General features: G+C 42.5%; 1 protein-coding gene across 1 annotated transcript; it reads right to left on the bottom strand.

Annotated features, from left to right (window-relative positions):
* Positions 1–49,268: 49,268 nt before the first annotated feature.
* Positions 49,269–107,089, bottom strand: LOC126416964 (piggyBac transposable element-derived protein 4-like). Its single transcript, XM_050084845.1, has 3 exons — positions 106,975–107,089; positions 105,478–106,871; positions 49,269–49,547 (listed from the first exon to the last, which is right to left on the bottom strand). The coding sequence occupies exons 1-3, from the start codon at positions 107,087–107,089 to the stop codon at positions 49,269–49,271; spliced, it is 1,788 nt and encodes a 595-aa protein (XP_049940802.1).
* Positions 107,090–144,179: the final 37,090 nt, after the last annotated feature.

The raw sequence follows: 144,179 nt of genomic DNA, 5'->3' as shown, positions 1-144,179 counted from the left end.
GAAACAGGCTGGCAGCACCCAGCGGAAAACTGCACCGTACATCACTAATAGCTGTGCAGTAGGGTTGATATCACTACATAAGGGCAAGATTCCTGGTATGGGCAACGTACCTGGGTGCCAGGTTTTGGTACAACAAATGCACACCAGACTCGTATAAATAGGTCTGAATTTTGAGGCAGGGCTACGCTGGGATGCGATAGCACCACCAGGATGCCAGGGCCTAATTGGATGACGGGAAGACTGGGCATCGCCGGAATCAGCTGCGGGCCCGAGTCCAGGTTGGGTCAGACGCCACCAGTATCGAGATCTTTGAAGGACTTGCTGCCACGACTCTGCCAGACTGCGTCAGAGCCAGCCACCACCCACATCTGTCAGAAGGCAGTGTGTCGTGTCCTGTATGCCACCGTCTCCACTCCCCGTCGTGGTGAACACATGAAGACATGAGCTACAAGGAGCGTCCATTCTGCAGATGATCGCCGTCGCAGTACAACATTAGACTCCACTAACGTCGCGGCTGTGGGCTGCAGAGGCTGCTGGATGTCTGACCCGTCTTCATCATCACAGAGCGCCTAAGCGAGCGTCTCCTTGGCCTGCCAGAAGCAGCTGTCCATGAGGCCTGCACTCATGTTTTCGTTGATTCAAAGGATTCAAGATATTTTCCACTTGAGATCTTAATCGTGGGTACAGTTAAAGATACTGGAGTCTGAAATTTCCTGGCAGATTAAAACTGTGTGCCGGTCCGAGACTCGAACTCGGGACCTTTACCTTTCACGGGCAAGTGCTCTACCAACTGAGGTACCCAAGCACGACTCACGCCCCGTCCTCACAACTTTACTACTGCAAGTATCTCGTCACCTACCTTCCAAACTTTACAGGCGCTGTCCTGCGAAACTTGCCGAACTAGCACTCCTGAAAGAAAGGATATTGCGGAGACACACAGACGGTCCTTCACACAGTTTTAATCCGCCAGGAAGTTTCATGTCAGCACACACTCCGCTGCAGAGTGAAAATCTCATTCTGGAAACATCCCCCAGGGAAACATCCCCCAGGCTGTGACTAAGCCATGTCTCCGCAATATCCTTTCTTTCAGGAGTGCTGGTTCTGCAAGTTTCGCAGGAGAGCTTCTGTAAAGTTTGGGAGGTAGGAGACGAGATACTGGCAGTTGTAAAGCTGTGAGGACGGGGCGTGAGTCGTGCTTGGGTAGCTCAGTTGGTAGAGCACTTGCCCGCGAAAGGCAAAGGTCCCGAGTTCGAGTCTCTGTTTGGCACAGTTTTAATCTGCCAGGAAGTTTCATATCAGCGCATACTCCGTTGCAGAGTGAAAATATCATTCTGGATACTGTAGTCTCATTGAATTTAATCGTATGTCATTTTTATTAGCTACATGTGCAGCTGTACTGTGTCAGTTGATTGATGCTGTATTCTCTGATATCATATTTTATTATTTTTGTCATTATCTTGAAGATCTGGTTGTATACAGTTAATCGATTCATGAGCATTTTCAACAACTAAAAGAAGTTTTTCATAGGTTCAGGGAGACAGCACTTACTATTAAACATCAAAATATTGTGCTTGGTTGGTCTACAATGAAGTTTTTTGACCTTGTGAAAGCAATCAGATGCTATCCCTAACCATGAAATGTGAAGGAAGAGGCCATATGCGTTGAGATGGCTAAATTATTCCGAAAATTTATTTGTGGCATCGTGGAGAAGGTCAACTTGGGAAGAAGAATTGCAAGTTTGAATGAGATCCACCCCAGGAAGCTTCTTTTGTCACATTAAAGGAAACCTTGTAGTCAGCTGCAGCATTAGCCTTGCCGGATTTCAGTAAGGAGTTTATCTCGAAAACTGATGCATCACCTCTCACGGTGGTAGCCGTCCTGTTGCTGGAACAAGAAGAGAGCAAGAAGATATTTGCCTACGCTTCCAGTGGATGATATACAGAAACGTTATTCGATCTATGAGTTAGAAGCATTGGCGGTTATATTCAGGATGGAGAAATTTCGACAATGTCTTGAGCATAGACGGTTCACCTAGGAAATGAATAACCAGGTGGTTAGCTTTGTGTTGGCGAGGACCGAAAAGAGTGGTCGCAAAATCATGTGGGCGGGGGATGAGGGAGGGTGACGTGGAAGTTAACATTCCACATTAAAGTTTATTCCGTTGTTCGTGGAGGAGGAAAGAGAGCAAGGGAAACGAAGAACACGAGGATGGCGTGTTGTTTTTAATATGTATGTTGTGTTTCGTTCCGCGCGTCGAGTTGTCTGCTTTAATTGTGTGTACATTTGCAGTTCATTAATCTGTATGATTTGTAGGCACATATAAGTAGAGTTACTAATCAATTGACGCCACACACACTAAAGTCACAATACAACTCATCACGCGCAAATTACAGTCTTTCTTCTTACGGAAATAGTATTTGAAGGTTTAATGCCCGCAATATAAAACACGCAAAGACTGCTACGAAGCACCGTTTTAGCTCGCATATTAACAAAACATCTCAAGTTCTTTTTCCATTGCAATTTCATTGAAATTAATACTGATTTAATGTCAGGGCTTCGTGTACAGAAATGTTATAGTGTGTCAAATTTATCACTGATCATTTCGCCGTAAGTTAATTTTTGTGAAGTCACGTAGCTGAGATAAAAGAAAGCCGTTATGCGGCAACCACAAAAATTTGATGAAAACTAGTATCAATATTTCCAAATAACTTAAAATGACACTGAAGTTAAAAAATACAATTGAAAAGCAAACTTTATAAGTTATTGACGTGGTTCTATGCCATTGACATTGGCAATATTAAATAAGACGTTGCGGCTGTGCAAATGGCCGTCAACAGTCAATCTCTGGCTCGCGCTGTATTCTGAAGAAACAAGTTAGTTAATCCAGCGTAAGTAAACTTACAATGTCTCTCAGCTCTATCCTTATCCAAAATCAAGACCAGAGTAAGTAATTATATTAAATAATCTGACTGTTTCACTGTGATTAGTATTTCTAACATAGAAAAAAGAGTAATATAATAAAAATGGATATTGTTTTAAATAAAATTACGTTGAATGACAAATATTTTTTCTGAACATTTTTAAGTACGGCTTTCAAGGATTTAAAAGTCTCAGTTCATTGCATTGTTCGTAATTCCATATGAATAAATATTCTTCTCCCCATGACAACCAGTACAACGACATGAAGGCAGTAGTGGCCCTATCCTAACGAAAATACCGCCATTATTTTGGGGCATTAAGGAATTTCAGGCCGCCGATGAACTTCTTAACAGAACCGCAGAAAGCATATTAAGAGGGGAGAATGTGAAGCAATATATCTCGAAGGACGGACTGATTTGTTGTAAGGTGAGGGGTGACGGTGACCTGACGATAGTTATGCCTCGCGATTTGGTTCCATTATTGTTTAGATATTTTCATGACTCACCCATAGGTGCACATTTGGGCTATACAAAAGAAGAGAAAGTACGAGTGCTATCCACAAAGTACATTACGTTTTCGTTTGTGTCCGTTAGGGGCGGGGCTAGCGCGGTCATCTTGGTGTCATGGCATTCCGTCGCTCTGTCGGCATCCTGCCGTGCTATTGAGAGGTTCGTGCTGTACTCCGTTGAGTTACTGTGACAGTTTGAAATGTCAGCGTTAATTGAAAATGCCGCGAAGTGTGAAGTGCATGCTGTAATAAGGTTTCTGACTGCAAAAAACTGTACACCGATAGAAATCTGTCGGCAGCTTTGTGAAGTGTATGGGGACAACATAATCACTGAAGGTGGAGTGCGTCAATGGGTCATAAAATTTAAAAATGGCCGAACTAACGTTCCCGAAGAAGAGCGAAGTGGAAGACCCAGCATAGTGACTACCGAACTTGTCGAAAAAGTCGATGCCGCGGTCCGTGAAAACCGTAATTTCACAATAACGGAACTCTCTGTGAGTTTTCCACAAATTTCACGAAGTTTATTGCACGAAATCATTACCGAAAAGCTTGGTTACCACAAGTTTTGTGCAAGATGGATACCAAAAATCTTGACAGAGATTCACAAAAATCAGCGAACGGCTGCAGCGTTAACGTTTTTGGACGCTTACGAGAAAGATGGCGACTCATTACTCGATCGCATCGTTACTGGTGACGAAACATGGGTTAAGCATGCGAACTGCGAGACAAAATTGCAGTCAATGCAGTGGGGGCACACAAATTCCCCCCCAAAAACCCAAGAAATGCATGCAGACAATGTCGGCAAGGAAGGTGATGGCGACTGTCTTTTGGGACAGAAAAGGTGTGATTTTTGTGGATTTCCTGGAAAGAGGCACTACAATAAACTCTCAAAGGTATTGCCAATCTCTGCACAACCTCAGAAGAGCAATACAAAACAAGCGCAGGGGAAAGTTGGGCTCAAAGAACTTGGTGGTTCACGACAACGCCCGGGCCCACACGGCAAATGCCACTCGTGAAGTTCTCGAATCTTTTAAGTGGGAGTTGTTTCCTCATCCGCCGTACAGTCCCGACCTGGCACCGAGCGACTTACACTTATTCCCAGCAATGAAGAAGTGGTAGGCTATGCAGCGTTTTGATGACGACGCACAGCTTCAAGAAGAGGTAACCACGTGGTTGAAGGCGCAGGCGGCCGAATTTTACGACGAAGGAATTTCCAGGCTCGTCCATCGCTACGATAAGTGCCTTAATTTAAATGGCAACAATGTAGAAAAGTAGTATTTAAGTGTGGTTTTCATCTGTATATAATAAAAAAAATTTCCAGTAATTTATTTATTTTTAATTCCAAAACGTAATGTACTTTGTGGATAGCCCTCGTATTAAGCGACAACTTATCTGGTCAGGTGTGACTAAGGACATGAGAAAGGGGATACGCAGTTGTGCGATGAACAAACCCCAACACGATAGCAGGTTTGGACATCTAGCATCCATGACGGTAACAGATTTTTCGATAGGATGTATATTGACTTTTGTCGGCCCTCCACCTCGATCAAAAGCCAGCAACGAATTCCTTTTGGTGTGAGGAAGCGTTTACCATGTCTGTCTGGTTGTTAGAGGGACAATTGCGCAAGTTGTTGTTCAGAAGTTGCAAGGTATATTTGCCGCCTTTGGTCCTCCACGGTCAGTAATTACTGACACTGCAACGGCGTTCATAGCATACCAGTTTAAGCAGATCTGTTTTGCCATTGGTATATGACAAATGAACACTACGCCGTATCATCCTCATACTTCCTATGCGGAAAGGACTAATCTGAATTTTCGGTTTGCCCTTCTAGCAATGTCCATCTACAGACCAAAGAAGACAGGATCTTCCACTTACTAGGCTATCCATGGTGCTGAACGTTGCGTCATGAGAATTATCAGTCCACGCCCGCTAACTTGCTCTTAGGTTACCGAATCGCTATTCCCCTATGCAATTTAGGGTCCATTGAGGACATATTGCGTGCAAGAGAGAATGTTCAGCATGTGAATGCACAAAAGTGGAGAGGAAAGATGAATGTACAGAAGGCACAATGGAGAGAAGCTGCACGGCGTAATGAGAGGCGGTGGTAAAATAATTACCGAATCCGGGACACGACACTTGTTGGAATTTACAAGCAATTAATAACGCTTTGGAAAGAATAACCAAAAGATCGTCGCCAGCATTCCGTGAACCTTTTGACATTCAATAATTTCTGACACCAGTCACCATCCGGTTGGAGGAGCTTACGACAGAAAAGGGAATCGGGGCGTTACTGAACTGATTCAGAAAAAGCCAGGTCCTCGGGGCTGATACCTGTGTTCCTTAGGCAGGTTTACGAATAGTTGGGGGAAGTATGTGCCGTGTTCAGTTCTACAGCTGTGTTTGCCTTACTCTCTGTCGATGCTGAAGCGACCTCTCCGACTGAAGTGAGGCTTAATCTGCCACAGTACAGTGACCGATGACGGGTAGTAAAACGGGACAGTGACGGCGAGTATGCAACAAGTGCCGTTCTCGATGTATGCACGGTCAGCGGAGACAAATTGTTAACTTGGATTTAGACGGAAGGAGCCGTGCTCTGTCTTACTGGATGTCGTCACTGAGTATATTGGTAACCAGCGTACTGAGCAATGAAGTTTGTGAACGACTACGACGTATAGATATTGGCTACCTTAAAAGTGTTGAAGTCTCAGGTACTGTGTAGTGATCATTGTTCTCAGGCGAGGGCTTTCTGCTGTCAAACACTGTAATTGATCGTGAAGCTAGATCTGGAACCTCACATGAGACTTTGATGTAGACTTGTATTTCACATACATTCGTTCACGTGTTCTGCGATTGTCATAGTCTCCTCCACGATTTGTTGCTTATTGGTGGAAAATTGGTGTGTGCTGCGTTAACTACACTGAAGAACCAAAGACAGGTGTACACCTGCCTCAAATCGTGTAGGGCCCCGGTGAGCACGCAGAAATGCCGCAGCATGACGTGGCATGGACTCGACTAATGTCTGAAGAAGTGCTGGTGGGAACTGACAGCATGAATCCTGCAGAGCTGTTCGTAAATCCGTAAGAGCGCAATGGGGTGGAGAACAGCACGTTACACGGCATCTAAGGTAAGATCGATAATGTTCATCTTTAAAATCAGAAGAGTGTTCCTGGAGCCACTCTGTAACCATTCTGGAAGTGTGGGGTGCCGCATTGTCCTGTTGGAATTGCCAAAGTCAGAATGAAGAATGGACATGAATGGATGCAGCTGATCAGACAGGATGCTTACATACGTGTCACTTGTCAGGGTCGTATCTAAAGGTATCAGGGGTCCCATATCACTCAAACTGCAAAATTAATATACCATGACAGAGCCTCCACCAGCTTGAACAGCCCCCTGCTGACATGCTGGGTCCATGAATTCAGAAGGTTGTCTCCGTACAAGTCCATCCGCTCGATACAATTTGAAACGAGACTCGTTTGACCAGGCACCATGTTTCCAGTCATCAACAGTTCAATGGCTGTGTTCACAGTCCCAGGCTAAGTGTGAAGCTTTGTGTCGTGCAGTCACCAAGGGTACACGAGTGGGCCTTCGGCTCCGTAAACACATATCGATGATGTTTCGTTGAATGGTTCGCACGATGACACTTGTTGATGTCTTAGCACTGAAATCTGCATCAATTTGCGGAAGAGCTGCACATCTCTCACTTTAAACGATTCTCTTCAGTCGTCGTTGGTACCGCTCTTGCAGGTTCTTTTTTCGGCGATGTCGGAGATTTGATGTTTTTCTGGATTCCTGATATTCACGGTACACTCGTGAAATTGCCGTACAGAAAAATCTAAACTTCATCCCATTGCAGTAGCAGTAACTGATCTAAGAACTGTGTGAGAGACTTGTCTTATATAGTCGTTGCCGACCGCGGCGCCGTATTCTGCCTATTTACTTATCCCTATATTTGAACACACATGGCTATACCAGCTCTCTCTTTCTCTTTCTCTCTCTCTCTCTCTCTCTCTCTCTCTCTCTTTTCCGCTTCGGTGTATATCGAGCTACACGATTTTTTATGTGCAGCTGAACATTCAGAGACAGCTATATTAATTACTCGTACTCCATTCATGATGGCATTACATAAAGTAAAGGTCTAGGTTTACGGTCTTCGATTAGTAATCAGGAATCAGAGAGTAGAAGAAAGAATTGCTGGATAATATGGGTGTGATAGTAGAAACGAGTGAGAAGAAAGACTGATTGAGTCCTTCAAAAAATACCACCAATTTGTTATAGTGAATACTTCGTTAAAGTGTCACAAGAGGAGGAGGTATACCTGGAGATAAGGGAAGATTTGAGCTGGATTACATCATGGTCAGGCTGAGATGCCGAAATCGGGTACTGGATTGAAAGGTGTACCCAGGGGCATATATACACTCAGATCACGATCTGGTAATGTTGTAGAATAAGCTCAAGTTTAAGATTTTTTAATAATTGTTTTCATAATTTTTGCGTAATTTGGGGTACAGTCATAATATATTTCTTTAAAGTCAGTACAGCCATTAGACTGTTGTTTATTTACAGTTTTACATTTACACTTACACAATCATGATTTCAGCTCAAAGTGCCATTATCAAATGTTTTCTGAAAGCAGATTAGGCAATAACAGTGAAATACATAACAAGTGACATAACCGTATAAGAATCCATATTTGTAATTCTTACTTACAACTGTCATAAATTGCCTAAGATGGCATATTGTCACATCAAAATACACTTTTTGACACATTGTCTAAGAGTTGATATTGCTGGCAGAACTTATGTTTTGTATCATAACTGAGTACACCATCTTGACTGAATGACAATAGGCTAAGTGTCAAATTGTCTTGGCCAAGAAAATCCTGTTACAAGCAGATGACTTTTTTTTAATATTTGGACTCAGTGTCCGGTAGGATAGGAAAGGTTAGGAGCAATTTATTTTCTTAAGAGACTGGTCAATGAGTGGGATACGGAAGTAACAACAGAATAGAGATGTACTCTAGAAGGTAGGAGAGACACACAGCAGTCAGTCGCAATTGCATTAGATTTTATTACTCTTGTATATCTACATTTCGGCTGTTAATAGTCATCTTCAGTTCATTTGAGTACCGTCCAATAAACTGCCGGGATTACACGTCACCACATGATCTTGTTGGTGTATCGGTAGAAGGGAACTAATAGTAGCTGACAGCTTTATATGTAACGGAGAGCAAATAGTGTAACACTGTTTCAGTACTTATATGGTTTTACTAGTATTCTTATGATGATGTATACTTATCTTATGCTCAAAATATTTCGTAAAACCTCACTCGATGTATTAACGCTACATCTTATTAGACGAGTCATCCGATTGGAAATCAGAGCAATATACTAGAATACAAGTAACAAGTGCTTCCAGTCAATATCAGCTGTTAGCGATACCTAGACATCAAGCTACTAGATTTACTTGCAATTCAGAATGTGTGTTGTACAGTTCCTTAAGTTATGTGGTTTTATTCATATGACTGTTATACCGTACCTATGAGATAATAAAACATGGTTTTTTAAACAAGAAATAAAATACGTCAATTCAATGTTTAGACAAAAGCAATTGCAAGTAACATAGACATCGAGCGACACATCATGAGAAACCTAGACTTGGGTAGCAAATCTGCTATGTAGCGGAAATAAGGTGCATCCCACAAGACATTTTACTTGAATTACCTTATTAAATTATTTCAATTTCCACATTGCCTTTGAATAGGAATGGCATCAGAGAATCTTCTTATTGATATCTTTTCACCCTGAATTTTAATCTCGCACTTGAACCTTTCTTTCACTTCAGTCATATTCACCTCGACATATGGTTTGAACACCAGGAGTGAAAGGCTACATCCCTGGCTTGCACCCTTTTAACCCTGTATGCTTCAGTCTTGTTCTACCACTCTTGCGGTTCCCTCGCTTTTTCCAGGTCGACAAATCCTGTGAACGTATCCTGATTTTTATTCAGTCTTGCTTCTATTAACTGCAACGTCAGAACTGCCTCTGCGCTACCTTTAATGATTGTCATCTTACAGATCCTCAATTCATTTCTCGATTCTTTGTACATTACTCTTGCAGCAGCTTGGATGCATGAGCTATTAAGCTAATTCTGCGATAATCCTCGCACTTGTCTCCTCTTGCAGCGTTGCGAACTGTGTGAATGATGTTTATCCCAAGTTGGTATATTGCCAGTTTCGTGTGTTCTACACACCAACGTGAATAGTCGTTTTGATGCCACTTCCCCCAATCGTTTAATAAGTTCCGATGGGATGTTATCTATTCCTTCTGTGTTATCTGATATTAAGTCTTCCAAAGCTCTTCTAAATTCTGAATCTATTACATGATACCCTAGCTTTTCTCTATCGACTTACGTTTCTTCTTCTATCATGACATGAGGCACCCCCTCATATAGGCCCTCAAAATACTCTTTCCATCATCCACTCTCTCATCTGCATCGAACAGTTGAATTCCGATTGCATTCGTAATGTTACTGCCCCTGCTATTAATTTCACCTAACGTTGTTTTGGCTATCTTTATGATGAGATAGTTCTTCCGACAATCAGTTCTTTATCAGCTACTACACATTTTTCATGTAACAGTTTAACGACTTCTCTCTAGTTTCCCTGTACGTCCAATTTATTTCATTCTTCGACGATTTGTATTTCTGTATTCCTGAATTTCTCTGATCGTTTTTGTACTTCCTTCTGTCGTCGATCAGCTGAAACATTTCTTTTGATATCCGAGCCGGCCGGAGTGGCCGCGCTGTTCTAGGCGCTACAATCTGGAGCCGAGCGACCGCTACGGTCACAGGTTCGAATCCTGCCTCAGGCATGGATCTGTGTGAAGTCCTTAGGTTAGTTAGGTTTAATTAGTTCTAAGTTCTAGGCGACTGATGATCTCAGAAGTTAAGTCGCATAGTGCTCAGAGGCATTATGATATTCGTGGGTTCTTTGCAGTTCCCTTCCTTGTACCTATGTTTTTTCTACAACTTCCGTGACTACGCTTTTTAAAAGCAATGAGTCGCAATCCCATTAGTTTTCATTATTCTTGCATATCTAGATTCTGGCTGTAAATAGACATGTTAAAAGCCATACGATCTTGCGGTGGCTAGGTATCGTTAAATACACTATAACGGTATCAGCTTGGCGTATAGATATCGCTAACAACACTATACAAATTACTCCTGCTTACATGTAAAACTTGTAGCTCGGTGTCTAGGTAGCGCTGACAGTTGATACCCATTGGAAGCATAGTTTCTGGTATTCTAAAATGAATGCACTCCTGTTCCACTAGATAAATAGATCTACTAATGTAATATTGCATTCATTCATGCAGTTTTCAACTATTAGCAATGTAAGCTTCGATTTGTTACAACGTAACGTGATGACATTAGGAGCGTTCAGCATGGTACGAATTACCAAAATGATGAGGAGAATTTTTGCCCTCGTGTATTGAGCTACTGATGGCAAGAATTCATAGAACTTAGTAGCCAGTTATTTGAATTTCACATCTGCCACGTTGCTACTGTCGTCTGGGAACACTATATCATTGCCTTCCCGACTTTATTTGTTGAAGCCTAATAATGCTCCAAATTGTTATTGTGTCCTTCTTGGAATTTTTTTGCGCATATTACATGTTTTTTTGACATTATTTTATGGCGGGAAGAAGAATCTGGCTACGCTGCTTGTACCGACATTTCATGGCTCGGTTAAAGTTTGTGCTTTGCGTTGAATAAGGCTCTTCCTTCCTTGCAGAAGATATTTTGATTCCAGATGTTAAAAATGTAGTTTAATTTTGTTGCCTAGGCATAGCACAATACTAATTACCTCCTTATACAGGAAACAACGGACACATATATACACATAGTCGAAGTACAAAGAAACTGGAACATTAAATTTATTAACGAGACTGTCGTTAATCGCGATTGGCATTCGGCACCAGAATGTCTCTAAATTTATATATGAAGAAGTAATGTTAAACTGCAAGGCAAACATCAGAATGGAGAACAGTACATGCTGCTGTCTAAAGTGCCATCTGAAGGCGAGAGGCTCAAAGTGTCGCTAATGTCCTTTGATGGCGAGTAGTACTAGATAGGGCAGTCGCAGCATAGGATCGAGAGGATGTTTGTACACATTTTTATTACATCGCTTTTTTGTCAGTTTGTTTGTCTCTTCGATAAAAATTCTGCAATTAATCTTAAACTAACTTTTATATACCATGTTTCTAAATCGGACTAAAAAGTATAACAAAATTTCTCCAAGCAACATACAGAATTCTATAGGATTTATAGTCTCGAAAATCTGTGGTTGTCAGTTCATAATAGCTATGAAAATACTTGTAGGATTTAAAATGAAACACTTGTGACGCGTACCGTACATAATTGATGAACGAATAGTTTACCTTCAAATTGTTATATTTTGCATACACCCCAAGTTTTTCGCTTTAAGTCTTACAAGTATTTGCACAGCAATTAAAAATTCAGTTACAAATTTTCAAGTGTATCTGTATGGATCAGGTCAGGTATCAATACTGGGACAGAAAAAATTATTTTATATTTTTATTCCATTTAAAAACTTGATAGATCAATTTTTTTTTATTTACGTGATTATTTCAGAGTTACTCAATTCTGGCGAACATATGTGGTGCCAGTCTACAGATCTAAGCTTTCTCCTACCTTCGTCTTTTCCTATCTCTTTACACATAAATTATTAATTTGAAGCGTATTGATTTCCTATTTAGTTTTGTTTCCATATAAAGCTGCAACTTCGTTAAAAATTGTTAAAACCCTGAGAAGCCTTGTAAAATTCATTTTAACTGCGTGTACAGTGGAATACAATGAAAGAACGACCTGCCTTAGTCAGTAAGAGACAGTTAAAATGTAAACAGCAGCCAATAAACTATAAAGCTTAGACAAAGTCCCAGTACCTGCCTGACCTACTTGTACCAATAACAGTCCCCAACGGCGACCACAAAAGCCGCTTCGTAGCTGCGTTATACAGCTCATGAATACTCATGCAAAGAGACAAAAAGTATCATGATAAATGTGAGCAAAACATTTGTGACATATTTGCCGCGCGATAGAGTTTTAGATTTGCCTTGTAAATGCTTTCCTGTTTGACCACAACATGTTTGTAAAATTATAGAACCACGTGAATTAAATAAATGATAAACCAATTAAAAAATAAATATGGAAAACGCTGAGGTACTTGGTATTTGCAGCGTAAATGATGTACAGCACAATCCTATTCTCATTCCTGTGACCGAACTGCTATCGCTCGTTATAGACACGAGCATTCCTTCAGCAAAGAATATCGTACACGTAGAATGTAAGTACAGATAAGTTTGTATATAAAATGGTGCATAATTAATTGAAGGATAAAATGGTGCATAATGAATTGAAGCTTAAAGTCTGTCGGTTAATCTGTTTGCCTGGAATAAAATGAACATGAAAGGAAATTCCAGAAGGCCATTATAACTGCACAAAGAGAACAGTTACCTTAAAAATACGATAAAACGCTGGTGACCACTGATGAAGAAAACTTAGAAAACCAGAGGAGAAGCAACTGCGGTCATTTGAAATGGTTAATATGAGTTTCAAGAAGAGGTGAAGAGGCAATAAAACAAGTGATACCAGCAGTTTATTAAACGCAGTTACCAAAACGAGAGCCATTTCGGTGGGATTACTTGCTGTATAAAAATATATAAACTGTCAACATTACCCCCAGATTTTCGGTTCTCGTATTATCCTGTTAGAAAACTCGTTAATTAAGCCTTTAATAATAGTGAGTGTTATTCAGTCTTTGGAATTCTAAAAGTAGGAAGAATAATGTGTAGAGAGTAAAAGGTTAGCTACAATTTGTACAGGTCTATTTGATAACAGTCAGAAAAGTATTGTATCGTATTTACAATGTTATTCAGTCTGTAGAAGGCGCAATATACATAGGGGACCAACGAGAAAATTGGGAAAGGGAGTTAAATATCACAGAGACGAAAAGAAAACTTTGAGGTTTGTCAACGAAACTGTAGTTCTGTCTGAGACAGGAACGGACTTGGAAGAGCAACTGAACGAAACATACAGTTTTCTGTCCTACAAGCAGTACTCAGATCACAGCTTATGGCAGTGACGCAAACATGTCAACACATGTTGGATTTGTATACCATAATCTTTCGATGTCAGTCTCCACGGCACACTGAAGCCAGAAGAAGAACCTAATGTTCCGTTTGAATAACTCTGTTTCGTTACTGTAACACTCTGGAAAATAACTCACTAGATTATGTTCCACATAGAAAGTGTAACGATTCTTATGTGGACCTATCCGAATAAATTTTCGCGACACCTATCATTTGTTACAGACACATGCTCCTAATCTGAAACAGCCTATTTGTCAATGTTAATTTGAACTGATCAGTCTTTGGACACTGATATAATGCTAAATCCAGTTAAGGATGACTAACATCACTTGTATAAAATCCTCATAGGCCCTACTCTGCACTGACTTTAAATGAGGCCTACCTCCAGCTGAGAAACCATCCTGACCTGAGGTACTATCTGACGATACTTCTTGAGTAACTGTTGCTAACTAGAGCCGCGTATCGGCTTACATTGACGATTTGCGGATAGGTGTCCATGTGGGAACTATTTGTGTGACGTAAGTCGGAAGCGTAACGTAGTACCTGTCTTGTAAGCCCTTTTTCGAGGTCTGATCGCAGCTATATGGCCCCTAACTCATAGGCATCTCGGCACTCTTTTGTAGGATGTGTACGGTGGCTTTTGGACGACACATAACTTTCTACAAGGAGGCAGGAATCAAGCTAACGGAATGACCTGCGGTATCTAATGGCAGGAATCAGAAAGATCACCCCTGCACCACCTCGTAGTTTTTGTGTGCTAGTAATCTTTCTCATCCACCAGATGATTTCACGGACGTCACGTGTCGATCACCTTGTGGACGTTACGGTAAGGAGGTCCAAACTTGGTAGAATGCACTGGGTCGTGCAACGCAGTATGGAATATTACCCAGCAGCAAACATTAAATTTTGATTTCACGGAAATACAAGGCAGATGCGAACTTTAGGTCAGATTGTCTGGTGTTCAGATTATATTCCACAGTTAATTAAATATTTTCCTTAGTTTTACTACACTTAGTCTATAATTCCCCGTTCTCCTTGAATATGAGCTCACAATCATTTGCAGATGTAAAGTGAATTCAAAACTCTGCTATAGTTTAGCTCGCTTATACGGCACTGCGGGCACTTGATAACGAGCGCCTTTTCATTCTTCCAAACCTGCATACGCACTGCGTTTGTCACTTGTTTGGTGAGGCTGTCGGTCAGTGTGTCGATTGCAAATCGTGGTAGGAACGCGATTGGGCAAGTGTTAGAATGCGGTCATCTCTTCTGAGGATATAAGGTATTTGAACCCGAATCAGCCATTAAAACTTTGTGTGATACATCTTCAGGATCAGAATTATACAGCGTATCGGGTGTCCTGCAGTAAGTGTTTTGAATTCAGGATACAGAGGCCGTAAACGAATATTACGTGCGGTAAGTGGTGTTGCCTCAAAACAGTGTGTGAAGCAAGACAGTGATGGTAAACATGAGCAGTTTATGGACATTTGCGTCGTGCATCGACGTTCTTTGGTAAACAATATAGTATCACCTGTGATTTTACACTCTGTAATGTTAACCGAGCTGTTGCAAGGCGAAAATTTTCGCAGCAGGCACGAATCTAATTCAGTGAAATTTACTGTCACAAAAAGAAACGAGAAAACAGATTGCCGAAGCTAGACTGATCTCTAATGGTTCAAATGGCTCTGAGCACTATGGGACTTAACATCTGAGGTCATCAGTCCCCTAGACTTAGAACTACTTAAACCTAACTAAGGACATCACACATATTCATGCCCGAGGCAGGATTCGAACTTGCGGCCGTAGCAGCAGCGTGGTTCCGGAGTGAAGCGCCTAGGACCACTGGGTCACAGCGGCCGGCCAGACTGTTTGCAGTTGTGCTACCAGTAAAATTTGTGTGATGGTGTCGGATTTCACATTCGCCAGCGAAATTCATACTTACAGAATGCAGCGTGGAAAGTACTGGTGAATCTATAGAGACATCGTTGTCGTCAACGACGTGCGTAAGCAATGGTGTCAATGGCTTCTAAACCCAGACATCAGTACTGCAAGTTGATTATCCATCGTAATGCTGTTGTGGCAAATTTCCTATAGTTTTACCTCTTTCAGTTGCCACAGTAGGCTTGTATCGAGTGACGAAAATCCATACTGAATATTTGCCTCAGATCACGAGCAAAGATCCTTTATTAGTTTCTGGGCTGAACTTGTAATAAATAATCTTATTTGCTGTCAGTACGTTAGAACGGTGCACATATCTGATGTTCTTTGGACATGTGCCACGGAGTCGTTTTAGATTGTACCTCTAACTGTGACGACACGACGTGCTTTTAACATCAATTTTCCGTGTATCCCTTCAGTATTAACTTCCATGAACCCCAGAACAAAGATAACCTCATCGTTGTATCGGAGTGAGAGTTCCTGCCAAACTTCCACCAGTATGAAAGAATCAGACTCTTAAGAATAAGTTGTTGTTGGTTTACATAAAATCGTTGGTTCACGAAATCACAGTAGAAACCGAAGAAGAACTGCTAGGGAGAAATCTAGTTTCTATATCACTGAACAACAGAGAACAGGGAGCTTATAGTAAGTGCAGCAGATATTATGCGCCATTCTAATACACGCTCCGAGACTGGTGATCGCATGTCTGCAAGTGGCGGCAATGTTTTGTTGTTGCTATGAAGCATGAGTTTCTTATTTCATTATAAAACGGAATTTTAATTTCTGACCATTATTTTTTCACCAAAATTTTCACATCTTATCATTCTTCACCATGTATATAATTTTGAGCTTAAAGACTGAGGACACCGTTATGTGCTTTTTGCTTAATGTGACTGCATATAAGAGCCGGCCGCTGTAACCGAGCGGTTCCAGGCGCTTCAGTCCGGAACCGCGCTGTTGCTACGGTCGCAGGTTCGAACCCTGCCTCGGGCATGGTTACGTGTGATGTCCTTAGGTTAGTTAGGTTTAAGAAGTTCCAAGTATAGGGGACAGGTGTTAAGTACCATAGTGCTTAGAGCCATCTGAACCATTTTTGCAAATAAGATCATTCATGGAAGGTCCTCAAAATAGAATTTAAATTGAAAATCTGGGACTTTCGCAACGTGTCTCATACACACATGGAGAAGCCTCAGAAGATGTGGAGTGCGGTCCCATACAAAGAAAGAATGTTTCATTACATGATTAGCATAATTCCAGTCACACAATAGTACAGTATTCTGTGGAAACATGTGTAATATAGAGCCCTACGATGGCGATCAAAGTGTAGTGACACACAAACAGATATGCATAAAAGGCGTCAAAAGGCTACAAATTAGGAAGTGGATACTCACATGCGTAAATTTGAATGAAGCCCAAGTTAGCTACGTACATGAAAAATTAGAAGAAATCCAAAAATAGATGATTGTCCAAAGGACTGATCCACTTACAGAAAAGTTGAAACAACCTTCAGTGAAATTAAAAAAAAAGGACGCTGACATTAAGATTGCAATGGGGACGAAACAGGAGTCAATAAGGAAGAGATACGAGATCGCGTACTAGAATCAGAATTTAATTGAGTTTTGGAAGGCTTAAGATCAAATAAGGCAGAAGGGATAAATAACATTCCATCGGAATTTCTCAAATCGTCGGGGGAAGTGGCAACAAAACGACTACCACGTTAGTGTAGAATTATTCAGACTTGCGATATACAATCACACATTCGGAAAAACGTTTTCTACATAATACCCAGGACTGCAAGAGCCAACGAGTCCGACAATTATCGCCCAATCTGATTAACAGCTCATGCATCCAAGTTTTGACAAGGATAGTATACAGAAGAATGGAGCTGTTAGGTGACGATCACTTCAGCTTTAGGAAAGGTAACGGCACCGGAGAAGTAGTTCTGACGATATGGTTGATAAAGGCAGCAAGACTAAAGATAAATCAATACATGCTCATATGATTTCTTGACTTGGAAAAAGTGTTTGACAACATAAATTGGTGTCAGATATTCGAAATCCTGAGAAAAATAGGAATGGGCTACAGGGAAAGATGGGTAATATACAATATCTACAAAAACCAAGAGGGAAAAGAAGAGCGAGAGACAAAGAACAAACTGCTTGGATTAAAAAGTGTGAAAGATTGGAATGTAGTTTTGCGGCCTTACTGTTCAGTCCATATATCGAAGAAGCAATGTTGGAAATAAAAGAAATGTTCAAGAGTCGGATTTAAATTCGACGTGGAAGGATATCAATGATATGATTTGCAGATGACATATCTATTTGCAGTGTAAGTGACATATAATTACAGGATATACTGAACGAAATGAACAGTGTAATAAGTGCAAAAAAATTGTTCAAATGGCTCTGAGCACTATGCGACTTAGCTTCTGAGGTCATCAGTCGCCTAGAACTTAGAACTAATTAAACCTAACTAACCTAAGGACATCACACACATCCATGCCCGAGGCAGGATTCGAACCTGCGACCGTAGCAGCAGCGCGGTTCCAGACTGAAGCGCCTAGAACCGCACGGCCACACCGGCCTGCGTAATAAGTAGAGAATACGGATTGAGAGTTATTCTAAGATTGAGAGATGTTATGAGAAGTACTAGAAACGAGTGCAGCGAGAAACTTAAGATCAGAATTGGCAGCAAAAAGATTCCTGACGGACGTAGAAACCAAACTTGCACTAGCAACAAGGGCATTCCTATCCAAGATAGGTCTACTAGTATTAAAAGTAGGCCTCAATTTAAGGAAGGAATTTCTGAGAATGTAAGTTTGGAGCACAGCATTATATGTTAGTGAAATATGGATTGTGAGAAAGCAGGAACAGAAGAAAATTGAAAAATTTCCGATATGGTGCTATAGACGAATGTTGAAAATTAGATGAACAGGTAAGGTAAGGAATGAGGAGATTTACCGTGGAATCGGTGAAGAAAGAAACATATGGGAAAACTGAGAAGAAAAAGGGACAGGATGACAGAACATGTGTTAAGACATCAGAGAATAACTTCTATGATACTAGTGCGAGTTGTGGAGGGTAAGATCTGTAGAGGAAGACAAAGGCTGGTATAAATCCATGATACAGTTGAGGACATAGATTGTAAGTGCATGCCGCATCAAACTAGTCGAAAGACTGGAGGGATAAAAAACAACATCGTCTTCCGTGTTGTCTGGTGAACGCTCCTGGTGATGAGGTGCGTTTAGCGGGTCTGTAAGTGTCTCTTCGTAGCGATGCAATTGCTGTGGGACAAAGGCGGTTGGTGATAGTGAGTGTAAAGAGCGGTTTCTTTTGGCCAGTAGACTTGTCAGTTTTGATGTCGCACGGCCTGTTGAACTCCTGCGGTTGTGGAAATATGTGGATAATGGATTATTGCACGAATTTAATTCATCAATACAGCGAGCATCGAATTTGAATGGTGGGCGTTGCTTTCGTTGCTTGTCTATCACCTTGGATGTTACCAGTGTAGGTTGCTACTGTCGTTATCGTATAGTCGAAGAGCGTTACTTGGGTTATGTGGTTTATACTCGATCAGTTTCAGGCATCATGTGCGTTCGGCTTAATTTGTGAGCGTCGTGATGTGGTGATATCTGAATTAGACAGTCGTTTATTTTTCTGTTACTTCAGGTGCCTGCAGTGTGAGGGTATCCAAGTACCTTCCCGCTACAAGGCAGTATAGTATTGCAGTAAGCGATGAGTTTCTTAACCTGTTTCGTTCATGTTTCAGGATCGAAATTAGGATTGCTTGTTTGCTGCAGAAATTTTTTATTATACCTGTGAGCTGAACATCGAGCTGGCCGTTATTGTGGAGAGGCTGCCTTCTGGATGTGACCGCGCATTGGTTTATGTTTTCACTGCTGCCTATTGCGTAAGGAATTAATATCTGGGCCTGTAGTTGTTGACTTGGTTACATGCAATAGAGCGGCAGTGCCAGCCGCATTCATACACACTGAGTGAGCCTTATAGTTCCATTGTAAGATAAGAATGGCGAATTACTCATTAAGAGATTATACACATTAGTTGTTAGAAAGGTTAGCGCTGTAAACGTATGGCTGCCTGCCACTAAATTATTCACAAGCCGCATTAGTCTTTGTAAGTAGTGCTTTTGCGTTGTGGCTAAATATACTAGCGGCGCAGATTGATAAATGTAACAGCTAGATACCACATGTCGTTTGAATGGCTGGAATAATTGGTTCTCTGTCTATCTATGTAGTCATATCTGTGAAACACCGTTGTGATGTCATGTATCTGTCTTTGTGGCCAAGGCTGATCAGCATCAGACACAGCACAGAAATCTCTTAAGTCTGATCTATTACTAATTATATTTGATTTTCAAATTTCATGGCTTAGTAAATTTAAAGTAGTTAAAATCGTTGGAACTCTTATTACGATATACTTTCCAGCTATAGAGGTACATTTAAATTATTGAGAAATTTTGTGACTTGCATTCCATTTAAAGGCAATAAATTATTTACGGCCATAAAATTCACGTCTAAATATCACGATAAGTTTAGAATTTTGAAGTTGCGCAGTTGAAATAGTTATTTTAGGCCACGGAGATAATCATTGCCAAATAATGTAGAATTCGTATATCACAGTGTTTTGGTAAATGTCTTTAATCTGCCTCCTTCCTTCTATAACGGACGCCAGAAAATAAACAGATGTTAGCGCTTCCAATAAACGGCCTGCGACTAATACGGATCTCTGTTTCAGAATACACTGCTGGTCCTTGCCACAAGTCTATTACAGCTGACGTCGTATGGTGCAGTTGTTTCCTCGGTTCTAGCAGGAAGAGGTGTCAGAAGCTCATCGTACATTCTTCTGTTTTTACTAAATTTCGATAAAGAAAATTCAGCTCACCCGTGCGAAATAAACCCAGCCCTCCACTCCTTAACCATATATCGGCACAGCTGGGCGCCGGTAGTGATCATTGTCGATCCAATCAAAAGTTATCTCAAGGTGACATGGATTGAAGGTCGAATGGACTGAAAGATTAACACGTAAGGTACCAATGGGAAACAGTTTATGAAAATAATTAAAGAATTCAGGAACATTGTCAATAATGATCCCATTGTCGCTTTGCCTAGGCAGACACGGCAGTGATGGGTTGTCAACGGACCTGCCACTTTACCAGTGTCTTGAATCAACTTTCGGCTCCGGCGGCGAGGACAGGTGGTTTTCGATTGCACGAATGAAAAGCCGATGGACGACGGCCTTTAGCTGTTAGTGGTTATGGTAGCAACCATCTCCATCTCTGCGGAGGGACTGTGTGGAGGGAAGGCCTGACAACGGCTGGCTGTAAACGGCCTCCTCTTTTGTGTATACCCGGATGATCAGGGCTGTTGTACTCTGGTGGTCATTACATACTCCGCACGTCAAATACAGGTAACTTGTAATGAGGAATTCACTCTCTGGGAGAGAGACATGCGGCTACATTACACAGGTGGCGCTCAAAGAATCGAAATCTACATCTATTTCTACATCTGCATCTATAGTCCACAAGTCACCTTGTACGTTGTGTACTACTGTCGCACACCACCTTTCTTGTTCCAGTCGCGAATGCTTCGCGAGTAGAACGATTGCTGGTAAGCCGCGGTGTGAGCTCGAATGTCTCTAATTTTATCATCGTGGTCTTTCCGCAAGGTATACGTAGAAGGAAGGAATATATTCGTTGATTCTTCTGGGAACGAGGACTATACTGCGATACGGAGCACCTCTCTTGCAGTCTCTGTTACTGGAGTTGGCCGAACATTTACATGACGCTTTTTACTCGGTACGCATACTCCTAGACATTTTATGGAAGTAACTACTTGCAATGATAGATACGTAATCGTGTAACCATACGATTATCGGTCTTCCTGTGCGCTCGCAATACGTTACATTTTATATCTGAATGTCCAGTTGCCAATTACTGCCCCAGTGTCGAACATCGGCAGGCCTTTTTTGCATTTCGCTACAATTTTCTGTTTTTGCGACTCCTCTATATAGAACAATATAATCCACGAAAACCTCATGGAGCTTCCAATGGTAACTACTAAATCATTTGCTCATATAGTGAAAAGTAATGGTCTTATAACACTTGGGTCACGACCGAAGTTACTTTTACGCGTAAAGACTTATCTTCTTTCAGATCGGCATGCTGTGTTCTTCTGGTTGCTAGAAACTCTTGAATCAAGTAACGTATTTGATATGGTAGTCCGTGCGGTAGTATTTTGTTCATTACGCGGCACTGCGGAACTGTATAGAAAACACCTTCCGGAAGTCAAGGAATGCAGCATCTACCTTTCCGCCTGTAGCTACTACTTTTTGTATCTCATGGGTTTCACATGATCTTTCATTTCGAACTTGACAAGATATTCGGTCTCTAGAAATGCCATTATTCGCGAGCATAAAACATATGCCAAAATTCTACAACGTACCGACGTCATAGGCCCATAGATCTCTGCGTCTTTCCGACGACCCTTACTGAAAACGAGAATGACCCGCGCTTCTTTCCAACCATTAGGAATGCTTCGCTCTGTTACAGGGGTACTGTACGCTGCTGCCAGTAGAGGGGCAACTTTCATACATTGTGCGTAGCCGGCCGCGGTGGTCTAGCGGTTCTAGGCGCGCAGTCTGGACCCGCGTGACCGCTACGGTCGCAGGTTCGAATCCTGCCTTGGGCATGGATGTGTGTGTGATGTCCTTAGGTTAGTTAGGTTTAATTAGTTCTAAGTTCTAGGGGACTGATGACCACAGTAGTTAAGTCCCATAGTGCTCAGAGCCATTTGCACCACATTGTGCGTAGAATCTAACTGGAATCCTATCAGGCCCAGTGGCCTTTGCTCTGTCGAGAGATTTCCCTTGCTTTTCTATGTCTTGTCCACTTATTGTACGATGGTCGTGATTTTTCTCCATTGATGCCAAAATTGTCACCACTGGAGCTGTAACTTTCGAGTTTACCTGCCAGGTAATCGGAAATCTGTCTCTAGTCGCTCCTGCTAAACAGAAAGACTTTCTTACTTTTTCTCGTATTTCAATTTGCAGCTGCATTCAGTGATGTTGTAACGGCCTAATAATCACTGATTACTTGCCCGAGTGGTCCAGGGGTAGGTAGGCTTTCAGCCATGACACCATGTGGACGGGCTCGGCACGCCGAGTAGCGCTCTGCAGGCGTTGTTGTTTACCCGCTAGCGTGCCGTCGTGCGTCGTTGTATTGACTTACATAACCGGTACCGACCGCCATGGCGTTAACGTATCGACAAGTTATAATCTAACGTTCAACGCATCGTACACAAGACCGAAATCCCATGAAATAGAACGACTTCATCGAGACGTGAAGGTACATAGAACTAGAAGAACTGACAGGCATCCATTAGACTAGTGTATCCAGATATCAAGCAAAGTGTACCTCAAACTGAATGACGATTGGCCTGTGACATACTCCTTCATCCATCTACCAACGGTCTCCGTTTCTGCCACGATGACAGTAATGTACTTAGCTGGATACACAAAGTACTCACAGAATCTAAAAACACGTTCCATCATATGTTTCCGTTGGCGTCTGCATCACAGTTGTTATTTATGTTGGCCAGTGGAGACACTGGTCGAGCTGCGTACAGGAGGGCAATATCAGAACTGTCTGCATCGCCGCCTCGATCAGATGCCCCAAACTGAACGTCCCCAGCGATCAACGATGACCTCTCTCCCGCTATGTGAAGACTTCGTGACATGATGTGATGGATGATCAAAACCTGATACCACATCAATCCGCTACAAGTTTTGTTCGAGAGCCGCCACCGACAGTGACGACGACGCCACCGCCGCTGAACTGTGCAGAGGTTTCTTCAGCCTCTGCCCATCGCGGCGCCGGGGGCACCCGGCCGCCATCACTATCGGTGATTTGAAATGGTGTAAGTAGGCTGCTTATGTTTTCTTATTGGCAACGTTACGTAGCGCTTTGTATGAAAATCACTGGCTGTGCTGTGTGCAGTCTGTGGCTAGTTTGCATTGTTGTCTGCCATTGTAGTGTTGGGAAGCGGCAGCTGGATGTTAACAGCGCGTAGCGTTGCGCAGTTGGAGGTGAGCCACCAGCAGTGGTGAATGTGGGGAGAGAGATGGCGGCGTTTTGAAATTTGTGAGACTGGATGTCATGAACTGCTATATATATTATGAGTTTTCAACACTATTAAGGTAAATACATTGTTTGTTCTCTATTAAAATCTTTCATTTGCTAACTATGCCTATCAGTAGTTAGTGCCTTCTGTAGTTTGAATCTTTTATTTAGCTGGCAGTAGTGGCGCTTGCTGTATTGCAGTAGTTCGAGTAATGAAGATTTTTGTGTGGTAAGTGATTTGTGGAAGGTATAGGTTAATGTTAGTCAGGGCCATTCTTTTGTAGGGATTATTGAAAGTCAGATTGCGTTGCTCTAAAAATATTGTATGTCAGTTTAAGCACAGTCATGTATAATTGTTCAAAAGGGGACGTTTCAATGGGGATTCCCGGTGAGTGTATCGAGCCCCACCATCCCGCTTATGTCGAGTCTTGGACCTGCAAACAAGTCACCCAAGCGGCACAAGAAGAGGAGATAGTCAGCTGAAGAATGGGACAGGAATGTCAGACTAGGGGAAGACAAAGACTCTCTTGCAGCTTCTACAGCTGCAATGAATACCAGCGGCCTCAATCACCCTCAGGCGCCAGACAGTATGGAACACTCGTTTCCTGCTGGTGGTCCTGTACGCGAGGTGCATTGAGTCTATCCTCGCAACGTGGGGTCCTGTGATAGTGGCCGGCCACCATTCATCTCCCAATCCTCTCTTGGTGACTGGGCTGACGGAGGCAGATGACGTGCAGCATAGGTCTATAACTCCTCCATTGCCACAGCTGGGACTGACTCTGGGGGGCCTTGTCCATCGAGGTGCCATACAGCACTGTAATGCATGTCATGCAGCCGGGCAGATCTGTGCTGTCAAACCCCACCACGGACTTGCATCTCTGCATTGCCTCCACCACTTGGCGTGCCACTGTCGTTCCGTGTGGAAACAGTCAATGTCAATGATATCCACTCCACTGTCGAGACCGCATGCTACACATCATGGCATGATAAGAGCGGCAGTCTTGGACACTGCACTTCTCCAGGAGGTCTGTCCAGATCTGCGACTGGACCTTTATGGATACCCCACCTACAGCCTGCCACCTGGTGATGGTGCAAGAGGAATGTCCATCCCTTTCCCAGTTGGCATCGAAGCGATGGACTTGACGTACTTGCCGAATGTGCGAGGCATAGCATTCCTATTTAATACGGTCTGTGTTGTTAGTGTCTACGCACCATCTGGTACTTCACACTGCTGTGAGCGGCACGTCTTGTATTTGGAGGAAATCGCCCCACGTTTGCAGAGAACTATTATTCAAGTGAAGACGATTTTAACAGTGTCCTGTAGCGTGAGGAGCAGATACCACATTAAGTCCCATGCCCAACTCGACACACACTGAATTGTTACCTGTACGCCATGACATAGGGCTCTTATATCATGCGAATCAGCGCGGATATATGCACTTTACTGGCCACTCTGCCCGTCCGCTGGACTGTATGTATGCCTCATGTGGCCTCTGCAGAGTGACCCATGATGCAGAAATCTGGGCGACGGTCTTCACGGATTGCCTCGGGTGTATCTGCACTGTCACCCTACCCCGGCGACTCACCTGACGCAGTAGAGACAAACGAACAATAAAAGTCATCCTCCTTCGTGAGGAAGCGTGCCGGCAGCCAGTTGCTGACACGTGGTTCCGTCGTCTTAGCCGCCTATTTACGTATGCTTCCACGTTGCTGTGGTGGCTAGTATGTGTCACTCCCAATGACCCTGATGGCATACTGACGTGACAGATCGAGCTGCAAAGGACGACATCGGAATTTTGCTACATAGCGTTTTGGCAGCCGGCGATGAACCTGCCGTCGCAGAATGTCACATGTACAACTCATGAAAGCCCGCGTACTACACATCAGGGCAGAGCAGTTAGAATGCGTCCACGTACATGCGAGAGTGCAGAATGGCATCCCCAACGAAATGGCGTCAGTCTATCACATTGTGAGCGATAGGTACCACCGCAGGCATCAGCCCATCACGGCGATAAACACGGTGGCCGGAGGCCTTGGCATGAGGCACACCTAACAAATCGAGGGGGCCGAACGGTTTACATCTGGACGTATACCGAACTTTTAGTGACCTTATGGGCGACAAATGGCTCCTGATGATGAAGGTTCCTCGGGTCTCCAGCCGTGTGGTAGCGTTGATATCTCGGGAAGTGTCATACTATCTATGTTCTAGAGTGGTTTCTGCAGCCTCTGCCCATCGCGGCGTCGGGGGCACCCGGCCACCGTCACAATCGGTATCAGAAATGGGGATTCCCGATGAGTGTATCGAGCCCCACCATCCCGCTGATGTCGAGTCTTGGATCTGCAAACAAGTCACTTCGCCAGAAGATGGGTAGTATGACACTTCCCGAAACGTCGCGAGATATCAACGCTACCACCCGGCTGGAGACCCGAGAAACCTTCATCAATAGTTTACGCCGGGAAAGCCTACAATCACAATGGCTTCTAATGTTTCAAGAACTAGTCCGGCAAGGCTTCACTGCCCCAAGGATTTCACGGACGGCATCCTGATCGCTCTACCGAATACGAATAGTGATTGTAAATGAAAGACTATCGTCCGCTCAAATTCAACAACTACGAGATCTTCGGCCGCATGCCCCTCGTGCATCTACGCTGCGCTATCTGGAAAGCAATTCACACCGATGAGACATGCACAGGTAGCAGCAGCCACATTCATACCGTTACGTAATAGCGTTGACAGCGGCCTTAAAATACGAGGCCCCCTTGTCGCAATAGATTTCGAGCACGCATTTGACCGCGTCGAGAGCGGATTCCTACTCGCAGTTTTGGAATGCATGAGCCTCTCTCCACAGTCTGCAAAGGAGGTCTTTCGATTGATCCACGGGGCGCGTTTCAATGTGGTGGTGACTCAGTCTGGTCATATAGTTGTTGGACGGTCAGTGCGACAAGGATGCCCCTTATCGAGCATATTATTTGCTGCAGCACTCGAGCAGAGCTTTGCATGGTCTACGGCAGCGATTAGCAGGCATCTGCAAACCGGAAGCGATATTTCGTTGCGGTACGTTCGCCTATCGGCGCTTATGTGGCCACGCCAGTACGGGGCGGTCTGCACAGTGACTGGCTTTAGTATTGTTTGGGTTGCTTGTGGTATTGTTTTTCGGTGGATCTGTGAAGGTGTCCAACCAACAGGAATCCTACTGGGAGGGACAGGGCAATTATTGTGCCGAGTTGTTCAACTCTTTTCTTTAGAATGAGTTTTAGAATTATAATTGCGTCCAATGACGTGTCCGTTAGCAATAGTCACACAGGGAGATAGTTGTTATGTAGCAGACACTGCGGACTCTTGATGAATGCCCTGTATTGGTAAGGTGCAGTATTTTTGTCTAGCGAAATTTCGAATGAGCAGTCAATCTTAAATCTTAACGCTGTCCGAATACTGAATCTGGAGGAAGCTTTGTGTAATTACCTTGGATTAATCTTGATTCTAAATATTCACCCTCATGTTTATACCGAAGTGCCAAAGCAACTGGTATAGGTATTCGTATTCAAATACGACAGGTTATCAAGATTTAAGTGAGTTCGAAGTGGTGTCATACTCGGCGCATGAGTGATGGGACACAGCATCTCCAAGGTAGCGATGACGTAAGGATTTAGTCCTATGGCAATTTCGCGACCGGAAAATGATCCTGCAAGAAGGGCACCAACAGAGACTAAAGAGAATCGCTCATCATGACACAAGTGCAACCCTTCCGCAAACTGCTGCAGATTTCAGTGCTGGGATATCAAAAGGTGTCAGTTAGCGAACCACGCAACGGAACACATCATCGATATGGACTTTCGGAGCCGAAGGCGCACTCGTGTACTCTTCATGACTGCACGACACAAAGCTTTATATCTTGCCCGGACCCGTCATCACAGGCATTGGACTGTTGATGACTGGAAACATGTTCCCTGATCGCATGAACCTCGTATCGAATTGTATCCAGTGGATGGACATGTACGGGTATGGAAACAACCTCATTAATCCATGGACCCTGCATGTCACCCGAGGATTGTTCAGGTTGATGGAAGTTCTGTAATGGTCTGGGGCGTGTGCAGCTGGAATGATTTGGGACCCCTGATACGTCTACATACGACTCTGACAGGCAACATGTACGTACGCAACCTTTCTGATCACCTGCATCCATTCACGTCCATCGAGCATTTCTACGAACTTGGGCAACTCGAGAAGGACAATGCGACACCCCAAAAGTCCATAATTGCTACAGGGTGGCTCCAGGAGCACTATTCTGAGATTAAACACTTCCGCTGGAAACCAAATTCCTCAGACATGAACGTTATTAAGCATATTTCAGATGCGTTGCAACGTACTGTTCAGAAGAGATCTCCACCTCCTCATACTCTTCCTTCCAGCCCTATTTCAGACATTAGTCGAGTGCATGCCACGTCGTGTTCCGGAATTTCTGAGTGCTCGCAGCAGACATACGAGATATTTATTAGGCAGACCAATCAGGTTTCGTTGGTTTTTTAGTATATATATATATATATATATATATATATATATATATATATATATATATATATATATATATATATGCACTACTGGCCATTAAAATTGCTAAACCATGACGATGACGTGCTACAGACGCGAAATTTAACCGACACGAAGAAGATGCTGTGATATGCAAATGATTAGCTTTTCAGAGCATTCACACAAGGTTGGCGCAGGTGGCGACACCTACAACGTGCTGACATGAGGAAAGTTGCCAACCGATTTCTCATACACAAACAGCAGTTGACCGGCGTTGCCTGGTGAAACGTTGTTGTAATGCCTCGTGTAAGGAGGAGAAATGCGTACCATCACCTTTCCGACTTTGATGAAGGTCGGATTGTAGCCTATCACGATTGCGGTTTATCGTATCGCAACATTGCTGCTCGCGTTGGTCGAGATCCAATGACTGTTAGCAGAATATGGAATCGGTGGGTTCAGGAGGGTAATACGGAACGCCGTGCTGGATCCCAACAGCCTCGTACCACTAGCAGTCGAGATGACAGGCATCTTATCAGCATGGCTGTAACGGATCGTGCAGCCATGTCTCGATCCCTGAGTCAACAGATGGGGATGTTTGCAACACAACAACCATCTGCACGAACAGTTGGACGACGTTTGCAGCAGCATGGACTATCAGCTCGGACACCATGGCTGCGGTTACCCTTGACGCTGCGTCACAGACAGGAGCGCCTGCGATGGTCTACTCAACGACGAACCTGGATCCACGAATGGCAAAACGTCATCTTTTCGGATGAATCCAGGTTCTGTTTACAGCATCATGATGATCGCATCCATGTTTGGCGACATCGCGGTGAACGCACATTGGAAGCGTGTATTCGTCATCGCCTTACTGGCGTATCACCCGGCGTGATGGTACCATTGGTTACACGTCTCGGTCACCTCTTGTTCGCATTGACGGCACTTTGAACAGTGGACGTCACATTTCAGATGTGTTACGATCCGTGGCTCTACCCTTCATTCGATCCCTGCGAAACCCTACATTTCAAAGGATAATGCACGACTGCATGTTGTAGGTCCTGTACGGGCCTTTCTGGATACAGAAAACGTTCGACTGCTGCCCTGGCCAGCACATTCCCCAGGTCTCTCACCAATTGAAAACGTCTGGTCAATGGTGGCCGAGCAAGTGGCTCGTCACAATACTCCAGTCACTACTCTTGATGAACTGTGGTATCGTTTTGAAGCAGCATGGGTAGCTGTACCTGTACACGCCATACAAGCTCTGTTTGACTCATTGCCCAGGCGTATCGACGCCGTTATTACGGCCAGAGGTGGTTGTTCTGGGTACTGATTTCTCAGGATGTATGCACCCAAATTGCGTGAAAATGTAATCACATGTCAGTTCTAGTATCATACATTTGTCCAATGAATACACGTTTATCATCTGCATTTCTTCTTGGTGTAGCATTTTTAATGGCCAGTAGTGTATTTATTGCAGTGGAAGTGGAAGTTTCAGGGAAAGGATACCATCACTGGTGTTAGCACACCTTCACTGGCCCCTGCAGTGAAAGTGGATTAGTGATTCCAGCTCTGTCAAACACACATTGACTAGGAATAGTGCATTATTAGTACTGAAAGTATACCGTCACTGCTAAGAGGTAAGGAGTATACGCTGTGGCTGTAACAACAAGACAGTCGTACTTCGAAATTTGCATTTATCACCTGTAGATTGAAAACATAGTCGTAATAAGTAAAATCCATTTATTGCAGCAAGGGCGCGCACCATGGCACTTTGAGTTGCCCAACACAATTTTGTTTTTGCAAATTCATCTTAGAGTCTGTCATTTTGCTGGCAGTTGCATCTGAAGAATCGCTGGCCGCTTCCCATTGACTGAGTAGTAACTGTCCTCAGGGCAATCGTATCCACTGCTGGAACTTCCTCCTCTAAGCTTATTCTTAGAGGGCAAGAATTGAACTGGGACCCAAGCCAAAATGTTGTATTTGTAGCCGCACTGGCATGTCGTGTCGTACCTTTCATGATTATTTAAAAACAAACAATTTACTACCGTTCGCATAGTTGGCTAAGTAAACCATCCCTGGTCTCGATTCGGTGGAAGCCATCGGTCCTTGTCTCGAGGACGACATCAAAGATCGACGTAGCATCTCCTCTTCTTCTATCGAAGTGGGGAACTGGAACTCTCACAGTGCAGCCGTTTTTCACTGTTGGAAAGCAGCGATCTGAACACTGCCGCATTCTTTGCACTTGTTTTTCTAAGAATTTGTACGCTTTAGTTCTGTGTTTTTTAATAGCATGAGTTGACTCGTCTAAATTAGTCAGGCATAGTCCTTATCGTCAGGAATACTTTCTTTCTCTCTGTTCTAAACCACTTTTCCTGTTGGCATGTAATCCTCTTGCAATGGAAATTTACTGTGATGATTATCCTGCAACGTTTCAGTCCCTGTCTCACTGCTAACGCTAACGTGATTAATTATATTTTCACGGTTATCCCCAGAGTGAACGTTCATCAATGCTTCAGGAGGTAAACTTATTGAAGACAAACCATGTTTAGGGGGGCAGACAAACATCGCTTCGTACGGAGAACTTTTAATTCCAAAATATACAGCGCTATACTTCATTAGCTGCGCAAATTTTAATGTACGGCTCCTCTCCGAGGTGTTGTACTGCTGCATCCACGCTTTTTTTTCTATATCTTGATTTGCTCGCTCTTCGCTGCCCTAAAATTGAACCATAATTTAGATACGCTGCTCATTATATTGTTAACTAAGTCTCCACCATTGTCAGACTGCATTACTGAGGGAGCGCCTAACAAGGTAAAAATGTCAATAATGTCTGTTTGGACTTCTGTGTCCTGAGAACAACGAATGTAGTGAGGCGATCTTGATGAACCATTAAGGTTTTGTGATCTCCATCTGGTTGCGACTGGAAGTCAATGAGATCAACCTGCCATCTGGTATATAGCTTCTTGAACAGCATGGGCTTCACTACTATCCGTTTTTACTGATGTTTCTGCTTTTGTAAACAAGACTCACACGAACTAAGATAAATTTTGACATCTCTTTATGTTATATTATAGAACACCAAGCATTTCATTACTCAGTCGCGTCCACCGTGGCCATTCATTACGTGAGAATCATGCAGAATTTACCAAACGTTTAAGCCGCTACAGGCCCACTTGTTGTCACTGTTTTATCATTTGTAGCCACCACCGTGGCCTAGTTGTTCTGAAGAGGGGCATTTACTCTCTTGAATTGTTTAGGAGGAATTGTAAAATAACTTGATCTATTTCTTTTAAAATGTTTTCTTAATTATTTTTTAAAGGCGATGTTTCTAAGCCTTCTTGGGCTCTGTATTGATCTCGACCCTGTTGCAATACTTAAAACTTTCAAGGCAATTTCTAAACCTTATGGCGTTTGGTGATCACTGATTTTGATCTTGTTGTCAATTTTCCTTGAGAGACAATTTCCAACTAAATTCTAAGCCTTCTGGCGTTCTGTGATGACTGATGTTGATCTTGTTGTAAATTTCTTTTTTTTAAAAAGGGAATAAATTTCAAAGCAAATTTTAAGCACTTTCGGCGCTTTGTAATTATTGGTTCTTGTTAACTGGCTTTTGGCTTCCTCCCATTGTAAAGGAAAATTTTAATTGTTTTCAATAAATACATCTAGATGTTGTCAACACAAGTGACGTTGAACCTAGGGCTCGGCCCCTCCATGAATTCCTGCCGCCACCAATGAAAGAACATTTCAGTGTGAACACCCATCTTGTCTCCAAACTGAACTATTTTGCGCACTTCCATTGCTTGACGGTAACGATGGCCGACAGATTTCAAGCAGTATATGGGTATTTCGCCAGCGCCGTACTTCTTTTTAAAGTACGCTCGCCACTCTGACGGTGCCGCAGCGAGCGGCCTGTATCTTACGTTTATAACCGTGCGTCATCGTTGTATCTCAACACGATGCGTTGCGCGTGGACCTCTGCCTACGTCAGTCTCAGTCTGACGGGTACCCTGATAGCTGAAGTGGCACCATTCTCTCTACAGCCACCGGCTTCTGTGAGACACAATTCACCGGAACTCACCTACATCAGAAAGTTCTTAACTGACTTCAACTACTTACCATCGGACCTTCGTCGACACGGTTGCCCAGCTCGAAAGACTCTTATCGCCTTTACCAGTAGCAACACCGGCACCCCAAAGTTCGATGGAACACAGTGTGGCGAGCAGTACACACGCCATTTCTACCTACCGCGGTGAGTTCGTTGTAGTGCGTGGTTGTCAACGGGAAGTTCGCTGCTCGTCATCGCTACATTCCATTTATCTGCCGGACGATCCCTTGGTTCCAAGCTGCTCAGTCGTTGATTCGGATGCGCGCCGCCTGACTCGTGACGCAACCAGCGACTGATTATATTTTTCACCAGCCATGATGAATGTCATTAATTGGCTAAAAGGCATAGCCCTTTACAACATATTTCGTGATGAATATAAAGGCACACTCGACTTTTGGTTCCTACTGATGACACATTCGGGTTTCAGCAGCCACCCGAGGTACATGACGAGGTCCCAACAACATGCCGAATGGACCGCTCAGGCCTGGCATCATGCTCTCTTCACCGATGAGTGTCGCATATGCCTTCAACCAGACAATCGTCGGAGACATATTTGGAGGCAACCCGGTCACGCTGAACGCCTTAGACACATTGTCCAGTGAGTGCAGCAAGGTGGATGTTCCCCGCTGTTTTGGGGTGCCATTATGTGGGGCCGACGTACATCGCTGGCGCTCATGGAAGGCACCGTAACGGCTGTAGGAACGTGAATGTCATCCTCCAACCGATAGTGCAACCATATCAGCAGCATATTGGCGAGGCATTCATGGACGACAATTCGCGCCCCTATTGTGCACATCTTATGAATAACTTCCTTCGGGGTAACGACGTCGCTCGACTAGAGTGGTCAGCATGTTCTCCAGACATGATCCTTACCGCACATGCCTGGGATAGATTGAAAAGAGCTGTTTATGGACGTCGTGACCCACAATCACTGTGAGGGATCTATGCCGAATAGCCGTTAAGGAGTGCGACAATATGTACCAACAGTGCCTTGATGAATTTGTGGATAATACGCCACTACGACTACAGGCATGTATCAATGCAAGAGAACGTGCTACTGGGCATTAGAGGTACCAGTGTACAGCAATCTGGACCTCCACCTCTGAAAGCCTCCCTGTATGGTGGTACAACATGCAATGTATGGTTTTCATGAGCAATAAAAAATGATGAAATGATGTTTACGTAGATCTCTATTCTAATATTCTGTACGGGTTACAGAATTCTCGCAACCGAGGTGCTGCAAAACTTTCTTTGATGTGTGTATATTCGGGTTTCCCAGGTAACCACATATCTCCGTCAGAACAAGTATGAAGTTCACAAATGAAATACTTTGTTTTTTATAATATTATATATTATTATTCATTAAAAACCGGGTAGTAATACACCAGGTATAGTCTTGAGCAAAATATATCAATTTTTTACTATATGTGACAGAGTTAATTATATTCTATTGTACATAATATTCTACATATTATTGTAGAGCTGCAAAATTTTGCTTCTTCTGTACATTGGATAGATAAACTTGGAATTATTTATTCACAAAGTCCGCACAGTGTTGTTGTAATGAATGCTCATGAAAATTTCTCCCATTTCTTACAACATCTTCTTGTTTTCCTCTTCCTTCAATTTGATTGAGGTTGTCGTAAAAAGCAATCACCGACGATTTTCAGCAGTCCAGCTGGATGTCGTTTTGACTGAGCCTCCACTTGTTCAGCAACCATTATTACAAGTCCCCCTACGATGTACGTCGTGCAACAGTAGCAGCATTATCCAGCCACAATTAGAATGGTTTGGTGCAACCATGTGGCATATACGCGAACTGAGTGTTTCCAGTCGTGATTGTATTACAATAAATTCCTTGGATTACCGCAGTAACCTGTCTGTAGCAAAAAGTTTAATTTTTTGAGCGTATACACATGGGCTAAATCGTTTTTCAATTTGTTTTGATCATTTGAAGACTTTATAAGACAATAAGTGACAGCGTCATCTGCAAACAATCTAAGAGCGCTTCTCACATTGCCAACTAAATCGTTTATGTAGATCAGGAACAGCAGAGGGCCTGAAATACTTCTTTGGGATATGACATATTACTTGTGTTTTATTCGATGACTTTCCGTCGGTTACTACGAACTGTGACCTTTCTGATAGGGAATCACGCATCCAGTCTTACAACTGAGGCGACAGTCTATACGCACGCAGTTTGATTAGAACTCGCTTGTGAGCTACGGTGTCAAAAACCTTCTGGAAATTTAAAAATATGGAATAAATTTGTCAACCCTGTCAATAGTACCTTTTTCTTTGTGAGAATACAGCGGTGTTTTGTTTCACAAGAACGGTATTTTCTGAATCCGTGTTGGCTGTTTATCAATAAATCCTTTTCTTCAAGATAAACCGTAATGTTCAATTACAGTATACGTTAGTGATATGGGTCTATAATTCAGCGGATTACTCATACTTTTTTTCTTTGGCATTGGGTGTGATTTGTGCAGCTTTCCAGTCTTTAGGTACCGTACTATCAACGAGCGATCAGTTGTCTTGGATTGTTAAATATGGAGCTATTGCACCAGTACACACTGCGAGGAACCTGACTGCTATATAATGATGACCAGAGGCCTTTCCTTTATTATGCTACTTAAACTTACTTGCTACATCAGCTTCCAGGCAACTCATGTTGGCAGTTGTCCTTGGTTCGAATTATGGATTATTTACTTCGTCTTCTTTGGTGCATATAATTCCGGAAAAACGTATTTAGGAACTCTGCTTAAGTGACACTGTCATCAGTTACATCACCATTGCAATCGCTCAGTTTGGAGGATTCGAATAAAGTTCAAGGGAAGGAAGTAGAAGAAATGGTTATGGGAGAATACGGGCTTATTAGCAGCAGTGGAGGTGGAAAGAGACTAATTGAGTTCCGCAATAAACACCAGTTAATAATAGAGAATACTCTGTTCAAGTATCACAAGAGGAGGAGATGTACTTGGAAAAGGCCGGGAGATACGGTAGGATTTCAATTAGATTACGTCAGGATCAGGCAGAGATTCAGAAATCAGATATTGAATCGCAAGTCTTACCCAGAAGCAGATGAAGACTGAGATCACCATTTAGTAGTGACGAAGAGCAGGCTGAAGTTTAAGAGACTGGTCACGAGGAATTATTGCTCAAAGAAGCGGGGTATGGAAATACTAAGGAATGAAGAGACAAGCTTGATGGTTCCTGAGGCTATACATACTACGATAATGAATAGTTCAGTATGATGTTCATTTGTAGAGAAATGGAAATCTCTTAAAGAGCCAGGTACAGAAGTTGAATGAAAACCGTATTAACAAGGAAAGTAGCTGAAAAGAAGCCATGGTTACCGGAAGAAATACTTCACTTGATCGACGAAAGAAGGGAGTATGAAAACGTTTAGAAAATTCAGAAATACAGATATACATGTCACTTAAGAAAGACGTAAATACGAAGTGCAGCGAAGCTTAGGCGAAATGATTGCATGAAAAAAATATGAAGAATTCGAAAAAAAAAATCTGAAGGACGGACACAGCATATAGAAAAGTAAAATTACATTCGGTGAAATTAGAAGTAAGTTCGGTAACACTAAGAGCGCAAAGGTAATTCCACTCTTAAATGCGGGTATGTGGCAAGATTACATTGGAGGCGTCTGTGAGGGGGAAGCCTTGTCGTGACGGGAGAAAAAACAGGAATCGACAGAGAAGAAATAGGAGATCCAGATTGGGAATCAGAATTTAAAAGAGCTTTGGACGACTTAAGATCAAATAAGACAGAAAAGATAGATAACATTCAATCGGAACTTCTGAAACCATTTGGGGAAGTGGGAAAAAAATGGCTATTCACTTTGGTGTGTGGATTGTAGGAGATAGGTGACTTACCATCAGACTTTCGGGAAAACACCATCGACACAATTCAGAAGATAGCTAGAACCGACAAGTCCGAGAGTTATTGCACAAACAGCTTAACAGTTCATGCATCCTAACTGCTAGCAACAATAATATGCAAAATGGAAAAGAAAACTGAGAATCTTTTAGATGACGATCATTTTGGGTTTGGTAGAGGTAAAGGCACCAGAGAGGCAATTGTGACAGTGTAGTTGGGAAACTAAGCAAGACTGAAGGAAAATTACAACATTTTCAATGGATTTTCCGGTCTAGGTAAAGCGTTCGACAATGTAAAATGGTGGAAGATGTTCTAAATTCTGAGAAAACTAGAAGTAAGCTATGAAGAAAGAAGAGTAATAGACAATATGCAGAAGGCCTGAGTAGGAGCAATAAGATGGGAAGATCAAGAACGAAGTGCTCGGATTAAAAAGAGTGTAAGGCATGAGTGTAGTCTTTCGTCTTTATTGTTCAGTCTACACTTCGAAGAATAAGGGGGAAATAAAAGAAACGTTCAAGCATCTGATTAAAATTCAGACTGAAAGGATATCAGTGTTAAGATTCGATAAGGAAATTGCATTGAAAGCGAAGAAGACTTACAAGATGAGTTGAATGGGATAGTCTTAGGAGTACAGAATATGGACTGAGAGAAATGGAATTCTGTTACCTAAACCGCAAAACAACTGATGATGGACAGGGCAAGGAGGACAGAAAAAACAGACTAGCACTAACGAACAGGCCGCTCCTGACCAGGAGAAGTCTACCAGAACGAAACACAGGTTTTAATATGAGGAAGAAATTTCTGACAATGTACGTATGGAGAAAAGCGTAGAGAATGAGGAGATTCTTCAGAGAATCGGTGAGGGAAGAAACATATAGAAAACAAAGATAATAAGAAGTAATAGGATGATATGACATCTGTTAAGACATCAGGGAGTAACTTCCAAGCCGGCTGGAGTGGCCGAGCGGTTAAAGGCGCCACAGTCTGGAACCGCACGACCGCTACGGTCGCAGGTTCGAATCCTGCCTCGGGCATGGCTGTGTGTGATGCCTTAGGTTAGTTAGGTTTAATTAGTTCTAAGTTCTAGGGTACTTATGACCACAGCAGTTGAGTCCCATAGTGCTCAGAGCCAGAGAGAGTAACTTCCAAGGTACTACGGTGCTACAGAGGATAGAAACTATAGAGAAAGACAGAGATTGGACCACATCCATCAACGGCTACTCTGAGATGAAAAGGTTGGCAGAAGAGAGGAATTTGTTGAGGGCTGCATCAATCCCTCAAACCAGAAGACTGAGGAACAAGAAAGGAAAGCAAGTCTGAGATAGGTAACCTGATAAACCGTGTAAGCTAATTTTCGGATTATACACGATTCTCTGTTCCTACTACACGTCGTAATCACTTGGGTCTATCAGGTAACACTTATCTTCAAATTATTTTTCGTTCTGCATCTATACTGATGTCGCTGGTACAGTCGCATTTTCCATCGCTCTACAGAAACCTCGAATACCAGCGTCGAACCAGCGTTTACGAGTCTAAATTCAAATCACCTTTGGAAATTAAGTTGCGTAAGTAGCATCAGAGGACGAATGGTAGACTGGCATCAGAAAAAGACAGAATAAGTAAGTCGAATACTCATGCCACGAGCTCTGGATGGTACCGGTAAGTGAAATCCAGCAATAACTGGATAGGGAGTTCTGTTGTCATGAAGCAAGGGTATCAAGGCAGACCAAACCCCGACCACCAGATCTGAGTCAGAGAATAATCAGAGTGTAGTCGTGTAGTCAGACAGACGTCAGACGGTCAATCAGAAGCTACAGAAGTTAAGAACACACGCCATTACCCACTCCAAATTCCTGGTTTTGTTGGTCATCTGCAGTCTCCTGTGCTGCCAGAGCGCTCAAATTCCGTGTTATATCTGGCGATATGTGAGCACCAGCCAATGGAAGGCTCCTTCGTAGCCGTCCTCCTCCGCTCGATTCCAATTTCCTCGAAGCCGAATCTCTGTCACTTTCCACGCTCCAAGGGGTTACTTCGACGGGCGTATGATGTATCAGCTTGCATAATGTTTACAAACGAGTTCAACCCATGAGGAAAAACATCTCTTATCTACAGCTTCCATTATGTTTGCTTCCCCTGGGCCACTATCCTATCGGTACATTATATCTCGGTATATTAATAATTTTTACTTATGGACCGTCTGACAATGTCTTTCAATACTTTAAAACAAGCGTTCAGTGCATAGTGTTGTGGAATGGGGAAAAAAACCGCAAATTGGCGTTCATAAGAAGAACAACACCAAAAATGCAACAGGAGCGTAATATGTAGGAAATTTTCCACGCAATCTGCCACTGATGATGCCTTGCAGGAAATAAAGGCGAAACGCGTATGGCACTAAAATTGTGTTTTATTCAGTTGCTGTCAGACGGTCCATAAGTAAAAATTATTAATATACCGTAATATTACACGCAACTGAGGAAGACAGGACTATAAAAGTTGAAGATGACAGTATATCTCGTCTCAAAGGTTTATTCTGCCAACTGCGTGCCTTTCGCATTAGGTCCTCTTCAGTAGAATATACCTGTCCATCTGAATGTATTCAGCTAAGACTTAGGACAAGGCGGACGGGGTCAGTAAACACTCAAGCGGTTCCCATTGTGTCTCGGGTTGGCATGTCTTGGTGGCGATCCGTTAGTCCTCTCCATTCATTACAGCTTATTTACGTTTCCGATAGTAACAATCATTGTCCTATTGCATGATTAATCGAGAAGTCGATGCACGTAATCGGCTAATATATACCTTCATATCAATTTTCTCAGCCTTCTGTAGCCCTCGAAGTGGTGCCTCGGTATAGAACCATCGGATGATAGAGGGGGGATCATTTTCAATATCAGACCATCAATCAAATTAAGCAAACCACGAGATGGCGTCAGTCAGTAAGGTTTGGAACCACAGCGATCAAATGTGGCCTGCATATGTGCTGTCTTTGATGGAGAGACATTCCTCCCGCCGCTTTTCTCCTGCCACCGCGACAGGTTACCAAATATTATCACCAGGAGGCCTCTCCGCTCAGCCGGCCAAAATACAGAGGGACTTTCTATGCTGCACCCATCCCCCTTCCTGTAAAGTAGACTATGGGGGCCAGATTGTTCCTGATTAGACACACTAATGTGCTGTTCTCGCGCCCACGAAGCCACGGAGAGACGCCTTCCAAGCACCACTGCGCTGCTGACGTAAGACGGTACCATTTTGATTTATATCTTACAACAATACAACGGTATTTGCTAATACCTATATTTGACATGAACGGGCTTCCACCTTGGAATCAGTATGGTTTACATTCGGATCAATAGCAGATACGAGGGCGGAAAAGTAAGGTCCAATCGGTCGCGAAATGGAAACCACTGTAAAATCAAAAACGTTTTATTTTCAAGAGTTATCTAAAGCTTCCAGATACTTTTCCACATAGTCGCCCCTCAGACTTAGACATTTGTCGTAGAACTGTACCAACTTTCCTACGCCCTCATCATAGAAGACAGCCGCCTCTGCTTTCCGCCAATTCTCTACGCTATTCTGCAGACCGTTGTCTGTGCCAGAATGTTGTCTTCATAGCCAGCGATCCATGAGAGCAGAGACAAAACTCAGGGGGAGTCAATTACGGTCTGTATTGTGGGTGATGAAACACTTTCCTCCGGAAACGTTGCAGGAGCGCCTGCAGAGTGCAACAGAGAATTGTCATGAAGAAGGAAAAGGCCAACCGTTATGTTACGTGGGCTGCATGACATCAGGCGAAATCTCTCACCAGGCCCCACACTTGGCGGGAGACACTATTTTCTATGCGTCTTTACGTACTGACTGCGCTCAGAACTGAAAAGAACAACATGACGCTATCGGCGAGCATACTAGAGACACTACCCAACACACCTGTGCAAAGCTTCATTGGATTTTCACTATGGTTTTCATTTCACGCTCAGTTGGACCTCACTTTCCGAACAGCCCTCGTAGGTTGAGGACGAGAGAGCATGCTCGTGTCTACTTCACTCACCATTATTTTGCGAGTATGCCGTTTGTACCTTGAGTTGCGAGAAGTATACTTTTGCTGATGTCAGTGGGGTAGGCGCTGTCATATTTAAGCCAATCTGTGCCCGTACCTTTTACTTTTCATGACGAAATACGATACATCCTAAAAATAGTTACTGCTAATAGTTCAACTCGTGTCACTGAATGTAACTGTACAGTGACTGGACCATCTCAAATTCTTTGTTTTATAGTGTTCCTTTCGTTACTAACATTTCCTAGAGACGAACGGCTTACCAACAAGCAATCCAGAATTGTCGTTTGATGTCGTTCCACAGCGTAGCAAAGCTACCTTGCATTTAATCTGTTCTTCATGATCATTACACGTTGATTCTATTAACTGCTTGTCTGTTACTTTCTGTGATACCAGTAATCGTGTTTGTATTCAGCTCTAGTTGATGTAATGTCGCCGTTAACATCATAAGCAGTAAAGAAAGATCAGTGTAGCTGACATGAGATTTATAATGATGATTAACCGGCATCTACAAGAAGACATGGATATGTAGACAGGATTGGAGATTACGCTATGTAGCAGCGAAATCAAATGCAAGTAAAATAAGAGCTACACAAGGGACTTCAAAAAGTAAGGTTCAAATTATTACGGCACACCAAGAAACATTAATTGATTGGTGAACCTAATTTGATAATGAGACGGATATACGACACTATTTTTGAACACAATCACGAGATCTGTATAAATAACAGTTGGAGCTTTCTATCAGTCATTCAATTCCTCGACGGTAAAAATGTGCTCGTAGGTCACATAACCATCAGAAAGCCACTGTAGGAACGTCCTCATCGAATAGCTCCGATTTCTGTGAATCAGTTTCTTGATTGACTGGAGATAGTCATCTAGGCTCGATGTCGATGGTCTTCTTTTCCAATCAGCATCTCCTACGTGAACAAATTGTTGGCAACGTTGTACGTGAGAGTGTGTTTGATCCAAAATACCGCTAGACTTTATTCTACACAGAGTACGCGAAAGAACTTGCCCCCCTTCTAACAGCCGTATACCGCAAGTCTCTAGAGGAACGGAGGGTTCCAAATGATTGGAAAAGAGCACAGATAGTCCCAGTCTTCAAGAAGGGTAGTCGAGCAGATGCGCAAAACTATAGACCTATATCTCTTACGTCGATCTCTTGTAGAATTTTAGAACATGTTTTTTGCTCGCGTATCATGTCATTTCTGGAAACCCAGAATCTACTATGTAGGAATCAACATGGATTCCGGAAACAGCGATCGTGTGAGACCCAACTCGCTTTATTTGTTCATGAGACCCAGAAAAAATTTGATACAGGCTCCCAGGTAGATGCTATTTTTCTTGACTTCCGGAAGGCGTTCGATACAGTTCCGCACTGTCGCCTGATAAACAAAGTAAGAGCCTACGGAATATCAGACCAGCTGTGTGGCTGGATTGAAGAGTTTTTAGCAAACAGAACACAGCATGTTGTTATCAATGGAGAGACGTCTACAGACGTTAAAGTAACCTCTGGCGTGCCACAGGGGAGTGCTATGGGACCATTGCTTTTCACAATATATATAAATGACTTAGTAGATAGTGTCGGAAGTTCCATGCGGCTTTTCGCGGATGATGCTGTAGTATACAGAGAAGTTGCTGCATTAGAAAATTGTAGCGAAATACAGGAAGATCTGCAGCGGATAGGCACTTGGTGCAGGGAGTGGCAACTGACCCTTAACATAGACAAATGTAATGTATTGCGAATACATAGAAAGAAGGATCCTTTATTGTATGATTATATGATAGCGGAACAAACACTGGTAGCAGTTACTTCTGTAAAATATCTGGGAGTATGCGTACGGAACGATTTGAAGTGGAATGATCATATAAAATTAATTGTTGGTAAGGCGGGTACCAGGTTGAGATTCATTGGGAGAGTGCTTAGAAAATGTAGTCCATCAACAAAGGAGGTGGCTTACAAAACACTCGTTCGACCTATACTTGAGTATTGCTCATCAGTGTGGGATCCGTACCAGGTCGGGTTGACGGAGGAGATAGAGAAGATCCAAAGAAGAGCGGCGCGTTTCGTCACTGGGTTATTTGGTAACCGTGATAGCGTTACGGAGATGTTTAATAAACTCAAGTGGCAGACTCTGCAAGAGAGGCGCTCTGCATCGCGGTGTAGCTTGCTCGCCAGGTTTCGAGAGGGTGCGTTTCTGGATGAGGTATCGAATATATTGCTTCCCCCTACTTATACTTCCCGAGGAGATCACGAATGTAAAATTAGAGAGATTAGAGCGCGCACGGAGGCTTTCAGACAGTCGTTCTTCCCGCGAACCATACGCGACTGGAACAGGAAAGGGAGGTAATGACAGTGGCACGTAAAGTGCCCTCCGCCACACACCGTTGGGTGGCTTGCGGAGTATCAATGTAGATGTAGATGTAGATGTAGATGTAGAATTTCTTGGTCAGTCTCTTTTTCAGTTCAGATGTTTTGCCCACAAGGATCAAACTAGGCCTCGTACTTAAATTTTGGAGTAAGTTCCCAGTTGCTGCGCCATTTTTATCGCACACCGTGATGCACCTGTCATCGGTGCCGCAGCAGAACTGCATTCGCAGGGAATTCGGAACATGCAGTCCCTACCGAGAATGTGCTACCGTCGTTGCGTATTGGTCTTAACGTGACGCAACATCACTACTACATGAAGACATAGTAAGAGACGTCGTCCCATGGTCTATCAAAAGATGGATATCCGAACATCAGACATATCTGTATTTATTCAATGCCGTGTTTACTAAATTACGTAAGTGACAATGTGGTGCAATAGTTAATGATGAGAAAGAGGATGCGGTGTGTACGTCTGAAATGCTGGGAGTGTTAAAGTGCCTGGAGACATAAAAAGAATTTAGCCAGGAAAGACAATTTGTTTATCAAAAGTGGTTCTGTGGATGTTTATGAATTTCTTTCACAGACCCTTAGAAACTCAGGGAAACTTCAGTAAAAGCAAATAAATAAAGAGTACAAACAGTACAGTTTTATAATTCGTTTTTCTATGATTTGACTAAATATGGCGAATTATTAAGCTTCGCCTCACTCTCGTGGTTCTGTTTCAGCACAGATAAACAAGCACAGTATCAAATAAAGCAGGGAGAAAATCATTTTCAGTAGCTGATGTCTTACACCAATAAAGCGATATGAATCGACGTTTGCTTATCAGGTCAGGGCAGTTAATGAGCCAATGTTAAAGAATACCCTAAAATGAACGATGAAAGATGTATGAATAAGAAAGAATACGCAGCTGACTTCAAGTAACCCTGCTTACCCAATCCAGCCCAAGTATTACTGCTCAATTACAACTCGGGCTCGAACCCTATAAATAGGACTGTTTATAATACAAACAGACAGATACTCTCAGCAATGTACATAGTTTACCTTTTCCAGATTCGTATAAAAGTAAGTAAATATAAGTAGAACCAAAACGCACAGAGGCTTCAATTAATACAGGAATATTGAACCTTCCTTTAAGCTGCGTACATAATGCAGGCACGAATTATAATATTCCTGAATTGACGAGAGATGGAAATGAAAACAGGCAGCCATACACAAGAAGCAAAACAAATTTACGAATGTAGCTATTGGTTAACGCCTCTTAGTTACACTGTGTTAACTGATTCGTAAATCACATCACGACACATGGATAGCTCCAGCTAGCTCCTCATACAGTCTCCACATTAAGATACTCATCAAGAAAGTCCCCATGGCTCATTCATTCCATTTTGCCTACAATTTCCGTATATATCAAACAGCAAACGTAATACCAGCGCCGTGTTTCTCGGGCAGGTAAATTGACAGATGGGCAATGCAGACTTCCCCGCAAAGTGCTGGTCGCTTTCGACAGTTGCTCGTACCGTCCATGTCACACATAACCGCCAACGCTGCCATTTAATGGCCATGTTCGCGTTATCAGGCTGCAACCACTGAGACGGAGCAGGTCCGGGGTGGTGTTCAGTCGATGAGGCGGTTCTCATGTGTGCCTTCTGGCGGGACCCTAAGCAGGCCGTTGCTGTGTGGGAGGTAATGGTCTAGGGGCTCTAGAAAAGGGTAAAGTTTAGAACTTTTCCTCATACAAGGACTGTTTAGATTTAAATGAGGTTTCCACCACTTTATTATACATACATGTGTGTGTCATAAAAATTATTTTAATCTCATGACAATTTAAAAATTGCCTGTAGCCCTTGTCAAATTACGCACCTCATAGTGTATCCTGGTTTGCAAGAAGCTTTGTACAGACTCGTGACTATTTCTGAAACCCATAAAAATAAGTTCATAAATCAGAGTGGTGTTATAACACACATTTGTCGCATAAGAAACTAACTATTCTCTTTTCATCATTTCCTTCCCTGATATTCTGATGGACGACCCTTACTCTTCGTTTAAAAAAAAAAAAAGAAACAGAAGACCTTCTTACTTATTTGTGTAAAATTTTGTGTAATGATTCAAGGCTAAATATCCATATACCAGGCTTGAAACTATCTGAACAAATAAACGAGGGCGTGCTTTCAGTATCTTCGAGGGCAACTAGGAGATTATAATTTTAATCAGTTCTCTTTCAATGTAAATAGTTAGTAATGTAACATCACTGATTTGTTATTTTCTACTGTGACATACATGTATATAATGAAATATCTCTGAAAGTATTATAATTGTAATATCGTGAAACTTCTTAGTGTGTGAGTGGTACTTTGGGTTACGCGCATCCATATACACAAAAAGGTGCAGCATACAGTTTACGCTGCTGCAAGATGACAAGCAGTCTGCATGTGAAACGTAATGGTGCGGATTTTTCATCGGCACCATCACCCCAAGGAAATTTTTTCAGCTGGAAAAACAAAAAGCGAAAGCTACTGTAAAATGTTTCGTAACATGAAGTAGCGGTCTAAAGATGAACCAATAACGGTAAAATAAATAAAAGCATTGTAAAAAGTGTCTGGCTGCGATTATCCTCTATGTAAGACTCAACCTAGATTTTTTTGGATTGTGATGGTAGTTTAGAATTTACAGCGTGTTGAACTGAACCGTGCCCCGGCTGACATATAGGCACCTGTAGGCACTTGATGAATTAGTTCAGGAATAGAATTGAGCAGTCTAAAAGGTTTTCTTTAATGAAAACTTGTTTAAAAGATGCCATTACACTGAATAAGAACGAGAGCTTTAACGCGTGCAGTATGAAGCCGACATTGAAACCTCTTCAGTGTGGCGCAGAAACTGTTGGACAGCAGCATAATATGCCAGGTGATACAGCTGCCCATCCTATGGGTTTTATGCAACTCACAAAGCCTTCCGAACCCACGGGAAGATTTTTACATTCTCCCGTTCGCTACCCGCAAACTACAGAAAAAATGAACAGGACCTTTTGTAGGAAATTCAATATAGTTAAATTTCCTATCAGGATACGTTTCCGCTAGAGGCCAAAGATTTCGTATTACTCAGGAGAAAAGTGCAGAAGTCGCCATCAGACGAGACTTCCTCGAACAACTCGAAAGCTGTGGCCTCTGGTGTAAACGTATCCCAGTGCCAAATTTAGCAACATTACTTTTCCTGCAAGAAAGTCCTGTTAATTTTTTCTCTACGACTAACAGTTTGCACATAGCGAGAGAGAGAATACGAAAATCTATCATGTGGTGTTTGAAGGCATTGTGGGTTGCATAAAAACTCATAGATATATCAGATGGTATATTCAGATATATATGCAGATATGTTCAGTGAGGGTTATTCATATATTCTCAAGAGCGCTAACGTGTTAGCAATAGTAATAGGGACGAACACCAAAAATTTCGCGGAGTTCTCTGACAGAAAACACGTGTCCGCTGCTGATCAAGGAATGTCTCAGTGTGTTTAGAGCCCATATTGAAAAATATACTGCACCAAATTGAGAATCAGGGCATGTTTAGGAAGAGGAAGGATTGTATGGTCCTAGCATCGCAAATTAACCTTAAGTTTTGAATTGATGTATTTCCATTACTCCAAGCTTTGAATACATCTTTCTCGATACAACATTTTTCAGGACGCGATGCGCTTCAGAGCTCTGACGAATTCACCAATTCATTTGATTTTTTGATGAAAGATAATTAAATTTAGAGAAACGTAGCGAGAGCTATTTCATTCGAATTTTATATATTTTTTAAACATTTGGACTTAGAAAAACGAGCCAAGAACCTGACGTGATTTCCAAATAGCTGTCATTTTTTCAGATGTATTACAGAACTCATTATGACCACAGAAAACACTCAAAAGTGCGGGTATCTCTCCTGTTGTACGTACGTGTGCGAGTCGACTGGAGTTCAGCAGTCATTAGTGCTAGCTGTCTGTCACATTGGCGAACTCAATAGAGAAAACACCAAACCACCGATTATATGATCATAGAGAATTGAGCACGGTGTTACAAATATTAATAATTATTCACACTTTTGAGTAAGAATGGACCTGAAATATCATCATAAATGAGAAAAATAGAGTCGTACGATTAAAACTGACCTAGGTGACTTTCAAGATTAAAAGAAAACAATACGTTTCTCGTTATGACATTGGAAACACCGTCTCAGTGAGACTACAGTTCAGTGAGCAAGGACTGTAAGTTGGCTTCCACCTTTTCTCGCTAAATAATTGCCAAACCAGGCAAATAATGCATGTGGTAACTATCCCACATTGGTGATGAGAGTTGCGCAACTGAAGGTGTGGACCGATGGGATTATTGTAAATTACATATGACTATCACATAACCGTTATATGAGGTGTAATTAGTTAAAATTCTCGGACTTCTTCTTCTAATGACTGCAGGTTCAGGTCGTATGATAAGAAAATAAAGGATATTGTAAAACAGTAACAAAGTCACGGTAATGCCACATCTAAATGTTGCGTCTTTCCTACAAAAGAATGAGAAATTGAACTGAGAGTAAAATTATTATTGATAAATTTATGTGGACTAGTATTACAATGAACTACTTGAAGACATTTTGAATGATAATCAGCTTAATGTATTGCAAATTATTCGCAGCTACAGAGAACGATGCTTACATGAAAAGATCATGATAGCGGATCATACAGTTTATGCTGCTGCAACATCGCAAGCAGTCTGAACTGGAATGTAATGTAGTGGATTTTTCGTCGGCACCACCATCCCACGAACATTTCATTAGTTTGGAAAACAAAAGATAAAGTTAATGTAAGATGTACACTACTGGCCATTAAAATTGCTACACCAAGAAGAAATGCAGATGATAAACGGGTATTCGTTGGACAAATATATTATACTAGAACTGACATGTGATTACATTTTCACGCAATTTGGGTGCATATATCCGGAGAAATCAGTACCCATAACAACCACCTCTGGCCGTAATAACGGCCTTGATACGCCTGGGCATTGAGTCAAACAGAGCTTGGATGGCGTGTACAGGTACAGCTGCCCATGCAGCTTCAACACGATAACACAGTTCATCAAGAGTAGTGACTGGTGTACTGTGATGAGCCACTTGCTCGGCCTCCATTGACCAGACGTTTTCAGTTGGGGAGAGATCTGGAGAATATGGTGGCCAGGGCAGCAGTCGAACATTTTCTGTATCCAGAAAGGCGCGTACAGAACCAGCAACATGCGGACGTGCATTATCCTGCTGAAATGTAGGGTTTCGCAAGGATCGAATGAAGGGTAGAGACACGGGTCGTAACACATCTGAAATGTAACGTCCACTCTTCAAAATGCCGTCAAAGCGAACAAGAAGTGTCCCATACCATCATGCCGACTGATACGCCAGTATGGCGATGACGAATACACGCTTCCAATGCGCGTTCACCGCGATGTCGCCAAACACGGATGAGACCATCATGATGCTGTAAAAAGAACCTGGATTCATCCGAAAAAATGACGTTTTGCCATTCGTGCACCCAGGTTCGTCGTTGAGGAGACCATAGCAGGCGCGTCTGTCTGTGATGTAGCGTCAAATGTAACCGCAGCCGTGGTCTCCGAGCTGATAGTCCATGCTACTACAAACGTCGTCCAAATGTTCGTGCAGATGGTTGTTGTCTTGCAAACGTCCCCATCTGTTGACTCAGGGATGGAGACGTGGCTCCACGATCCGTTACAGCCATGCGGATAAGATGCCTGTCATCTCGACTGCTTGTGATACTAGGCCGTTGGGATCCAGCACGGCGTTCCGTATTACCCTCGTGAACCCACCGATTCCATATGCTGCTAACAGTCATTGGATCTCGACCAATGCGAGCAGCAATGTCGCGATACGATAAACCGCAATCGCGATAGGCTGCAATCCGAACTTTATCTAAGTCGGAAACGTGATGGTACGCATTTCTCCTCCTTACACGAGGCATCACAACAACGTTTCACCAGGCAACGCCGGTCAACTGCTGTTTCTGTATTTGAAATCGGTTGGCAACTTTCCTCATGTCAGCACGTTGTAGGTGTCGCCACCGGCGCCAACCTTGTATGAATGCTCTGAAAAGCTAATCATTTGCATATCACAGCATCTTCTTCCTGTCGGTTAAATTTGGCGTCTGTAGCACGTCATATTCGTGGTGTAGCAATTTTAATGGCCAGTAGTGTATCTTGTGAAGCAGCCGTTTGCAGGTGAACCTGTCGGTTCGAAACAGGTAATGGCGCTACTGAAACAAATAAATAGCGTTGTAAAAAGTGGCTGGATGTTGTTATGTAAGAGTCATCCTATATTTCATACACTGCCACGGGCTCAGAATGTCCGTCTTTAACTCAACAGCATAAAAAAATTCTTTCCCAAAGCTTAATCCATGTTCTTGATGGACGACAATTGTATAAATAAAGTCCATCTTTTCATCAGTCCCGACCACAAACTCCCGTTCATTATAGGTGAACAGGCTGAACCACGCTTTCGGTTACAAATGGAAAGCTCAATGTCAGTCCACGGGCCAGAGGCTGAGGCTTCATTTAGAATATACAATGGTCGTTGTTACATCAGTGGCTAGTCGCCTGTTGCCGGTGAACTGGTAACATCACTTTCCTGGTGCTACTGGAGGCCTTCCTGTTGGGGGAACTGCCAGCAGCGCACTCCCAGCACGGCACTGGGGACCCCAGATTAGCCCAGCGCGGACCGGGGCGCCGCCATGATTAATAGATGGCGTTATTCGGCGCTCGCAGCGCCACAGGTGTCCCGGCGCCACGCTGGGCTGGTCCTGGCCCTGGGGTGTGCGCAGCAGCAGCAGCAGCAGCAACAGCAGCACCGCGGCGCGTGTTGTTTGTGGTGGAGGCGTGGGGAGAAAGGATGCTACTATCTGTCGAGCGAGTGCAGTGCCAGCTGACGCGTGTCTCAGGTTACGATTCGTTCACTACCGGAACCAACTAGATGCGGTCTATGAAGATTCAGCCTTAAGGGGCTCCGGAACGCCCTATACTTGCAATGTTAAAATAACGCTTATAAATTACATCTTTCCTCACAAAGTATTTGAGGTAGGAATTTCAGCTTTTTACAGATTATTTATTGGAATATGGGCTACAACTTAACACAGGGATTTTACAAAATTTTAGTTCAGTTATTAAAGATGATTTTTTTTCAATTGTAATGAAAATTCACAACATTTCTTTTGCTATTTTTTATTTATATATTCAAAAATATACAGTTTTTTTGGAAAAAGGCTGTGTTAAATTATGCAGAAGGTACTGTGTAACATTTACGGAAAGTTTGAAACAAATATGTTTGGAAGATCCTTAGAAAACATGTAATTAGTATGAGAAAATAAAAGTTTTGGGAATCGAGCGACAAAGATTGGATTAACTTTTTAGTGCATTCCAGGTCCATAGGATGGATTATCTTCATCCTCTGCAAACTCCTCCTCCAGCTTCCTCTTGTTCCTCCTCCCGTTTACTCTTGCTTGTATTTCTAGACTCTTTACAGCCCTATCTGCAGCCCGAAGTCGTTCCTTGTCTAAAGCAAGCATCGCTCGTTGTTGTGTTCGTAGATTTTGCTACCATTTTCTTCAGTTGCAGTTACTGCAACACTGTTCCAAAAGGTGGTCATGTATGAACACTTATCACATTTCAGTTTTATTTCACTAGCAAGTCCTACGTGCTTTATTATGGAGAGTTCCAGACCAACTTCACTACAATGAATACATCTTACACAGTTTGAAAAAATTCCTTTGAGAACCGACATATCAAATATTTCATTCACATCCGATTCGCCCATAAGACATTCATAGTTTTCACTCATTGAACCAAGCTAATTCTGTGAAGTATTTTCTTTCCCACTTTGACTGCTATGGGCAGGTGTACTATAGAGGTTAGGTTCACTCACTTGGTTATCGTCTTTATTGTTTACAGTAATAACACATACCTTTGGTTTTCCAACATTTCTCCTTTTCTTGAAAGCCTTCAGAGGATTTCTAATAACTTTACTTTTACTCATTATTATACTTCAACAAAACAGAGACTCAAGAAACAGAATTAATTACGCATATTTTCAAGATAACGACAGAGTAAATAAACATGAAACAATCGACAATCACACCAGCGATATATATTGAACCATCACAGGTTAGCCACAACACATACTTTATCTCACATCACTAAAATGTACCTGATGAACACGGACGTTAATAATAACACCATTTGACAGCAGTTTAACAGCGCCACAGTGGGTCACGCCCATGTAGAACACATTTCAAAAAAAATTTAAAAATAGTTGCAGTCTTCGGAATTGAATAGATTATATATCTATTAAAAGGTAATAGTCTGCAGATTCAGAAAACGCAAAAAAGTAAAAATTGAGCTTTTCATGATTTTGAGCCTTTCCGGAGCCCCTTAAGTAAGTTTAATTACGAAAGTTGCCCAGAAAGCGAGGCACCTCATTTTGTTCGCAGCCGAAAGCAATGCTACGAGTGCGAAACGTTACGTATGTATCTGAAGTCTCCTGAGTGAGCGCGCCAAGTTTCCGACCCTTCTGACAGATAACGTAGCAGCAGAACAGTTTTACAATGACGTCTGTAGATGATGTACGTTACAACCAAGGTGCCGTCGTTGAATTTCTCATTGCAGAGAAATAAACTGTGAGGAATTTTCACAATAGCCTGTGCAAAGTCTATGGAGCATCTACTAGCGCTGAAAGTACAGTTATTCGCTGAGCATGGCGAATGAGATCATCAGCAGGCGGTTCGGAGGAGCTCCACGATTTGCAGCGGTCGGGGATATTATCACGGTTGTCACGCCTCACATGTTGCACCGAGCTGGTGCTGCCATTCGAGAGGACAGACGCATTACGACTCGGCAGTTGGAAGACATTTCGAGGACGTTGAGGAGGTGATCCATACAGTGAAGCACTGGCTCCCCAACAGGACAAGGATTAGTGTGGACAGAGTATACATGCCCTTGTTTCGCGCTGCAGGGAGGTCATAGAACGAGATGAAGATTACGTGGAAAATAGGGTGCGTACATGAAACACCATTCTTTCATGTGTGTAATTCTCTTTATGGTCAATAAAGAGTTGATCAAGAAAAAAATTCCATGCATTACTTTCCAGGCAACCCTCGTGAAAACGATCCGTCACTCCGTTTAGAGCAGTGGTCGTCAAAATGCCGTCCATAGCCCGTATGCGAACCCAATCATTGTTCGTGTACCCCACGGCCCTTAGCTGTATTTAATAATAATATTCACCTAGCACTAACTGTGGAAACCAAAAACGTAAACTAACGTTAGGAGCTTCTTATTAGTGTAGTTTCCCTGCCCAGTAACAAACAGAAGCTTAGGACACAGAAATATTTTAACATGTACTTAACTTTTATTGACTTTGGTCAATTTGACCATTCTAACATTCTGCGTGGTGTCTGTTGTTCTAAGTCGTGTCTCCGTACCACTTTCACGCAACGACGCTCTGAGCGCGTTTTTTAGCGAATTGACTAGTTTGAACCTGGGACCTGTTGCAGGTAAGGAGACGCCAGACCACACAGGACATGTAGAGTTCAGAAGATTTCAGTGAGACTAGCGATGATATAACCAAATACTTAATGATTTCAGCGTCAGCTCCACTGCACTCCCTGTAGAAGAATCTTAATACTAACTAAATTTAGTGGAAGGGCTTCAAGGCTTTCCTATTTTTAGTTAACTGGTAAAATAACGTCGAAAAAGCAGTTAAGTTTACCATTGGATATTATATTCTACTCACAAAACATTGTTTATAAATTGCACTATTGATAAAAGGAAATGTTTTAATACAGGATGATAAAAACCAACTGCGTTCAACAAAAATGTGAACGAATATTCCCTGAAGTTCTACAATGGATCGAAGGATGACCTATGCCATATCACATCTATAATCTAGGGTTAAATTAAGTTTCACAAAAGAGAAAACTATGAATATGGTCTACAGTGACCCACAGTTATCTTTAATTACTTATCTAACTTGTTGTAAATTACAGTGGCTGATGTGGCTTCTCAATAATTATATAACAGAAAAATCATCGCATTTCAGATTTTTACTTCACGTAGCAAATGTGAATACCATGAGCTTCAATTGACGATCGACACTAGTATTACATAAAAAGGGGATGTAACAGATGAGACTTCTGCAGTTCCGAGTGAAGCCTTATGCGCTCAAAAATGCGGCATCACGTGCGTTCATTACCTTGTCGATGTTCGTCAGGGGGCGGCGGCTGGCGCAGCTCCATCCAGCTTGCCGTCTCCGAAGCAACTCTCCTGAACTTCTCCTTACTACAATTTACCGAAGTTGGTTTAAAAAAAAAAAAACTATCTGGCTGTGTTTTCATCTGACCAATCAGGGTCTCAATGTTAACCTTAAGGTCGCCTACAAAAATTCTGTCTATCCAATGAGAAACGTTATGCTTTTCGTGGTGGGGCAGTGATTTTAAAGTTTGCAATATAACAGAGACGCGAACAGGTCTCACGCTAAAACTTACAGCTGATGTGGCCCTTTTAGTGTAATCGTACGATCTATACTGTTCTTCTGGATGACTCTAGCTTTTAACATGGGCTGCGGGGTAGTCCTGGTGGTTACTTTTCGTGGTGGGGCAGTGTTTTTACCGTTTGCAACGTAACAGAGGCGCGAAAAAGTCTCACACTAAAACTTGCGGCTGGTGTGGCCCTTTTAGTGTAATCGTAAGACCTATACTGTTCTTCTGGAGGGCTCTAGCTTTTAACATGGGCTGGGGGGTGGTCCTAGCGGTTATCTGGCGACGTGGGTGTCCGTCCCTTATCGTAGGGCCTTCTAGCTTAACACGGTTCTGCTCTCAGCTTCTGTTCTCGTTTCTCCCCTCAGAAATGTCTCACGGTGGGAAGGTGTGAAATGCATTTAGGCATTCTTGTGTAAGTCTGTGGTATTCCATTTGCTCATTCATTACTCGTATTACTTTGGTTAATTTAATGTCACTATTTATTCGGGGCTATGTGACATAGTACTGGATTAGCTTCTCTTGTCAGGGTTTTCATGGAAGGTGTTGGATTTGCCTGACACCTTATGTATCACCACCCTTCGAACTTAATTTTTGCACTGAATTTAGGCAATGATTGAATCGTTGTCTAGGTCAGTGAAAAATTATTCCTTTATCTAAATTGTGTTGCCTACTGTTCAGCCACGTTATTCTGGTTCTATGCTAGTTTGTATTACTAATTTATATTTTTATATTCATCCACAATATTCTCAAAAATATGGTCATGTTAACAAGAGAAGAATATTTTTATATTATTATTATTATTATTATTATAAATTTTTAGTTATTTTCTATCTTTATTTAAGTGTGAAGTTTGTTTTTTAAGAAGTTTGTTATCGAAAGTGAGGAGTCTTTCACATCGATTTTCTTAGAAATATTTTTTTTATAAATGTAGTAATTAAGTAGAATCGATTCCTAGCACATTTTCTAAATATCATGTACAAGTAAAATGTTTTTGTTTCTAGACACTCATGTCAACATTGTTAGACTAACAAATAAGAATTATTTCCAAGAATTGCTTTGAGAAAGAAATATACATACACAAGTGTTGAGATATTATCCTAACAAACGCTAGAAATGTTAAAAAAAAGGGAAAACATCCAACAAGATAATTTTTTATTCTTTGTTTTTATAAGGAGAAAATAAGTAAAATATAGTTGTTCTTTTATTTTTATGAGGAGAAAATAAGTGTCATATAGTTTCAGTGTTTATTATGCCTTACTTTTGTTCTTTATATACTGTCCATTTCAGAACTAATGACTTATTTTTATCGATAGTCTATTTTTTACTTAAGTCCATAGTCAATGCCTGTTATTTTGTAGTTTATTAGCTGTCTGGTGTGCTTAACTTATTTAGTTTTTCACACATTTCTTTTGCACAATTCCTACATCACATAATTTGATTTCACACATTCACAGAATCCTATGAATGTATAAGCATGAGGTTGGCAATTGTTTTTGCACAAAGGTGATGGACTTGAGTGAGATAGATGTGGGCAAGTATTTGATGTACAGATTTGTTCGTCATTCCTTTTTTGGCTTTGCAAGTGTGTGTTGCTGTTGTGGAGGTCCCATAATGGAATAGAGCTGTGAGTGCAGAATCTTATGGTTTACTGGCTTTGTATGCGTGAAAGTCATCGTTATGTGTCGCTGAAAGCGGTCTTTTTTCGTTGTAATACTTTGCAGACGACTAGATTACAATAGGATAGGAATTTGGGAGGGTATGTCGTCTATTCTTCACCCATCTTCTTTCTTGGTCTCAATCTTGCGAATCTTCAATATCTGTTCTTCCTGCTTTTTCTCTGCTTCTTAATTGATTCTTGGTTCTTCTCTGGGCAGAATATGGAAATTTTTATTGATAACTAGTCGCTTTGAAGTTCTCCTCTTAGTAACAGTTTGATAAACTGTTTGGGCGTGTCATTTTTACTTTGTGGAAGTTTTCTTCAGTTTCGTGCATCAGCATGCTGTTTAATAGCAGTATTGTGACTTTTAAACATTTTTTTTTTTGCCGGTGGTGGCTTGCCCAAGCGGTCGTCTCGTTGGGCCGTTTTTTGCTCGCTCCACTGAGTAGGGGCGTCCCGGGGTTTACGAGCGGTGGAAGTCCGGTGTCTGCTTGTCTGTCCCGGCACCAGTCGCTGTCCTTTCCCTTCTCTCGACGCTTCTGCCTTGTAGGAATCGTGTCTTGCTAATTATGTCCTTTTCTTTCTTGATACTTCTCACGTTGCAAATTGTGGGTCATTGCATCTGGTCCTTGCTGGAGTGTTTACAATGGTTCTTAAAAAAAGTTTTACTTATAATCATCTAACATATGTCTAGTACCTACATTGTTTTATGCCTTCTTAGAAAGCTTTACAAAATTCGGCGCCCTTTCCATGTTACAATTCTAAGATATTTTGAGTCTTAACTTCTACAAGAATCCTCAAATTCGTTTTTTTATTTTTGTGTAGTCTCATGGTGTATAGCATTTTAGTATTTCATGCTGTTAGACTATCTACATTTTATCCCTTCACCTTCATCTATGGTACTATTGGTGTTATTTTTGTTTTTAATGAAACTACTTTCTTTTTCCCACCTTCCTCACTCTTCATTCTTCTTTCTCCTGACGATCTTATTTGCAACACAATCTTGAAATATTGTGCTGATTATTTACCAGTAATAAAATAAATCTTCAAACATGTACTGAAAGTGTTTAATACTGCCAGTCTTAGGTAAAAATACCTCTGCTTTATCTCGTAAAATACCCTCTAATTCTCTTTTACTGTGTTCCGAAATACCTTGAACTTCTTGCAATTTTTCGTCGATTTCTTTATGGACTTCTAACATGAGTTGAGGCAATTCCCCCTTTTGTGCATACCATTCTAATTCTTCATCCTCTTTATCTCGCATCATTCTTAATTGTTTGTTTATAACTGGTATTTCTTCTAATTTTAGCTTTTGCTCAAAGAGAAATGTGAGATTCTCGAATGTTATGCTACGTTTCCCAATATCTACTATCGCTCGTCTCTCATTTAAAAAATCTGCACCTATAATCAAATATACAGTTAGTTTCGGTATAATCACGAAGTTGGCTTCGATCTTTTGACCTTGACACGAAAGAGTTAACCTTATTTGTCTCATAATTTCTGGAGCATTGTGTCTAATAGGACCTCTTACTTTAATCTTACGTGTTTTCAAAACTGGCAATGCCTGATTGGCATTACGCTGTGTTAATAAATTTTCTGAGATCGCAGTCAGTTCACTTCCGCTATCAATTACAATATTGACTGGGATATGCTTTACCATGGCCTTCACAATTGGTTGAATTTGAAATGGTGGGTTCTGTTCTTCTTCTTGCATCAACGAATCTTCCACTGAATCATACATGAGTCTTTTCAGGAATTTCCCTTGTGAATTCGAACTTTCTGTAGGATAAGCTTCGACTGATACTTCTCTCTCTTTTATATCCTCTTCTCTGTTTCTTCCTTCATTTACGCTTTCTTCAACATCCTCTACATTTTCCTCATCCTCGTCTATCTTCTCCTTCTTCGTCGCTACTTCCACATAATCGCATCTATATGCTCTAATTGTCGCTTCATAACTTCCTTCATTATATACGTTGGATTGTGTGCCCACTAGTAACTTATTTTCAACTTTTGTCGACTGCACATTATCCTCATTGAATTCGCTTTCCCTGGTTTCCATCTCAAATAGCTCTGCAATACTCATTACTTCGTCCTTTCCTTCTACATTCGTTGTGCATGCCTCTGGTAATTCATCTTCCTCGTCAGTATTCTCCCAATTAATTTCGTCCCGACACAATATTGTTATTTTCCTGTCTTCATTTTCATCTGGTCCCTGCGGATTTGTTTCTTCCTTCTTCTCGTCTCGTGATAAGGTATTTACTTCTCTGTTCAGGGTGCTGCAATTGTCCTGAGTCGGTGCGTCATTCTCTTTGGCATGGGCGCTTAGCTGTCAATTCGAACGTTTATCGGGGTTTGGTGGTCTTACCCCCACCTCTTCTATCTGTATTCCCCTTCTTGTTCAGCTTGTTGATAGTGGTTTCTTTGTTGTTAATTTGTCGGTCTATTGGTTCTCCGGTACCCATTCTGGTTGTCGTTATTCCCTCTGTAATAGTTGTTGCCATTCCTGGGTGAATTACAGTTACTGCCATATTCTCTTCTAAATCCATAACTGGTTCTTTGTTGAAATCTATTGTCGTTTCTTGGTGCGAAGTTATCACGTGGTTCGTAATTATTGTTTCTGTGTCTTGTGGATTCCACTGCTTTTTGATTTTGTTTTCACGTGCGCATCGTCTTTTTCTTGCGTCATCTTCCGAAAATATGAACTCTAGCTCCCTTAGAATACCTTTAAATGCTTCGAAGTCATTGCCTCCGCGACCTACTAATGATTGCTGGTATTTCAATGGTAACTTCATCGCGCATAATGTAATCAACTCTCCGTCACTGTATGGTACATCTAAGCATTGATTTTTCTTTGCCATTAATTCGAAAAATTTCACGGGACTCTTCTCTCCTGAATTTTCAAAATATGGGTTCTGTAATAATTCGTACTTCACTCTGTTCCGTGCTTCGCTGGACCAATATCTTGAGAGAAACTTCTCTCTGAAATCTTCGTACGATCGGCACGTCGCTACAACATTTTGCATGGTTTCTGCGACCGTTCGTGACATTTATGCACATATAAAGTCTAATTTGTGTGCTAGGGTCCAGTGTTCTGGTAATCTTACTCGAAATTGATCAATAAAAGTTCGTGGATGTCATGAGTTTACTTCTCGAAAGTGTTGAAATTTTGTGACTGTGAGGAAATGATCGTTGTCGTACTTCGCCATAGTTCCATATGAAATTCGCGATTCTTCGCCACTTTTGTTTCTGATCATTTCTCCCGTCGTTCTTTCCGGTTGTGGTAGATACATTGGATACTGTCCACTGTAACTTTCGCCTATCCTTGCGTAGTATCGTTGGAGCGGTAAGCAATAATTTTCTTCCATCGGTTGTGAACGTGTAGCTGAATGCATTGCACTGTACTATTCGCGACCTGGCTTTCCATTGTCAGGTATTGGTTCGGTATCTTGTCTGGCTAACCTTGCTGCTTCATTCCACGATCCAAACTGTCTTGAAACATACATTTGTGGTTCCGCATGTGTTTGTGATGACGTTTGTTCATCAAGAATTTCGAAACGTGTTTGTTGTTGTGCAGGCTGTCTGATTTCACGTATGTTACTTTCCGCCTGTGATTGGAATCGCAAATGCGTAATATCTTCGTTAATTGCTTGTTTTTCCGGTGCTGTTACAGATACGGATGTGGTTGCAGACTGTGTGCTTGTTCGAACCTGTTCACTACGCTCTTCAATGGTTTGCAACAACTCTGTTCGCAATTTCTGAAATTGTCGCTTCGTTTGCGCTTCTATTTTGACTATGCGGTTATCATATCTTTTCAGCGCTGCATTTGTGATACGTTTGTGTAACACACTGTTTTCAACAATTTCGCTGTACCTGCTGCTTGTCTAGTAATTACGTTTATCTGTTTCTCTAGTTTCTTGACTTCTCCCTGGGTATTGTTACGTAATGTTTTGATCTCGTCCTGAGTGTCATTATGCAATGTTTGTACGTCCGCTTGTACCTTGTCAATGTCTGTTCTCAATTGATAGTGACCTGTTATTAAGTTTACTATCACTTCTCGAGATTCTTTTGCCTCGTCTTCAACATGACTTAGGTGTAATTGAATTTATTTGTTTTGTTCTTTAATCTCACGCATTTGTCTCGTGGTTTCTGCATTCTGAATTTGAATTTGGTTCGCTATGTCTTTATTTTGCCTTGTCATGGTTTCCGTAATTTGTTGTAATAATTCTGCCAGATTGGTGGGTCCTATTGAGTTTTCTTCCGACGTCCTACGCTCTGTGTTTTCGCCCAAGTGTTGGTTCGCAACCGATTGCATTGAACTGTGCTGTGACACGTTTCTGCTCGCATTCCCTGTACTCTGTGGTGAGGGAGCTCTGATTACTTGTACTATGGATTCTACGTGTTCGGACGCCAGTTAGAATCCTCATCGACTGTCTCTCTACTTTCCTGCTCCTCTGTCGTATGCTGACTTACGTTTTCTATGCCTTGACGTACATTATCCTCGTTATGGAGCTTTATATGTGCTATTTCTCGCGATGCTGCATCGTCTGTTGTACTGTCCTCTATTCTCTGTCCATTTTCATGCTGGGTCTTTACCTCAATTCGGTCAAGGTCTCGATCTGCCATTGCTAATCTTTCAGAATCCCTTATTTTCTGTTTTAAAAGCAATTCACGCGCCCTACTTCGAGTCAACATGCGCTCATATGATCTCACGCGTTTCATATACTTTTTGTTCACACGATTTGACACTTATTATACCCAAGACTGACAATCCATTCACTTACTTGTCAACGATGTATCCGCCACCTGTGCGCTTGCATTGAGGAGAAAACTTAATTCTAACAATATTAAAATTCATAACTTAATCATGCTATTGTCTCTGCTAATATGTCTCACTATCTATTGAATACTTTATTACTATCTATCGCTGCAGCTACTGTTTTCAACTATTTATGCCTTTCAAAAATTTTTTTTATTAATATGAACATTTTTAACAGTATATTTTTCTGACCTAGTTAAGCATGTGGTCGACCTTCAATCATGGTATTTTAACATCCTGGCAGGGTCGCCATTCTCTTACATTCTGCATGGTGTCTGTCATTCTAAGTCGTGTCTTCCTACCACTTCCGCGCAACGACGCTCTGAGTGATTTTTCAGGGTATTGACTAGTTTGAACCTGGGACCTGTTGAAAGTAAGGAGACGCCAGACCACACATGACAGGTAGAGTTCAGAAGAGTTCAGTGAGACTAGCCATGATATAACCAAATACTTAATGATTTCAGCATCAGCTCCACTGCACTCCCTGTAAGAGAATCTTAATACTAACTAAATTTAGTGGAAGGGTTCAAGGCTTTCCTATTTTTTGGTTAGCTGGTAAAATAACGTCGAAAAAGTAGTTAAGTTTACCATTGGAAATTTTATTCTACTCATAAAACATTGTTTATAAATTGCACTATTGATAAAAGGAAATGTTTTAATACAGGATGATAAAAACCAACTATATCCCACAAAAATGTGAATGAATATTCCCTGACTGGGTTTCCTAGTTCTACAATGGATCGAAGGACGACCTATTCCATATCACATCCATAATCTAGGTTTAAATTAAGTTTCACAAAAGAGAAAACTATCAAAATGGTCTAAAGTGCCCCTCAATTATCTTTAATTACTTATCTAACTTGTAGTAAATTACAGTGGCTGATGTGGCTTCTCAATAATTATATAACAGAAAAATCATCGCGTTTCAGTTTTTACTTCACGTAGCAAATGTGAATACCATTAGCTTCAATTGATGATCAACACTAGTATTACGTAAGAAGGGGATGTAACGGATGAGACTTCTGCAGTTCTGAGTGAAGCCGTATGCACTCAAAAATGTGGCATCGCGTGCGTTCATTACCTTGTTGGTGTTCGTCAGGGGGCGGCGGCCGGCGCAGCTCCATCCAGCTTGCCGTCTCCGAAGCAACTCTCCCTAACTTCTTCTTACTACAATTTATCGAAGTTGGCTTAAAAAAAAAACTGTCTGGCTGTGTTTTCATCTGACCAATCAGGGTCTCAATGTTAACCTTAAGCTCCGCCTACAAAAATCCTGTCTATCCAATGAGAAACGTTATACTTTTCGTGGTGGGGCAATGTTTTTAAGGTTAGCAACGTAACAGAGACGCGAAAAAGTCTCACGCCAAAACTTACAGCTGATGTGGCCCTTTTAGTGTTATCGTAAGATCTATACTGTTCTTCTGGAGGGCTCTAGCTTTTAACATGGGCTGGGGGGTGGTCCTAGCGGTTAGTTGGCGACGTGGGTGTCCGTCCCTTACCGTAGGGCCTTCTAGCTTAACACGGTTCTGCTCTCAGCTTCTGTTCTCGTTTCTCCCCTCGGAACTGCGTCTGTTTCATGGTGGGAAGGTGTGAAATGCATTTAGGCATTCTTGTGTTAGTCTGTGGTATTCCATTTGCTCATTCGTTACTCGTATTACTTTGGTTAATTTAATGTCACGATTTATTCGGAGCTATGTGACATATTACTGGATTTGCATATCATTTCAGGGTCTTCATGGAAGGTGTTTGATTTGCCTGACACCTTGCACCATGACCTAAGTAAAGTTCACCACTTACTTCAGGAGCAGAGGGGCAAGTAGTGCGGATTAAGAGGATGTGAGAGGAACATCGTTTCTTGTTTGTATTGCAGTAATGACAACTCATTGGCATATGTGCCTCGTACCGATCACATGCTATGCTGTAAGCATGGATTTTTGTAAGCCCGTTATACAGGATGTCATCTTCAGATACGGTGTATGCACTAAAGAGCCAAAGAAACTAGTACACATGCCTAATATTGTGTAGGGCCCTCGTGAGCGCGAAGAAGTGCCGCAACACGATGTGGCATGGACTCGACTAATGTCTGAAATTATGCTGAAGGGAGTTAACACCATGAATCAGGCAGGGCTGTCCATAAATATGCAATGGTACGAAGGGGTCTAGATCTCTTCTGGACAGCTCAGTAATTTTCGTGTCTGGGGGGTTTGGTGGCAAGCGGAAGTGTTTAAACTAAGAAGAAAATGGCTCTGAGCACTATGGGACTCAACTTCTGAGGTCATTAGTCCCCTAGAACGTAGAACAAGTTAAACCTAACCAACCTAAGGACATCACACACATCCATGCCCGATGCAGGATTCGAACCTGCGACCGAGCGGTCTCGCGGTTCCAGACTTCAGCGCCTAGAACTGCACGGCCACTTCGGCTGGCCTAAACTAAGAAAAGTACTCCTGGAGCCACTGTAGTAATTCTCAACTTGTGGACTGTCGCTTGGTCCTGCTGGAATTGCACAAATTCGTCGGAATGCACAATGGACATGAATGGATGCCGGTGATCAGACAAGATGCGTACGTACGTGTCACTTGCAAGAGTCGTATCTAGACTTATCAGGGATCCCATATTGCTCCAACAGCACACGTCCCACACCATTACAGAGCCTCCACCAGTCACCAACAGTCAAACGTCAGCGTTAACGGGACCAGACGAGGCGTAAAGTTTTGTCAGTCATAAAGGGTACACGAGTTGGCCTTTGGCTCCGAAAGCCCATATCCATGACGTTACGTTGAACGGTTCGCACACTGACACTAGTTGATGGCCCAGCATTGCAATCTGCTACAATTTGCGGAAGGGTTGCACTTGTGCCGAGTTGAACGATCTATTCAGACGTCGTTGGTTCCGTTCTTGCAGGATTTTTTTTGCGTCCGTAGTGATGTCGGAGATTTGATGCTCACAGCAGACTCGTGAGATGGTTGTACGGGAAAATTCACACTCCATCACTACCTCGGAGATGCTGTGTCCCATTTCTCGTGCGCCGACTATAACACTACATACATGCTCAATTAGATTTGATAACATGCCATTGTAGCAGCAGTAACCGGTCCAACAACTGTGTCAGACACCTGTTGTCTTATATAGACGTTGCCGACCGCAGCGCCGTATTCTGCCTGATCACATCTCTCTGTTTTTGAATACGCATGCCTACACCACTTTCTTTCGCGCTTCAGTCTATTAGGAGCAAGTAAAATGAATTAAATTCAAGCTGTTGTAATACAACTCAATGAGTAGAAGAAAAGTGACATTCAAAACATTAATAACCATTTTTGATCCTGTTCCATATTGCCTAACAATTTAAAATATAAGTGCAGTTTCTGTTATTAACACGATAACTGCCATTGCCGTCATTTGTCTTGATCCGAAAATTTCGGCAGACTGCCTATCACAGTATGTGGTAGTGTACAATATACCCGCCTATAGATACGGAATAACGTACACTGACGGTCTGGACCGGTCTTCATTGTGCTGCTAGAAAGTTGTAGGTTCTAAAGCAGCTATTTGTTGTACGAATTAAACTGCTTGTGGCAGAAACCGTTCCTTCAGTACGTAAAGAAACGTTATCTTACTTGGTCAGGCAGTCATAGTATCACAGATTTCGGGCCGCAGGAGGTAGCAGCAACCTGAAACAGAACAGTCCATCCGACGTGTTCTGGAAGGTGGCTACTATTACCTATCAGTACTTGGGGGCCAGTCGCCAGTTTCTTACGTCCTTACTATCGACAAGTCTGTTGTGGGCTCATCACATACTAATTCATATAAATCACCAGTTAATAATAACAAAGGTAGCTATGGCGTCCGAGATGCCCTCTCAGAACGTCAGTATGGACTCTTGAGCAAAATACTTTGATGTGCACTGGTACGTTGTCGAATGCTTTTTTACGCTTTTTCTGACTGTACTTCACAGATAAAGTGGTGTGTATCTTCATTCAAAATAGTATCTTATAGCTCACAATTAAAAGATTGTTTCCTGTTATTTTTAGTAAGGTCCAAGGTCGCTGAGGAAAAGACATTTTAAGCGTCGATCGACTGAGCCAAGTACCCAATCTTAAGTCGATCACCATATTAAAGTTACATGTAAATGAAGATTCGCACATATTCTAGTCTATATCAACCTTCTTATTTGATTGCTTTGTTATTTATTTGTGTTTATTTATTTTTTATTTTTTGTCAAACGAATTTTAGGAGTGGAGAACGTGGACTGTAATACCATTTGTTAAGCGTATAATTATACTGTTTCATGCTCATGAAGTTCATAGAAGGTATTTAATTATTTCGCAGACAGAAAAATATGCCAAACTACGAACAATATTATCACAGTTATTAATGTACTAATTAATACAATAACCCTGAGAAACGCAGGAGGTATGGCTTACACCTCTGTAAGTTCCTAGTTAATATTATAGCCCTGGCAAATTTTAAAACTGACGCTTCTGCATAGATACAGGAGCTGTCAGGTTTCGTACTACTTGGTCATAGTCAGTGACTCAAACATCCTCTGTCTCGGGATGTTTGAACTGAAATTCGTCACAGTTTCTGAGGAAACAAACTCGAAGCTTTTCTCCAGGAACCAGTCTCAGTTGCAGACTTGAGTGAAATCCAGTTAGTGGTTTGTGGTCATCGAGATTCGTGCCGTCGATTTTTTACGCACACACACACACACACACACACACACACACACACACCCACACACACACACACACACACACACACACACAGACACAGAACAAGAGGTGAATTTTCATATTTCTTGCCCTACAGCTCTGCTTCATCCATGAGCGCCGGTGTGGACTGATATTCTGAAGGCTCTCACACAGCTGAATGGGATGATGACAGTTTATTAAAAACTTTTTGTTTCTCGAATGAATAAACTCCACAGGCCCGGAATCAAGACTGAAGTTAGCAGCTGCGTTAGATTTGATGGTCTCCACTCTCTATCTGCTTCCTGATACCAGTTATCTTATAAGGTCTATGAAATGCCACCTCTAGAGGTTGTAGCAAATGTGTGCCATTCTGAGGGAGACACATTTTGAACACCTCTGATAAAGAACATCGGAATACAAAATGTAACCCAGCAATGCTCTCAGTCTTTCTTGTTTCCTGGCACAAGGTGTTAAAATAGTCTGCAATCAATAGTTGAACGTGACTTTGAAACGTCCCCTTAGAAAAATTATTGAATTACTGTGCTGATAAACATCTTATGTTATTTGATTTTCAAACAGCTGAACAAAACTGAACGTACTCAGACACTACTCTCTTTACTTATTCTGATCAACACTAAACTGACACACAAAATTTTTAGCGCAACGCAACCTGACTTTCAAAAATCCCTACAAAAGAATGGCCCTGACTAACATTAACCTATACGTTTCACAAATCACTTACCTCACAAAAATCTTCGTCACTCGAACTACTGCAATACAGCGAGCGCCACTACTGCCAGCTAAATAAAAGATTCAAACTACTGAAGGCACTAACTACTGATAGGCATAGTTAGCAAATGAAAGATTTTGATAGAGAACAAACAGTGTATTTACCTCAATAGTGTTCAAAAGTGATAATATATCTATCAGTCCATGATATCCAATATTACATATTTACTTTTTCAGATGGACACACGTCCAGATCGTCCGCTGTCAAAATTCCGCCAACTCTCTCCCCACATCCACCACTGCTGGCGGCTCACCTCCAACTGCGCAACGCTACGTGCTGTTAACAGCTAACTGCCCAACACTACAATGACGAATATTGCAACAATGCTGACCAGCCTCAGACTGCACAAAGCACAGTCAGTGATTTTCATATAGAGCGCTACATGTCGTTACCAATATAAAAACCTAAACAGCCTACTTACATAGCCCCCATGCTCCCCACAAAAAAAATTTACGAATTGTTTTGGGCCGTGGCCAATACAGATTTGAAAAATATTTTCATAATTACAATAACAAAGATATCAAATGCACATACTTATTGATACAATTTTGGTCAAAAGCTAAAATTTTCTCACAGTCCATAAAGACAGTCCTGATCGTCCATCACAGTATTAATTACAATTTTATGCACAAAGTCTGAGCAGTAAAAGAAAATGCACACAGAATTAGTGCATTTCCATGCAGTCTTGAACAAGTAGTGTTGTCCTTCCAACGGAAAGACAGTGCTGACTCTTGACATGCAGACAGGTAATGGGCCACAACAGAGCAAACCCACCGCAGAGTCAGTCGAAGTTTTGAAGAATATTGGTAAGTAGGTCATCATAGAGCAGACCCACTGTAGTCCTGGTAGAGATTACGGTAGTGGTGGGCCACCAGAGGTGCAGACCCACTGCAGTCCTTGTAGAAATAATGGTATTGCTGGGCCACCAGAGGTGTAGACCCACTGCAGTCCTTGTAGAAATAATGGTATTGGTGGGCCACCAAAGATGCAGACCCACTGTAGTCCTTGTAGAGACAGCCAGCAGCCATCTGTTACGACTGTGCAGGTGCACAATCACCATCGAATACACTTGTACTATATAGCAAGTCCATAAACCACCACTTCTGCACTCACAAAGTTTTTGGAATTGTCCTTAGAACCAGCAATGCTAAAAAGTCCTATCTATACCTGCTTTCTGTAATTTTTTCGTATAACTTCTCAATGCATTTCTTCCAATTCATCGCAACTCTTTCTCTTATATAGTCTACCCCCTCTTAAGCTAACTTAAATCTACTGAGCTCAGATGCATAAACTAAGGAACGAGGCAATGCAGCAACCATAACATATTAACACAAACAGCAATGACAACAAATTCAAATTTGCAAAGCAAGCAGCAGTATATCTAAATTAGCAAAGCAAATGCAATATTACAACTAATATAAGGCAATGTGCAGCAATAGTAAAACTGGCTTAACAGAGTAATACAAAGTGAAATTTAGTAGCACTATGCCTGGCAAACAGCAGCAGCAAATGCAATAACTTATATATAAACATGACAAAGCTCAAGCAGAAATGATATTACACTAAAGATGGCCATGTCTAATACCTGTGTCACATCTTAACACAAGAGTGATGAGAGTGATGCATCACTGTAACTTACACTAGCAGACAAGTTACCAAGTCACTGACAAATATTATGTATGCAATTCCTGTGAAGTGGAAATGTCTTTTTGTGCTCCCTCTTTTTTTTTTTTTTTGGAAGTAGATCATAAAATTATTATTTACTGCATCTGTAGGCATAAAATATCTATATTAGTACATCTATTAAATTTTATTTTAACCAATGCTGCAGTGCAGCTAGAAACTAGATATTATACGAAATGAGCAAATATATACAAAGCAATCTGTGAAACGTCATTCATTAGGCAAATGGCGTCTCCAAAGGCAGTAAAAAATCTCTCAACTAGAACGACAATAGATGTAAAAAGTTTCGCAACATATCATAAATTAAGTGCTCCACAGTGTAATCATATGTTTTCAAGTTTGGGCGTGTCATATTTGTGATGATTTCTACAAAGAAATGTCTTTTTTTCTCCATCTGTGCCTCTGAAAGGCACACACTAATGGCTTTTTTCCAGGCGACTGTCGCACAGCTGGGTGCTTACAGTGACCTATCTTCCTTACCGAAATATTTACGACATCAGTTTCCGCTACAGTGACAGTTTGATACAAATAAAATTTCACAGGTGGAAATATTTGCGTTACAAATCTGTAGAAACAAAATCCTATAAATATAACAGTGTCCAAAAAATTTTTGCCGGCATTGTGATACATTCATGCATTTGCACACATTTCATAACTCTTAAAGTACGATTCTTGGTTTCCAACATCCTTTTTCACAAGTCAGAGTCCCTAACCACTACTCATTATTCCTTACCTTAGTACACTTATACATATTCGTCGACACTTTTTCAGTATTTCATCATAATAAATACATAGCATTATCAAATTCGTCATATAGCATCAGCTTATTGATCATAAACATACCTCAACAGCATAATACACATTGTCATCATAATAATATCATAAAAACTCAGCAAAATCTCAAAAACGTCGTAGCTTTCTGCAATAATTTCAAAACCTAAAAAAATTCTCTGCTCATTTCAATAGTGTCATCTACCTCCATCGTACTTTAAAAATCGTGATCCCATACCAACTATATCATTCAAAGCTCTCATAGTATCACAATGGTTCCGAAAAAAATACGAACAGTTCACAATTTCGTAAGTGTGTAGTTATCCAACTGTGTAATTGCGTAAACATGTGTCACTGACGTAGTAAAAGAAATGTTTGTTTCTCTGTTAAATAATCAGATAGCTGTGTAATTTATATGTTAGAGAAATATGGTACTGATGTGTTAAGTTGTATAAGCAAATACCATATTAGCTAGGGCTCCTTATGCTTGCCAAACACATGGTACACAAAGTAAGTGTGTATCCCCCTGAGGATTAATGTAATTATACCCTCAGGTGTTACAGATTACAGCAATGGAATGAAATGTATCACGGAAAACCTTTGTATCATTGCAATTCAAAAATATTTAAAAATAAATGTTCTAAGTACAAAATTAATCACTGAAATGCGTGTCCTGTAGCGCCAAATGTGCGTCTTGCTGTAAGATAATTCCGTAGAAGTGTCGTAGTTATCGTCCACTGTAAGCAAAGTTCTGCTGAAGTCAATGTACTTACCTCATCATAAACAAAAGGGAAATGCTTTGCGTATAGATATCGTGGTTATTACGTACCTTATCATGATCAAGAAAGTACTATAATGTAAGGTGTTGTTGTGCTACGAAAAAGGATGTTTCATTGTAGCTATACCACAAAAGTTACTACTAAAACATGTTTTACGTTCCAGAAGTATTCAGAAAAACTATGCAGATATAAAACAGATACACCGCAAAAGCAATAATGTAAATTGTGTCATATTAGTAGCGTCGTGATATAATCGTGTAGCAATCAAAGAAACCAAATGCTAAGTCATCTTTAATCTCACAGAATGTATTTCAATTAAGAATATCTTTTCAAGTAAACCAAAATGTTGCATTAAAATCTCATTAGCAGTATATGTTTTACGTAAGTATGTAAGCCATATATTCGTTACGTAATCGTGAAGTAAAAAGCAAGAATGTACACATAACAACACTGTGTCGTCTGTTCACTATAACAACGCATTCGTAATTTCTGTTTAAGTAAGTTCTCTTGGTTCTTGACTGGATATTTAACTTCAAACATTGTTGCATGTTAACAGATTCTAAGTTTGACAAAGCATACTAGTAATGTAAAGTGAATAATTTTACAGTAAAGACTGAGTTAAAAAGCAGATTACGTCTCAATAAACGATTTTACAAGTGAAATGTGGTGAAATGCTTTACCCTTCATAGTACTCAGAGTTTCAAGTTGAACGCAATTATCATGCGATGTACGTCGGTAAAGAATACTGGAATTTTTCTCAAGGTTAGCATCTATGTTATTTTTCTCTCGGCGCACGAGGCTGTCTGCGGTGCAAGTCATTGTCTGTCTCTTTGTTGGCGCGCGTCGTTATTAGGATTAGGACACCTAACTTCCACAAATTCACGTTGCCGTGAGGGCCCAACCTTATTTGAATCTCGCCAGTTCTGATGAAATTCAGGTCTGTCGTAATGATTATATCGTCGTCGTCATGTCGGTAATTTCTGTAATTAATTTCTTGTTGGTCACGTGGTGGAGAACTTCTCCCTGAGTCGTCACTGCACGGAGGACCATTGTGTCTGAAGTTATTCTGTCTCCCTTGATAATAATTGTTTTGGTTCCTATATTGTCTGTTTCTAAGGTTGTCTCTGTCACATTCATTACTATGCAAATGCGATCTTTCTCTGTAATTATTACTACTCTGGCAATGGTTGTCATGTGGGTGGTGTCTGTTTTGGTCACGATTTATGTTGTAAGAATAGCCTTGTCGTGTCCAGTTATTATTTCTTTCATCGTGGAATTGTGACGGATGTGACCTGTAATTGTTGTGTTCCTGTTTTCGCATCCCGCGATTATCGATGTCAATTTCTAATTATTGTGACAGTCCCTGAAAAGCTTCAATGTCGTCTTTGCAACGTCCTGCCAAAATAATATGTCGTAAATGATCAGGTAATTTGATTAAGCAAATGCGGATGAGTTCTGAGGGGCTGTATGGGTTTGACAGGTACTGATTCTTGTGCAACATGTCTTCAAAATATTTCACAAGACTGGAAAATTCAGATTGTTCGAAATGTTTCATCATTATGATGCTATGTTTTACTCGGTCTTGTGTAGCTTGAGACCAATATGCTGAGAGGAAGGCATGATAAAATTCTCCTTCACTGTGGCAATCGTGAATGACCGATCGCATTCGTACAGCTGGTTCATTCTCTAAGTAGCCACACATAAATTTTAACCTGTGCTCCAATGACCAGTTGGGAGGAAAATAATGAGAGAATTGATGAAGCTACAGTTGTAGATGAATGTCGTTGCTGGAATTCTTAAATGTTTTGAATTTACGTGTAGTAATAAACAGCTTATAGTCAAAATCATCATGTCAGCGAGTCGCATATCGGTCATTGTTACTTCGTTTCGGCGGTTCCATCTCAAAATTCGATGTACCTTGCCAATTTCTTTCATAATTTCCGAAGTATCCCCTGTCACTATATTGTGGCTGTTCCGTCCTGTGTAATCTGATCTTGTACTTCCCGGATTTCTCTTTGGTGTTGCGTATTAATTTGATTCTGATTTTGTTTGAATTTCCTAATTTGTTCACACTCTTCTGTGTCATTAAGGACTACTGGTTTTGTGTCACTCAGATTATCGTCTACCTTCGTAGATAAATTATTTAGCTGATCCGAAAGTTGAACTACTTTCTATGACAATGAACTAATTTCCTCCATGTGTCTTTCTGAACCAATTTTCAGAGTATCTACTGTGTCCTTTAAGTTTTCCTGAGTTTTTGCAAGTTGTGTAACCGAATCGGTAGATGGAACTGAGTCAATTTTAGCTTGCAAGTTCTCATGATTATCATGAACAATAGTTTGCAGTTCTTTTATGGCTGCTTCGTGATTGTGTAATGCATTTTCATGCCGCGAAAAAATAGGTTGAAGATGCTCAAAAACTTTTGTTTTGACGTCATTACAGACTTTTTGACATTTCGATTCAATGTTATGTAACTCGGTAGTTAAATCTTCACGTGTTTGTTCAAGCGTGGTGTCCAACATCAGAAGGTTTTGTTTCATTGTGTCTAACGTTTGAAGCTTTTGCTGTGTTTGTCTCTGATTTTGTTCTATTGTGTCTAACTTTTGAAGATTTTGTCCCATTTGTTTCTGAATTTGTTCAAGCGTTGTGTCTAATGCTTATAGCCTTTGTCCCATTTGTTGCAATAACTGTAATAACAATGTACTGGTGTCTGAAACATGTTCCTCAGTGCTATTGAGCAGTGCATTTGAACAGGCAATATTCGCATTTTGAAAAGCAGAAAATGTGTCTTGACTTATTTGAGAAAACGGTGAGGACCCAAAACCTGACTCTACAGTATTTGCAAGATTGTGTCCTGTCATTTCGGATTCCTGAGGCGAGCTGTTGCTGACCGATCGATCGATAATGCTTCCCTGTTCACTAATTGTTTCACTGTCTACACCATTATTAGCAGCCCACTCCATTTCCCTATGCACAATTGCCAAATTACTACTTTGAACATTAGTTAATTCATTACACGGTGGCACTGACGCACTGATTTCGTCTTCACTGTCATTTCTCAGTTTACTTTGGAGCATAGTATTATGTTTTTCACACGCCATTATTGTCACAATATTTCACACGATAACACAGAAAAGCACAATTTGAATAGCAAAATAAGAAAACACATTAATATAGCATTGAAAATAATATCTAGATAATTGGAAGCGCAGCTGCGAAATACTTGGTGCAAATCTACATGCATGTCACAACTGTTCCACTGTACAACATTGAAAAACTACCACTACAAAGGAAATTCTCTCTATAATAATGTGCTAGCAATAAACAATAGCTACACTAATTACACAAACTATGAGAAAAAATCAGAAGATTCCAGTGAGGTATCCTGGCAGGGTCGCCATATGAAACGTCCCCTTAGAAAAATTATTGAATTACTGTGCTGATAAACATCTTATGTTATTTAATTTTCAAACAGCTGAGCAAAACTGAACATACTCAGACATTACTCTCGTTACTTATTCTGATCAACACTAAGCTGACACACAATATTTTTAGTGCAACGCAATCTGACTTTCAAAAATCCCTACAAAAGAATGGCCCTGACTAACATTAACCTATACGTTTCACAAATCAATTACCTCACAAAAATCTTCGTTACTCGAACTACTGCAATACAGCGAGCGCCACTACTGGCAGCTAAATAAAAAGATTCAAACTACGGAAGGCACTAACTACTGATAGGCATAGTTAGCAAATGAAAGATTTTGATAGATAACAAACAATGTATTTACCTCAATAGTGTTCAAAAGTGATAATATATCTATCAGTCCACGATATCCAATATTACAAATTTACTCTTTCAGATGGACACACGTCCAGATCGTCTGCTCTCAAAATTCCGCCATCTCTCTCCCCACATCCACCACTGCTGGCAGCTCACCTCTAACTGCGCAACGCTACGCACTGTGAACAGCCAACTGCCCAACACTACAAAGGTGAATATTGCAACAATGCTGACCAGCCTCAGACTGCACACAGCACAGTCAGTGATTTTCATATAGATCGCTACATGTCGTTACCAATATAAAAACCTAAACAGCCTACTTAAAACTTCACCGAAATTTACACACTTCGACTACTACATCTGGTTCCTGGAGCCCTTCCTTGTTCCGAAACATCCCACGTATGTTCAAATTTGCAAACGACAGAGGCAGGCTGGAATTGGCCATTAGCTGTACCAGCAAACAATATACTGCTTGCTGATTTAGAATGAATCATTATTCTATCCAGATACTTGGTTTCTCATTTTCCTCCAGGTTCATCAGATTAACTCGTTTCGTCGTAATTTGAAGGATGTTAGAAGGGCTGATGTGCGCTACAGTCTTTCAAGATTCTTTTGTGTGTTGGAATCAATCTGAAAGATAAATAATCTCGAACAGAGAGAAACAGGAATTAACAAAGGAGAAGACAAATAAAAGCCATTCTGTCAAATATTTTAAATTACGGTCCTTTTCTCTTTTATCAGAGATGTTTCTCGAAATTCTCGTTCATTGCATGGCGTTTCGACAAATGAAACGGTCCAGACAGTTTTTCTCCAGTTCTTTTGAACTCCTTTTTCAATTCGTCCGCTTTTGTCAAGACAATGTTTTGCTAATACCCGACTGCCGAATTTCTAAAATATAAATCTATATTCTGAAACAGTAATCAGGAGATCTACAATGATTTTTTTCTTCATCATTTCTTTCCCGTATGTGTTCCTATCACATGGTCTCCCACGGTAGTTCGTGGAACTCCATACTTCTTTGCAGCATGTGTAACTGATATGCGTTTGACTTTATATCCTCAATTGATTTAGCAATATCTGGATATTTAGAGGACTGGTCTATCACCTACTGCGGTACAGAGAATACTGACAATACACGTATAGAAATAGCGGTAACACAACAATGGTTTTCACGACAGAATGAAACCGCACCATATGCAGTACAACATTTCTGCCTTGTCAGATTCCTGATCTACTCTATACTGGAATGGTATTACAACTGGTATCATGGGAAAAATATGTCTGTTATAATATTTTGTTAAGAGGAAAATCATGATAATTGAAATACGATTATTTTATATTTCAGCACATCTAAAAAGGGTTGAATGAATAATAGTCAAATACAGCACTTTGTTATCTTTTTCTGGTGGTGACAATGAGCAAATCAATGCCACACACTATGTTCCTCGCTACCTTCCGCCGCCAAAGAGGAGATAGTATCAGTGAGCTAGAAGCCACCAGTGGCGGCTAGTAGCCGATTGTGTTAGTATAAACACGTGAATTCAGAAGGTGTACAAAGTGGTCAAATATAGCCCCCCCAGGTCTGTTCTAGAAGGTAATATAGTACTTAAATGAACTACACAGGACTGTGGTGATTTATTCTTGTCATTAAACATTACCAACAATTCATTTGAACGTGGATGTGTAAATCGTTCTTAGAGAGACATGAAATGATCTATTATACATGTCTAAAAAAAATACATTTACCAAACATGTTTCCCACTAGGGTGCAAGGGAACAGTAGCACAGCCATAGACAATGATTTTATTCATTCTTCATTACTAGATGGGCATTCTGTTAGTAAAAGGGTGAATGGCTTTCCAGACCATGATGCATAAATTGCAATACTAAAGGGTTTTTGTACTCAAACAAATGTCACATTTGGTTAGTAATTATGTTGGGAAGCTAGTCCAACAATAATAGTTCTCTAAACCTCTTCAAGAAACAAGAGTGGCAAGATATTTATAGTGCCGATAACATGGATCTCAAATATAATGCTTTTCTTAACACATTTGTCATGCTCTTTGATACTTGCTTTGCATTACCACGTTCTAATCGGGGTACTAGCCGTAAAAGGCAGCCCAGGTGGCTGACTAGCGGGATAAAGATATCATGTAGAACAAAGTGGGGATTACATCAAAATGTTAGACGTAGTCACAATCAAGCTACAGTAGTCCATTACAAACAGTACTGTAAAGTGCTTAAAAATGTTATTGGGAAGGCAAAGAGTATGTGGTATGCAAACAGAATACCCAATTCACAGGATAAAATTAAAACCATATGGTCAGTTGCGAAAAAAGTGTGTGATCAGCGCCGCAAGGTCGACAATACAAAGTCAGTTCTAAGTAAAAATATTTCTGTTAGTGATAAATCAGATACATGTACAGTATTTAGCAATCATTGTCTGGGCATTGCTGGTGAATTAAATAATAATTTAGTTTCTACAGGTAATCAAATAACTTTCTTGGCAAATGCCTTTCCGAGATTGATGTCTGAAATACTCCTCTGTGATACAGACAACAGGGAAATTGAGTCAGTAATCAAATCACTGAAGACTAACGACTCTCATAAATATGATAGAGTACTTAGTAGAATATTAAAGTATTGTGCTGTAAATGTTAACCCTGTATTTAGCCATACTTGTAATTTTTCCTTTAGGAATGATCAGTTTCCTGAACGATTAAAGTACTCAGTAGTAAAGCTGCTTTATAAAAAGGGAGAAAGAGATAATGTAGACAATTTTAGACATATTTCTATACCATCAGTGTTTGCTAAAGTTATTGAAAAGGCTGTGTATGTAAGGATAATTGATCAGTTTATTTCACACGATTTGCTATCAACTGTACAGTTCGGCCTTAGAAGTCGTTTAACAACTGAAAATGCTATATTCTCTTTTCTCTGTGAGGTACTGGATGGGTTAAACAAAATGTTTCAAACGGTAGACATATTTTTTGATTTAACTGAGGCGTTTGATTGTGTTGATCACAAAATATTGCTCCAGAAGTTTACCCAAAATATTATTGCCCGCCGAGGTGACTTTCAGTGCGTTGTTTAAGTCGCTCGCACACTGCGGCCGCGAATTCACTTCTTTGTTGTTGGGGAGCCACGATGCCGGAAGCCTATAGCCGTCCTCTGTATTGAAAATACATGCATTGTTGGAAATTTCAACTGCTTCTCGGACTTTCCTTCTATAAATATTTGTCTCCTTAGCCAGTACACGTACGTTATTAAAATCGATGTCAGAGCCACAGTTCTCATGATGATTTTTTCCGACGGAAAACGGATGCACCTGATTGCCTCCACAATGCAGGCGTCTATCAAGTGACATGAGGCTGCGGCAAAGTGTATATACGCGAAACGGGAAGAACTGTTAAGGAACGCATTAACGTTCAAATGGTTCAAATGGTTCAAATGGCTCTGAGCACTATGGGACTTAGCTTCTGAGGTCATCAGTCCCCTAAAACTTAAACTACTTAAACCTAACTAACCTAAGGACAGCACACACATCCATGCCCGAGGCAGGATTCTAACCTGCGACCGTAGCGGTCGCGTGGTTCCAGACTGTAGCGCCTAGAACCACTCGGCCACTCCGGCCAGCCAACGCATTAAGGAACACGAACGGCACATGCGGCTAAAACAAAGCGCAAAATCGGCAGTAGGGGAACATCATGAAAACTGTGGCTCTGATATCGATTTTAATAAAGTACGTGTACTGCCCAAGGAAACAAACATTTATAGAAGGAAAGTCCGAGAAGCAGCTGAGTTTTCGAAGGATGCATGTAATTACAATAGAATGGACGGCTTTAGGCTTCCGGCATCGTAGCTCCCCGACAGCAAAAACTGAATACGCGGCCGCGACGTGCGTGCGACGTAAACAACGCGCTGCAAGTCACCTCGGCGGCAATAATATTTTGGGTAAACATTCCACCTCTCTTGCTCTGTCAGTTTCGAATCTAACCAATAATGACAACCGTTCAATAGCAGTAGCAGGAATTTCAACCAATACCCCTTTTCCAGTGCAAGTGTGGAATAGTACCTTTCTACCCAATGACGATGGGCCGCCAATGGTATCCACAAGAGACTAGCCAACAACGCCTGTTCTTCTGCATCAGAGCGGGAATATTAGCATACGACTATGGCCCACCAACGTTTGCCATATGAATTTTAACCAATACTATCACTTCTCCAGAACGAACGCGGGAAAACTCCCCTCCCCTTTATAAGAGGATCCCGAGGAAGATCCCGGCAGAGGGGTCGAAACGTCGATCATATTAGTAGAAATACGACGCGGCCTAATAACCCAGAAAATTTTAACTTCCCTTGTATAATGATGACAGGTCCGAAGGACTCCAGGTGAAAGACCTTCAAATCATAAAACTGTTACTCCTGACATGGGTACTTCTCACATCAGAAGACGATGTGTCCTTATACGAACATCGGCGTCGTTTACCATGAAACGATATTCATCCGAGTAGCCGCCTTATTGCCGTTTCTATGAAGCCCAGTCTGGTTCCTCCCTCGAACTCTTTAACTTTATCTCGCAAAAATGTTTATCAAGACCACAATGGTAGGGGAGGTGGTGTTGTGGTGATCTGGTGACATCGATGATTTAAACAATAACATTATAGCTCAAGAGCCAGAAAGAAATTGCATCATTATTGCTACGAACACTGCATTGGTTGGCTTGGGTAGGGTTCATTTGATGGAAGCCACCAAACAGCGAGGTCATAGGTCTCATCCGATTAGGGAAGAATTGGGAAGGAAGTCGGCCGTGCCCTGTCAAAGGAACCATCTCGGCATTTTTCTGAAGTGATTTAGGGAAAGACGGCCGCAGTGGCCGTGCGGTTCTCGGCGCTCCAGTCCGGAGCCGCGCTGCTGCTACGGTCACAGGTTCGAATACTGCCTCGGGCATGGGTGTGTGTGATGTCCTTAGGTTAGTTAAGTTTAAGTAGTTCTAAGTTCTAGGGGACTAAAGACCACAGCAGTTGAGTCCCATAGTGCTCAGAGCCATTTGAACCATTTGAACCATTTAGGGAAATCACGGAAAACCTAAACCAGGATGGCCGGACGCGGGATTGCAGTGCGTGGTCAGACCCGCAAGAGGTTTCAGAGCACATGGATGCATTTAGTAAGAAAATAAATAAAACAATAACTAATCTTATATTCGCTACAAATACAAATGTGAACAAATATTATGCTGCCTGAGAGCACAGTATTGAACATCGGGCTATAAATTAATTTTACACTTTCTGAATGCACTCCACGAAACGCTTTCTGTAAAGACTGCTGAGATTAATGGTCACAATAAGTTTAGAAACTTTCCACAAACACTTTGGAACAAAGGAGAAAGGACCAAATGAAATCAGCAATATGAAATCCCTTTGTATAAACTGACAGAATGATATTACTCTGCAACTGACAGCGCCAAACGACAGTTGCAACAGCTTGTTACATTGTACATTTGTGCATATCCGAGGCATTCTCTCCGCATACAAAACGAGCAGCCTTTTCTGAACTTTTTTGATGTCCTCCATCAATACTATTTTGATATGGATCCCATAACGTGCAGCAATACTCCAGAAGAGAATGGAAAAGCGTAGTGGATAAATTGCGTTCTCTAATTGTTCTACCAACAAGTCGCAGTCTTTGTTTCGCTTTCCCCACAACATTGTTTATGTGATCGTTTCAGTTTAAGTTGCTCGTAATGGTAGTTCCTAAATATGTAGTTGAATTCACAGATTTTTCGATTTTTACAAACTTAGCGAAATGAGGTAAACCAAGCCCGTGTCACGAACGATAGGCATTGGAGAGATGATTAATAGCATACGATGTTTTTTTTATTTTATGTACGTAGATTAATTATCTTGTTAAATGAAGTGAATGGCATGACTAACGGACTAGTACATACTTGCCAACATCATCAGTGGTGTGACTTTAAAGTCATCGTTTTTACCCTCGCACAATTCATGGAATGGCTGTAAAATTTTTAACGTTATTGTTTGGCTTATGGAATCTTTGATTCGTTGAGAATAAGATAGAATTCACATTTCGTGCCTTGAAAATGTCTCGAATTAGTGATTCCGTGTCAATGTTTACAACGTTTTACCTAATTTGCACCTACGTAATGTTACTTTTTGTGCATATAAAATACATGGCGAATTGACTTGAATTCATTGAAGGACTTTAGTAGTTTTCTTGATTAACTTTATGTTCACGAGTTCCTAACTTTTTTTGATATTTTATGATGTGTCCTCTTGATATTTCATATGTTCCATTTTTCTGTACATGTTATCTATTTTATGGAGCAAATGAGGCTCAAACCGTATTGTCTGATTATAAAAAGCCTATACTATCACGATTCTTACATATATTTAAGGAAAATGTAGAGCTCTATGATTATATGTCTCTATTGTCCTTATTGTCATGTAAAGGAGGGATGTGTGTAAAAGCTGATGGAAATAGTAAACTGTTAAAGTAAGGAGTGGAAGGAAGTTGCTAATAATTCTTCTAGTAAACAGGAATAGTGAAAAAAATGGTTCAAATGGCTCGAAGCACTATGGGACTTAACGTCTGAGGTCATCAGTATCCTAGACTTAGAAACTACTTAAACCTAACTAACCCAAGGACATCACACACATCCATGCCTGAGGCAGGATTTGGACCTACGACCGTAGCAGTAGCACGGTTCCAGACTAAAGCGCCTACAACCGCTCGGCCACAGCGGCCTGCCAGTACTAGTCGATTAAGTCATCATTAAAATCACAGTGATGGCGATTGAGAACCAGCAACAGACGACAGCTTTTCAAGAAACTTTGATCATTAATGTAGCAGATATTTAACGAAGAATCTTTGTAAAATATCGTAACGAGAATGAATTAAATGTGTAACCTGTTTCCCGTTATTTTAGTTAAGTGCCCTGAAATAAAGTTTTCGACACTTTACACTAGCTCTTGGTAAGAATCAATGTGATGCCTTTAGGAATGAATGTTTTGGTATTAACTATGAAAATCTACCCTTGGCAAAGAACTCTTTTTACTATGTACTTAACCAACCATTTCCGTCGAAGGTAGGAGATGCCAGTAATCAAAATTTTCTTGATGCAATTACACTAAGACGAATCTAAATCCCGTTACATCTGTAACAATTTTTCAACTGGTGTCAGAGTGGTGTACGCAGTAGTACATTGCTGTTGAGTTAGATTAATACTCTCACATGTTAACATTCGTCAATCTTCATATTATCGGCGTTTTTTTAAGATTCAATGGAACTGGGATAATTTATTACTATACATATGTTAGCAGGGGACTTTATAATAAACAGGGATTGATGCACCCTTTGTTCCATTTCATAGGTAGATGATCACCTATATCTGTAATCTTTGTGAGTTTCTACATCCATGTCTCATTAACTTTCCGGTATGCAACGGCAAGAATTGCGGCTGCACACCCGAAACTTAATGGAACAGTCTTTCGCCGCCATACCTGAAGATCCACACCCATGTCTCATGTTTGTTAGAAATAATTCTGTCCTTTTACGAGGCGTTCAGGAAGTAAGTGTACGAAGTCTTATATGTTTTAGACAAAGTGTCTCTGAAAAAATACAAAACATTGTCCATACTCTTGTTGACTATTTTCCCACATAACCACCATCCCGTTCAATGCATGCTATGTCCTATGGCACCAGCTTCTTTATGCCGTCCTCAAAGAACTATCTCTCTGCACCTGCTAATCGATTCAAAGTTTGCTTCAGTGAGATGAAAACAAGATAATCCCTAGGCGCCAAGTCGGGGGAATACGGGGGTGGTTTAAAACATCGTAACCAAATCAGTTCAATGGTACCTTGGTACGTAAGTCAGTTTAGGACGGGTATTATCGTGCAACTAGCACACTCCTCTCATCAGCATTCAACTCCTTTGGTTTTATATGCTCATTTTGAGTTTTTCAGGCTCTCACATTATAGTTGTACATTAACAGTCTATCACTAAGGCGGAAATTAGATAAAAAGAATGCATTTTCGGCCCTAAAACATTGAGGCCTTGATGGTTTGCACGAAATTGTGGTTCTAAATTTTTTGGCAGACGGGGAATTGGTGTGAAGCCACGGTGACAATTGTCTTTTTTGTCCCATGCGTGTAATGAGCCACCCACGTTTGATCTCGAGTCGTAATATGGCTTGCAGAACACTCAAATTCTAATTCCAGTCTCTCTAGAAACTCCAGGGCGCTATTGATCCGATTTTTCTTGTGCTCCTATTTCCGCTGTTTTGGGACCCATCTTGTCCACGTTGTTTGCTATACCAGCGTTTCTGTGAGTATCTCGTATAAAAGAGTTCTGGAGAGCTGTGGAAATATCGCAGAAATGCCATCCAATCGCCCGTCTTCACAAATATTTTCTCGATTTTGTACACCAACTTATCAGTCAAAATGGAAGGTTTTCCACCGCTGTGTTCGTCAGGAATACGTGTCCTGCCTCCACAAAAGCCCCTACACGAATTATTTCTGTTCATAACACCTTCGCTGTAAACCATTTTGATTCGAGAAAAAATTATTGTAGATGTTATTACTTCCGACAATAGGATCCGGATCATAGCACGTGGCTCGCACTTAGCAGGTTTTCTTACCGACATCTTTCACGTGATTGGAAACTATAACTTGTGTTTACATACTACGTCGTTCCGCGATGCTTGTTCTGGTCAGGAGATCTCGCTCTATCACTCAATGTTGGCAACACCCAAAAACAAAACATTCACAAACGGTTATGGTCACTGTACACTCACTTTCTGAACTTTTCTCACAGTTATCCGTTAAGCGACACCTTTTTGGAATGAAAATGAGCTCATGTGGATTGATGTGGATATCAACGAGTTCAACCGATGAGGATCATTTTCAAATCCACAGGGTATGACAAAAGCTGGGTGGTACGTTTAAACTATCATCCTGTCCCTTTTCCTTGTCAGTATTTGCCATGTGTTCTTTTCTTCGCCGATTATGCTGACAATCTACCCATTGCCTATCTTACCAGCCCATCTAATTTTCGACACACTTCTATAGCACGTCTGAAATGCATCAGTTCTCTTCTTTTCCGCTTTCCGTAGTCAGTGTTTCACTACCATACAATGCTCTTCTCCAAACTTACATTCCCAGAAATATCATCATCAGAGCAAGGCCGATGTTTGACACTAGCCGACTCCTCTTGGAGAGAAACACACTTTTGTGGCTGTGATAATCTTGTGAGCATGTGGGTGCTATTCTGTCATTCTGTGCAACGGATTAATCTGAGATGTACCCTTTACCCTGTGGCTCCTGCAACATGAAATTTCCACCCCCACGCTACTACAGATATCAGACAGACGCTCCTAACGTTCTAAAGAGAAATGCCTGAAAAACTTTCAGCAATAAATATCTTCTGGAGTCATCCGCTGTAAGGAAATGACACAAAAATTCCGAAAAATTCTTACGTCACAAGTGGGATACCTGGGTACTGGAGTAGTGCTAGTTAATGTAAGAGAAACATGAAACTAACGAAAATTATTATTTATTTTGCAAAAATTCTGAGAAATCACAATGGCACTTTTAGTTATGAACTGAACAAGTTATTTCCAGGGTCTTTTCGGAATGTGATGTTAGCCGGCCGAAGTGGCCGTGCGGTTAAAGGCGCTGCAGCCTGGAACCGCGAGACCGCTACGGTCGCAGGTTCGAATCCTGCCTCGGGCATGGATGTTTGTGATGTCATTAGGTTAGTTAGGTTTACCTAGTTCTAAGTTCTAGGGGACTAATGACCTCAGCAGTTGAGTCCCATAGTGCTCAGAACCATTTGAACCAATGTGATGTTACTTCTTAAGGATAGGATTCGCTAATGAAATTTCTATGCAAAGTTTAAGATTGTTATTGACTTGGCAGAATGGCTCAACTTGAATAATTATCCTTTAGAATGTTGCTATGTACGGTCAAGGCTGTCACGTTTGAAATGCAGTGAAGTGTACTGTTGTGGAGGAAATATGGGGCTCACAAGAGCTATAGCGCACAATACCGTAAGCTGCGATGGCTGCTGTCTGCGCTGCTCGCTGCTGACAAATAAGATAACTCTCGTTCTATCTGGATTGACCTTCGCCAATGAAACTCTCCCTACACCTTGATGAAGTCCAGGACTCCTATTCACCCCTAGTCTAACTGTTGGCGTTGTACACCGGTCAGATAACCCGACCTCTGCGATGCCAATCAAAAATTCGCTGGCAAGCGTTTAACTATAACTCTGCCGTTCACACAGCACAATAAGTGTGGCAGCCAACACAGTGAACAATGCTTCATTGCAGGGACGCAATATAGAGTCGCACTCCTATTTGCTCTCGACAGAGGTGCTCTCCCAGTGAAGTACTGAGGAGAGACTTGTTCCTCGCTCTTTGAGTACATGTACGAGCGCACACGCTCTCGTTACGTGTTCTCGCTCCAAGAGGTGACAACGGAATGGCCCCTCTCCACGCCAGACATGAAGGGGTATATCTTTCAGTCTCTGCCATTACTCCTTCAGCTCAAGGCATCAGGAATATCTTCAGCCAATCAGCATTGCTCTTCTAAAATGGGATAATGACGTTTCGTTTAAGGCGAGCAGGCTGGAAATCTGTAGCATCGGCGTTTGGCGTTTGCTGTCTCCATGGGAAAACCTCTGAAACTGTGTGCTATGTTTGTAAAGAAAGCGTAGGCTGGGTGCTCCCACACAGCGTAGCGGAATTTGCTTTTAAGCCAAACACGGGGTCGTTCTTCCTTTCACTTGGGAAAACCATGTCTGCTCTACTAATGGTCACCGGCTGACATAGATAGGTTGACTTGACTCGTCCTCTCAAGGGACCGGCCTCCTGGCATGCAGTTTGCTTCTCCTGAACTAAAATCTCCTGTGACTGTCGTGTCTGGAATGTGTGTGTGTACACCAGCCTCAAGTTTTTCATTTACAATTTACTAGTTATTTGCATATCGTTTATATGAATTCATACAACATTAACTTTATTTTATCGAGTTTGGGTTCGAATGAAGCGTCTTGGTGTGTGGAATATGATTGTGCGGGCGGAATGTGTAAGCAATGAAGGTCAGGAGACCACGATGTCTTACAATCTACTTTTTGTAACTCCGTCTGTCATATGTTCTTTGCTCCCAAGGTGGTATAATTTCTTGATTTCGTCTACTTCGTGGGCGCTGATTTTGATGTTAATTCTATAACTAACCTCATTTTTGTCACTCCTCATTACTTTCCTGTTCTTCTGTTTACCTTCAATCCACATTCTGCATTCGCTGCACTGCTCGTTCTATTCAGTATGTCCTGTAATTCTTCTTCACTTTCACTGCAGACTGCAATGCTACCAGAGAATCTTATCACTGATATCCTTTCAACTTGCACTCTAATCCACTCTGGAAAATTTCCTTTATTTCCGTCATTGCTCCTTCTATGTATTGACTGAACGGTAGAGGCAAAAGGTTGCGTCCCCACCTTACACTACTTGTAATCTGAGCACTTGGCTCTTGGTTTCCATTCTAATTTTTCCCCTTTGGTTTTTGTATATATCGCCTATTATCCACTGCACCCTGCAGATTGTTTTTATTTTCCTCATAATTAGGACAACTTTCCGCATTTTACATTCTGGAAGACCTTTTCTAAGTTTGCAAATCTTATGAGCAGGTCTTGACTTTCACAAATCTTGTTTCCATTAGCAGTCACAATTTCAGAAAAGAATGTTATAGTTGCTCACACTTCATGACCAGTTATCGATGTTGAGGAATTGCTGATTGCAGGAACTTGCGAATCAACGGCTCATTCACGCAGCAGAATATTGTACTGCTTCGAAAGATCATATAATATACAGAGAACAGTTTAGTTATAGTTGCCATAATATTTGAGACTAATCACACAGGAAAGTTAAAGATGTGTTGTACAAGGATGGAAAAGATTTAGTAATAAGATCTCACGGTTCATCCAGTGGAATGCACACTTGGATGAGTACAGTATGCTAAGTTCTGGTACAACAGCATTTTCAATCCTACCATGGGCCTCGACGCTAAGCTCAGCTTCGTCGATCGATTATTCAAGCTTGCATTGAGACTAGCAACGGTAATTAGTGGATGTTGGACGTATTTTATTGCTGTCTGCACAAAATCAATTATCAACTCATTTCATTTTTCTCGGTTCAGGATTCACTCCCATTAGTATAATTCTGAATAACTAACTCGAGTTGTCTCATGTCAAGTCTCCGGCGAAAAGAACATGGTCTGCTTAACGAAATTATTTACCACTGCATGCATGTTTTCATGCAGTGTTTGGACTTATGCTGTGTGGAGAAAACGTTAATGGTGAAGCGATAAGAATTTACTGGCAACAACAAAATAGGATTTCTCTATGATGGGAGCTATGTGACAGTTCCTGTGGGGAGTGCAGAACAGTACACAAAGTCGAGACAGCGAATCGTGACCATCGAGATAGACCGCACAGTATTCGGCTTCCGCCCAATTGCAACGTGACCGTGTACTTGTATTCACTGTATGTTTCTCTCACTGCGTACAGAGCGAATCTGTGGCATGTCAGCTCTTTTGTGATCCTGTGATGCAAGCATTCAGCGTGTGGAAACATCCCCCACGTTTTCATTTTGTCAGCAAAGTCTGTGTCTATTGAGATAACATTTCCAAAATTGGCTTAATGGATACATTTAGCGTAGAAATTTAGTGTGATAATCCCATTAAATCCACTCACACGTTCAACTGCGCTTGTGAATAAGTTGTAGCTTTAGGAGATGTTACTTCTACAAAGAATGGCGTGGTTTATTTCCTTTGTCATTGACACAAGAAGCCAAAATCACATGTCAAGGGATGAAATACAAACAGTCGTCGTCAAGAAGAGTTCGCTGCCTGGCCAAAACGAGTTTAAAATGCTGGGTTCACTGTAAGCGAGTTTTAGAGAGATGGAAATATAATAGAACCACTGAAACTGGTAAGCCTCAGACATAAACTACAATCTAAAGCGATATTCACGAACCGATGGTCAGACATTCATGTGGTGTCACCGCCAGACACCACACTTGCTAGGTGGTAGCCTTTAAATCGGCCGCGGTCCGTTAGTATACGTCGGACCCGCGTGTCGCCACTGTCAGTGATTGCAGGCCGAGCGCCGCCACACGGCAGGTCTAGAGAGACTTCCTAGCACTCGCCCCAGTTGTACAGCCGACTTTGCTAGCGATGGTTCACTGACAAATTACGCTCTCATTTGCCGAGACGATAGTTAGCATAGCCTTCAGCTCCGTCATTTGCTACGACCTAGCAAGGCGCCATTATCATTTGCTATTCATCTTGTGATGCATTTACCGTCAGATCGATGTTCACCAATTATGGATTAAAGTTAAGTATTCCAGCAGCTACGTACGTTTTTGGCTATTCTCATTTCCGTGTCCTTTTCCAGACCTCACGCCAGCCTGCGTGAGCATAAACGCGTGCCTTTCGGCTTCCTCTCATAATGACTTGGCTGTCTTGCCAAGTCACAACAATTCATACCCAATATCTTACCCGCTTCGACAACTGAGATCGCTCATATCACAGCTGTATCCGAGCGCCTGTTTTACAAACTCTAGTTTTACAACATTTCACATAGCTAAAAACATGATTATCATACAGACTAACCTTGTGTACTTACATAAGCTGGTAGTTAGTATAATACAGTTTTACTGACATCTCAAATTCACTGAATTACTGAAGGGTATGTACGCTAAGAAAAAGAAACAATTAAATTATGTTTACGAGTTGCATCTGTTTTAAATATACGTGCGTAAATGGCGAAATTTTAGAATTATAGAAGTGATTACTACTCAAACCTTACGCATTTTGGTTTGTTGTTTTCCACTCATATACAGGGTGTGACCGGAATAAGGGAACATTTTTTATATATGGTACCTTAATAAGTAGTGCTTGTTGCTTTGTCTCCGTGTCGAACAGTCTTCCCACTAACCTTATGGTTCTGTATGGTCGTAACTGCACCACTTAGTTCACTACGTCTTTCAGAATAGACTGCCAGTTTTATGTCCACGAGTCCACACTTCAACACATGACCTGCTGCCCATGGAAAAAGAATCATTAATGATTGCTCTTGCCACATGCATTTGGAGATCCTAACCAACCTAGAAACGTACGACTTGTGGAACCTATATTATTAGTCTGTAAATGTAGTAAATACTGATGTAGCATTGTTTAGTACGCCATACAGACTCACCAACACAAATATCTGTACTTATATACGTTACACCATGTATATGTGACTTTCCTGACTGACATTCAGAAAGTAAGCCACACAAGTCATCCCACACTAAGACCTTTGGTTGGTTGATTGGTTTGGGGGATTAAAGGGACCAGACTGCTATGGTCATCAGTGCCGTGTTCCAAGACTTGAAAACGCCAACACAGAGTAAAAACGAAAAATGGAAAAGATGACAGAAGACACAGGACAAGAGAAACTTAGACAAACACCAGACAAAACGAATTAAAATCATACAGAGTGTGATGGTGGTTGGCCAACCACGGAGAAAAAAAAAAGGAAAAGCCAACCACCAAGGAACATATTAAAAACTCAGGCTAAAACTGTAGGCCAAAGCCAAACTCGATACTAAATAAAAATAGACACTCAGGGCAAATGATAGAAGCCCCCTGCCCAAATAAAACGCAAAACCAAGCCTGTCATGGCAGTGTCCTCTTGTAAAAGGCCAGGGAGCGATTCAGGCAGCGCAAATGTCTGCCTGACCACAGCTAAAAGGGTGCAGGCCAACAAAATGTGGGCCACTGTCAAAGCCGCCCGCAGCGACATAAAGGAGGGTCCTCCCGGCGCAGTAAATAACTGTGTGTCAGCCGGGAGTGGACAATGCGGAGACGACAAACAACAACTGAGTCTCTGCGATTGGCTTGCATGGATCACCGCCACACAGTCGTCGTCTCCTTTATAACACGGAGTTCATTGCATATGGTCAGAGCGCGCCATTCAGCGTCCCATAGCGCAAATACCTTGTGGCAGATGACTGCTCGCAAATCAGGCTCTGGGAGGCCAATCTTCAGAGATGGTTTACTTGTGGTCTCTTTCGCCAGGTGGTCAACATTTTCATTGCCAGGTGTCCCAACATGGGCAGGGGTCCACACAAAGACCACAGAGCGGCCGCAATGTGCCAGAGTATGCAGGGACTCCTGGATAGCAATCACCAGACGAGAACGAGAGAAACACTGGTCGAGAGCTCGTAAACCGCTCAGGGAATCGCTACAGATAATGAAGGACTCACCTGAGCAGGATCGGATATACTCTAGGCCACGAAAGATGGCGACCAGCTCAGCAGTAAGAACGCTGCAGCCCACCGGCAAGGATCGTTGTTCATAGTGGTCTCCTAGAGTTAGAGCATAACCGACCCAACCAGCAACTATCGAACTGTCAGCGTATACAACGCCAGAGCCTTCATACATGGCTAGCATGGAATAGAAGCGGCGGAGGAAGGCCTCCGGAGGGACTGAGTCCTTTGGGCCCTGTGCCAAGTCGAGCCGATGGCAAGGGCGAGGAACACAACATGGGGGTGTAAGCAAAGGGACCTGGAAAGGAGATGGAACAGGGAAAACTCCAAGCCCGGAGAGAAGTTCTTTGATGCGGACCGTGATCGTACAGCCTGACTGGGGCCGACGTTCTGGCAGATAGACGACCAATTGCGGGAACAGAAGACGATAATTTGGATGCCCGGCCAAGTTAAAAACATGGGCAGCATAAGCGGCCAGTAAATGTTTGCGCCGCAACCGCAGTGGAGGGACACCTGCCTCCACAAGTATGCTGTCCACAGGGCTGGTCTGGAAGGCACCAGTGGCAAGTCATATGCCGCTGTGTAGTATTGGGTCCAGCACCCACAACGCAGATGGGGATGCTGAGCCATAAGCCAGACTCCCATAATCCAGACGGGACTGGATTAACGCCTGGTAGAGCCATAAGAGGATAGATCGTTCGGCGCCCCAGCTGGTGTGGCTCAAGCATCGCAGAGCATTTAGATGCTGCCAACACGTCTGTTCAAGCTGCCGAATATGAGGCAGTCAAGTCAACCAGGCATCAAAAACAACTCCCAAAAACCAATGTGTCTCTACCACGGCAAGAAGTTCGCCAGCAAGATAAAGCCGCGACTGTTCGGCGCCGGCAGATATGCATAACGCAGGTCTTGGCACCGAAAATGGAAAACCATGCGCTACAGCCCAAGACTGCACCTTGTGGATAGTGCCCTGCAGCTGACGTTCAGCAGCTGCAATGCCAATGGAGCTATAGTAGAGGCAGAAATCGTCAGCATACAGGGAAGTGGAGACAGAATTTCCCACCGCTGCAGTGAGCCCGTTTATTGCAATTAAAAACAGGCAGACACTGAGGACAGATCCCTGTGGTACCCCGTTCTCCTGGACTCGGGAGGAACTATGGGAGGCCGCGACTTGCACGCAGAAGGTACGATACGACAGAAAATTTCCAATGAAAATCGGCAGTGGACCCCGAAGACCCCATCCATCAAGTGCAGAAAGGATGTGATGACGCCATGTCGTATCGTACGCCTTCCTCATGTCGGAAAAGACAGCGACCAGGTGCTGACGGCGGGCAGAGGCAGTACGGATGGTTGACTCCATTCTCACCAGATTGTCAGCTGTGGAGCGGCCTTTACGGAACCCACCCTGAGACTGAGGCAGAAGGCCCCAAGACTCCAGTACCCAAAGCAACCACCGGCTCACCATTCGTTCAAGCAACTTGCAAAGAACGTTGGTGAGGCTAATGGGACGGTAGCTGTCCACCTCCAAAGGGTTCTTGCCAGGTATCAAAATGAGGATAACAATACTTTCCCGCCACTGCGACGGAAACTCAGCCTCAACCCACATACAGTTGTAAAGGTCGAGGAGGCGTCGCTGGCAGTCCACTGAAAGGTGTTTCAGCATCTGACAGTGGATGCAATCTGGCCCAGGAGCTGTATCAGGGCAAGCGGCTAGGGCACTGTGAAATTCCCACGCACTTAATGGAACATTGTAGGATTCAAGAAGTTGGGTGCGAAATGAAAGGCTCCGACGGTCCATCCGCTCTTTACTGGAACGGAAGGCCAGTGGGTAATTCGCCAAAGCGGAAATCAGAGCAAAATGCTCTGCCAAGTGGTTGGCAATTACGTCGGAGTCTGTACAATCTGCTCCATTCAGTGAGTGTGCAGGGACGCTGACAGGGGTCCGATAGCCATAGAGGCGTCGAATCTTGGCCCAGACCTGCGATGGAGTGACATGGAGGCCAATGGTTGACACACAACGCTTCCAGCACTCCTGCTTGTGTTGGCAGATAAGGCGGTGGGCCCGCGCACGTAGCTGTTTGAAGGCGATGAGGTGTTCTATGGAGGGATGTCGCTTGTGACGCTGGAGCGCCCGGCGGCGATCTTTAATCGCCTCAGCAATCTCAGGCGACCACCAAATCACAGTCCTCCGCCGAGGGGACCCAGAAGAACGGGGAATGACAGATTTTGCGGCAGTAACGATGCCAGTGGTGACCGAGTGAACCACTGCATCAATGTCGTCATTAGAGAGAGGCTCAATAGCGGCAGTGGAGGAGAACAAGTCCCAGTCAGCCTTATTTATAGCCCATCTGCTAGGGCGCCCAGAAGAGTCACGCCGTGGCAGTGACAGAAATATCGGGAAGTGGTCACTACCCCACAGGTCGTCATGCACACTCCATTGGACAGAAGGTAAGAGGCTAGGGCTGCAGATCGAATGGTCGATGGCGCAGTACGTGCCATGCACCACACTGAAGTGTGTGAACGCACCATAATTTAAAATCGAAAGATCGAGCTGTGCCAATAAATGCTCAACGGTGGCACCTCGACCTGTTGGCACTGACCCACCCCACAGAGGGTTATGTGCGTTGAAGTCGCCCAGTAACAACAAAGGTGGCAGCAATTGGGCTATCAGCGCAGCCAGGACATGCTGTGCGACATCACCATCTGGTGGAAGGTAAAGACTAAAGACGGTAACAGCTTGTGGCGTCCACACCCGAACAGCGACAGCCTCTAAATGTGTTTGTAGAGGGACAGACTCGCTGTGACGAGAGTTAAGGACATAGATGCAGACGCCACCAGACACCCTTTCATAAGCTGCCCGGTTCTTATAATAACCCCGATAACCACAGAGGGCGGGGGTTCACATTGCTGGAAACCAAGTTTCCTGAAGAGCAATGCAGAAGAAAGGGTGAAGGCTGATAAGTTGTCGGAGCTCAGCTAGATGGTGGAAGAAACCGCTGCAGTTCCACTGGAGGATGATATTGCCCATGGCTGAGAAAGGTGTGAAGGGACTGGGAAGGCAGATTACGCCGCTGGGGCACCTCCTGCCTCCAATGGAGCACCTGTGCTAGTGCTATCCATGGCGTCTGAGGGACCGGCGGGATCGAGGTCCTCAGCGGACGCCAGAATCTCCACCTCGTCCTCAGACGCAGAGTTTGTAGGAAGCGGTGGGATGGGTGCCACCACAATGTCGTTGTTCTTGGGGACTTTCTTCTTTTTCTGCTTCTCTCTCTGTGCCTTCAGTGGTTCAGGCTTGGAGGGCTTCACTGGGACAGTCTCAGGAATGGACGACGACCATGAGGCCCTACGACCAGGGACTGATGGTTGTTTCAGCCACTTGTGGGAGTCTGCTTTTCCACTGGTCGGAACTTGTGAAGGGAGGTCCCCAAGTGACCCCTTCCTGGCGAGAGAAGCCAAAGAAGTGTTACACTTCTCCGGCTGGGAAGGGGGAACTGATGTCCCCAATGGTTGGGGGAACGGGAGGTGTTGCTCCTGAAGTAGATGGAGCAGGAGCAACGGAGTGAAGTGCCCCCCACAATCAAGGGGGCTGGTGGATTCTGACCAATCATAGATCCAACCGTATGGGACGACACAGGAGATGGGAGAACCGTCGTTGCTGCAGCGGCGTAGGTTGATGTCATTGGCACAGGATGGAGCCTCTCATATTTCCGCCTAGCCTCGGAGTAGGTCAGGTGGTCCAGCGTCTTATATTCCATTATCTTCTGTTCTTTCTGAAATATCCTACAGTCCGGCGAGCAGGGGGAATGGTGTTCTCCGCAGTTACCACTGATGGGAGGTGGAGCACATGGAGTATTGGGGTGCGAAGGACGTCCACAATCTCGACATGTGATGCCGGAAGTACAGCGGGATCACATGTGCCCGTACTTCCAGCATTTAAAACACCGCATCGGAGGAGGGATATATGGCTTCACATCACAGCGGTAAACCATCACCTTGACGTTTTCAGGTAAAACATCAGCTTCGAAGGCCAAGATGAAGGGACTGGTGGCTACCTGATTATCCCTCGGACCCCGATGGACGCGCCAGACGAAGTGAACAGCTTGTCTATCTAGACTGGTGCGTAGTTCATCGTCAGACTGTAGAAGAAGATCCCTGTGGAATATAATACCCTGGACCAACTTTTATGGGGAGTGATGGTGACGGAAACATCCCCCCACTTGTCACAAGTGAGCAACCTCCGTGACTGGGCAGAGGATGCTGTTTTGATGAGAACTGATCCAGAGCACATTTTGGACAAGCCCTCCACCTCCCTGAACTTGTCCTCTAAATGCTCCACAAAAAACTGGGGCTTGGTCGACATAAATGACTCCCCATCAACTCGCGTACACATGAGGTACCGGGGTGAATAACCTCCACTGCCTTCTTTAGCCATATGTTCCTCCCATGGAGTGGCCAGGGAGGGAAATGATCTCAGATCAAATTTCTTTCCATTGAGGTTAGACCACGATCACTTAGAGACTGCTGGTGGAGGCCCACCAGCGAGTGATGATGTACCACGCTTCATTGCGGGTCATCCATCCTGATGACACCCACTCTGACCAGCGGCTCTCCCCAACGGCGCCATCCACCCACAGCAAAGACCACCTGGCAGGATGGCCTTTGCTATAATAATGCGTCTTTAAATTACTGAAGTCCCCTCACAGTTATCTTGGTCAGGATTTTTATCTAGTAAAAGTTTCTTATAATCCAAGTGATCTCTGTATTTGGATAACACATGTGCCAGAGAAACTGCTTTTCCATATCACTCTGAAACGTTTTTTTATTTTATTTTCTTTTTGGAGGAGGAGGGGGCGGGGGTTGGGGGAGGTGGCTGATGGTGCGTTCATCAGTCTTCTGACTGGGTTGATGCAGCTCTCCACGACTTCCTCCCTACGCCATCCTCTTCATGTCAGACTAGCTCAAATGGCTCTGAACACTATGGAACTTAACATCTGAGGTCATCAGTCCCCTAGAACTTAAAGCTACTTAAACCTAACTAACCTAAGGACATCACACACATCCATGCCCGAGGCAGAATTCGAACCTGCGACCGTAGCAGTCACGCGGTTCCGGACTGAGTGCCTAGAATCGCTCGGCCATCGCGACCGACTCAGATTAGCACTTGCACCAACGCCCGCAATTACTTTTGAAAATTTTCTAAACTCTTTTCCTGTTGTTACTACGTTCTATAACTCCCTTGAAATATAACTGATAGTTTGATAGTAAGTTTACAACTGAGCTGATTGAAAAGCCCTGCTAAACCCGCAGGACAAGACAGTTAGTGGGAATTGTGGATAGGGGCCAAAATGAGCGTCTGTCAGTTACACTCGAATACATATAACTCTATTTATTTGACCAAACATTACAGTACAAATTCTTATATATAGTTATCGGCTGAATACGCCACACTGTCTTATGCCTCAAGGGCACAACCACTTTAATTAAAACAAAACCGCTAAAAGTCATTAACTCAAAATTCAGACGCCAAAGATAATATTTAGAGGGCAGAAGGCCCCACGTTAAGTAATTTCTACAATTTGGCTAAAGGCCCAAAATCTAACACTTTTAAAGCAACCACCTTATTTTAAAACGGCTGAAGTCCCGTGACTTAAAACACAACCAAAATAATTTTTAGTAGGCAGAAGGCCCAAGGCTTTATCTATAAACAATGATTTAATCAGGCTGAAGCCCAAACAATCAAACACTTGACAAGCAAGGAATTTTAATTCCAAAGTGTCTGAAGGTCCATGACACCATTAAAAACAATTCAACTTTAATTCAAAACCATCAGCTATGAGCGATACAAATACACACAACAGAAAATAAGAAAAGGCAGTGCAACCAACGACGCTCAGAGGTTTCGGGGGTCGGCCAGCACCTGAAATACTAACGTTCACTTAGGTGAGACAGGCAGTCGGCCCAACCATTCTCGATCCGACGACAACCCAACCAACAGACAGTCAACGGACCCACCGACAAGGTAACTTGCGCTCTACTCGACCAGCACACAACCGGGAGTTCAATGCAAAACGTAAAAGGCATGGATGCCCACAACTAAGTATACATTAAGCTGTCAAACTACACACCGTGCTGGACCTCGACAACACGGTGAGGAAAGGACACTGCCTGAATTTACGTCAACGGGCGGGGCAGGTAACAGGAATGTTAACGGCCACAAGGCCAAAAATTCCGCTGGTGCACATCAATTGCAAATAACCGGACGGTGGCTATACCTTCGTCAACTCGAACACAGACGTTGTTGATGACAGGAATGTCGCAACAGCCAACAACGAGAACCAAACGGGAAAATGTGAACTCTCTTGAATTGCTGGTAAATTAAATCTAAACTCAACTTTAGTGTCCAGGATTGGTGAGCCGCGGACCTCGTAGCAATGAGAACAGCTCCACACACCCCGACACTGCTTATAGACCATCATCGGTCCCGGCCAAACTACGCCCCGCGAAGATTTCCTCACTGCTCCAAACCAACCGACCGACTGCCACATATCATCACGGAAACAGCACTTGCACGAAGAACTAGACAATACTAACGGCAGCGACTGTGCAATAACAAGGACGAATCACGAGTCGGCACACGCAGAATACCCATAAGCGAGTGCAGGCCAGCATACACGTCGTCCGACAAGACGACCGACCGACGACCAACTAAGATGGTTCGCAGTCAAGTGATATGTATCCGTAACGGTTGGGCGAGTCATGGCTTTCCGGACCCCACAGCAGCCGCGCCCCGACTGAACTTCTGCCGCGTCTTAAGTCAAACACTGCCGGGTCCGAACTGCACTGCTAGCGCCCCCCAACTCACTGGCAGATCCGAACTAACTCCGAATACACGACAACCGGGACGTAATAGCAGTCAGCAAAGATAATACGCCAGGGCTTAAATACATAAGCACCGCTGCTGCCGCTCGCAGGCAGGCAAGGCGGCAACTCAGTGACACCAGTAATTGAAATTAAGATAACAAGGTGGTAGTACAGTAAAAACAGGATGTCAAATGAGATATGGCACAAACACGAGCCACTCACGGCTCACTGATAATTAACAGTAGTCCAGAATCTACAATGATGCGTATCGAATATTAATTATTCACGATCTCTTCCTTTGTCAGAGGTCTCACCCACATCCAGACGCGGGACGACACTCGCGAGATGTGTTAAGTTTTACCCAAAGGCCACTGCTGAGAAGAACCAACCGGCTATCTACATCTACATGGATACCCTGAAAATCACATTTAAGTGCCTGGCAGAGGGTTCATCGAACCACCTCCAAAATTCTCTGTTACTCCTATCTCGTACAGCGCGGAAAGAAGGAACACCTATATCTCTCCGTACGCGCTCGGATTTCCCTTATTTTATTGTGGTGATCGTTTCTCCCTATGTAGATCGGTGTCAACAAAATATTTTCTCATTCGGAGAAGAAAGTTGGTGATTGGAATTTCGTGAGAAGATTCCGTCGCAACGAAAAACACATTTCTTTTAATGATGTCCAGCCCAAATCCTGTATCATTTGTGTGTCACCTGAGGATGGTTTACGTTGACGTTAGTAGTTTATAGAGCAATTAACGGAGGTCGGATAGAGTGACATGACAAAATACAATACTAGCATGTGTGACCCGGCGGATACCTGGCAGACAAATTTTGCCCTAGTTACTAATCGTGACAACGATTTCGGAAGATGTTAAGTGGTGAACGGGTGGAATTTTCTTAGCCTTGGGATCTGACCAGAGTGACAAAGATGATGAAGAAACTTGAGACAGTTAACTACAAATGTTAAAATGTGTGTGAAATCTTAACTGCCAAGCTCATCAGTCCGTAAGCTTACACACTACTTAACCTAAATTATCCTAAGGACAAACACACACACCCATGCCCGAGGGAGGACTCGAACCTCCGCCGGGTCCATTCGTATAGTCCATGACTGCAGCGCCTTAGACCGCTCGGCTAATCCTGCGCGGCTCAGTTAACTACTTCTCACAATATGGTAAGAGGTTCAAATGGCTCTGAGCACTATGGGACTTAACATCTGATGTCATCAGGCCCCTAGACCTTAGAACTACTTAAACCTAAGTAACCTAAAGACATTACACACATCCATGCCCGAGGCAGGATTCGAACCTGTAACCGTAACAGTCGCGCGGTTCCGGACTGAAGCGCCAAGAACCGTTCGGTCACAGCGGCCGGCATGGTAAGAGGATCGCATTCGTAAATCTCTGTGTAGCCATTACGAGTATGTGTCGGTACACAAAACATAGGCCTTTGGAAGATAATTCCACCAAGTCAGGAGGATGAGCTGCCCTGGTCTCCAGTCAGTTCCCATTTGAACCCGATGGAACACTGTTTAAATCAGACAAAAAAATTAAATAATAATAATAAACTGGTGAGATCTGATGTCTACACGGCCGCAGTGATTTCAGAAGTTGAAATTTCTGATGCAGAGGGAAAAAATTAAAACCATTTTACAGTGCATTGCCTGTCTTTCTTTCTCATTAGGTTGAAGCCCAGTACCTGGAGGTCCATAGCGAATGGGGCGGATACAAGTTATGAAAGTGCTGTCGATGAAGAGGTTTGAACTTAACTTCGTTGGAAAGTCTGTGTCATTCATAATTGAAATAATGAAAAATCTGCAAATCTGTACGTGTTTCTCCATGCTTACCCTAAAGCGTTTCGTGAATTTATCCTCATTCTGAAGTACGTTTGTTTACATAAATATCGTGTCTTGTGTCCGCATGTGTCTCTTGCAGTATAGCTATACTGCAATTGGATAATCGGACAAAAAGAAAATTTTGTACATACTAACATTAGAAATAACAATTTTGTCTGCCTACTTATAATACTTGTAAGTTGACAGATGAAAAATACTATATGTTGTGACCAGAAGAAACTGCTTCTGTCCGGCCATAGCTGTAGGTTCTCTGAATGCTCTGGAGGAAGACTCATCAAATTAGAACACATGAATTATTACTTCACTTAACTGCATAAATGAATAAAAGATTTCCTTGATTTTTGAGACAGATCTCCAGCACAGAATTATCTGACGATTTACAACTGTCATTGACTATCAAAGAAACTCTTGAGTTACAGATCAACAAATTGTTGTCTTGCAGTACAAAATGTAATATTTACAAGAGTATACTTCATCGGAAACTTTACCTGTCACTGTGTTACACGATAATGTTGACTACTTAAGCTGAGGTCTCCGACTGGTGCGAGGAAGCTGCTTTGCTGATAGAGGAGACGCTGCCGATTTTGGTGTGGCATCGCGATCTCTGGACGACACCATGCTATTTCTAATAGTATCACACAAAAATTATCACAATATTTATTTCGTCCGATCTTACGACTGTAGTATAACATCAAAATACTACAACCGTCCAAGAGAGGCAGAAAACCACACATAAACACATTGCAGAAGATGTTCATGTAAACAAATGTTTTTGAAAATGAAAATAAATTTACGAGATGCATTGTGCAGAACTTGAAAAAAAAAAGTAAAGATTTTAGTTTCTCATTACTTGAATGATGATAGGGTTATTAGTGCGGGACACAATCTCAGTTTTGGGTGGCGATGCCAGGCGTGAGTGTTTCAAACGAGCCACCCCAAAAATAGCATCAAGCAGTTTTGAGAAACCCTAAAAATGATCAGAACTGTCGTTCTATCAGATGCGAGTACATAGTGATAAACGCTGCGCTACCTTGGTTGGGTTGGAGGTTATTGGAGCCAATGTTGGTAAGTTCGGTTTGGATGAGGACGTCCAGAACTTTCATTTCTGCAGTATTTTGAATCCACGGTAATAGAATAGATGAAAACCTTCTTAAATGATCATACTTGGTGGTCAGAAACGGTCTTAAAAGCTTGTAAGAGTGTAAATGGGAGATTGTGCTATGAAATAATTGTTCAGGAAACATTGGTTACGTTCCGCCTTTTCAGGATTAATTGGCGTTGAAATTAGCCAATGAGCATGCGACGGCATTGTGGGGCGGCGGATAAGTTTGTAAAAATAATTAAATCTGATTGCTGTATAAATGCTTGCATGTTGGATCAGTTTCTGGCTTTTAGAATGTTGTTAATGCTGTCTTTCGCCGTTCTCAACACTGGCTCTCTATTTACTTTTTAGCAGCCAGAAAGTGATTTAACAAAACATGGAACCAGTAATTAGAGATCCTAGTGCCCACTTTATCTGAGAATGTCATTATAACTGCAGCTTATAGCTCTGAGGAATTAGGAGATTGTCCGGGATTTCTAATCAAAAACGGTTTTCCAAAATAGTTGAGTATATTCTGAAATTCACTGATAGAAAACACAAGTATCCCTACAACCTAACTAACAGAGCAGTTCAGAGTCTAATGCGCTGATGCAACTATAAATGTCCGAATTAAATGTTAAAAAGAATGTTCGCCATAATTTGATGAAAATATTTCATCAAACGCCACGCTAAATATTTGGTAGAATGTCTGTCCCGCGACGGCGCGTGAAAATACGACAATACGCAAACTGAAGCTAGATAATGAAAATCATCCCAGAATTAACACTTCACTTGGAATGTTTTCATGGTTCCGCGTATCTCTAGTAACTTAATACGGCACCCAAGGCTGTTTGTAGCAGTGACACTGATGCGACGCGACTCCCGACACAGATGGCGTGTCATTCAGTGTCTGGAGAGAACTGGGGCCTTGCTTCCTCGCGCAGCGTTCTTATATATAAAGCCGCGGTGCGGACGGTTAAGGGAACGCCTGATCAAATCGGCTCTCTCGACTAGCCGCTGGGCTAGTAACGCACCACTTCAAGTTACATAATAATTTATAGCTTCTATTGCTGATGGCCGATGAAGCTCTTAATTTAAACGTGCATTCAGCACGCAGGTAAGTATTGATAATAAAATTTTGACGTGGCTAAGTTAAATATTTTGGGCGAGAGAATTAATTAAATTACACTGCACGCAGTAGGTGAGCTCTGAACTGGTCCTTTTGAGATCCGCTATCGCTATAATTTTATAGGTATTCAAAAGAAACTTTTCACATCTTCATAGTCATAGCAGACCTCCAACCATCTGAATCTAAACATCCTAGCCTTATTTATTAGCCTACTTAATCTATCTTGCTTCCTTCAGTTTTGAGATGAAAACCAGAAAATCATGAATTTCCACTAAAGTCTTACTTTGTGAAATCCAAAGTACTGTTTTTATTAAATCATTATGAAAGATGAATCTAAATATAAATTTTGAAGTCTCTAGCTCTGTTCTGTTGCGCCAATGATTTTTTCAGAAAAGCGTCCAAATTTCGAAAATGGCTGAAGTTATCGAACTGATATTTAACATACATTAATTTAGTATTATTCCTGACATGCTAGAAAAGTTTTAGGTCATTTGCTTGATTTTTAAGGTATTGCGCAACATTTATGACGTCAGAGCTAGTTACAGCAGACTGGCTGGCACACAATGGAAACTGATGTGAATTTACTACAGCGTGAGTAGGCTGCTTCCCTACAGCATGCATAAATTAAAGTAGCCTTCCAGAGACAGTGTCAACAAACTCGTTCTTCGTTTGATTTCCTCAAACAGAACAAACCTAAACTTTGCTCACAAAGTATAAATTTATTCTCTTTGCAAAAAGCAAATTTTCACTGATAATGAGTATTATAATGTATGGTAACTACGGAACCAGAGATGTCTGCGCATTACCGCATTTTAGCGCATGCAGGTGCTTGAATTCTTGCGCACAACGACCTGATAGGCTAACTTCAGTGCTATGGATGTCAGAAATAACACAACTTATCCAATTTTTTTCTTAACAGCTATTTCTCACCACAACCTCCCTTGCAACGCCGTTACAAGCTTTTTGCGCTGTTTCTGCCCTTTTACGCACTATTTTGCAGTGGTGTCTTGACTGACACCCCGATCAAGGACTCTTTATGACAACAACTGCTGGAAATTCAATGTAAAACAAATATAACGAAAAAATGCATAACTAGTTAAGAGAACCTAATGCATCTCAAGCAGAGAGAATTAATTCTATGACAGTAACGACTGATAGAGGCAAGAAATTGCTAAAGGCAAGGAAAAGGAAAAATGTGAAAGTGCCTACTACTGATATCATTAGTGTTCTGCTCAAAGGCAACAAATTTTTACGTGGTAACTCTTCACGCTTTCGTGTCTTCTGCTATCCTCTTCAGGTCCGCGTAAATTCCACTTCCGTTTATGTTTCTGTCAGCTTGTATCTCGCCCTTCCTCTCAATCTCCTCTCACAAAGTACTCCTTCCAAAGCGTCTGTCAGCAAGCACTCCCCTCTCAACGAATTCAAATACACTTCTTCCTGCTTTATCTTATGAATTGCAGCAGTCTTACGTAAAACATGAAAATTATCTTGGTATTTACTGGCTGAAACGCTACAACGTGTCAAAAAAAGTCATGAATGGGTTCACTGCCTTAGATGTAAAAGGTAGGCTCACGACGACTATGAAACAGGAGACACTTTTTGTGTGCAGGGTTTGCTACCCGGAGAATGAAGATGAACACGTCTTCAATTAACATTCAAACTTCTATGTAGAGCATATTATGAAAGCGGGTAGAAATTGGCCAAAAAATTTTGTATTTTGCTGTGTTAATTGATGAAAGTAAGCCTGTAATGTTGTTTACTGCCAACAAAACATATTTTTAAAATTTTAGTAGTAAGTTTTTCTCTACTCATTGTTTTCTGTGCTCTGCGTAAGCGTCCCCCTATAGGCAAGTAAACATGCCGCATACCCCGGCCACGTTTACGCATCTGACGTAAGCCTATGTAAAATTGTTTGCACTCCGAAATGTAATGTTTATTTCGAAGAATATACATCAAGTTATGCTTTAATAGCCATGTTATAAGACTAAACACTTCCAAACACGATAAATTTAACCAAAAAGTTAAAATAAAAGTCCGGAAAGAAATCAGCGTAAATCTGCCCTAGTCTCACTATATTTACACATATAAGTTAACGCTATGATACGTGCTTTTCTGGTTGTGTTTCTTGGTGCTACATTTATTACTACAAATGCTTCCTCTATGGCACGTAAACTAAAGCAGGTATAAACAAAGCGAATTCAGGATAAGACAGAGTTTTATTGCAATTGTCGCACGACAACGACAATGGATCATGTAATTACTTTTAGGAAGTGCTATTTATTTACACTGAAACGGCTTCCGCCCCTCACGAGTTCTGAGGAATGTGTGTCTTTTTCGAACAACGAATGTTTGTGCCAGGTAGTCACGGGTGGTACCTCCCTCCAGAAAAGCTTAGATTTTAATGTAATTTCATAATAACTGTGGATCTCGAAAAACAGTTAAACTACCCAGCTGACTATTGGCAAACCGATCGTCTTTACCTATATGTTTTTAATTTTTGAGGTAGTTTTTGTAGTAAACAGAACGTACACAATTTAGGAGGGAGTCCGTGATTTGTTGGCTGCGTTTTTTTGGCTGACCGTTAAGTATGTGAGGCCGACTGTATCGTTGACTCCGAGCCCTCGTGCTCAACAGTCACACATGGAGCTCTCCCGTCAGCCTTCATTCTGTGGAAAAAAGATGATGTCTTCTAAGTATCAGCAGGCAATCTCTAATCACTACTCCTCCTTGCATGTTGGTACTAGCCCTGCATTTCTAAGTCGTCAAAATCTCGTAGTACAGCCAGCTTCTCTTCGGCCGAACGGTTGCACCAAGATGAGTCCCATTTGGACACATTATGCTCTCGGTAGTTGCCACCGTGGGCCAGGTAATCGTTTTACCTGGAGCAGAAATAAAAATGTCGATGGTATACAGGCGCCACAGTTTGCGATCGGTGCGCAAGACTACGCCGTATCATCACTGCTAGATTACGACTCAGTGTACCATGTGGTAAGCGATTGTCGCAGTCAACATCTTTTGTCCCCTCGATCACTTCCTCATTGGTTCACCTCTCTTTGTAATGTGCCAGGGTTCTCCTCACATGAATTCAGCTGTTTAGAGCACTCTCAAATCCACAAGTCGTTTATGTTGTTTTCAGTAATATGCAGAGTGGTCAGCAACAGAGTGAAAGGCTTGTAAGTCTGTTGTAGGGCAGACTGTGCTGAGAAATGATTGTTAAGAAAAAATTCGATACTTTGCGCCGTTTGTGACTTAATTAGCATAGCCTTTGGCCAATCAGGTAGTTGGGCACACAAAGTCAAGCACTTGTACCCGATAAAATGTGTTAATGCACATACACTGTGTGATCAAAAGTATCCGGACACCCCCAAAAACATACGCTTTTCATATTAGGTGCATTGTGTTGCCATATACTTCCAGATACTCCATATCAGCGGCATCACTAGTCATTAGACATCGTGAGAGAGCAGAATGGGACTTCGAATTTGGTCAGGTGACTGGGTGTCACTTGTGTCACACGTCTGTACGCGATATTTCCACACTCTTAAACATCCCTAGGTCCACTGTTTCCGATGTGATGGTGAGGTGCAAACGTGAAGGGGCAAACGTACAGCACAAAAGCGTACAGGACAACTTCGTCTGTTGACTGACAGAGACCGCCGACAGTTGAAGAGGATGGCAATGTGTAATAGGCAGACATTTTTCCAGACCATCACACAGGAATTCCAAACTGCATCACGATCCACTGCAAGAACTATGACAGTTAGGTGGGAGGTGCGAAAACTCGGATTTTATGATCGAGCGGCTGCTCATACGCCACACATCACGCCGGTAAGTGCCAAACGACGCCTCGCTTGGTGTAAGAAGCGTAAACATTGGAGAAATGAACAATAGAAAAACGTTGTGTGGAGTGACGAATCACGGTACACAATGTGGCCATCCGATGGCAGTGTGTGGGTATGGTGAATGCACAGTGAAAGTCATCTGCCAGCGAGTGTAGTGCCAATAGTAAAATTCGGAGGCGGTGGTGTTATGGTGTGGTCGTGCTTTTCATGGAGGGGCTTGTACCCCTTGTTGTTTTGCGTGGCACTATCACAACGCAGACCTACATTGATGTTTTAACCACATTCTTGCTTCCCACTGTTGAAGAGCAATTCAGGGATGGTGATTGCATCTTTCAACACGATCGGATACCTGTTCATAATGCACGGCCTGTGGCGAAGTGGTTACACGACAATAACAACCCTGTAATGGACTGACCTGCACAGAATCCTGACCTGGATACTTTCGAATGCCTTCGAGACATTTTGGAACGCCGACTTCATGCCAAGCGTCACCAACCACTGCTGATACCTCTCCTCACGGCAGCACTCCGTGAAGAATGGGCTTCCGATCCCCAAGAAACCTTCCAGCACCTGACAGAACGTATGCCTGCGAGAGTGGAAGCTGTCATCAAGGCTAAGGGTGGACCAACATCATACTGAATTCCACCATTACCGATGGAGGGTGCCACGAACTTGTAAGTCGTTTGCAACCAGGTGTCCGGATTCTTTTGATCACACAGTGTATATTTGTGGATCTCTGAGTTACCTTTTGTTCAAATCTTCATTACCAATTAAAATGTGCCTTTGTCAGAAGTGATAAATCGAAGTTAAGTGTGCGAAAGCTACGTTTGTTCTATTTGAGGAAACGAAACGAAGCACACGTTTGGCAGCACTGTCAGTGGCAAACTGCTTAAATTTGCTCCTGATTGGCTAACTACGGTGCTGATTAAATTGGAAAATGCGCAAAGTATATAATTGTTTTCATCAGTATTATTTCTCAACACAATCTACCCTGCAAAAACTTAAACGCTTTCCTCCATTGTTTTTGACCACAGTGTATAACATCTGGAGCTCTATCAGTCTTTTGGCAGAGGACGTCATCAGAAACTCGCTACGAAATTCACAGATACTTGCAGATAATTAGCGCATAGATTGGCACCTGATTGTAAACATAAATAGATTTTATGTAGTACACGTAAGTAGAAGGAAAAAATCCGATTCTTTCTACAGTATGGTCAACCACTAGAAACAGTCACAAGAGTCAAGCAGTAACGAATTTCTGTCCAGAGTTATTTAAATTTGTAAGGTTATACACAGTGATGAGCTAAAACATTGTGGCCACCTGCTTAATAGCTTGCCTGTCCGTCTTCGGATCAAAATACATAATATATTCTGCGTATGGGAAATCAGACTGTCTGTTGGTAGGTTTGTGGAGGTATGTCGCATCATATGTCTACGGTCACGTAATTCGCGTAAATAACGGGCAGCTGATCTGCTTACGTGGTGATGGCGCTTGAGAGCGACCCATGTAGGTTGTATAGGAATTACATCAGGTTAGATATGACGATGAGACATCAACGTAATTTCGTTATAATGCTCATAAAACTACTGCAGCACTGTTCTGGATCCGAGGCGCGGACAGTTATACTGCAGAAATATGTCACCGTCTCGGGGAAGACATCAATCAAGAATGGATGCGTGTGGTTCCCAGTTGTAAGCGTGTCTCTGATTACTACCACAGGTACCAAGCAAGAGCTGGAGAATGTCTCAACAGCATAACACTGAATGACAGCATAACACTGCGCCCGCCAGCCTGCGTCCGTTGCTCCTGCACGTTTCAAGTCGCCGTTCACCTCGATGACGGCGTTTGTGGAGACGACCATCGCCCTAGTGTAGCAAAAATCTGATTCACTCTTAGAGACGACACGTTTCCATTGATCGATGGTAGAATCTCGATGGCACCGTGCCCACTGCAGTTCTAATTGACGATGTATTTGGGTCAGCAAGTGAAAACGTAGTGGTGGTCTGCAGCGGTGTTGTATGTCGAATAACGTGTGCTTCCAAACACTAGTGCGTGGCGCAGCATTCTGCTCTTTCGGAAGGGACGTCACAGATCACCATCTATTCTACTTTACAGAGCAGATAAGCCATCGAACCCCACATTGGGGTGAAGGGTGGTGGGCGTTCAACCATTAAGCGCCTAGTAGTTCTTTCACTGTCGTTCAAACTCTTTCCGTATATGCTCACGACAGTAGCGCGTGAACATTCGACCAGCTTTGCCGTTTTCGATTCACTCGTTCACAGCTCTGCATTATAATAATCTTTGCTTTGTGAAAGTCCCTTATCTTAAAAGGATTTCCCCATTTGCAGCACATATCTTCAGTAGTGGGATCCCCCGTTTGCGTCTTCTCCACTTACAAACTTTTGCTACCGCGTCACGTGCACTCAACGCCACCATGCGGCACCCCACGTCGTGTTGGACAGTGGTCGCAATGTTTTGTATATCTACACTTACGTGGAGCAGCCGTCAGACACCGATTTGAAAGAGACAATTGTTCATGAAAAAGGCAGAAAATAGATAGTTCGGCCAACTTTTGAGCATTGTTTGTTGACGTGAGGCCCTTTCCAAAGTGGATAAACGAAACAGAGACACACAGTTCGTAGAAGAATTTAATTGAGATGGATGGTTCTGAGCACTATGGGACTTAACACTCTCTGTACCAGGCCTATTTTATGCACCCGTCCCTAGAAACCGGGCAATTTTACCAATATTAAAAAAATTACTGCATCAAATCTACTGTTTGGATTGTGGCAAATTTGGTACCATCTTGAAGCTGCACATTTCTACTTTAATTCTGAGTGAAAGAAACTACTTTACAATGCACAGCTTTAAGGTACAGTTATAGAAATCACTTAGATGTTTTAAGAATTTAGAAAAAGTCATACGAATAAGGGAATACAATTGTGATTTATTTTTAACCAAAATTGTGGCACTACATTACATGTTTCTGATAGTATACAGTATTACATATAAATTTCACACAGAATCATATTGTTTTTTAGTGTGGAAAATTTTAAAGCAAGGTTCCAGGCAGAGTGCAACGCCACACTGTTCACATTCGTATCGTGTCTCTTTGCGAGAAGCCTTGCCACTCTGTTTCTTGCTCCTGGAACTGCACACGTGACACACACGAGCAGCATACTTCTTAGTAGTTGCAGGTATGTGCTGCAAAAAATGTCTCTTTGTTAGCCGACCTACAGTTCCTTCATTTCTTGGAATGAATTCAAGTGTGTCGTCTTCAACAAGCTGAACTGCAAGCACTGTTATAAAGTCTGTTATTGTAATTTTCTTCCTGTGCACTGCATTGTACAGCCAAAATGCATTTGATACTCCCATAAGCAGCAAATGGAAATATAATTTTCGCCACCATTTCACAGTTCTGTGCTGGAACGGATTGTACTGCAGGCGTTGGTCTCCAATATCCACTCCAATTTTATTGAGGTTGTAATCAAGTACCTGAAGTGGTTTCAATACTACAGACCCATTTCTCTTAGTATGCGTACCAAATGTTGCTTGATGCCTTGTAGACAATGTATACACATCTCTCTTATCTTTCCACTTCATTGCCAATACATTATCTTTACGCCGAAAAGACATTTCGCCCTTTTTCAGCTTAGCAGATACTAAATCTTTAGGCAATCCTTTCCTGGATTTGTTCACAGTACCAACAGCTCCAGTGCCTTTCTCTGCCAGTTGCTGAAATAGCTCTGGACTGGAATAAAATCGATCTAAATACACAGTGTGGCCTTTGTTCAGCAAGCTGCTGTCAGACAACAATCGCAAAATAACCGCAGACGAAGAATTGTCAACAATATGCTTACCAGCATAAACTTCAAAATTTACAACATAGCCACTACTGGCTTCAGCAACAGCATATACTTTCAGTCCATACTTATGAGGCTTATTTTGCATGTAAACACGGAAACTCACACGACCTCGAAATGGGCAAATTCCTTCATCAATTGTCACTTTTTCTGAGGGACGATATGCCTGGATACATCGCTCCTTCAAATTATTATAATATGGCAAAACTTTGTAAAGTGGATGAAATCCATCTTCGCCTGGTTTTTTCTGATTTGAATTGTCAACAAGATGCAAGCATGACAGTATCTGAGTGAAACGCAAACGGCTCATGACATGGGGACAAAAGTTACAACTAAGAACAGGATTAGTGCTCCAATGGTCCGCAATTTTGGGCTTTTTCGAAACACACATGTGGAAAATAATACCCAAGAAACGCCTCATCTCACTTATAGTCACTGGCTTCCACGAACTCAAAACTGAATGGGGCTTCAGATTATTTCCTCTTCTTTTCTTCTGTATTGTCTGTGATGCATACAAATTTGTCTGTCTCTTGAGTTCATTTACGTCACTGTCAGTAAGGAACACTTTACTGCAATCCAGTACAGAACTCGACTCATCAATATCCACTAGTATCTGCCTGGGTGTCGTGTTGACAGGCAGAGGTCGGTAGGTGTCAACTGCAGTCCACTCACTGTCTTTCGGATACGGCACAGCTGCTGGATTTGAAGCAACACCTTCAACATCATTCTCGTCTTCATCTGAAGACAAACTGTCATCAATCTCGTCTTCTAAAAAGAATATCACATTATGTGTAACTACATACATCGTTTACACATGTTCAACAGATATGTGCGTACTGCACAATTACGTGGAAAATTCGGAAATACGTACCTTCAAACACACCATTGCATTCAGAATCGTCTGAATCACTCTCTACATTATCCAGAGTGTCGCTATGATTGATCAAATCCGCAATTTCTGCGTCTGATAAACCGCGCCGAAACATGATGACAAACAACTGAATGATATACAGACTGAGAACGCAAAGATAAGTTTTAACATGAATTACAGCGCTGCCGTGACATCTATGGACGCATTTTGTTAATAAACATCTGAAAAACGTATAGCGCTGGCCAAACCCGTAGAAATAACGTTGCAGTGTTTTGAATGAAATTAAATGTAGCGGCCCGTAAATTTTACGGGCTTGGTGATTTTCGCGCGATCCCAGGCCCGTAAATTTTACGGGCTTGGCGCTTAGAGTGTTAACTTCTGAGGTCATCAGTCCCCTAGATTTAGAACTACTTAAACCTAACTAACCTAAGGACATCACTTACATCCATACCGGAGGCAGGATTCGAACGTGCGACAGTAGCAGCAGCGCTGTTCCGAACTGAAGCGCCTAGATCCGCTCGGCCACAACGGCCGGCTCCAGAATAAAAAAAATGCCAATAAACATACTTTCTGAAATGTATTCCTCGCCTAATGACCAAGACTGTAACGTAAAATAAATCTGGGTCTGTATTGGAGGGGTAGTGCTGTATTCACCAAATGCACGTGGCGTTACACATATAAACGTAGCAGAAAGGGAATCCTCAACCAACGAGTCTTTGTGTTATAAGGTGATTTGTTCGCACACAGTTACTACACAGGATCATCATAGAGGCAGATAACGTTAGGCAGCAGCTATGACAAACATAGGTGAGAAAACATGTTACCAACAATTGCAATGGTTTTATTAGTGACACTTTACAGTGCTTAACTGGAGTATGAGGATTTTGTGTGGCAATGTACATCAATGTTCACTTGCACTGATCGGTATTGGAGCCGTGGTTGTTTTAATGACGAGTAATATCACTTATATAACGTCCAGTGTGGCTCTTCTTGTTAACTGCTGTAGATAAGTCGTAAGAAACTCGCTGAGACATTGTCATCATGTACTGTCATGAGGTATTAGCCTCGATATTGTCTTACTGGAACCAATTGTAAGCAAACATCTGTCGAATGAGTATCCACTTGTGAACTATTTATGTAAAGTAAGGTGAATGCTTAATACAGTCCTTGTTGTTAGCATCTCGTTTGAAGTGTACAGTGTGGCGGACTACCATGTGGAGGACCCGATTTCCATTCCCAGTACTGGCAAGAGTATTTCCTTCGTAGATGGACTCTAATGGGGTCCATAATGCCTCGTGATACCAACTGAGGAGGTACTTGAATGAGAAATAGCCACACCAAGGTCGGCAAAGTCGGCAACAGCCAGGAGTCAAATGCGCTGAATGGCTCTCCATACCACATTAAAATGACACCCATGGCCTAGGATGAAACAGTGGTCAGTAGGCACAGATCGCCCTGTATGATGTATTAACAGCGAAGCTCTTTAAATGTTCGCCTTAAATTGGTCCTGAGCCGTAGGCTACTAGCCACTCTTAAATTTAAGCTATGTACCGTATATTCTGGACGACAGATCTACATCTACATACATACTCCGCAATCCACCATACGGTACCTCGTATCACAACTAGCATCTTCTCTCCCTATTCCAATCCCAAACACAACGAGGGAAAAATGACTGCCTATATGCCTCTGTACGAGCCCTAATCTCTCTTATCTTATCTTTGTGGTCTTTCCGCGAAATATAAGTGGTCGGCAGTAAAATTGTACTGCAGTTACCCTCAAATGCTGGTTCTCCAAATTTCCTCCTTAGCGATTAACGAAAAGAACGCCTCCTTTCCTCTAGAGCCTCCCACCCGAGTTCCTGAAGCATTTCCGTAACACTCGCGTGATGATCAAACCTACCAGTAGTAACTCATCTAGCAGCCCGCCTCTGAATTGCTTCTATGTCCTCCCTCAATCCGACCTGATAGGGATCACAAACGCACGAGCAGTACTCAAGAATAGCTGGTATTAGTGTTTTATAAGCGGTCTCCTTTACAGATGAACCACAGCTTCCCAAAATTCTAGCAATGAACCGAAGATGACTACCCGCCTTTCCCACAACTGCCATTACATGCTTGTCTCACTTCATATCGCTCAGCAGCGTTACGCCTAAATATTTAATCGACGTGACTGTGTCAAGCGCTACACTACTAATGGAGTATTCAAACATTACGGGATTCTTTTTCCTATTCGTCTGCATTAATTTACATTTATCTGTATTTAGAGTTAGCTGTCATTCTTTACACCAATCACAAATCCTGTCCAAGTCATCTTGTATCCTCCTACAGTCACTCAACGACGACACCTTACCGTACACCACACAGCAGACACCGTCAATCTTTCTTCCCGGGTGCTAATCTGAATTAAAAACGAAGGGTGTCGGGAGGGGCGAGAAGTTGGAGGATAGAGGCGGAGAGCATATATGACACAGTTACAGTGAGTATCCTCTGACACACACCATATTTCTAAGTTCACGAAATGTTAAATTCAGACCTGCGTTTCTAGGCCCAGATACACAATACAGAAGAACGGTATACTCTTCTTTGCAGCCTTCATGTTGTGTAAGGATTAAAGGGCCGAGAAGGGACTGTTACTAAAACCACACCATCCATCTCACTGAGCAATGTAATTCTGCTCCGCACGTACTGCAGGTTCCATATAATTTGCGTGCCTCCTCCGCGGTGCTGCTGCGTGCATTGTTTAGCGCTGAGATACGAGCAACACTATTTGTCTGGAATTATCTCGGCCGGCAGCTCTCCGCACACAATGCGGCCGCCGCCAGCGGTAGACTGCACCACAGGTGGCCTAATCGGCGGCGCCAGAGGCCACAATGAGGGCCTAGTGTGGCCCAGGCGCGGCCCTCTCAGATCGATATACCCTTCTGCTTCCGGCCGGCTCTACCTCTGCAGCCGTTCTGAGCAGGGCCAGCCTGGCTGCAGAAGTCTGGCTGGCTCCTCCTTCCTGCCGCTAGTCTTACACTACCTGCTCCGCTACTGGTCACATGCGTTATTATCTCCAGGTGAGTCTTGTAATGTTAGGTAATTAATTTCTTATCTATTATTATCAGTAGTAATATATCTACATTAGAATGATATTTTCACTCTGCAGCGCAGGGTGCGCTAATATGAAACTTCCTGGCAGATTAATACTGTGTGTCGGACCGAGACTCGAACTCGGGACCTTTGCCTTTCGCAGGCAAGTGCTCTACCAACTGAGCTACCCAAGCACGACTCACGCCCCGTCCTCACAGCCTTACTTCTGCCAAACTTTACAGAAGCTCTCCTGCGAACCTTGCCCGCGACAGGCAAAGGTCCGAGTCTCGGTGCGGCACACAGTTTTAACCTGCCAGGAAGTTTCATATCTACACTATGTTATCAGAAGCATCAAGACACCTGGCGCCCGCCATCGCTAATGCCAGAATTCAATACGGTATTGGCCCACCATTAGCCTTGTTGACAACTTCCACTCTCGCAGGCATACGTTCAACCAGTTGCTGGAAGGTTTCTTTGGGAATGGCAGCTCATTCTTCAAGCAGTGCTGCACTGAGGAGAGGTATCGATGTCGGTCGGTGAGACCTAGCACGACTTCGGCGTTCCATAACATGCCAAAGGTGTTGTATAGGATTCAGGTCAGGACTCTGTGCAGGCCAGTCCATTACAGGAATGTTATTGTCGTGGAACCACCCCGCCACAGGACGTGCATTATGAACATGTGCTCAATCGTGTTGAAAGATGCATTCGCCATCCCCGAATTGCTCTTCAACAGTGGGAAGCAAGGAGATGCTCAAAATATCAGTGTAGGCCTGTGCTGTGATAGTGCCACGCAAAACAACAAGCGCTGCGAGCCCCTTCCACGAAAAACACGACCACACATTAACACCACCGCCTCCGAATTTTACTCTTGGCACTACACACGCCATACCCACATTCTGCCATCGGATCGCCACATTGTGTACCCTGATTCGTAACAGCACAAAACGTTTTTTCACTGTTCAGACGTCCAATGTTTACGCTCCTTATACCAGGTGAGACGTCGTTTGGCATCTACTGGCGTGATGTGTGGCTTATAAGCAGCTTCTCTACCATGAAATCCAAGTTTTCTCACCTCCGGCCTAACTGTCATAGTACTTGCCGTGGATCCTCATGCAGTTGGGAATTGCTCTGTGATAGTCTGGATAGATGGCTGTCTGTTACACACTATGACCCTTTTCAACTGTCGGCAGTCTGCCAGTCAACAGACGAGGTCGGCTAGTACGCTTTTGTGCTGTACGTGTCCCTTCAAGTATCCACTTCATTATCTTATCAGAAACAGTGAACCTAGAGACGTTTAGGAATATGGAAACCTCGCGTACAGACGTATGACACAAGTGATACTCAATCGTCTGACCTCGTTCGAAGTTCGTGAGTTCCGTGGAGCACCCCAGTCTGCTATCTCACGATGTCTAATGACTACTGAAGTCGCTGATATGGAGTACCTGCCAGTAAGTGGCATCGCAATGCACATAATTTGAAAAACGTATGTTTTTGTGGTGTCCGGATACTTTTGATCACTTAGTGTATGTATCAATATTTCAGAAGACTTTAGGAGAAAGCAAACCACGACAAAAGTAGAGACGTGACCCTGCAGCTTTGCCGTATAGCTAGCAATAAATCCCGACTACTGCAGCCTGGTTACCTAATGTTACGTACTTATGAAAAAGGTTGTAGTAAGTTGCTTCTTGTGTCTTCAACTACAGCTAATTGTCGTTATATGCGACTTTTCTGCATTAAATAGCTGAGGATAGAAGCCACTGTCGCTAATTTACTTCAGTTGTTGACTTCAATGGCAGCTCACAGTTGGAATACGATCCTTATTTAATGTAGTAAACCTGAAGCTTCTTCCTCCGTGCACATGTCTTTCACAAAGGATGAGGCTTGTGTGTTAAATGAAAATGATTATTCGGCCTAAGTGACAAAGAATCACTGAAAAAGAAACGAGTCGATTGCTGAAAAATTGAAACCACTGGTGGGATCGTAAGGCCGTAGCCAGAGCAAAGTATGTGGTCCCTATAACAGAGATGAAGGACCAAGCTCACCGCTCGAGGGAGGTGGGCGCACATCCACGGGACGACGGAGTGACCCCGTGCACGCGACTACCCACTGTACGCAGTACTGCCGAAAATAGCGAAATAGCAGCTACAAGAAAAGAACAAAGCTGTCTAGTCCATTTCCTCATACAGTCTGATTGACAATATTCATTAACGTTTTTGTACAGGGTATTCCAAAAATACACGACAATACTTCAAGGCCAGGTTCAGCACATCACGAAGATAAAAGAAAGTCACATGAACATCGTCTGCAAATATGTGTTTATTGAGATATCAGGCATAGAAGTGGTTTTCCTAATACTTGAGAAAATCCAATTCTTCACTACAGGGCAACTTAGAAGGCTTGTTCGAAATGCCCGCCCTTTACCAATGTACAGGGTTCTGCTCACCGTCGCAGTGAGGCACGAACACGTTCAGAAAGGTCCCTGGTTTATACCAGCATGAATTCTTGCAAGAAGTGAGGCATACACGAACGTCTTTAAATGGCCCCGGTGGAAAGGTCCAAATGGTTAACGTCAAGTGAGCGTGGGGGGCCAAGCAATTGGCCCACCTCTACCTCTCCAGCCATTAGCGTACCGGTGAATCAGGTGTTGATGGACAAGAACACCAAAATCAGCAAGGGCAGCGTCGTGAATGGGGTACGTCTGTTGTTAAGGTTGTAGTGAAACATCTTCCAACATAGTGCATGGGGGCTTAATTATTTATAATGCAAATACTTTTTATTTTTTTGTAGCTGTCTGTCCGATTACGCAAGTCTCGTAAACGGTTGGCCCTGACTAGTATTATTACGCTATCTGACTGCATAGAACAACAGCAAAGAATGAAATGAAAAATTTTCGTTAACACAGTTAATTAATTCAGTCCCCAGCAACTATAAAACCTACTAAACCAAAGCACAAGTGTAATTGTTCTGTGTGTGGGAGTGTGACTCAACGTACACATCTGGCACGGTTCTTCTTCAACAAGACGAGAAATTTTAAATACCATTTATACTGAAGTAATTAAAAAATAGAAATACTATAATTGCTCAAGAAAACCAGGATTACACTCTAATACAAGAACACAACCCAGATGCTTTGGTGACTGAACCTGTAATGACGCATTATTTAGGACACTGAAATAATGAGAAAAAAAGAAAAGTAGTTTGTTACCTTAATTTATATTGATGAAAAGCACTCTAATCATTACAATCTCTCCACACCGACACGTTACTATCACATCTCAACCAGAACTCTCCAATATCACATCTCAGCAAGCACTGCCTACAAACACTCTCTGCTACGAGTTCTTAACAAGTACTGACTGCTACGAGTTCTTAACAGGCACTGACTACTACGAGCTCTCCCCAAGCACTGTGTAGGCGGCTTAATAATACTCTTTGGCGCAATCTCTGTCGCAGTGGCTCAGTGTAACCACCTTTCGTATGCCCCTCCTCCACAGACCAGAATTTGATGGTATTTTTGCCAGCATTGGTGGTGAAAATACCACCAAATTCGTCCACAAAAATACAGACAAAAATAAAAGATAATATTAATACCTAAATATCATATAATTAGTTAAAATTTTGGCTTTGCACTGACCTTTCAATAACCTAATATATGAAATACCGTAGGCAATACAAATTCTTTCATACATGTGGCTTTACATAATAGTTTACACAATACACAAAAAATCGGTTTATACAAATGTTCACATAAAATACTTTTAATTATTCAAAAAAAACAAATAGTTGATGATTCCAGCCCAGCAATGGTCAACAGATGCAAACACCAACAAGTGACATCATTTTAGTAAAAGCAGTTCCATCAGTTGCACCCAGCAATGTTGAACAGGTGCAGACACCAACAAGTGACATCACTCAGCAGAAACAGTTCCATTAGTGGCACCCAGCAATGTTGAGCAGGTGCAGACAGCAACAAGTCACATTTCTCAGCAGAAGCGGTTCCATTAGTGGCACCCAGTAATGTTGACAGGTGCAGACACCAACAAGTGACATCATTTTAGTAGAAGCAGTTCCATTATTGGCACCTAGCAATGTTGAACAGGTGCAGAAACCAACAAGTGACATTATTTCAGTACAAGCAGTCCATCAGTAGCACCCAGCAATGTTGAGTAGGTGCAGACAGCAAGAAGTAACATCATTTCAGTAGAAACAGTTCTAACAGTGGCACCCAGCAATGTTGAGTAGGTGCTGACACCGACAAGTGACATCATTTCCATAGAAGTAGCTCCATCTGTGCACCCAGTAATGTTGAGCAGTTGCAGACACCAACAAGTGACATCATTTTAGCAGAAGCAGTCCATCAGTGGCACCCAGTAAAGTTGAGCAGGTCCAGAGAGCAGTCCATGATATTCACTATCACTGATCACACTGTTCATCAGAGTTTATAAGCAGAAATTAAACATGTCCTAGTGGCACCAATCATGTAGAAAAAGTACAAGTAACAGTCCCTATTATTCACTATCACTGATCACACTGCTCATCAGAGTTTATAAGCAGAAATTAAACATGTCATAGTGGCACCAATCATGTAGAAAAAGTACAAGTAACAGTCCATAGTATTCACTATCACTGATCACACTGTTCATCAGAGTTTATAAGCAGAAATTAAACATGTCCTAGTGGCACCAATCATGTAGAAAAAGTACAAGTAACAGTCCATAATATTCACTATCCTAATCACACAGTTCATCAGCAGAAATTAATCATTCCTAAGTGGCACCCATTATGTTGAAAAGTGCAGGTAACAGTTCATAATATTCACCATCACTAATCAGACAGTTCAAGCATGAACAATAGTTTGAATACACATACAAATGCTTTTACAATGCTCTTACACTAAACATACAAATTCTAATAAACACACAAATGATATCAGATAATTGTCATATTAACTATTACAAATACTCAAATATCAGTAAACCCATAATATTTATGGGTGTCAGTGCAAGCCACTACAAACAAACAAAATAATATTTAGGAGATAGGTTGGGTAGGATTAGGAAAGGAAAACACACAAAACACACTCACTCATCTTTCATCCACATTAAGTACTACTGTGTAATTGAATAGTGTTAACTGTGTAAATGCAATTCTGTCAAAATTTGATGTTCATCATGTGTATCAAGTAGTAGTGGCAGCAATGTATAACAGTCAATAATAGTTAAGTCAACGTCATAGTCATCATATCAAGACCAATGTTTGCCAAGCCAGATCAAAATGTACGGTAGCTGAACAACTGTCAGTGAGCCAAGATATGCAATTACTTCCTCTCTCCAAAAAAAAAGTTTATACTGTTTAGTGATTTAACAAAGTGTGTGTAGACAATCTTCCTTCCACTTTAGTGTTCTAGTCTGCTATCTTCATCCTCCTTGTTCCATATAGACCAACAAAAAAATATGCTCCTCACTTACTTTACCTCTTATACACCAAAACTCCAATAATCATCAGCATCACATAATCTAAATACTTCAATAATACCTCTTACGTCGATACATATAAACCTTATCATTGATAGCATTTACCTTACCTCTTGTCCACAAAAACTCCAATAATCATCAACTTCATATAATCTCAATACCTCAATAATATCTCTTCAATACGTCGACACATATAAACCTTATCGCCAATATCATTTCACTTCCATAACAACTCTTTCCTTTAGTCAGTCTCCTCGAACAAGTACAGATAAATACTTATGCAAACCTCATCATCCTATACAATCCGAAGACACACTGTCAACACACAACCTCTGTGAAATCTATCTGAGCCAAATCTTCTACTCATTATGAATTATAAACAAAAGAAATGCATACATGACCTCTAACAGACTTAGTTCGGATAACTCTCAGTAATTAAGTACGATTACGGAGTGTGAATGATCATAATATTTCACAGTGTGTACACCACTTCAAGAATTATGGCAAACAGAAGCAAACATGTGAAGTATTTCTTGTGTCAAGTGTCACTTCCTATTTCCATTGCTCACGAAAAATGCAGTGTAATAACTGTCAATGGTCTAAACCTAGTTTTGGTATGTCATGTCGTTAGCTTCCTTCCTATTAGCATAAATTTATACAGCTTTCATAAAACCTCCAGCTCATGTGACTTCTATGAAGTTTCTTGTACTAATGTCGTTTATGTCGAATTATAGCAGTTCATTTTCTTATCTTAAAATATAAGGCACTGAGCGTAAGCAAAACAAGCAATAGCGAGTAAATATACCAGTAGAGAACAGAATGTCAACAAGTGGATGCAGCACAATTCTTACACGAGGCTCTGCCAAGCGAACAATCAATAATTAATACAATAATGTGACCTAAACTCTATGTTCATACACAGTATATCAGCATTTCTATATACCAAATTAAAGAGTAGTTGTGACGACAAACAGAAATATATAAATATGCAATCCATACGCATAGCAGTAAACATACACTCCTGGAAATGGAAAAAAGAACACATTGACACCGGTGTGTCAGACACACCATACTTGCTCTGGACACTGCGAGAGGGCTGTACAAGTAATCATCACACGCACGGCACAGCGGACACACCAGGAACCGCGGTGTTGGCCGTCGAATGGCGCTAGCTGCGCAGTATTTGTGCACCGCCGCCGTCAGTGTCAGCCAGTTTGCCGTGGCATACGGAGCTCCATCGCAGTCTTTAACACTGGTAGCATGCCGCGACAGCGTGGACGTGGACCGTATGTGCAGTTGACGGACTTTGAGCGAGGGCGTATAGTGGGCATGCGGGAGGCCGGGTGGACGTACCGCCGAATTGCTCAACACGTGGGGCGTGAGGTCTCCACAGTACATCGATGTTGTCGCCAGTGGTCGGCGGAAGGTGCACGTGCCCGTCGACCTGGGACCGGACCGCAGCGACGGACGGATGCACGCCAAGACCGTAGGATCCTACGCAGTGCCGTAGGGGACCGCACCGCCACTTCCCAGCAAATTAGGGACACTGTTGCTCCTGGGGTATCGGCGTGGACGATTCGCAACCGTCTCCATGAAGCTGGGCTACGGTCCCGCACACCGTTAGGCCGTCTTCCGCTCACGCCCCAACATCGTGCAGCCCGCCTCCAGTGGTGTCGCGACAGGCGTGAATGGAGGGACGAATGGAGACGTGTCGTCTTCAGCGATGAGAGTCGCTTCTGCCTTGGTGCCAATGATGGTCGTATGCGTGTTTGGCGCCGTGCAGGTGAGCGCCACAATCAGGACTGCATACGACCGAGGCACACAGGGCCAACACCCGGCATCATGACGTGGGGAGCGATCTCCTACACTGGCCGTACACCACTGGTGATCGTCGAGGGGACACTGAATAGTGCACGGTACATCCAAACCGTCATCGAACCCATCGTTCTACCATTCCTAGACCGGCAAGGGAACTTGCTGTTCCAACAGGACAATGCACGTCCGCATGTATCCCGTGCCACCCAACGTGCTCTAGAAGGTGTAAGTCAACTACCCTGGCCAGCAAGATCTCCGGATCTGTCCCCCATTGAGCATGTTTGGGACTGGATGAAGCGTCGTCTCACGCGGTCTGCACGTCCAGCACGAACGCTGGTCCAACTGAGGCGCCAGGTGGAAATGGCATCGCAAGCCGTTCCACAGGACTACATCCAGCATCTCTACGATCGTCTCCATGGGAGAATAGCAGCCTGCATTGCTGCGAAAGGTGGATATACACTGTACTAGTGCCGACATTGTGCATGCTCTGTTGCCTGTGTCTATGTGCCTGTGGTTCTGTCAGTGTGATCATGTGATGTATCTGACCCCAGGAATGTGTCAATAAAGTTTCCCCTTCCTGGGACAATGAATTCACGGTGTTCTTATTTCAATTTCCAGGAGTGTATATCTTACGTAATGAACAGGTCATTAGCATCATATCAGCATAAGCAAATAAGTGTTCATATGTAATCTTAATAAGTAAACATGAAGGCGCAAGCAGATAAATCACAAAGTATAACTTACATACCTAACCACATCAGCACAATTAATCAGGAGACAATTATAATTTAAATAAATAAGCACAGCAGGCAAATAATTAAAAAAATATGACATCAGTGAAAAAGCAGTGCAGCCAAGCGATGCATAATATACACAAGTTACAACCCAGTTCATTAATAATCATTGTCAAAATCAGTTAACGTACGCAAGCACGTCGCTTCACAAGTAAATTCATAGAACATGAAATTAGCACAAAGTATGAATCACGTAATCGCGAGCAGCAAACTACGTCTAAAGTACGTACCTAAGTGGAAATATGTTACCTGAAAAATAAACTCAATTAATAGTTACCTTTTTTAGTTTATTAGTTTCTTCTTCGAAATTACATTCTTCCTGAAAATTTCTCGATAGTAAGTCGTCTTAACGTCGGAGACACACAGAATTTACCTGTAGTTCTTAAATATTTTATACAACCGTATCCTGAAAAATACTGAATGTTAATAACATAATTCATCAAGTCACTATAGCTTTATACTGAATTTAATCGGAGAAATTAAACTGTGTATTTGTTTACGGCTGTCAGTGCATTCGCACTGAGCACTCGATCAGCTGTAGGCGCGTGACGTAGGAAGCAATTGTTTGCGGTCAACGACTGCCTTGTGCGGCGCGCAGACTTGACTGTTGCTTTGAGTATGTGCCGCCGCCAAAACACAGCGCGGTATCCTTGTATTCTCTGCATGTTTACATCTAGCTGTTAGTTTCTCAAAAGTATGTCGACCGATTTTCGTTTAAAAAGAACTTTCCAGATAGATCGCAAAAACGAGGTGTGGCCAAATCGTCCAATCTAACAAAGCGTCTAAGAAAATTACAGACACCAAGGAAACTACGAACATCACGTTTTGTGGTAGGAACAGCATAGTTACGAATAGCGTCTAATTTCTCTGGATCAGGAAGAATACCTTCTGTAGAAATAATGTGACCGAGAAATTTCACCTGAGAACGACCAAATTCAGATTTCTCCAAGTTCACAATAATGCCAACTCTTGCAAAAATACGTAATAATGAATCCAAAATTTTGTTGTGCTCACTCCAAGAACGTTTAGCAATAAGAATGTCGTCAACATATGAAGTAATATTGTCACGAAGAGAAACAGGTAAAATGTCGTTTAAACTACAAATGAATGCTGCAGAAAATATAGTAAGTCCAAACGGCAATTTCCAAAGTCACTTTTGGGTAAAATCGTCATATCCGGTTATTGTTTACTTACTCACTAGATAGATTGATAGTCGAAGCGTTGGTTTGACAGATGCAAAGAATAGTAAAAGAGTAGGCAGCGGTGCAGAAAACTAAAAGGGAAATAGCACCACCACAGTTCGGGGCCCTATGCTCGCTACGGCACATATTCACTTAGAGTAGTGAATCCCCTGAGGACTTTAATAGCCGCACATAATTTCCAGTTTGTGACATAGTGGCAAATTTGGTGGAAGTGCGTACGTAAATTGATCTAACCATGCACATGGATGTATGTCATTCTTAGAATTGCGAAACATCTTAATCTTCCGAACAGTCAAGAAGTGTTTAAAGTCAAAGTTTTCGCCTCGTGGCGACAAAGACCTACCGCGTCTGTCCCAGTCCCAATGACGATTATTGTCAAGTTCGCGCGCCTGGCGCTCTCTTGTCGCATCCCGTAAATGAAACAAATTATTTCCTTCAAACCCTTCTGCTAAACTAACACTTGTCAATTTATCTGAGATCTCCTCAACCCTTTCCGATGAGTCACTTAATTGTTCTTTCTGTTTATTTACGTCTTCTGTAAATGTCGCGACTCGGGTTTCGGTGTTGTCACATTCAGTAGTTAACTGTTCATATTGTTGTGTTAAGTTATTTAATCTGTCATTTGGTACGGATTGCTCGATTCTCTCAAATATTTCTTCCTTATCGTGTGCGCGTTGTAAATTTAACTCTGAATATTTTTGCACTGTCACGCGATCTTTTTCTTCCCGTTCTCTGTCCTGTTCCTTTTGTCTAATTTCTGTTGAAATTAAACTATTATTGTGAGCATTCAAAATTGGTTGCACTTCTTCTCTAATTTCTTTGTTTGATTCATCTTTCATGTTGAAACATGTCCCTATTCGTGAGCCTAACTGTGTTTCCATTGTTCCCATATCAGTTTCTAATTCAGATCGTAACTGTGATCCCACTGCTTTCATCTCGGTTTTAATTGATCCTATTTGTGAGCATAACCGTGTTGTCATTGCTTTCATTTCTGTTTTAATTTCAGAACGTAAAGTTCCCATCTCTGTTCCTAACGTGTTGCCACTGTTCTTAATTCAGATCCCAAATTTAATATTGCACCCATCAACTGCTCCATATTAAATGGTTCAAAATTCTTTTCGCCCCGAACATTTCCCGCAAAACCAGTTTCCTTCGTCATAGCTGTAAAGCTATCTGTGTTCGATACTATTTCAGAATCTTCTATCGTTAATCTCGTATTCTGTGAATTTTCTAATTGAGAAAAATTTTGAAATGGTTCCGGACTGTCTTCCCGACTTATTAAATTGTTTTCAACTCCATTATCCATCATACTGTTGTCCTGTGTTGGCGAGTTCGCCATGTCAACAATTTCGTTATTCTCACTATTCATCATTTTTGCCTTTTTCATTGATCGCGTAATTATTTACAAAATATACAAGACTCGTCACTATACGAAAATTACACACAATGACTCTTTATCTCCAACAATACCATTTACATGAAAAGTTTCCCTCAAACACGATTAATCGAACAATTGAAATAATTGCACTAAATTGTCAAACCCGTAGACAAGACAACAAATTTAAATTTTGAAAAATACCATTAGAAGAATGACAATTACCAAATCTACACATGCAATACAGACTACAATTACTAAACTCAAATTACTACAACAATACTACGGACTACTATTTTTACAATCAGAAGAATTCCAAGGGACGATCCGAAGCAGCGGTCGCCACGTGCATGGGGGCTTAATTATTTATAATGCAAATACTTTTTATTTTTTTGTAGCTGTCTGTCCGATTACGCAAGTCTCGTAAACGGTTGGCCCTGACTAGTATTATTACGCTATCTGACTGCATAGAACAACAACAAAGAATGAAATGAAAAATTTTCGTTAACACAGTTAATTAATTAAGTCACCAGCAACTAGAAAACCTACTAAACCAAAGCACAAGTGTAATTGTTCTGTGTGTGGGAATGTGACTCAACGTACACATCTGGCACGGTTCTTCTTCAACAAGACGAGAAATTTTAAATACCATTTATACTGAAGTAATTAAAAAATAGAAATACTATAATTGCTCAAAAAAACCAGGATTACACTCTAATACAAGAACACAACCCAGATGCTTTGTTGACTGAACCTGTAATGACGCATTATTTAGGACACTGAAATAATAAGAAAAAAAAAGAAAAGTAGTTTGTTACCTTAATTTATATTGATGAAAAGCACTCTAATCATTACAATCTCTCCACACCGACACGTTACTATCACATCTCAACCAGAACTCTCCAATATCACATCTCAGCAAGCACTGCCTACAAACACTCTCTGCTACGAGTTCTTAACAAGTACTGACTGCTACGAGTTCTTAACAGGCACTGACTACTACGAGCTCTCCCCAAGCACTGTGTAGGCGGCTTAATAATACTCTTTGGCGCAATCTCTGGCGCAGTGGCTCAGTGTAGCCACCTTTCAATAGTGGCCAACTTTACGCACAAGAACCATCTGTTCCTTCGCCCATTCAAGCGGCAGAGAAGTAATAGGGAGTGATGAAGTGGTCCTAGATAATCCCACCCCAAAGATTGGTAGCGTAACTTCGTTGTGGCTGCGCGTGTTAGAGTTGTATATGTCAAATGGCTCTGAGCACTATGGGACTTAACATCTAAGGTCATTAGTCCCCTAGAACTTAGAACTAGTTACACCTAACTAACCTAAGGACGTCACACACATCCATGCCCGAGGCAGGATTCGAACCTGCGACCGTAGCGGTCTCGCGGTTCCAGACTGCAGCGCCAGAACCGCACGGCCACTTCGGCCGGCAGTTGTATATGTCCTCATGTCTTTTAAATACTGAATAAAATGGGGAAGTATCACGATCTTCTTTAACTACTTGGTTGGTTATAACAGTATTCTTACACTGGCAGAGAAAGAATGGTACATGCTTTCGAAGGTTTTAAGTTTCCTCAACGCTGCATATAGAGTTGCAGTGTTGCAACATAGCATATGGAGTACGTGAAATGATTACTTTTGCAGATCATTAGCACGAGAGTTCCTGAGGTAATTGACCCATGCTGAAACACCCATGTTAGTACGTGGACGTACTTTACGGACGGCATCCAGTCGATTGTCTGTTGTGGACTGGCAAGACAGCTAATCCACAAGGACGGGAGGCCGAAGGGCACGCGTTAAGCTCACGCAGACTGGCGTGAGGTCTGGAACAGGTCAAGGTCTTATAGTAGCAAAATTACTACGTAGCTTCTGGAATACTTAACTTTAATCCATAATTGGTGAAAATCGGTCTGACGGTACATGCATCACAAAATAAGTAGCAAATGATAATGGCACCTTGCTAGGTCGTAGCAAATGACGTAGCTGAAGGCTATGCTAACAATCATCTCGGAAAATGAGAGCATAATTTATCAGTGAACCATCGCTAGCAAAGTCGGCTGTACAACTGGGGCGAGTGCTAGGACGTCTCTCTAGACCTGCCGTGTGGCGGCGCTCGGTCTGCAATCACTGATAGTGGCGACACGCGGGTCCGACGTATACTAACGGACCGCGGCCGATTTAAAGGCTACCACCTAGCAAGTGTGGTTTCTTGCGGTGACACCAAATTCCTCCCCCGCAAATCGGCGGACGGTTGTGGCATAAGGCTTCCGCCCGCCGTGGAGAGGACCCCATGTTGACGTATGCGACGAGGTGGGGAGCCTAACAACAGGCGAGGCTGTGCCACCCGCACCCTGCCATTCGGTCCGAGGGGAGCTAGGAAACGCCTGAAAACCTAGTCCAGGGTGCACGCCAACATGCGGTGTATGCGCCCTTAGAGAGACAGGAGGGGCCAAAGGGTCGACCTCCATCGAGCCGGAGCACCCGACGGGCGAAGACGACATAGGGTCCGGAGCGGGCAAGACTTCCATGGTGGAGGACAACTGGTCACGGGAAGCGATCGGCGGCGCGTGACCCAGGGAGGCGCCCGGCGGTTGCAGCGACGCGTCCACTTCGGGCGTCGCCGGCGGAAGAACAGGCGGCGGCGGCGCGTCGCCATGGGGCAAAATGGAAGGCAGCGTCGGTAACACCTGGGGCTGAGGCAAGCCAGTAGATGGGTCCCCAGGGTGCTGACCGGACGGCACCGTCGCTGAAAGCAGACGGGGAGCGGCAGAACCCGTGCGACGACAGAGGCGCAGCTGATTGAGATGCCGACGCACCTCACCAGAGGCCCCCAAAACCAGATACATAGCGCGGCCGAGGCAGCGAAGAATGCGCCCTTCGAACCAACGCCGTGAACCTCGATAGTTACGATAGTAGACAACGTCGCCCGGAGCAAAAGCAGGTGTCTGCCGCTGCACAGGAACCTGATGCGGCGGATGTAGCAAAGACATCAAGGTGCCGTGAGGGCGATCGTGGAGCAACTCAGCCGGCGAGCGACCATCTCGGGGCTGAGAGCGATACGAGGACAAAAAGAGCAATAACGCGTCCTCCCGAGAATGCGACTCTTTCAACTTCAACATCTGTGACTTGAAAGTCCTGACCAATCGTTCAGCGGCACCGTTTGACTGCGGCGAAAACGGCGCGGACGGCAGATGTTGAATACCATTGGCCTTGCAGAATGACTGAAATTCTGCGGACATGAATTGTGGGCCATTGCCGGAAACAATAGTCTGTGGAAGACCTTCAATGTAAAAGATAGCGGATAACGCTTGGATGGTGGCAGATGACGTCGTGGAACACATCCGGACAACAAAAGGATGGAGAAGCCGTAAGACAGAGGACTGTAACGAACGTGGGACCACGGCCCCGTCCGCAGCTCGTGGTCGTGCGGTAGCGTTCTCGCTTCCCGCGCCTGGGTTCCCGGGTTCGATTCCCGGCGGGGTCAGGGATTTTCTCTGCCTCGTGATGACTGGGTGTTGTGTGATGTCCTTAGGTTAGTTAGGTTTAGGTAGTTCTAAGTTCTAGGGGACTGATGACCATAGATGTTAAGTCCCATACGCTCAGAGCCATTTGAACCATTTGAACCACGACCCGGGACTGATCATTATCAGAACGCAACAGCAAAACACCACGTCGTACAAAAAGTCTCTCCTTGTGAGCAAAAAAGCGGTGAACCAACGGATCCCCGATCCGTGACTTTGACAAGGGCCATTGCCAGCAACAAAACTCATAACAGTAGCAAGGACAGGGTCGGCAGCTGTGGCTGTAGCTACACGACAAAAATCAGTGGGAAACGATTCGACCACGTCATCGGTTTCCGCATCAATGAACATGCAAGCAAGTTCGGAAGAATCGAATGCTCTATCCTCAGCAACAGGCAAACGGGACAACGCATCGGCGTTTCCGTGCTTAGCAGTGGACCGATACAAGATATCGTAGCGGTACTGCGAGAGGAAAATAGACCAGCGAATGAATTTCTGTGCAGTACGTGGAGTTACAGGCTTGGTCGGATGAAAAAGCGATGTCAAAGGTTTGTGGTCTGTGATGATGGTAAAGTGACGACCATACAAGAAATCATGAAACTTTGTAACACCAAAGACGAGAGCCAAAGCTTCTTTCTCGATTTGCGAATAATTTCGTTGCGCAGACGAGAGCAATTTGGACGCAAAGGCAATAGGGCGATCGTGCGAACCATCGTTGTGCGCAAGCACAGCACCGATCCCGAAATCCGATGCATCCACCATCAACAAAAGGGGCTTCCGGGGATCGAATGGCGTAAGGCAAGTAGTGGAAAGCAACGCCGATTTCAACTGGCGAAAGGCGTGTTCGCATTCCGTCGTCCAGACGAACGGAACACCTTTACGGCGTAAGCGATGAATCGGAGCTGAAATGGAAGAGGCGTGGCGCACATAGCGATGATAATAATTGATTTTTCCCAGCACACTCTGTAGCTGCTTCAAATTCTGCGGCGAAGGCACGGAGGTGCTCTGGACTGGGATGTATGCCTTGGGCATTGAGTACATGGCCCAGATAGCTTAAGTCTCGAGCAGAAAACACACATTTGTCCTTCCGCAAGCGAAGACCATTTTGTCGCAAGACCTGAATTCTTCCGTCTTTCCGGAGATCAAAATATCGTCCAGATAGTTTGCTGCAGTAGGGACCGACGCACAAAGAGTTTGTAGGTATTGCTGAAACAATGCAGGGGCGGATGCACACCCGAATGGCAGTCGTTTGAATCGATACAAACCAAGATGCGTGTTAACCACTAAAACGCGCTGGGATTCTTCGTCCACCGGTATTTGCAAGTACGCATCTGCTAGGTCCAACTTCGAAAAATATTTACCCGGGCACAGTTTGTCAAAAAGATCGTCCGGGCGGGGCAAAGGAAAAGTTGCAGTCACTAGTTGGGGATTCACTGTTGCCTTGAAGTCCACACAAAGTCTCAATTTTCCGGAAGGCTTTTGCAAAATTACTAAGGGTGATGCCCAGAGAGAAGCCTGCACTCGTTCAATTACACCTTGTGACTCCAAATCGTTTAATGTTCTTGCGACCTCATCACGCAATGCGTGGGGAACATTGTGCGCTCTGAAAAATTTCGGTTCCGCATTTACTTTCAGTTCCAAATGTGCTTTATAGTTCGTAGCGCAACCAAGGCCCGGTGCAAAAACGTCTGCAAACTCTTCACATAGACGAGAAACACTGTCTGAAGGCACAGTCTGGTTCACTGACAGGACCTGATTGACTATAGACAAGTTAAACAACTGAAAAAAATCTAAACCAAACAAGTACACTGCAAAAGAAGAACGAAGGACGTACAAGGACACAAGTTTTGTTTGTCCCTTGTATGTTGCAAGAAGGCTGCACTGTCCTAACAGAGGGATAGTTTGTCCTGAATAACTATTTAACTTAACATTTGCGGCAAGCAACGGAGGTGTGCCCACCTGTTTGTACGTGTCTTGATTGATCAAGGAAACTGCAGCTCTGGTATCGAGCTGGAATGGTATCACATTACCATTAATGTCCAAGTCTACAAAAAGTTTATTGTCCTGCTGACAACAAGAGCGACTGTCTCGTGCAACGTGAACTGACACTGGTACAGAATCACTTGCTACTTGACAGGATTTCCAGCGGTGTCGACGCACACTATTCGTGGGACAAACACAGTCACTGTTAGAGAGAGTGGCACTGGGCGGAGTGGAATGAACTACATGAATGTCCATGGGCGAAGGTTCACGAGCCTGAGTATTCGAGGTCCGATTCCGATTCCGGCGCGAAGGGCCTGGAATGGTTGTGAGTGTCCGATCTGAGCTTTTTCTGGCAAACACTTTGAACATGTCCTTTTTCACTACAGAAAAAGCAAATAGCCTGGCGTGATGGGCGAATGTCTAGTAGCACACCGCGGGCATGATTTTTGCACTGCATTTGCTTGCTTGCGCGGCAGCTGCGTGGACGGGCGCGAGGGCTGTTTACTGTTCTGTACAGAGCGCCCGGCGGGCCGGTGAATGTGACACATGGCTGGTGAAGTTTCAAATGATTCCTGAGCAAAGTCAAGTGTGTCCTGCCGATCCAATATGTCCATCACTTGTTGAAGGGAGGGATTGACGAGTTTCAAAATCTGTTCCCGTATACGAACATCAGAAACGTTCTGTGCAATTGCATCACGAACCATAGTATCTGAATAAGGGAGTCCACATTCACACTCAAAAGCACAATCCCTAGGAAGGCCTTGCAAAGTTGCAACCCACTTCCTATTAGTCTGACCGACCATACATTTTGTACGAAAGAAGGTATACCATTTTGGAACTACATTGACTGATTCTTTGAAATATGCATCTAATGCAGACAAAATTTCTTCGTAGGAGAGCGTTGCCACGTCGCGTCGGGGAAATAATTTCACTATCACACGGTAGGTGGACACTCCGACACAAGAAAGCAGAAAAGGCTGCCGCTCATTACCTTGAATTCTGTAGGCGGCGAGATGGAATCCAAATTGGTGTGACCACTCAGTCCAGCTTTCCAGTGCCGCATCAAAAGGACGAAAAGGTGGTCCAACTGCGTGTTGTGGCTTCGGGAGCGGTGGAGCGGCGGCAGCCGCATCGTTTTGCATTGCACGTTGACCCTGGACGAGCTGTCCAAGGGCATCCAGTAAGGCCTGCATCTGCTGGTTCTGTAAGCGATAAAATTCGGACAGTACATCTGGAGATTGTGGCGAAGCCATTACACAAGTATATCAGTCTGTATTGGTACAAACGCGAAGTGGCACGTCGCCAATCCTCGGCGCCAATCTGTTGTGACTTGGCAAGACAGCCAAGCCACTATGAGATAGCCAAAAGGCACGTGTTTAAGCTCACGCAGGCTGGCGTGAGGTCTGGAACAGGTCAAGGTCTTATAGTAGCAAAAATAGTACGTATCTTCTGGAATACTTAACTTTAATCCATAATTGGTGAACATCGGTCTGACGGTGCATGCATCACAAGATAAATAGCAAATGATAATGGCGCTTGATAGGTCGTAGCAAATGACGTAGCTGAAGGCTATGCTAACTATCGTCTCGGCAAATGAGAGCGTAATTGGTCAGTGAACCATCGCTAGCAAAGTCGGCTGTACAACTGGGGCGAGTGCTAGGACGTCTCTCTAGACCTGCCGTGTGGCGGCGCTCGGTCTGCATTCACTGATAGTGGCGACACGCGGGTCCGACGTATACTACCGGACCGCGGCCGATTTAAAGGCTACCACCTAGCAAGTGTGGTGTCTGGCGGTGACACCACATTGTCCAGAAGATGAATACCGTCCTGCGATGCCTTATGCCACACCTGCTCCAGCTGCTCACATAGTTGTGTAAGAGTAATTAGTTGAGGAGTCGCACGAGTCACTTCTCGTCCCATCATAGCTCACACGCACTCGATTGGAGTGAAGTCTGGAGGTAGTGCTGGCCAGGGACATTGCTGCCCATCTCGCCGAAAACACTGATTTCCACTGGCAGTGTTTGAGCGAGCATTACCCTGTTGGGGTAACACATCACAAGAACAGCAAAATAATGGATCTAACAACATTCAGAACGTACCGAGCGCTGGTTAGCGCCCAACCCAGAAATGTTGAAGGTGAATGAAAGTTGTAGCCTTACGGCTAGGGTGGGGCCATTGTGCCGTGGATGAATGCACCCTACGAGACAGCGCTCAGTGGTTATATACCGTACAGGAAAACGTGCTGACAGAATCTCCTTTCATCGCTGAAGACCTCGGCGCGCTATTCCATCTCCCGAGTGATTCTCTGACGGCATCAGTCGCGCCGTGTACGTCGATACGTCGATATGGGGGGTCAGTGGAAGAAAGGCTAGAGGTGGGCGTGACTGTAGTCCCACCGTTAGCAACAGTTCCTGTTGACAAGTCTGACTGCACAAGCCCTACTATCTGTGCTCTGGTAGCTGTACGATCTGCCATGGCTGCCCTTACAACACGGCTATGCTGGCAATTGTCTGTGCTGTGTGAACGTCCAGAACCTCGTCTACGGTCCGCCTGCTTATCTGGGTGGTAGCGTGTTCGCTTCCCATGCAAGCTGGCCCGAAACGATTCCCGGTCGTGTTGGAGATTTTCTCCGCTCAGGGACTGGGTGTTGTGTTGTCGTCATTATCATCTCATCCTCATCACCGGCAAGCAAGTCGCCCAATGTGGTGTCGAATGAAATAAGACTTGCACTTGGCGGTCGAACTTCCCCGTATAGGGTTCTCCCGGCCAGCGTTGCCATACGCTCATTTCATTTTGACCTTGTCTACGGGTGTAAGAATGTTCATATTACCAACGATACCAGCCTCGTTGGACAACTGACGCAGTGTGTCCAACTTGCGTGACAATTCTCCGAAAGCGTCATTCAGCCAATCGGAATGCCACAGTATGACCCGTTTCAAACTCGCCAAGCTAGCTCTAGGAAGCGCGAGTGGTTCTCTGTGGAGTGGTTCCCCGCTTTCTTCACACGTCTGCACAACGCTGAGCCTTATGTCTGTGAGCATTCATTATTAAAGGGCAAACACAGTTGGCGCCACTACGCAACCTGTTGGTGGACGGCGTTCACAACATTATCAGTACATCTACTGCCATCCAGCGGCGTATGACGTCATCGGATCAAAATTGTTATTTCCCGATTGAGTATTTTGTTCGCTGTTTTTATGAAAAATTTACTCTCATTGGATAAGCTTTAATGAGCAATTTCAAGTTCACGGATTTCCATTTTCTTACAATACTGATTCGAAATCGCAGTTCCCTGTCCTCCAGGAAACGATATTTAGCTAAAGGCCTGCAACATCTACTAGTAATAAAATTAATCATTTACAAGCTTCAGCCGGTAAGTAGTCGGACGGACAAACGTAAGGGTGTCTTGTTGGTGTTGTGAGATGACTGTAATGATGATGATGGTGATGATCAATCCTACGGACTGGTCACCACCCAAAGTATCATAAGCCCTCACTCAATGACAAACTGGGGAGATGCATAATTTAATCCAGGATGTAGACGCTAGGCCTGGTGATAAAGAACTTAATGTCACTACGTCTCCTCCAAACGCCTGTCGGATACCTGCAGTGAAAATATGTTTAACCAAGAGGACTCGAATCGGCGTACTTCTGAGTAGAGCGCCAACGTATTAGCGTCAATTAGTTACCAAAGCTATGGACGTGGGTACCACTGTGCGCTTTCTTCCACGAATGTGCTTGCCGCGCGGGATTAGCGGAGCGGTCTCAGGCGCTGCAGTCATGGACTGTGCGGCTGGTCCCGGCGGAGCTTCGAGCCTTCCTCGGGCATGGGTGTGTGTGTGTTTGTCGTTAGGACAATTTAGGTTAAGTAGTGTGTAAGCTTAGGAACTGATGACCTTAGCAGTTAAGTCCCAAAAGATTTCACACACATTTGAACATTTTAACGAATGTGCTTGCAATAAGCTGTAATTCAATTTCTGCTTAATTGATGGGGTTAAGTTCAAATGAGAAGGTGAAGACTAACTACACTGCGTCGTTGCTAGTTAAGCTCAAGATATTTTCAAGATATACTATTATTATATAGTTCTTAACAGTTTCTGATATCGAACCCACAAGAACCTGCTTTACATAGCGCTCCTTCGTTGAAGTAAGAAATATTACGGTCGCCCTTAGATTATTCCACCCCGAAAATTAACACTCCATTTAACAGTCGTCAGATAAGAAAACGTGCGGAAAGCGTTACTGAAACACGAATAAATCACGTAAATACATTTCACCGGAGTTAACTACGCATATCTAGCGTTCCTTCGCTAGTACGCTTCCGTAGAAACATCTCTCTTCAGGCATAAATTATTTTAACTCGATTCCAGCACAAACTTCAGTATTTATAAATCAACGAGACCGTACACCTGTCCCGTCAGTCCAAAAAGTTTCGAGGTGGGATCTATAAGAAATAGAGAAAATTTTGAACATTGTGGTTTTAATAGTTCAAGTATTCTGCACAGTCTTCGCCGCCACTTGACTACTAAACACACAACGTTCATCATTTGAACACAAAAGTCATCTCTTGGATGTTGTTCAACTGGTGCGTCACATTGGGTTGAATGTCGGTTACGTCCCTCCATGTGAATTTCTGCACTTTGTTGTTTTGTTGTAGGTTCACGCTGATAGTACCACGTCCCGGCACTCCTAACGACTGTTTCGAGAAACGAATTCTCCACGTTTTACATTTCAATCAAGTCGCAGCAGTGATCCACGCAACGTTGTTTTAGCTGAGATGTCAAAGTGCTCGGGACAAACTTCATACACACTTTCCTCCATTTAAAAACATTGTGGTTAATCTCTTGAACACTTTACTGAGTTGCTGCTCCATTGCGACTTGTGACAGAACAACGCTGACAGAGTAGGGGTGCATCTGCACTACTTAACACGGACTGCATGTGACTGGTCGAAGGTACACCTCTTGTTTACACTTGTTAGTTCATGCTGATACCGTAGTTACTGCAATGACGTCCTTATGCGCCAGAAACAAAACCAGTGTCGGGGCGTTTTGGATGGACTGTGTAGATCTCATCTATGTAAATTACCATACAGTGTGCGTCTCAAGGTACTTTAGCTACTACAACCTCTTCCGTACTTCCCTATTCCATTTGCGAGTGGCATGTGGGAAGAATGATTGCAGTAAATGTGCATATGAGCTCTGAACACTCCCATTTGCTCGTTGTGGTTAGTTTATGGGACGTCTGGTGCGGGTCGTAGTATGTTTCTCCTGGAACGTGTGGTCTCAGAATTATGAAAGTAAGCCTCTTCGTGATGAACAAGACCCTCTGATAAAGTCTGCAACCGGATTTTGTTGACCACGTCTGTAAAAGTGTGTTTACAAGGTCATTGTTCTACAATTACGCCTGGCATTACTAATACTCCTGTCAACAAAGCTGCAATGTGGCCGCACTACAATACAGTATGGCAGTATGACTCAGCAGTATTGCTGACTGAGCACATCACACCGGATGCTGAGATGGCGGTGGGTCGTTGTAGCACTCGGCTCGGCTGGCGGCTAGCGGCAGCCAAGCTGCGTCCTCTAGTGCAAATGGTTATCAGCCTGAGGGTAATTACTCTCCACCTCCCCCCCCCACCCCCACCCTGAGTGGTAAAATGAAATTTTTTCAGGAACAAAAACGAAAGGGTTTAACTGAATTTAGGTCATGCAACTAAATTCCTTTTTTTAAACATATCTTTACTACTAACACTATTAATACATACCACATAAGTTCCCAATAATTGTATTTTTTTTAATGCGTTGTTTCATTAACGTATGACACAGTGTTACAGCTTGTGAAACACGTGTATTAATATCTTCTTCGCACAGTCCACTCGCTATATATATACCTCACACTTTGTACCATCCGTCTATGACAGCGAAATTGAAACAAAATTCGCATATGTTTAAATATCCCATGACACTGCCTTCTCCGATTGAGTTGTGTCTAGTTCCCCGAATGTACTAGAAACAATTCCCAACAACAAAAGAACTAATTGACAGTACAATATAATGGTAAATATGTGACGACTACTACAGTGCTGTAGGGCCTACATTGTATTATTATTATTAATCTAATTATTACTATTAGTGGCACAGCCACAGAGAAATGGCAGCCCTGTGCTCTTTCAATTGCTGCCAGTTCATCAGTAACAAGTTCACTAATCAAGTGACTCACAGACAGTAAATACAGTGTGCACAGTTTAACTTTGTTGATTTGAAAAGAGGATGTACGGTGTGGGTGGAGCAAGTACCATTAGGAAGAGGAAGCATGTTTTGTAACAATCGTCTGCCGTGCATAACTAGCTTTCTTTCCTAAGAAAGAGCTGTAACTAGCATTCTCGATGCATCGAGGATTAATTTATCAGTTTATAAAAACAGGATTTTACAAGTGAGCAACACCAATACTGCCTTTGATTAATTAGTTCGCACACTAGAAAGCTAATTACATTTCGTCACTGTAAAAATAAAAGAATGTAAGGAAAATTCTTTTCCACTTTAAAGTTTAGTTAGGCATTAATGATGAGGATTGTGAGGGAAAGGTGGTCTGGAGGGTTCTGAATAATATCTGACAGCACCCAGTGGTTATAGTCTCCAAAAGGTTGGGGACCACTACTCTAGTCCTACAGCCTGGTGCCCCAGTGATGTGCAGAGTCGTAGCGGGGTAATTCTGCGCCCTTCGTGGAACTGCCACCGTACGACTCCCCTCCCCCCTCCCCACCCACAAAACCTACCGTTATGTAAATGAAGAATATTTCACCCAAGAGATGATCTGCAGCATTGTATCAAATAAATTAAAAATTGTATAAACTTCCTTAAAAGGCGAAAGCAGAACAAAACCTACGTCCTATTGCTTATGGCTTTCCAAGAACTGGTTTTCTAGTATAATTTTACTTCTCGTACCTTAGGGTGAAGCAAAATTATTTATTATTTGACTGAAATTAAATCTGGCGGCTGTGTCGTATTTTATTGGCAATATAACTGAACTTGGCACCTACATTCGACCTTAAGTAGTTGTCTATCCTCTTTAATCTCGTGAAACTGCGTTGACGAGTTGCTTCCATTACTGGAAATGTCACAATTGTGCTGCGTGTTATTTCGGTATTTGGATAGGTATCTCGTAGTCCACAGAAAAATCAACTTAAAATATCCAAATGGAAAACAGTGTCAGTCTTCATTACCTCATTCTACTGGAGTCCGAATGTCACAATTTATTAACTTGATCAGCTGCATCGATATTTCTGGTAAATTTGCCACAAAGATTTACTGTACGGTAAGATGTCCAAAAGCGGTTACAGCCAAAACTTTTCAAAAAATAAAACACCCAGTCTGTTCGTAGGAAAACCATGCCTCAGTTATGCTACTGAATTCGTGATTTCCTGTCAGAGAGATCACAGTTCGTAGTAATTAAGGAAAGTAATTGAGTAAAACAGAAGTGATTTCGTGCATTGCCCTTTGCTGTTCGTTATCTGTATAAACGAATTAAGAGACAATCTGAGCAGCCGTCTTAGGTTGTTTGCAGATGATGCTGTGGTTTATCGTCTAGTAAGGTTATCAGGAGATGAGAAGAAATTTCTAAGTGATTAAGAAAAGATTTCTGTGTGCTGCAAAAATTGGCAATTGACTCTGCTTAATGAAAACATTGAGTAATTCACCCGAGTGCTAAAAGGAATCCATTAAACTTGGATTACACAATAAATCAATCAATTATGAAGGCTGTAAAGTGAACTAATTACCTAGGAATTACAATTATGAACAACTTAAATTGGAAAGAACAAAGGAAAGAACGTTGTGGGGAAGACGAACCGGAGACTGGGTTTTATTGGTAGAACCCTTAGAAAATGCAACAGATCTACTAAAGAGACTGCCTTCACTACGCTTGTCCATACTCTTTTGGAGTGCTACTGAGCAGAGCGGAACATTCGAAGATATGATTAATGGAGTACATCGAGAAAGTTCAAATAAGGGCAGCACATTTCATATTATTGTGAAATAGGATGGAAAGTACCACGGACATAATATTGGATTTTGGGTGAAAATCATTCAAACAAAGGCGTTTCTCGTTGCAGTGGGCTCTTCTCGCGAAATTTCAGTCACCAACTTTCTCCTCCGAATGTGAAAATATTTTCTTTACACCGACCAACATAAGGGGAAACGATCTCCATGATAAAGAAAGGGAAATCAGAGTTCGCACAGAGAGATATAGGTGTTCGTTTTCTCCTTGCGCTGGTCGAGAGTAAAATAATGGAGAATTATTGTGAAGTTGGTTTGATGAACCCTCTGCCAGGCACTGAGCAGAGTACCCATATAGATGTAGATATCGCAAATATCTCTACTGTTAGTTACGCTACCACTGGTTACGAATAAGCAGCCATAATTTGTTATTACATTAGCAACATCAGTTTGGCGGCAGAAAATAGTTTTGACAAACAGCACTTTTACACTGAAAGGAAATGTACACACAGCTCTGGAACATTTGGCACGCTTACACGAGTGTTGACTTCTTACCCACTAAATTTGTGTCGCATACACAGAAAAATTTGCTCTATCTTCTTAATCATTCATTATAGTCGTATTCATTATATGGAGATAACACTTCAGCTGTTAATATACATCTTAAATATGATACGCTCTTTTGGGAAATACGTGTCACAGAGGTAATTCTCAAAAGCGATACTCCGTCACTTACATTCCAGCCTCCGGCCACACAGTGGTACACCGCACTTCTCACATGCCAGCAACTTAACCACTATGGACCAAACCTCCAGCAGCAAACTCTAGCTGAAAATGAAAAACCTCCACTCAAAAATGCAGTAAGCCGAAAGCTGGAGAGTCATAAAGCTGTGCCTGTGATCAGATACGTGGCAACTACACAAAAAAACAACGGAAGCTGAGGAGACTGATTCTGATTCGGACATCACTTTGATGAGTGACGTCAGCATGGGTAATGTCGATCATTTTGCAGAACTCACACCAAACTATTTTATAGTGGCTGGTCAAGTATATTTTTGTGGAGGAAATTGTATCTTAGCTGATTGCGAGGATGGAACATAAATTCAAACAGCTACAGAAATGTCTGCAGCATAGAAAAACATAGCGCAAATCGGCCTAGAAAGTATGACTCTAAGGACTTCACACACAAAATATTTTTTTCAACCAGATACAAAAGACATTTTGATTGTTAGTAGTTTGCGTGTTACGTCACTCTTACTAATTCCTAGAACTTATCCCCACATAAACATCTCAGTTACACATATAAATCGTTTTATGTGGCCTCTATGTCTTTTTTAAGACCTCAAGCTTCTTTCTTCAACATACATAACAATGTCATATGTGTATTGTATTCTTAACGAGCTGTATCATATTTAACAATTTCACTCCAAAAATGATATGCATTTTTTATTTCTCTATTCTACATTTGTGACTTTGAAATATTAAATACAGTGTTCTCTTAAAGCGGTTTACCATCAGTAACATTTGCAATATTTTCCCACCAGTTAGTCTTTTTCTTTCAAGAGTGTAGAAAAACATTATGATTCTGTATTAAATGACTACATCATGTACGAATTTTACAAACAAATATCATTATGATAGAGAGCACAGTGTTATGTATTTTGTAAAATTCGTTTGCGCTGTTGACCAGAGCCTTAACAAGATGGTCAGTTTACTGCCAAACACAGCAAAACATACGATCTTGGCTTATCAAGTGCAAGGCTGCCGTTGCAGATCGTTTAAGACCGAAACAGGTAGCAGGATGAATACCATTAACACAGAGAGTACAGTATTAAGCATTTTGTAGAAAGTAATCGTACTCCCTTCATAACGTTTTCTGCTGCTGTTGATATTATCCTATACTCGGCTAACCATAAATCCTTGCCTTCTTTCTTTTTCACTACGCTGACTCCACTATATCTAGATTCAGCCTCTCCTTTTCACTACGCTATATCTAGACTCAGCCTCTGCGCTTCCCTAATCCGGCTTTCTGGTTTCTTTACCATGTTCAGACCTCTGACATTCCACGCCCCAATTTGTAGGACGTACATGTTGTTGGTTATCCAGTCTTTTTCTCAAGGTCACCTCCACGTTGGCAGTCCCCTTCCGGACATCAGAATGGTGGACTCGTCCGGAATCTTTTGCCAACGGAAAGATTACAATGACACTTTTTTCAATTACAGGTCTCATTTTCTGTGGATACACATTACGTGTCTTTAATGGAGTGGTTTCCATTGCCTTCTACATTCTCATGTCGTCGATCATTTCTGATTCTTCCGCCTTTTAGGAGCAGTTTCCCACACCATGGGTAGGAGAATGCCCTGAACCTCTGTCTGCTCCTTCACCCTCTTTGACAAGGCCGTCAGCAAAACTAGGGTGACTTTAATGACAGAAGTCACAGACAGCTATTGCTGCTGATTTTTATTCAGAATCTAAGCATTGGCGAGCTCTAATCCAGGACCTAGGACATTGCTATTACTAGTCCAAGACTCTGCTCAAAGAACGATTAAAATTATCAGAAAAAAACGGCCACCATACGAATTTTAGCCAACTTTTTAGTAGTTATGCCATCTACTGCACGGAAATGAGTGGGGCGATAAATTTCCTGGCCATAAATGTGTATACAGTCAACAGTATTACCACTTCAAACTGCAACTTGTGAAATGATGATGGTCACACACCTGTTCCAAACTTGGAATACTGTTTTGAATTTACCGTAGAGGTAGTTGTTTTGAAGATTGTTACGACCAATATCAATATGAAACAGTACTTACCAGTTGGATACTGAATCACATCTAATGAAGATTAAAAATATTTTTATAAGACTTAATAACCAATGTGCGGGGCCTGCTGTAGGGTAATACCTCTGAACGTTTTACGTGAAAACTCTTAAAATTTTCAAATAAAACAAACTTCATTAACGTTCTACATCATTGTTCCTGATCTCTACATATTTATATCTCAACATGGTCACCCTGGCGACAAACACGCTTCACTTCACGAGAGACCAGATTATTGATACCGCCACTGTAGATTGCCGGAGTTTTTTGACGGAAACACGAACCTCTGTTTGCGCCGCTTCACCACTATCAAAGTCAAGTCCTCGCAGGTTTTCTTTAAGTCTTAGATGAGAATGGGATGCGACCAAGTGCGGTCTGTAGAGAAGGTGATCGAAGACAGTGAACCCTACGCGTCGAATGGATGCCGATGTCGCAGCGCTCGTGTGCGGTGTGGCATTGTTATGCTGAAGGAGAGCGTGCATCACGTGTGGAGGAAATCTTCGTATTCGTGCTCTCAGTCTTGTCACACCGCCATATTACACGCTGCAATTCGGAGTCCCCGTACAGCAGAGGGTTGCAACGTGACTTTGCTCTGGAATAAAACTTCTTAGGATTTTCAGCCAAACGGGTGGGAAAATTGTATTCTCATGTTTTAACATTTACTCTTGCACAAGCGTCTGCTTTATTTCGTTCTTCCTTTCGATTTTTCCGTCCTGTGAAGTAACATGGTGTTCATTTATGCTCGATCATGGCATGTTGGCAATTTTGCTTATCGCGCGTCCCATCCCCGGTAACCTTCTGCTATAACTTCGCTATTATAGCTAAGTCATCCGGGAACCAACTTGTACCTGTACGAATCGACGCGTCTCTAGAACTTTAGCCCACGCTATTAACAATCATTTCATCAAAAGCTATCTGTGAATATTTTTGTCACTAATATGCCGTCCACAATAGCGTTCCCAGATGTCCCGATTTTAGAGAAATGTCTCCGCGTTAATGGTGTCAAGTCCCAAGATTTAGGTACTGCAATTCAAAATGGTGTATAATGCGTACTCATTTCCAAAATTAGTCAAGTGAATGAGAGTTTTGAGTTCCTGGATTCTTCGATGGCTCTAACCGAGAGAGAATACGGTGTGTTGCGGCGTCACGAACAGCCGATGCAAGGCACACCTCGGCCCGTGTTCGAACTGTGTGGTTCGATAACACTCAGCATAGTGGCTTTCATTGTTGTGTATTAACAGCCAATTTCTGCTTCTGTTGCCGTCACCACTCCTGCCCGCTGACTTTTAGCGACTTCCCTGGCCCTCCAATTAGCACATCGATTGCAAAACGATGACAGCGCTCGCATCCGTCCAGTTCTTCCCTTCGTGCTCTCTTTTGTGGTAAGAAACAAAAGTGGGAGGCAGGTGACTTCTATGCGACAACGTTTCTTCGTATTTAATCCTTAAATACACGATTTTCTAGTATTAATTGTTTGTTCCGTGGCTATGAGTGTTAGATGTCAGGAACGCTAGTGAAAAAACCTATTTAATTTTTCCCAAGTTATTTTTATGAACTGGGGCGAAGTTTTTTTCGCCCCGCTTTTCAATTTACGCATCGAAGAAGCATTGGACGAAATAAAAGAGTGGAATTAACATTCATGTTGGTGGGATATCATTGATAAGATACGCTGATTAAATTACTATCCTCACTGGAAGTCAAGATACAGTAACTACTGAATGGAATTAACAGTCTAATGACTACAGAAATTAGATTGAAAGTAAATCTGAAAAAGACAAAAGTATTAAACAGTAGCAGAAAAAGCGAGATACCTAACTTTTAAAGTGGTTGTCCCGAAGTGGATGAAGGTAAGGAAGTAACCAATGACGGACGAAGTAAGGAGGACATGAAAATCAGACTAGCGCAGGCAAAGCAAGCAGAGACAGAACTTCTCGCCAAACATTGTCTATTGGTATCCACTGCTATCCAACATGAGCCTTCATTTGAGGAAGAAATTTTGCGAATGTGACTTTGGAGCAGATAATTGTTCGTTTGTGTATCATGGATAGTGGGAGAACCGGAAAAGAAGAGAATCGAAGCGTTTTGCCGGGATGCTACAGAAGAGCTTTGAAAAGTAGTTGTACTGATAAGACAAGAAATGAGGAGTTCTCCTAAGAATCGGCGAAAAAAGGACGGGATGATAGGACTTGTATTAAAACATCCTAGTTCTAGACGTAGCTGTAGAGGATTAAAACTATAAATGAAGAGAGCCAACAAATAACTGAAGCTGTAGGTGGACAACGCTGCCTTGAGATTGAGATAAGGGCAAGAAAGGATTTCATGGAGGGCCGCATATGGAACAAAAAAGAAGACAGATGAAATCTGACACTTTTCATTACCAAATACATTTGTCTGCTTACAGTTTACCAGTGACCAACTTTGGGCCTAACATAAGAAAATACTTTCCCGATATTTGGAAATCTTCGGGCTACCGTGTTGGTGTGTCCATTGTTCCACCTGTGTGTTGAAGCACCAGTCTTTAACTTCCGATTTTATGTAAACCTGGATGTCACGAAATCAATTTTCAGTCGCAGTATTTAACTCTTCTGCTTTACTCCATACGTTCCGGAGTAGACTGTCGATTTTTGGGCGTTGCATCTGCTGCAGTTTATCACCGTCATTTGGCCACGAAAATTTCGTCTTCTGCGTCAGTGGATAACTTCTACATTTCCAACAACAGTGCAAATAATGTAAAGTATTCTAGGAAAACTGTCCTACATCGCTATGACTGAAGATGGTGTATTATTACCAAAAATATTCCTCTTATCTAATCCAATGCATTACTGAAAATTTGGACAATGCTTTTACTTCTGCAGACAGATATATTGTACCATGGAAAACATTTAGGACATCAATGAATTTTTATTTGACGCTAAGGAGAGAATGCACAGCGATACAAAGCAAAGAATAACTAAGAATTTTGAACGTCGTAGAGCCAAAAGTGGCGTGGGGCAATTGCTGGGTATACTTTACGCCCACCTTTTGAAAGTATAGTAATATCGTCACGTAGTTAATATTTTAAGACGCTGAACAACAAAATTATGGTTTTTATGGTCTTTTCCCAGGTTCCATAGATGTTTTAAATTTTCAGTTAAATTCAAAAGAAAAATTTAAGTCATAATAATGATGTGATATAGCAGTAGGTGTGTTCGTCATACTCCATATTTTCAAGCTCAGGACACTAATTACTCGTCAGTATCTCTTTAAAATGTGCGACGAGAGAAGGGTCAACAACAACTAACGAAATTCGTATCTTTCTTAAATTCTGAGCCTTTTGATAGTATACGTTATGGAAAATGCGTTGGTATTACTAGAGTTATGGTATGCGACACTCTACTCTTGCATGCTTGATAAACTGTGGCAGTTTCCCTTATTGGCAAAACCCAGGGACGATTTCTTACACTCATTTGACTCTCAAAGTAGATTAACATATGCCCGAAGGACACCTGTAACAGGTGATTCGTTAATCTGAAGTATCCTCTACTTCGCAACTGGCTATAAAGGCTTCGTGATCACGGCTTTATCGATTATCGTAAATGGTCTATAAGAATCAGTTTTGAGTTAGCTCGTTTCCCGAAGGCGTGTAACAGAGTCAAAGAAAGGCGGCGCAGGAGGATTCTAATTTAGAGGACCTTTGGCGCAATGCCATTATAAAGCCGTCTTTTCAAGGGGAAGTCACGTTCCTCTCGGCCTATTAAAACGCCCACTAACAAGCCAGAACGCAGTATGAGATGGGACTTCGCGACCCACAACACGGCGGCTTTGAGCTCGAACTACAATGCCGTCTCAGCAAAATTGCTTTACAAACGGGAAACGGAGTCCTAGCAAATGCATCTGCTTCACTGAGGTTTAGAAACCCGTGGAGAGCAGAGTTGCCCCATTTGACGACACGCTATCATATACACACGACGGCGGAAAAAGGGCCACTGTTGACTAAACCGCACTAGATACGAAACTTTTGGCAATAACAGCAGAAAAGCAGGCTCACAGCACGTGGTTAATGATATGGGAAATGCTGTAGTAGACTAAATCTCGGTTGACAAAAATAAGTGACAGAAGATGCACCAGAAATTCTAATGCCTATACCAATGAAACAGGTCACGTATTGTCTTTGACATAAAACCTGTCAGCCGGCCAGACGCTACTGCGGTTTAAAGTCAGAGTCGTTCCACTTAAGGTAGTGGTTTCAACGTGGGCATAATTACCCCTAAAGACTAAACGCAGAAACATTCAATTGTGTTTCGGTCATGAAAGTGAACTATCTTTATAAGATCATTACCGTTATCACTGTGTCGTATTTTTGTGATAAGTTACCAGATTCAATACGTGACACAATGTGGTGCAAGCTACTATTTATAAAAGGAATCATTGAACAACATCTTCCCCGTACAGTCTACCAACTACAAACATAGTTTGTAGATTGTAACCTTCATCAATGACAGTAAACGTGAAATATATACATCGCATCTACATTAACAGGTCATGAAGATGCATTCTCAGAGATTAGGTAGTTTCCACAGCAGACCAGAAATTGCTCTATTGTAAACTTCACAACAAAACACAAACTGACAGCACAATACAACAGTAAATATGCGGCAGCTGCTGTATTGCTGCAGGACCGACACACTATTATTATTGTTATAATTAATAGTAGTACTGGTTAGATACAAAGCATTGACAGCCTGGATTCTTCTGATTTCAGACACTACAAAAGTAAGGAGTCCAACAATCAAGTAATTTACAAATACCTAATAATAGTACACACATTTTAACTTGGTTAATTTAAAACGGGGTTGCAGGTTTGGCGTGAAGAAAGTATCACGAGGGAGGGGAAGTGATGTAGAGCAGGAATGTTTTGTAGAAAGTGTCTCCCCTCGAAGTAGATAATTCCTTTTCTCTTCTGAAAAAGAATTGTAGTTAGCACTCTGCAGTGTACAGGGAATTTCTTCATCATTCTACTATAAACGTTTTTACAGATAAGCAGTACGCATAGTGATGCTGGCTCGTTAATTCGTGGTTTAATAACACATCTACAAAAACTAAGTACCATTCAGTTTGCATCATTTCAAAAAATGAAAGTGTACAAAGGAAAATGTTTTTCCTTCTAATGTTTAGTCAGGAGCAAACATGAAAGATGGTGATGCGTGCATGTGGAAAGAAGTTGGGTGGAGAGGGAACTACCTAGTCCCTGGATTCACTCAGGAGTGATGGTCTCAGAAAGGTTGGGAACCACCGACTTAAAGCGACAGTGAAAGTGGCAGCCTAACAGAATCCAAAGTTTGGCCCTTTGAACCAACTGACCACACAGTAGGAGGCAGACACTTCTGGAGGGTGCGTTGTCTTCCACTTGAGCAGGTTTTGTTCTGTATCTGCTCTCGGTATACAAGGAAGCGCCGTGCATTGCAGACGCAAAGTTTCAGCTTCAATTTCACTCTTTTCGAAACTGTTTTAATCGCCTCTCGTGTGGCTGCTAAAGGTATCAGTCCGATGGAAGCTGAAAGATAATGTGCTACACTTTCTAACCCATCAATAACAGAAAAATCTTCTAAATTTATTTACGAGAATCGGATCATGGCTGTGTCTGGATCAGAACAATATGAGCTCAAGAGTTTCCTCGTCGGACACCAGACACCAACTACTGAGTACCGGCCACCTGACGTTAGAAATACTTTGTCAAATTGATAGCACGTAGCGTACATTCTTGCACTCACATTGGCAAGCGTAAAGCTGTTGATTATTGTAGATCAAATTTCCGCATTGTGTAAGTTTGATCAGCCGAGAGTATACCATACACTCGTGGCATTGTTCATGCAGCATACTAAGTGAAAAATTTTCAAGTGTTTACTCTATGATCACAGTGAAAACTGACCCAAAACAAATTTCGGTGTACATGGTGACCCAAAAGGCAGTTAACATTTGAAAATGCACTAAATCACAGCAGAATGTAGGTAGAGAAGTAAAAATTGACACATATGACTCAAATGACAAAGGTTTTTATTGAAACCGGAAACGAGAGCAAAAACTGGCCAACAAATGGCGGTGGACAGTAGCACGTCAGTGACGCCGCATGAGAGTCGTATATAAAATGTGCTGTAGTGAGACGGAGTCAGATCATTCACAGCCCTGCTGATAAATACCTGCCGGAAGGTATTTATGGAAAAAAGCGCTCCACCCTATGTTGCTACACGTGTGAATGATCTCTTACAAGACGGCCGCTGTGGCCAAGCGGTTCTAGGTGCTTCAGTCCAGAACCACGCTGCTGCTACGGTCGCAGGTTCGAATCCTGTCTCGGTCATGCATGTGTGTGATGTCCTTAGGTTAGTTAGGTTAAATAAGTTCTAAGTCTAGAAGACTGATAACCTCAGATGTTAAGTCCCATAGTGCTTAGGGTCATTTGAATCATTTTTGACCTCTTACGTATAACGTTTGCTGAGGATAGCCTGCTGAATTAGCCTCCCAGGTTCCCGGATCTCAATCTTTGTGATTATTGATTGTGAGGTTACCTGATATCGCAAGTCTATCGCGATCGTCCGGTCTCGTTAGGGATGTTAAAAACAACATTCGTCGGCAGTTTCTCACCATATCTACTCATATGCTGTTCAGTGCTGTTCACAAAATTGTCGCTCGAATGTAGGTATTGTTGATGAATGAGGGTGGAGATACTGAGCATTTATTGTAAAGAACGTAATCTTCGCCAAAATTCAATTATATTGCTAATTATTGCTTTCATATCATATGGGGTGCCACCTGTTATTCTTTTTGTGCACATTTTTTGGTGTCAATAAAATCCCACCTTATTTCATGCATGCGTGGCAACTTTTACCAATCTTCCTTCATTATTCCGTGAAGCATTGAATTTTCAAATGTTCGCCAACTTTTGGGTTATAACCTTTATGTCTGGCATGTTGGAACATAGACTATTATGAGTGTGACATCTCATTGAATCTGGTCTACTGCCGGTGGTCTGCTTTTTTCTAACATAATATTTCGACATCGTACCTCGGCGTCTTCATCAGGAAACACAGAAAGCACTTGATGAAAACGCCGAGATACGATGTCGGTACACCCGATTCCACGAGATGTCACAAAATCGCCGGGAAAGTCTACGAAATTA

The sequence above is a fragment of the Schistocerca serialis genome, chromosome 8 (genome assembly GCF_023864345.2).
Source record: "Schistocerca serialis cubense isolate TAMUIC-IGC-003099 chromosome 8, iqSchSeri2.2, whole genome shotgun sequence".
Taxonomy (NCBI): Eukaryota; Metazoa; Arthropoda; class Insecta; order Orthoptera; family Acrididae; genus Schistocerca; species Schistocerca serialis.
The sequence above is the reverse complement of the archived record's forward strand: the minus strand, read 5'-3'. Positions and strand labels throughout refer to the sequence as shown.

Excerpts from the sequence above, each read along its gene's own strand:
- LOC126416964 (XM_050084845.1), bottom strand. The coding sequence starts at position 107,089 with ATGTTTCGGCGCGGTTTATCAGACGCAGAAATTGCGGATTTGATCAAT. Across the intron at positions 106,872-106,974 it reads ATGCAATGGTGTGTTTGAAG|AAGACGAGATTGATGACAGT; the intron begins GTACGTATTTCC and ends TATTCTTTTTAG. Across the intron at positions 49,548-105,477 it reads TTCCAAGAAATGAAGGAACT|ATAGTAGCATCCTTTCTCCC; the intron begins GTAGGTCGGCTA and ends CTCGCTCGACAG.